The sequence below is a fragment of the Gigantopelta aegis genome, chromosome 9, assembly GCF_016097555.1.
Source record: "Gigantopelta aegis isolate Gae_Host chromosome 9, Gae_host_genome, whole genome shotgun sequence".
Taxonomy (NCBI): domain Eukaryota; kingdom Metazoa; phylum Mollusca; class Gastropoda; order Neomphalida; family Peltospiridae; genus Gigantopelta; species Gigantopelta aegis.
Genome location: NC_054707.1, coordinates 69115143 through 69259321, shown reverse-complemented (window position 1 = coordinate 69259321; position 144179 = coordinate 69115143). Strand labels below are relative to the sequence as shown.

At 37.5% G+C, this 144179-nt stretch overlaps 3 protein-coding genes across 4 annotated transcripts; 2 read left to right on the top strand and 1 right to left on the bottom strand.

Annotated features, from left to right (window-relative positions):
* Nucleotides 1-5674: 5674 nt before the first annotated feature.
* On the bottom strand, nucleotides 5675-43195 carry LOC121381969 (A disintegrin and metalloproteinase with thrombospondin motifs 20-like). Of its 2 annotated transcripts, XM_041511407.1 has the most exons (7): nucleotides 42692-43195; nucleotides 33251-33421; nucleotides 29228-29404; nucleotides 25247-25518; nucleotides 20192-20371; nucleotides 17182-17332; nucleotides 5675-6216 (listed from the first exon to the last, which is right to left on the bottom strand). In XM_041511407.1, the coding sequence occupies exons 1-7, from the start codon at nucleotides 43044-43046 to the stop codon at nucleotides 6176-6178; spliced, it is 1347 nt and encodes a 448-aa protein (XP_041367341.1). In that variant the 5' UTR covers nucleotides 43047-43195; the 3' UTR covers nucleotides 5675-6175. The 2 variants fall into 2 exon arrangements, with proteins under 2 accessions (XP_041367341.1, XP_041367342.1); XM_041511408.1 differs by lacking the exon at nucleotides 29228-29404.
* Nucleotides 43196-74686: 31491 nt separating this feature from the next.
* LOC121380373 (polypeptide N-acetylgalactosaminyltransferase 13-like) lies at nucleotides 74687-88075 on the top strand. Its single transcript, XM_041509158.1, has 11 exons — nucleotides 74687-75045; nucleotides 75520-75686; nucleotides 77511-77688; nucleotides 78685-78885; nucleotides 80010-80127; nucleotides 81397-81484; nucleotides 82593-82690; nucleotides 84249-84383; nucleotides 85521-85628; nucleotides 86597-86725; nucleotides 87925-88075. Exons 1-11 carry the CDS (start codon nucleotides 74702-74704, stop codon nucleotides 88054-88056), a joined length of 1698 nt encoding a protein of 565 aa, XP_041365092.1. The 5' UTR covers nucleotides 74687-74701; the 3' UTR covers nucleotides 88057-88075.
* Nucleotides 88076-112768: 24693 nt separating this feature from the next.
* On the top strand, nucleotides 112769-135481 carry LOC121381717. The gene is made up of 7 exons (XM_041511064.1): nucleotides 112769-113003; nucleotides 118174-118344; nucleotides 118896-119072; nucleotides 126894-127165; nucleotides 128187-128366; nucleotides 133337-133487; nucleotides 134239-135481. Exons 1-7 carry the CDS (start codon nucleotides 112769-112771, stop codon nucleotides 134277-134279), a joined length of 1227 nt encoding a protein of 408 aa, XP_041366998.1. The 3' UTR covers nucleotides 134280-135481.
* Nucleotides 135482-144179: the final 8698 nt, after the last annotated feature.

The window sequence follows — 144179 nt, the reverse complement described above, 5'->3', positions numbered from 1 at the left end:
TCTTGGTAAATTAGCCATCTGACTTTAAATTTGATAGCTCCACTGCATACCTTGAACCCTAAAACCTGGGTGTAGACACCAAAACTATGGCTCTAGGGTAATCGATAACCAAGATATGCCTTTTTCATTGTCGCGGTGGCCATCTTGGACGTCATTTTGGATTTCTAGATGACCCAATCACATGACACTAATTTTGATGGCACCATTGGTTTCTATGACCCCAAAAACATGGGTATAGACACCAAAACATTGGCTGTACAATTGATAATAAAGGAGATATGTCCATTTTTTTTATAACGGCGGCCATCTTGAACACCATCTTGGAAAAAACTATTTCGAGGGGTCAGACCTTGGTAGACTTTTTATATGTTATTCTCCACCATTCATAGGACCAAAAACCATTGAGAACGCTTTTGTTACAATTTCTTTGGGGTTCAACCATATATTGACCCGTCTAGAAGGAATCAAAATGCCACACGCATTATGAACGGTCCTTTACGAATCTCATATCATATAGAATGTACTCTATTTATCTGCTATAGTGTCAGTCAGTTCACAATTCCAAGGACATGCCCAGGGGCTTAATTTTCTTAGTAAAATAATCATGTAGAACTAAAATTTACCTTCGTATGTAACATAACGCACATTAAAATGTCGTGTAACTTTGTTAGAATGGTATAAAACTGTCACGGTCACGCGTTTCTGATTCAGAATTACAATAACATATAAGGGACCATTCAGTAATTACTTAACAGGCATTCGTTCCAGCCAGTGCACCACGACTGTTATATGAAAGGCCGTGGTATGTGCTATCCAGTCTGTGGGATGGTGCATATAAAAGATTCCTTGCTACTAATGAACAAATGTAGCGGCTTTCCTCTCTTAGACTATACGTCTCCCCCCCCCCCCCCCCCCACCATCCCCATGTGAAATGGCGGAGGTTAGGTGAGTTTTAGGATCGAACCTCTCCTACCCTCCCAGTTGACCCTGTAGGTCCATTACCTTTGTGAGGACGTACACGTTCAATATGTCTGACAGTTTGTGTATTATCGAGGCAGCAGGTTTCGTCTCTGGTACGGTTAGCTCACTCCAAACTTAAAATTACATTTAAGAGTGTGCGTCTGAGCATAAAACATTGTGATGATGATCACAAGTCATGATTTCAACCCCGCTAACTATTTCCACTTCCACGTCAAACTGGCCCCAGTAATGCGTTTTACCCTCTCTTCCAACACAGCCCAAGTGCGTGTGCAGGGAATTTAGCAGGCAGTGGTCTAGAGTGTGACGAGTGAAGTTTATAGGAGGGTCGAGACATGCTCTACCGGAAAATATACTGAAAAAATTCTTTAGCGAGAGGAGGAAGAGGGTACGATCCCCAAACCAACCCTATTCATGCGAGAGAGAGAAAGATACAGAAACATACGCAGATGCGCTCCGACTCATTTAGGCCAACTCTAACGTTTATATGACTTCCTATAATATGTTAACGGTCCCTACGTTACTTCGTGTTCAGGATATCATGTCTGTCAAAAGTACTGGAAATCGTGAGACTACTGCTCATCATATCTGCTGTTTGCTGAAGATGCAGTCCTCACAGCAAAGTATTGCTGTACTTTCACATTGTGATAAATAATTACACAATAAATATATCAATTTATACTATGTCTTCTGATATTATTATTATTATTATTATTATTATTATTATTATTACGCTAACTCTTTGTTTTCGCACTTGACTTACTGACATAAAACCAATATTTGACGTAAATCATGACAATTTAATAGCCTCCGTATAATATTGTCTTTTAGGATAAGTCGCTATTCCATTCACGTACAAGAACGTGTCTGGAGCTGACTGATAGGAATCGTGTAGTGCTGTCTACCTGCCAGCTTAGTGCTCGTCAGGTCTGGACGTGGAGCAGACGGCCGGCAGACGGACCTATTCCTCCATGGAAAGCACACAGCTACGGCTGAACAAGCACCAACCAGAGCTGTGACACGGTGTCTAGCAGGTTGTACCATACCAAATAAAATCCCATAGGCGACCATGTTAACGTTTGTGCTTAAAAACACTATATGCAATATATCAACCAAACTATTAACCATAAATATCAGTACTACAACCCCTACCTCAAAGTATTAACTGAAGAAAATGGTATCTTTGATGGCTCATTTTCGGTATAAACAGATGTTTTTACAACACCGTAGTTTCGCACACAATTTGAGTACTTTTTTTTTCCACAAGGCTACTTGACAAAGTGATACTAGATGAAATAAAATTGCATACATGTTTAGCCCAGATGAAACTAATTTTGTTTAGAAAACTCACATTTATAACCAATCACAGGACTTGTTGTCTTAACTTCTCTATTAAAAGTTCGATGTACCTCGAACTTTGACCCAGCCGGAAATTATTTGGTTTAATGCTACCAGCGAGAGTGTACTATATGTAGCAAGGGCCAGTTGCCCGTTCGGAAAAATAAGCTAAAGTGCCAATTTTTTTGTCTTGTTAAAATAAATCCTGAAAGACATGCATACATACATACACACACACACACACACACGCGCGCGCGCACACACGCACGCACGCACGCACGCAATTGCTTCCCCTGCCCCACCCGAAGGGTACGGCTCTGAAATATAATGATTGTAGTGAAAGTGAAATTATACACGCACAAAGTATGTCAATCATAGCTATTACAGTCCGTTTGCATTAAAAGGAAACCGATGAATTGGCATCTAATTATATGATGAATAAAGTTGAAAATCACAGTTACCAACCAAAATCAAATTTTTTACTAAAGATTTCTACGTCAATGAAAAACGTTTATTATAGATAAATATCATTTTACAGGGCAGAGAATAATCAAATTTATCTATAATGCAGATCAAAGACCGTGGTATGTGCTATCCTGTCTATGGGATGGTGCATATAAAAGGTCCCTTGCTGCTAATCGAAAAGAGTAGTCCATGAAGTGGCGACAGCGGGTTTCCTCCCTTAATATCTGTGTGGTCCTTAACCATATGTCCGGCGCCATATAACCGTAAATAAAATGTGTTGAGTGCGTCGTTCAATAAAACATTTCCTTCGTTCCTTCGATAATGCAGTACACAAAGACTAAATGTCTAACTACCCGTGCTTTACATCAATACAATTTGATGATGATTTGTAAAGAAACGTTTTTATTTAAATACTGAAACAAACAAAAGATATTCGAGTTTAAAACTTAATAATGTGTTTTTGGATGAATTTTATCTTTACTCGTTATATAATTATATGTCAGTTCATCGGTTCACTCTTGTCGCAAACGGATTGTAGTTTATAAATACGTGCATTATCGTTTCTTTACCAGATTTACATAAAACACTGTTACAACCCATTTTGTCGCATTCAAAACGTGTAGACATACTACTCTGGAAAGTAGTTAAGTTGTAAAATAAAACAGTTTACTTAATTAACTTTTCATTTTATGTGGACTGCAGAATAAATAAAATAACTTTTACCATCTTAAGAATTGGCTTTATCTTTCTTAGGTTGAATGGCAAATACCATTCGGATGGGCCTCACAGCATTCGCAATTCTAACTTCTCATGAGAACCACTGACACACAATTAGCCACTCATGTTAAAAACCCATATTATTTTAATGAGTTGTTTCCCTTGTCAAATAAACGTAGTTGACGAAACCAAAATGAGTGATAAGGCTGTACAAATATGTCAGAAACACAAGCGAATGAAACGGGGCAGTGGGTAGGGTGGGATGGTGTGCTGGAGTAAAACGTCACATTCGGGCAAAGGTTAGATATATATATATATATATATATATATATATATATATATATATATATATATATATATATATATATATTCGGGCATAATGTGCTAACCTGAGACCTTTTTACCATGTATTTCTACTATTCTACCCTCAATATTAGTTGCAATCCATTTTAAAATGCGTAGTGATTGTTTGCAACCTTATTTGGACGTTTAGTTGTAATGCTAATATAAATATTGTTATCCAAATTCGAGCATTTTCGTTTAATTGTTAAATAAAACATTACTTTATAGATTTGTAAATTCTGGAAGACACTCTGTGACAGGAAGGAAAGATGGATTGTTTAACGGCACCTCAGGACACAGCAACCACGCTGTGTATGTGTAAACGAAATCTCGCAAAGATGCCAATTATAGATCGAGACCCTCAGATATTATATATATATTGATATTATAGTGAATGGATGTTGCTGTAGTAAGATCTAGGGGGAAGAGTGCTGAGGATGCGCCAATCCCCAGAATTTCGAAGTGCCCCGAAAAATGCAAAAGAATACATTGAATGTGCATTTTTTAAACTTTACACCCTGTGTCTAGCAAAACGCTTGTATTCGCCCAGAAATATTGTCTTCACTATTAACTGATAATAATTATTTCCAAAATAAATATAATAAAGATATTTCACTAACAATGTCTTAGTGACATTAAAACATTATTAATTTATTTGTACGAGCTAACCGTTTTGTTGTACACGTTGAATAATGATCGTAGACATCAACAGTGACATTGTTCACATATTTCTGAATTTAAGCTAATAATAAAATTCAGAAGAATGTACCCGAAGCAACTTTGACGTCCTTAATCATATTAAAACGTCATCGTATTGTTGACGAAACATTGTTTACTGCAACGTCCGTAATATACGAAAAGTAGCATTCAAGTTTTTTTATTTTTATTTTTTTTAAAGTTTCATTAGCAAAACAAATTCTAAGATGACGTCGCAGACGCTTACGCTTGGGCCTACATGTCTGAGACGTTTTAAAGCAGCTTGTCTATTGCATTAAAACAGGAATAGCTCGAAGGTGGGGACTGGACGTAACATGCTGATCCCTCAGTAATAATAATAATATATATTTAAAAATAATAATGATAATAATAATAATAATAATAATAATAACAATAATAAAAATGTAATTAATTAATTTTAAAAGTCAAGTAGAAGATGAAAAGAAGAATGAATATCAATGTATATACATAGTACATGATAAAAAGTTTGTTTTCTTTTAACGACACCACTAGAGCACATTGATTTGTTAATCATTGTCTATTGGAAATAAAGCATTTGATAATTCTGACATATAGTCTTAGAGGTGAAACCCGCTACATTTTTCCATTAATAGTAAGGAACCTTTTATATGCACCATCCCAAAGGCAGGATAGCACATACCACGACCTTTGATATACCAGTCGTGGTGCACTGGCTGGAAAAAGAAATAGCAGAATGGAATAATACATGATATTTTACCTACCAACAATTTCATACGAACATAAAATAAAGACCCCCCCCCCACAAAAAAAAAAAAAAAAAAAAAAAAAAAAAAAAACCCCCCAAAAAAAACAAAAAAAACAAAACAAAAAACAACAAAATAAATAAAATAAAACAAAAACGAAACACCCCCCCCCCCAAAAAAAAAAAAAAAAAAGTAAAAAGAAAAAAGAAAAAGGAGAAAACAAGAAGAAACAAAAAAAAAAAGAAGCCCAAAACAAATAGTATACTTTAGAGATTGACATTTTAAATAAGTAAATACCTTTAGTACGTAATGTCAGTCGTTAAAGGGGCTCTGTTATTCGAAAACATTGGATCTTACAATGACAGGAAACATAGACCAGTCATTTGAAGTCATTAATTGAAACATATTTTATTGCATATAGTATATATACATTGTGCACAAGTTGTTTGTTAGAGCAGACACTGAGCCACGAACCCAGTACCCACTAACTCTAAACTATAGGTATATATCGATGATAAAAACTACTACTGTGTATTCAAAAATAAGCATAGCGGGTCCATAAGATGAGGTAAAATGTATTCAGTAGTAGAATCTGGCATAACGTATGTGATCCTTCCATAATTAGTGCATCAAAGTCTCTCTGTGGGAAGTGTTGGCAGAATATCTTCATCATGACGACAAAAATCGTCTTTCGTCAATGCGCTATTGCACTCGTTTCGCTGTCACTTTATCTACATAGCGACAACCAGAAAACGTTCTCTCTAGATTAATTGTTGTAAGCTTTTGAATGCCATGTCACACCATATTGTCTGGAAAGCTGAATAAATAATCTTTCACCAAACTGCAAACAGACGAGGAATGGTACGAGGCAATCTTCGTGTATACCCATAACTCTAGGAACACATCGGGTCGACAGCACTAGAACTGGATGGAACTGAAATAAAAACAAAAATAATATATAAATCATAGACATTTGATAATTACTAATACATTATGCAGAGCTAAAAGAAAACCTACACATGCAAACGTAGATTAGATTTGCTGGGGCAAAGACTATGTACATGAGTAGCCATTAGATAGCATTTATCATACAACGAGTTGTTTTAAAACGTATCTAACGAGCGAAAACGAGAGGTATACGTTTTTAAACAACGGTGGACTGGTTATAACCCAAGAGCAGCCAGTCGTATGACTTTAAATTGTTATTATAAGTGTATGTGTTAATAGTATGTGTTATAAAAAATAACGAATGATGTTCAATCATACGGGCGTGTAAGAAAATCCGTTTTTACTGCTAATTGAAATATTTGTTAAATAAATTTTGGTTGAAAACCGTATTGTTAGTTCCAACAAATAGTTTGGACAAATTGCTTCAATGATGCGATAAGTAGTGGTGGAACCAAGGGGTCTGGCACACTTTGGCCCATTCATTTAACATGGGGGAGGTATCACCCTCTCAGCGTCACCCTCCCAAGAGGGGAAGGTGACGTCACAGCCCAGATGAATTTTGATTGGCTTACTAATGGCAATTTTAAAAAACGGGAAAATCCCATACCGCGCCAACTAACCAGGAAATACGCACACCCCCTCCATACTGTGCACCAAGTAAAGCATAAACAATAAGAAACCATTCCATAAACACTAAGTTCAATGCCAAGACATGTATTAACATAAAAGATGGCTATTACGCTATTAATAAATAACATAAGACAAAAATACATTACCACTATTTATTTCCCCATGTTCATCATGAGTGGATCACAGGTCATGGGGGTCCTGCGCCCACCCTTACAATATATTGATCCTATTCTATGCATGCTTCTATACAATTATTGTAGCATTTACGTCAGATGCCTTCACCCAAGAATTAAATTTCTTGGGCCAGTTCAACCACTTGACATAGTGTTCTTTGTTCGGTCCACATCCTCTTGTCTTTAGGATCTTCTCGACTTTCCAGAGATTGTCTTCTTTCACATCAGTCTGTTGGAGTTCAGGCTGGTAGAAGGTTCCCAAGATTTCATCACCATCGTAGTCCTTCACTTGATACAGAGGTAGTCCACCGCGTAATAGGGTGTGGCTGGTGGTGAAGATTTCTCCTGTCCACTTCTCTTCATATTCCTGAGTGAATGCATTCCTCAGATGAGTGAGTCTCACTTTATCGCCAACCTTGAATCGGAAGTGCTTCTTCTTTGACTTCACTTCTTCCTTGGATCAATACATTTTCCACCAAATGTTGGTTTCTTTCTCAGCAGTGACTTTATCTGGAGCCATACCGATAGGTGGACCATGTCCATGAGGTCAGCTGACCATTGGTCATCAATTCCAGTAATTACAATCTTGTTTCTGGCAAACTTTCTTCTGATTGGGCGTTGTAAACTATAAGCTTCTTGTCTTTGCAGCCATTTTCTGATATTGTTTTTGCTAATGACATACTTCCCGGCTCTTCTGACATATCTATACAGTTTATCTGAACCAGAAAAACTAGCTGGGTTGGTTGGATCTGATCCTAACTCTTGAGTGGTGTCAACAATTGTGATACTTATTTAAAAAGGAGACGTTTTATATAGTCTAGCTGATATCTTTATCATCAGAGCTTCTTCCTCCTTGTCTGATTCCTCATCTGGTATGTCAATGTGAGAACTAACTTTCTCAGCTACTGACTTCAGTAGTGGTTTAATTCTCTCTTTGAGTGCAGTATACTCTGTATGGCGTTCCATTTTCTCGATTCTAGCTAGAATCGGTTTCATCAGAGAGGATCCTGAAAAGCACTGAGTAAATAGTAGTGCACTAGCTAATGTATTCATATAAGTCTGCTCCCATGACTTGGCTATCTTTTGATCCACCCATTGTTCAGATTTTCCCTTGTCCAAATAGTTTTGACAGTCTTCAGCCATCTCCTCTTTATAACAATTGTAGGTGAGCTGCCACAGATACTCTAGTCCAGCTGTTTCCCACTCATCATGGGTGTCGTCAGGCTTTTCTTCATATTTAGCTCTTTTTGAAGGAGGAACCCCACCATTTTCTGGACACCATGTTTTCACGTGTCTCTGCAGGTAGTACAATACCAAATAACTTCCGGCTGGGTCAAAGTTCGAGGTGCACCAAACTTTTGATAGAGAAGTGAACACCACAAGTCCTGTGATTGGTTATAAATGTGAGTGTGTTGGTTGTAAAAAATAATAGTTTCATCTGGGTAAAATAAATGTGCAATTTTATTTCATCTAGTACCAATGTGTCAAGTAGCCTTGTGCTTGAAACATGTATGGGGTACCTGTAAAAAAAAGTACTCAAATTTTGTGCGAAACTAGGGTAATCATAGACGCTACCCGTTATCTCAGAAACGAGCAGCTTGACCCCCATTTTTTTCTGATTCACTTTAAGTGTAAGGGGTGGTAGTATTTATATCCGTGGCGTTTATGTCGGTTGATACGTTGCAGGTAGGAGTTTTAGCCGTATATGTTACTATTGTCGTCTATGGGATTTGATTTGGTAGTGTACACCCTATAGCACATATTCAGTGCATAATAAAAAATATTATGATTTTGTCTTTTTATTTAATTAAACTATACTGGTTGATTAATTAGCCATCACTCGATCATGCAAGTTCACAATGACCTTGACCTTGACAATAATCTCTGTACATGGCTCTGAATGGAGTTTGAATCAAAGTTAGCACTGAAGAAAAGTTGGTTTTGGCCTATAATTCATACTGTAAAGATTTCAATAATTTCTTTTTACATGGTATTTGACTTGCCATATACAACTGCTCTTAAATATGGTATTATATATAGGCAACCTGAACTAAGATTTTAATAGCAATTTATTTTTATATTAAAAATAGCATGTGTCAATAGTGGGTTTATGTCTTTAGTTTCCATTAACATTGTTAATTTTTTATGTATGAAATTCTGAAAACTCTAATTTGTAAAGAAGTTGATTTTTATTGTCATTTTGACATATTTATAGGGTGCTAAGTTATATTTTAGACAAATTTGTAGTTTTATGCAAAATTTAAAGTAAATTTGAAGAAAAACTTTACCAAAAACATAATTACATTTGTTGTCACTATTGTGCCTTCTGTTCTTATTTGTACATAACAATAAGGTTGTTAAACATATACTTAGATCTCCAGATCATTTTTGTTTCTTAATAATCACTTAGTTAGCTCTCATGAAAAGCATTTTGAGTTTATACTAGATTCAGAACCAATTTTTTCAGATTTGATTATCTGCCTTGGATTAAGTTGATAATTTATTTTATTGTTAAAGCTGTATTACCTAATGTTACTAGCTAAATAAAATGCTGGATTACAGATTGTAGGAATACATCTAATGTACATATTGTATTCATCCGGATTAGAAAATAATGCAAGAAAATAGATGTTCGGGTAATTTTGTCATTTAAAAATAGTTTTTTTTCGGTAATTAATCAAAAATAAATGTGTTAAAGCTGCATGATTATTCCAGATATCACAACTATTAAAACCTCCAACTACAGTAGGCTATAAATAAAATATAGTCAGGAATATTGGTGGCTGCCATTGGTTTTGATGGTTCATTATGAAAATCAGCATGGCCGATGGATTTGAAATTCCCACACCTGGTAACTTAAAGACACCCACACCCAGCATACAGGATTTCCTCCCAACACTAATGTTCAGGACATTAAGTCATTACTTCATACAGGTACAGTCATGTTTGTGTTTCCTTCCTCAGACAGTGTATTTTTTTAATACTGATATTTCTTTGATGTGCCTGTTAAGGTCTTCATAATCTAGGGGTCAATCAAGTGCATGTGTTTTAATGGAATTCTTTAAAGGGGTAGAGGTACTCTGACTATCTTTGTTGTCTCTACATATATAACTGAGTACACACACCCAACTGAAAGTAAATATCTTCAGGAGTTTTATTTTAAAACATTTTGTTGTTTAATATGACATATTGCATTTGTACAAAACTATATGCAATATATATGCTTTTTGAGGGGTACATTATATTAGGTTGCACTGTAGAAACAACAGTTTCAGTGAGGTTGTCAGTTTATGTCAGAATACACCAGATCCTGGTTGTCATAAAGACACATAGCTGGACACTTTTTGAAAAATGTATGTTATCAGTATAGGTAGTACAATACCAAATAACTTCCGGCTGGGTCAAAGTTCGAGGTGCACCGAACTTTTGATAGAGAAGTGAACACCACAAGTCCTGTGATTGGTTATAAATGTGAGTGTGTTGGTTGTAAAAAATAATAGTTTCATCTGGGTAAAATAAATGTGCAATTTTATTTCATCTAGTACCAATGTGTCAAGTAGCCTTGTGCTTGAAACATGTATGGGGTACCTGTAAAAAAAAGTACTCAAATTTTGTGCGAAACTAGGGTAGTCATAGACGCTACCCGTTATCTCAGAAACGAGCAGCTTGACCCCCATTTTTTTCTGATTCACTTTAAGTGTAAGGGGTGGTAGTATTTATATCCGTGGCGTTTATGTCGGTTGATACGTTGCAGGTAGGAGTTTTAGCCGTATATGTTACTATTGTCGTCTATGGGATTTGATTTGGTAGTGTACACCCTATAGCACATATTCAGTGCATAATAAAAAATATTATGATTTTGTCATTTTATTTAATTAAACTATACTGGTTGATTAATTAGCCATCACTCGATCATGCAAGTTCACAATGACCTTGACCTTGACAATAATCTCTGTACATGGCTCTGAATGGAGTTTGAATCAAAGTTAGCACTGAAGAAAAGTTGGTTTTGGCCTATAATTCATACTGTAAAGATTTCAATAATTTCTTTTTACATGGTATTTGACTTGCCATATACAACTGCTCTTAAATATGGTATTATATATAGGCAACCTGAACTAAGATTTTAATAGCAATTTATTTTTATATTAAAAATAGCATGTGCCAATAGTGGGTTAATGTCTTTAGTTTCCATTAACATTGTTAATTTTTTATGTATGAAATTCTGAAAACTCAAATTTGTAAAGAAGTTGATTTTTATTGTCATTTTGAATATTTATAGGGTGCTAAGTTATATTTTAGACAAATTTGTAGTTTTATGCAAAATTTAAAGTAAATTTGAAGAAAAACTTTACCAAAAACATAATTAAATTTGTTGTCACTATTGTGCCTTCTGTTCTTATTTGTACATAACAATAAGGTTGTTAAACATATACTTAGATCTCCAGATCATTTTTGTTTCTTAATAATCACTTAGTTAGCTCTCATGAAAAGCATTTTGAGTTTATACTAGATTCAGAACCAATTTTTTCAGATTTGATTATCTGCCTTGGATTAAGTTGATAATTTATTTTATTGTTAAAGCTGTATTACCTAATGTTACTAGCTAAATAAAATGCTGGATTACAGATTGTAGGAATACATCTAATGTACATATTGTATTCATCCGGATTAGAAAATAATGCAAGAAAATAGATGTTCGGGTAATTTTGTCATTTAAAAATAGTTTTTTTTCGGTAATTAATCAAAAATAAATGTGTTAAAGCTGCATGATTATTCCAGATATCACAACTATTAAAACCTCCAACTACAGTAGGCTATAAATAAAATATAGTCAGGAATATTGGTGGCTGCCATTGGTTTTGATGGTTCATTATGAAAATCAGCATGGCCGATGGATTTGAAATTCCCACACCTGGTAACTTAAAGACACACACACCCAGCATACAGGATTTCCTCCCAACACTAATGTTCAGGACATTAAGTCATTACTTCATACAGGTACAGTCATGTTTGTGTTTCCTTCCTCAGACAGTGTATTTTTTTAATACTGATATTTCTTTGATGTGCCTGTTAAGGTCTTCATAATCTAGGGGTCAATCAAGTGCATGTGTTTTAATGGAATTCTTTAAAGGGGTAGAGGTACTCTGACTATCTTTGTTGTCTCTACATATATAACTGAGTACACACACCCAACTGAAAGTAAATATCTTCAGGAGTTTTATTTTAAAACATTTTGTTGTTTAATATGACATATTGCATTTGTACAAAACTATATGCAATATATATGCTTTTTGAGGGGTACATTATATTAGGTTGCACTGTAGAAACAACAGTTTCAGTGAGGTTGTCAGTTTATGTCAGAATACACCAGATCCTGGTTGTCATAAAGACACATAGCTGGACACTTTTTGAAAAATGTATGTTATCAGTATAGGTAGTACAATACCAAATAACTTCCGGCTGGGTCAAAGTTCGAGGTGCACCAAACTTTTGATAGAGAAGTGAACACCACAAGTCCTGTGATTGGTTATAAATGTGAGTGTGTTGGTTGTAAAAAATAATAGTTTCATCTGGGTAAAATAAATGTGCAATTTTATTTCATCTAGTACCAATGTGTCAAGTAGCCTTGTGCTTGAAACATGTATGGGGTACCTGTAAAAAAAAGTACTCAAATTTTGTGCGAAACTAGGGTAGTCATAGACGCTACCCGTTATCTCAGAAACGAGCAGCTTGACCCCCATTTTTTTCTGATTCACTTTAAGTGTAAGGGGTGGTAGTATTTATATCCGTGGCGTTTATGTCGGTTGATACGTTGCAGGTAGGAGTTTTAGCCGTATATGTTACTATTGTCGTCTATGGGATTTGATTTGGTAGTGTACACCCTGCAGATCGTGAACATCCTGAAACAGTAATCCACAATCATCACAAGCATGCATTTTGGGGAGCTCTTCGTCTGCTCACTTTGAAGGTCTGAATAAGAATGAGACATCTCTTGACTGTTCTCCCCTTTTATAGAATTTATCACCTCTTCTCCAGTGTCAGGAATTTTACTTCTTTTGTCCAGAGCATTGGGTCGTAATCGTTCTGCAGCAGGGGTCAAAGGCTTCAGATCGATAAAGAGGTGACGATATGGCTCTTTCACGGCATCTTCATACTGATGCATAAACATTTCAGTATGTCCTGGATACATCTGTCGGGCCAACGTCATGACTTGCTGCTTGTGGATGGGGTTGTTGAACAACACCAGGTAATGGCAGTTTATCCTCTGTGTCGGGTCCTTGCTGTTATAGAGGTTCTGGTTGATGGCGATGACGGATAAATTTCTGTGGTGACTTCCTTCTGTGAACAGGTCGGTGATACGAGAGTCTTTTCCAGGTGTAGACATCAGGTCATCCAACACAATGAGATTTCTGATTCTGGGATCCAAATAACCATCTTTTTCCAAGTCATTGGGCATGCCTTGGACAAATTCGACCCTTACAGTTGTCTTGATAATGTCATACAGAGGCTGCCAACATCTATAGAGCCACACGATGTGTTTGGGAGCTGGGTTGATGTTCCCATCTCTCAACAGTTTGTACACCAGGAATGTCTTTCTACATGATGTTGGCCCTGATACGATCATCGTAAAAGGATGTAGTAACACTTGAGGAGGAGGAGGAGGAGGGAAATGAGGAGGAGGAGGAGGATGGAAATGAGGACGAGGAGGGAAATGAGGAGGGGGAGGAGGAAAATGAGGAGGAGAAGGAGGAGGAGTAGTAGGAGAGTGGAAAGTCTGTCTATGTCTCCTCATATTATCTTCTCTGGTAAACAACTTCCCACATTCAGAACAGGAGCTCTTCCCCATGATGTTATCAGCTTGACAACCTATTCACGAATGAATACATATTGATGATTCTTCTCCTATTTATAGTTTTTATTGCAAAGCATTCTGGGTAATTCTCCAGTGACCATAATGGAGACAGGTAACACCATCCTCAAGGAGATACCTCTTGTCATCGAAGGGGGAAAGTCCTAGTTTGTTGAGTTGGATGTTGTACAGTTGGTGGCCATAGCTCCTGATCTGTGTCATGCGAGACATGTGGATCTCCTTATCAAAGAGGCACTGTTTATAGTGTTGGTGCCTAATGACACTTTTCTTTATTCCTTTGGCTGTTTTCTTCTCCATCATTTTGCTCTTCTCTTGGTAGACAAGAGAATGCATTTTTGACTTCAGACCAACACATTCATGAATAGGAATGCCATGCATTTCGTCTTTCATTTTACCTAGGACCTTCTTGTTTGTGGCATTGTAAAGTGGATGGCTAATGCCATAGTCAAAGGTGTAAATAGGTGTCGTTCTTCCATCATATCTTGGTAAATGTCTTTTGTTTGGATGTTGTAGCAGAATGAATTGGTGACAGTGAAGAGGAGTTGGGCTTTTGATTCATATTTCACTTTGATGTAGTTATAATGGAAGTTGTACATCAATATTGTAGACACAACTAGAATGGCGAATCCAACGTAGATTGGTCTGTTCAAATACAGCCTGTGTTTTAACAGGTGGACAGCCACCAGATCTTCATTAAAGATGCAGAAGGCATGGAAGTTGGGTTTGGCCACCAATTTGCATGTTCTCTTCTTGTTGTTAATAAGCTTGACATCCACTGTCTTCCTTAAGTTTTTCATGGTTTTCCCAAAAACTGAATTGTTCATCAGTTTAAAAAAGGTCTTTTGTCAAAATCGTTTTTGACAGCCTTTCTTTTTTCGGTGCTGGCAGTTGTTTAAAGGCCATCAGTCGATAAAGCTTAGTCATCTTCATGCCCAAGGAGATGTAGAATTTCAAGTTGCGGTAGTGGACCACATATTTTTCTTTTGGCAGAAAAATGCGAGACATATATTTTTATTTATATAAATGGGATAATTATACTATAGTGTCTATTGTACTATAGCATTTATATTTATGTCATGTCTTATGAGAAAATACCCCATGAATGAGTAGAACCAGCTTATATCATTCCTATCTTGAGACGTGTAGACATTTTGGGCTGGGTCCATGTCAAGAGATGGGCAGCTTTTCCGTTACCGTGACTTAAATGTATCAAGATGAACACTGAATGACCTCCCCATAAGACAATCTACATCTCCATTCAGTCTCACGAAGTCGGACATGACGTCGCAGTCGATTTCAGTATTGATGCTTATAAATATCACATCATGCTTTATATTAATACCTGATTATATAAATACATTGGTTATTGCACTATGGGATAACATTTACATTTGAGTCACGTCTTATGAGAAAATACCCTTGAATGAGTAGAGCCAGTTTATCTCCTTCCTATCTCGAGACATGTGTGGACATTGAGGGCTGGGTCCATGGCAGGAGACGGGGCCACTTTTCCATTACCGTGACTTAAATGTATCGAGATGGACACTGGATGACCTCCCCATAAGACAATCTACATCTCCATTCAGTCTCACGAAGTCGGACATGACGTCACAGTCGATTCCAGTATAGATGCTTATAATTAGTATGTTTAAGGGATATTCATTTTGAAACAGAAGACATATTCATAAAACCTACTTTTTTCACAAACTGGCGTCCTTCTTCTTATGAGTAAATGACTTGACGTCCTTTCTCTTACGAGTCAGTTTTGTGTAATACAAAATGGGGTGAATTTTCGATTTATATACCCTCTAGACGAGTCCATCTCATCTAGGGGGTGATGGAACGGTTAATGCTACTTCTGCGTCGTCATAACATAAATGTATTTATTGTTATCATATGGTATGTCTGTTCACATTCATCATATACTGAAATTATTTTAAATATAATAATTTAATATGAACGAAACACATTTAACAAAATAAAAAGAACCCCGTCCCCCCCCCCCCCCCCCCCCCCTCCTTTTCTAAAATATAGATGGACTGGTCCATTCTCAGCCGCTGCAGAGGATGGACGTGTTTTGACTCTCTCTGACTGTAGAAGTGTCCCTTCACTGGAGTACACAGCATTGAACCTGTCGGTCTAGCTTTGCACAGTCAGAATGTTGTAAAACTATTAACACTATAAAACCTATACCTAAAAACTTTGTAGGGATATTCAGGTCATTACACAGTCCTAAGTTAAAAACAATTTATAAGATATACAGACTACTGTTTTGTGGTAGCGCGAGTTCGGGTCATGTTTGTAGGTCAGCCAGTGGATAGCAGCAGTTCTTTATGTTTCAGCATATCGCATTTGGATAGTATAGCATACTGTCTACATTCTGAGTGTAAACAGCAAACTCAGGAGTCTAGTCATTATATACTTATATTATATACTCACAAATATATACTTAAAATTTAATACACACACACACACACACACACACACACACACACACACACACACACACACACACACACACACACACACACACGAGCGCGCGCGCACACACCACTAGTTACCGCCTTCGCATTTGACGTAATTCAGTCAACACCAGCGCATACCGGCTTGTGCCTATTTTAACACAGCGAAGGATTGTCGTACATTTACACGCTAAGGAAAGCTGTACCTAATAAAATACTCTTGTCGAAGACGCAGCAATATTGTTTGTCTTTGTTTATTTTGTTTGTTAACCTGTTCAATATATGAAGGGAACTTCCTGGTTAGTTGGCGCGGTATGGTATTTCCCCGTTTTTTTAAATCACCATTAGTAAGCCAATCAAAATTTATCTGGGCTGTGACGTCACCATCCCCTCTTGGGAGGGTGACGCTGAGAGGGTGACACCTCCCCCATGCTAAATGAATGGGCCAGAAGTGCGCCAGAACCCTTGGTTTCACCATTACTGCAATATCGCAGGAGCGGTTTCTATGGGGCATTAACATACAACTTCTATTTAAGTAGTTGCATGTGGACCCCCTGCCAAACATCCCGCATCCGCACCTGAACCATTGTGTTATAAGATTAAGAATGGAAACGAATGTCTGCTTTAGGACACCTCAGCACATTTAGAACTACGCAATCTAATTAAAATTAGCTCCACTATTACAGGTGGTAGACCCAGTAGAGCTAATTTTAATCAGATTGAGAACTACGGCAATTTGATTATTGCAACAGTTGGTCTAGAACAGTGAGAGAATAAACTGATAAAACATTGACCGAAAATGACATGAGTACCTGTGCTGCCAGTCGATACGAGTTCTAACGTCATCGCTCCACTTGGTGCACACCCGCCAGACCATCCTCCACACAGTAAGTCGATCTTTGTCCCGTCAGTGTTACGGACAGTCTGGCCCCAGGCATTCCAACCAGACACAGGAAACGTTAACTGTAACCAGAATAATGATAATTTTATAATAATAATAATATTATTAAAGGGATATTCCCGAGTTTGCTTCAATTTTTTAATATGTTATCGACTAACAGAGACTTTTTAACGATTGGAATTACATATAAAATATATTTTTCTGCATAAAATATTAGTGGCTATATATTAAACGTGTTTCTGATCGTTCTAATATTTTTACTAGGTTAAGTTTCATTTTATTTTCTAAAATATATTTTTTCGTACGTACGAAATTATCTGAAGACAAAATCCAGTTTGGGCTTCTTACAAATATTAAGACGACTGGAAAGACATTGAATATACAGAGACTGATATTCTAAACAAGAAAATATATTTAATATGTCAGTTTAATTGTAGAAATATTTAATTTTTCGGAAACATCTTACAATGCAGCAAACTCAGGAATGTCTATAAATAATAATAATAATAATAATAATAATAATAATAATAATAATAATAAACATGACGAAGAAAAAGAAGAAGAAGATGATGATGATGATAATATTTTCAACACTTTTTGATTGAAAATTAACTTTCTCATTGTTGAGGCAGATATACGAACAGGGATGCAAAAAAAGACAAACAAACTTTAGACAGATACAGTGACACACACACACATGCGCGCGCACACACACACACACACACACACACACACACACACACACACACACACAAACGCGCATACGCACACATATACATACATGCACACACATGCAAAGGTAATTGCCCTTTATGAAACAAACACGATATACATGATCATAATATAGCTTATATAGGGTAGATAACTACATTAAACGTGAAGCTTGGTTGGGAAGTCGAAACATGGACATAAAATATCCAGTTGGTTGTTCATGGTTGTTCACGTTTATTGGAATCTACAGGTAGCACTAAACCAAATATTTTCCGGCTGGGTCAAAGTTCGAGGTGCATCGAACATTTGATAGAGAAGTTAACACCACAAGTCCTGTGATTGGTTATAAATGTGAGTATGTTGGTGTCACGGTGATCCTATAATACCCGTAACTGAATAAAACACGATTATCCAAATATCTCTCCTAACTGTATATCTATTAGATCTCTCTGTATCGGGTAGTGTATACCCGAGTAGCTCGGCTCTAGGTATATCAGAGATACGATCTTACATAAATATGTGCTATTATAGCACGTTTAGTTCACTAGAAAACACAACAAAAACACAATACACTTTGGAATCTGTATTAATACTATACTGACAAATATATTTGGCGCAGTTAATTAACTAATTAACAACAACAATAATAATAACAACCCGGACTAATCACTTAATTAGTTAATCACTAGGTGTCTAGTTTACACAATATTGTAATCACTTCACCGTGACACAACACCCACACGTGTAATAAGTGAGAAACGCTTCCAGGGGAACTTAATTAATAAAGGAATTACAACTCTATTCCTACTTGGTTAATTTTTAATTAACCCTTAACTGCTCATTCAGTAACCTTGTAATACAGAATTAATACTGGTACCTATCACAATAAAGACAATAACATACAGTTTACCTAGGTCCTCTAGGATGATCGGCTAAGCTTTATATTTTTAGAACAGTGAAGCCTACAATTTACTTCGTCAGTTACTGGAAACACTGTCTAAATAATATTGGTATAATACAGTATTAAAATATTTAAAGTCACATCAATCACATCAAGGTTATACAACAGAGCAGAAACACATATTTACCAGTCCAGACGGACAACGTTCCCTGGGAGCCTTCCTATGTTTCTCCCCGATGTATCTAAATTCCTAGCTATTTATTACAAACCCGAATATCACCTGGGGGCACCTCACCTATCATGTGAATTGGCCCCAACTCCCAGAGACGATATTTTTCCTTAGATGGCCAGACTTACTGTCGCCTAGTTCGCCAAAAATCACGGTCGTAACACCGCACTATCGTAGGTATTACGTAACAACTGGCCACATGGCCTCCACACCTAGTCTAAGTGTGTATTAGGGGGGGTACGGTCGCGCGGAGGTATTATGTAACCAAGTGCACACAGCCCTCTGAAACAATTAACATCGCCACAGGCGAAACAAAATAAGAGCATGTTCCGTCACAGTTGGTTGTAAAAAAATTAGTTTTATTTCATTTAGTACAACTGTGTCAAGTAGCCTTGTGCTTGAAACATGTATGGGGTACCTGTAAAAAAGTACTCAAATTTTGTGCGAAACTAGGGGTGTTGTAAAACATCTGGTTATACTGAAACTGAGCCATGAAAGGTAGCATTTTCTTCAGTTAATACTTTAAGGTAGAGGATGTAGTACTGATATTTATGGGTCATAGTTTAGTTCATATATTGCATATAGTGTCTTTAAATACAAACGTTAACATGGTCGCCTATGGGATTTTATATGGTATAGTCTTACCTACACATGCTTCCTGAACATGTTTCACAATGATTTACAAATATGATGGTTTAGACGTCGATTTTAAAAATATAAATAAAAACCTATAACCATCGGCTATTGGATGACAAACGTGGTCATTTTGACACAGGCATAGAGAGGAAACCCGTTACATTTGTCCCATTAGTGGCAAGGGATCTTTTATATGCACCACCCCACAGATAGGATAGCACATACCACGTCCTTTGATATACCACTCATGGTGCACTGACTGTGACGAGAAATAGCCCAATGCGCCCACCGACGGGGATCGATCCTAGACCGATCACGCATCAAGCGAGCGCTTTACCACTGAGCTATGTTCCCCCCCAAAAACCCAAGAAAAACAATGCAACGCAAAACAAATTACATACTAAACGATCCCCACGACGTAGAACTACAAGTTTGAAAACTAACCGTTTTCTTGATAATTAGCCCGGTTCCAGTCGTGTCTATATTAAATGTTCCCTTTGGACCACACGTTTGTTTCTTGCCTCCATAATGTATTGTGTAACAATCATTTGCTTCGCCGTAATTTTGGGGGCTGCCGAAAACTGTTGTGGAAAATGTGCTGTCTATTCGGTCCACTTCCATTGTCTGAAAAAAAAGTTTTTAAAGAGAATGAATGAATGAATGAATAAAGGAACGAACTTGTAAAAACACCCGAGCACAAACATACATTAGTGAGGTCCGTTAGAAATATTTGCGGGACAGGCTGGACAAAAGTGGCAATTTTGTTTTACCAAAGACTCAAATTAGTGTGTAGATAAAAACAATTCTCAAAAGCAAAAGTCTGGCCAATGGGTGGCTGTTGTGACGTCATAATTCGAAATGACACTTTATTATTCCTATAAATATATTTTAACACTTAATATAGTGTCTGTCCTCACTCCAAAGTAAAATTATATAGTATATTTGATATGAATGGTCTTAGTGACGAGTGGGCGTATCATACTGATTTAAATTTCACTAGTTTTCGAGGGTAACCGTTTTCGAAAACGGTAATGATATACTTAAATGTCATATACAGCATATAGTTATTGGAAAACAAACGTTTATAATATCCTCACATTACTAGTGTTGCTGTCATACAAATACAACTATTATTCGAAGCTATAGAAAATACATGAATTATATATACTGAGCATTCCATAGCAGTTGTAATAATTTTTATCAATTTTCAGACATTTATATTATTGATCAACTTTATTATACAATGTATGCGACTTATATACATTTTTTAAAATCAAAATAATTCTGCTCTTCTACTATTGGTTCTTAAGAGAATAAACATGGTATACATGAAACATGGTATAGATTTTATGAATAATATTACAAACTATTTGAATTCTTTCGGATTCCTGTTTTACCATGCAATTACCCACTCTTTGCCATATTCCAGAGTCTACTGTTGAAGGGGCTATTGACCCACGGTGAAGTCAAATTTACCAATATGCTGTTCGTCTTTGTCTGAAAAAGTGGCCATATAATACCTACGGTAATATCTCGAGAGGTTCACAATAGACTGAAGCTGCCCCAGAAACAGCTGGAATCACTGACTAATTTTAGTCATATATGATGGGCATGTCTGGCCCGTGTTACAAGCAACATCAACCAAACATGTACCAGAAATGTGCATGTGTCTTCTAAAAGTAAACATTCATAAAGCTGGAAGATGGAAATAAGAGTCCGTCAATAGTGCTTCAGTACTGGGATATAGTGATACTAAGTGTGACCTCAAATCTTATACGGTACTCAATGTTTTGGACAATTCTAATATATCACCTTCCAACACCTCTTATGCCCAAAGGACTATTACAGGACTGTTTTCTTTGCATTGATCACTACAATTACTGTAGATGGTTGCCTGTACCTCTAAGAGTCACTGACGTGTATTATGTATCCTATAAAGCAAGATTTCCACAAGGGCAGAGTAATTGAAGAAATATTTCACCATTTTACTGCAATGGCAAATAAGAAAATTCATAACACCCCTCCCCCTATCGTAAATAGTGGATCACTCATGTATGAATTTGTAACCGGATGCATACCAGGAGATAAACTAAAATAATCACCAGAAAGGTATTTCATTCCAAGTATTCCAGCAATATAGTTCTACATTTTAACCAAGCAGTTAACACGTATAGTGATCCCTTTTAGAGAAATGTTCTGTTTTGAAGCTATTAAATACACGAGATTGCATTGATGATTCAGAGAAAGTTTTAAAATAATATATGTGATAACAGATAAGCGAATTAAGTCTAGACAATGAAAATATATAGATCCTTCTGTATTATATCATGAAATTAAATTATACCCACTTTTACCAGATGCTAATAATCTATACACAGAAAACAAGATATTTTCACTGGGTATGAACATCCTCAGAACTTTAATGACTGAGCACTCATTCAGATACTACACAGCAACAGTTTCAACATTAAAAGAGTTTGCTGTTAAGAAGATGCTTCTGTCATTTCTTTCACAGTTTAGATTTTGGACTGCTATTTCCAGTGTAGTAGAGTGTATCATAACGTCGTTCCACATACCTGTATTAAGATGCTAGCCATGTCACATTACACAATTACTTTCTTCATGATTAGTTAGACAAATAAGAGATATGTGCTTTCTAAGATATTGGCTAAGCAAAGTACCTCTGAAAACAGGTCTACATAACATCAGGGACAATTATTACTCGAATTATTACACTCACTTGATGCTGAAAAAGGTAGATGCCGATCAGGACTGTAGAATAATATTTTGATTATACTGCTGTATTCCATGACATCCAACCCAAGTATAGCGAATTTGACACGAGGTTAGCATTTGGCAAGACAATAGTCTCACTAGGTACAGCATACACAGATAGCTAAGAGTTATATTCACTGGGTTTGTTTAGGGTTTTTTAAACATGTAAATACCAGTTAATCGATTTCACACACCATTTTTGCACAATTCACTCAAGTACATAAAAATTATAATGTGATGCACTTGGCGTAAACAGTTGTTTTCTAAAGAATTCTTAGTACACATTAAAAGTAAACTGAATCAGAAATATCCATATGATATGTTCATTAAAACATCACCCATTTCTGTTTTGTCAAAGAATTATAACTATATTTGAAGATTTGTGTGCAAAACATATATACGATAAGTCATGTCATGCCCTCTACACATTTTTCATCTAACTTTAGATTCTACTAGTATATTACATTTTTTTCATTGTAAGTCTTATGAGCATGTAGTTCACGATATAATAATTACAAACACAAATTAGTAAATATTTTTGATTAAAAGCCACCAGTATGCTACATGGATAGAGCTATGTTTAATACTAGCAGCTATTTTTAAAAACTGACATCATAATGGCCTCCTATTGGTTGGAAATTTGGTTCGTGAGAATTTTTGTAATCTACACACCAGTGTGGGTCTCTGGTGGGAAAAATGGTACTTTTGTCCAACCCGTCCCAAAACAGCCCCAATTTGACGTTAACAGACCTGACTACATCGGCTATTGGGTGTCAAACAAAGGTGAATGCAAAAATGAAGTGATGATAAATATCAATGTAAAAATTAAAATTAAGAGTTAAATTAAAACACAGTGCAAAGAACTGTCCAAAAATACAAATATCACAGATAGGTAAAATTACAATTTAGGATACAATAACAGAAAAATAAACTAGAGCATTACGGTTGTTGTTTTATTTATTGATATATAATGCTTAACGACTTACAGTGTAAAATTACTATTGAAATATTTATGCTTGATGGCTATTATAAATGCATACGTATCGCGACAGTACGTTTTCTTACATGTCAATAAACATATATGCGTCTTAATTTGTAAAGTTATCTAATTCCGAAAGAATGTGATATGAATATATCATATTGTGTTAGTCATTATATTAAATTATATAGACTAACAATCCAGAAAGAAAAAACAAAAAAACACAACCTCTAACAAAACCCCACATATACTCACAAATGGGTATGGTTCGGTAAAAAGAAAACAAGAAAGAAAGAAATGATTTATTTAACGACTGACCAACATATTTTATATACGGTTATATGGCGTCAGACATATAGTTAAAGACCACACAGATATTGAACGAGGAAACCCGCTGTCGCCACTTCATGGGTTATTCTTTTCGATTAGCAGCAAGGGATATTTTGTATGCACCACTTCACAGAGAGGGTAATACATACCACGGCCTTTGATATGCCAGCCATGGTACACTGGCTGGAACGAGAAATAGCCCAATGGGCCTACTGACAGGGATCTATACAAGACATTACAAGAAGTTTGGTCACTGAGCGCTGACCTAACTAAATTCAATGTGAACACCATTTTTATTTTAATAAAACGACGGTCGCGAGCCAGATCGCTCACTATCACCGAGGCCGTTTGCGAATATTCCAATATGCGAAAAATACCATGTCGTGGTGTCTGGAGTAGGAGACGGAGTAGGTAAGTGTGTCCACTGGCACCCATTATAGAGTAATGATTAGGTTATCCTACTGATCTCTATATTTGAGTAATTCTTTTGTTAATCCGTCTCTACTAGTTGGAGATCCGTTTTTCATAAACGATAAAACAAATCGAGAAAATATCAAACTCCGTGAGAAGACAACATTTTTCTCTATTAGTGAGTTTGTTGTTCCAGTCAGTGCTCTACAACTGGTGTAACTATATGTCTGATGCCATATAACCGTCAATAAAATGTGTTGAGTTAAATAAAACATTTCCTTCCTTCCTTCCTTCCTATTAGTGAGTATTACTGTTTATTTATATTTCGACAATTTATTATGTTTCTATTTTTAATGTGTTTTTTTTTTTACAAATTGCATATACCATTAGAAGTTTGTTTTTAAATTTCCAAAAGAGCTTTCCTTTCCTTTTTACATCATGCCAAAATCAAACTGATGACTTCAAACTCAAACATTTCAAATGGAGTCTTCATATACATAATATTACAAACACCTACTATTGTAATGTAAAAAAAGGTACACATGCCCCGAAAGATGTGAATCTGTCAATCATGACATTATTTGTATGTATAGTGTCTAAGTTAGGTTTGAATCAGCTTCTTTAAATGTATAGATAATAGTACTAGGTTATATACATGTATAAAATAAAGTACATATCTTCAGTTTTGCCTTATGCAGAGATTTGAAATGCGAGAATTCTTTTGCTGCTTTGAATTAAATAGTGCTGCCTGTACTAGTACCACTGCTGTTATTACTGCTGTTGCTACCTTTGCAGTTGCTGCTGTTGCTGCTGCTGATGCTACTAGTATTGCCAGTGCTGTTGTTGCGACAACTAATGATGCTGTTGTTGCTACTGCTACGATATCATACGCTGCTGGTGCTGCTTCTGCTTCTGTTACTAATGTTGGTGTAGTTACTATTGATGTTGTTGCTTCTGTCAGTTTTCATACTAACCATAACATGTAGTATGTCTCTCATATATACCTGAATATCGACACGAATTTTCGTGTAGTGCGTCTCCCCTCCACCATTGGAACACCCTGGAAATGTCTCTGGCCCACATTCTTGGCTAGACTTTCCCGGATAGTATGCCTTGTTTACCACATTCAGAGTCACATACTCGGTGGGTGAGCCGCTATTCATACCGTGACAGTAGATTTTCACTTTTGTAGTTCCATAAGGAGCCGGGTAAATCCAGTATTCACCGTCTCCGTACTGACTGTTACACGCCTTCACTTCAGAACATGATCGGATTACTGAAATGAGCGCACACACACATTTACACACCAACAGAAATATTTCAGGAAAAAATGACATTACCAGATCATGACATGGTGATAAGGTAAGAACCGCGGTACTTAAGACTGTATTGACATTTCATCACAAGTTAATTTTAAAGTATTTGTGTTTGTTACCGACCTTAATCTTTTAAACTCATTTTTTCTTTTCTACCATCATCAGTCATAATGATAAATTTTTAATATATATGGATTTTCATATTTCTTTTGAAAATCAAATTTATTTCCCCAGAAACAGGAGTGTCAGGGATGGAACCTTAATATCACCACCTTACAGTCATGATGTGACAAACAATTCTACAGAACATGAATAATATAGATATATAATTACATTATAACAGTAATAATAAATTTGGATATACACATGCATATGAAAACATAATATGAGTTCTGTGATATATGGGGTTAACGGTGAAACAAGAAGCAAAAATAAGAGTCAATGAATGGAAAAAGGAAAGGAAGAAAAGAATGAAAGGAAAAAGAGAACGAAAGAACGAAACAAAGATGAATTTGGAGATCGAACGTAATACATTTTGTGTTGTGATAAATACATCCAGAATATTATAATATTGACATGTGTTGTTTCCAAAGACCTGGACCAAGGTGCCCAATTTCCATCATATTGTTTGAATAGGCAGCTTTTGTAAAGTATATATGTTTCAATTTATATTTTATCTGTAAGTAGATTCAATGCACAAACTGATATATCCACGTAGCACATAGTTAAAAAACACACCAAAAAACCAAAAGGCAAAATACATAACTAGCATGCATGTAACAAACCTTGTTTTTACTCCATCTTACCACTGCAAACGTGTTGTGATAAATACATCTAGAATATTATAATATATATATACTCACGGAAAACAGTTCCTGTACACCAAATAAATTGGTTCCAGACCTACCACAAAGTTTGAAATTGTTTGTAATTTGACAAATATAATGACATAAACGGGCTCCAGTATATTTTGTAACACACCGCGCTTACGCACGTGCAGTTCGTTCATTGTCACGTGACTATGCTTTTCACGATATTTAGTTGCTACAAGTAGGTATTTGATTTTACTGCTGCCACAAAGTAACAAAAAGAATTACTTAAAGTCGGGGATAGTTTTTCCAAACAAATCTGACGCCTAAAACTTAATAAACATGCCAAGGTTAACGGAAGAAGAACGATTACGAGCAGTTGGTATGCTGCAAACTGGTGTGCCACAAACGAATGTTGCAAGACGTTTCGGCGTCCACCGAAACACAATTGTGAGTTTATGGAGACGTTACCAAGGAAGGCAAAGCGTTAGAGATTTACCACGTAGTGGTCGACCACGTGTAACGACGCCAAGACAAGACCGATACATAGTCAATACACATTTACGTAATCGATTCCAAGTGGCAACGTTGACAGCACAGGACATCCCAGGCATAAGGCGAATAAGTGCCAGGACAGTACGTGACCGGTTACGTGAACGTGGCATTAGGGCAAGACGTCCTGCAAGGCGCCCAGTATTGTTACAACGTCATCGTAATGCTAGGCTGGCGTGGAGCAGACAACACTTACACTGGACAAGACGTGAATGGGCATCATTACTCTTCACCGATGAATCAAAATTTGAGCTGCAAGGTGGAAGGGATAACAAACTGCGCGTTTACCGACGTCGGAATGATCGCTATGCCAACGCTTGCGTTTTACAGCGTAATCAGTTCGGTAGCGGAAACGTCCAGATCTGGGGAGGTATAAGTATGCAGCAGCGAACCCCTTTAGTCATTATCCGTGGTAATCTCACTGGTTTGAGGTATAGAGATGAAATTCTAGCACCTCACGTTGTATCATTTGTTCGCAACAACGGTCCGGGTGTGACGTTACAGCATGACAACGCCCGCCCCCACATAGCAAGACTTGTGACCGACTTCCTACAACAGAACAATATCAATACACTTCCATGGCCTGCCTGCTCTCCGGATCTCAACCCGATAGAGAACGTATGGGATGAAATGGAACGTCGGCTATGACGTCTTCCTCAACCCCCAAGAACACTGCAAAATTTGGAACAGAAATTACTCCAGATCTGGAATGGCATTCCTCAAGTGTTCCTGCAACGTTTGGTGATGTCAATGAGACGTCGTTGCGTCGCTTGTACAGAAGCCAGGGGTGGACATACATGATACTGAGTTCAGGAATATCGAAATCACTTTCACCGTTTTCAAGGTCATGTTGTGATTCATGTGGATACGCCATATGGGTGCAAATCACATCACAGTGTTTATAAATGACCAATAAATATTTACTGTAATCAATTTGCGTTTGTCTTCATCAGTGTTAGATATATGCCTTGTACAATACATGCACAGGAACTTTTTTCCGTGAGTATATATATATATATATATATATATATATATGTATATGTATATGTATATGTATATGTATATGTATATGTATGTATGTATGTGTGTGTGTGTGTGTGTGTAAATACACACACATACACGTACACACAAAAACACACGCGCGCGCGCGCACACACACACACACACACATATATATACATATATATGATGACTACGATAATTATAATAATGACGATACTGATAATTATGTTGTTTTTGTTGTTGTTGTTTTTGATGATGATGATGATGATGATGATATAGAAATTAGTATATTGATATCCAATGAAGGTGTAAGCAGGTTATCTAGACGAGCCTGGATTGCCTCGCAATAACAGAAGAGAGACTCCGAATGTGTTACGGCTTGTTTGGATGCTAGCAGGTTATGCAAGCAATGTTTTAATTGTTAGAAATGTCAACACGTTCTTTTTATTATATTTACTTCCAAGACAGAGTGGGCAGCAACATGATTGCAAATAGGTAGGCATAGTGCAGAGAAATGTTATCGAATGACTGCATCATTGCAAAGAACAACTTTGGTGCCTTGTGTTTGTCAATGGCTCGCCAAGGTTTGTCAAAGATACAATAAAAAACATAAGTTAGTGAAACATATTTCTTACAACAGCTACTAACAAGTAGATTACTACCAGGCTAAACACAAAAATAAAATCATGAAGTTTTCAGTTATACTGATATATTATTTTAGTTGTATTTGTAAAGATATTTATTTCCTACAGACCCATATTTAGTTTTAACGTGATGTCATCACTTAATCTAATATAATATTCCCAAGTTGGCCATATTTGAACATTCATTGGACGTAAGCATGAATCTTATGGATGATTGATTTGATTGCATCCCAGGATTAGAGAAAGATGTAATCAAAATAAACTTCTTGCACATGAGCAAGGGCTTTTTAATCCTCTTCTTCTTCTGTGATCCCAAGCTCAGACTTCCAGTCCAGCTGTTCTCACCAGGAAGTCTGCTGTCCATCGAAGGGATGCCGCCGGTCTCCAAATTTTCTCTTTTAGGTCCACATAATACCACTAGTTTGTTTTGTTTTTTTGTTTTTTTTTTTTGTTGTTTTTTTTGTTTGTTGTCTCAGTGTTATTTGATGGGCAGGACTGAAGGATGTGTTCCGGTGTTTGAGCATAAAACCTAATACTTAAGTCGTTGTTGTTTTTGTATATTACCTCGTATATTTGTACCTCACAGTAGATTTTTAGAAAATAATCAAGTTATATACTAGTTAATATTATACTCATACTAGATGTGTTTTAAAATCACGCACGTTTACAGACTATGTTAGTCCAGGTTGAGCCTTCTTGGCAGGTGATAGCTGTGACACCATTATCAGCTACAAACCCTGACTGACATCGGTACTGCAAGAACGTTCCTTGGGATCTAGCGACAGTTGATGCAGCAAATAGTTGATTACTATTTGGTATGACCGGAGGACTGGGACAGTCTGCAATACAACAGAGAATGGTAGGTATGTCAAATATAGGTAATTATAAATGATATAGAAATGATGGTATAAGTGCATCATCATGTTCAGTCGACTTTTTATCGTTCAGATTTTTAGAGTATCCAGAGGTTGCTGCTAAAATGTTTAAAAGAATATAAAACATATATTAAACACCAAAAATACATAAGTGCATTATTTGTTTTAGCATTCCATTGTCTGTATATGTATGGTGTTTGTGGTCGTCTTAACCTTTGTAATAGCTGAATAAAACATTAGTTTAATCGTAGCCATAGCACTGTAACTCTAAACTATTACTAATAGCAATAGCTAAACAGACACAATGGATGAACAGAAATCCTTTCATGTATGAAGCACAAGTACAGACACAATAAGTTGCTTGTTTAATAAAGTATTACCATTGGTGCAAGTGTATTATTTCACATTCATATATACACACACACACACTATATACATATACATATACATATACATTTACATTTACATTTACATTTACCTATATATATATGCATTAGTATATATATATATATATATATATATATATATATATATGTGTGTGTGTGTGTGTGTGTGTGTGTGTGTGTGTGTGTGTGTGTGAGTATGTATGTGTGTGTGCGTGCTTAGGCGTGTGTATGTATTTGTGTGTGCGTGTATGTATGTACGTGCTTAGGCGTATATGTGTGTGTGCGCGCTCGCGTACGTGCCTGTGTGTGTGTTCAGCAGTAAAGTGAAGTTAGGGCTACTACTTATGTTAAGACAACCAACACTGACTTTTCGATCAAGGAAATTAATTTAATGTGTACTTTTACTGGTTAAGACTACATTCCCAGGAATATTTTTTATTATTATTTTTAAGCATATAGAACAGAAAATCCAATTACGTTTGGTGCATATATGACGCCGCACTCCGCATTGATTTCACTACGCTGGCTTATCCAGGTCAAAAACAAAGCCATGCTTTTGAAAGTGGAACACTTTTGACGGGCTCGTACCGATCTCGGTTTTCATTTGCTTATTACTAGTATAGAATTCCCCAACAAAAGATCACGTGAGATTTCGCAATATTTTAACGAATTTAACAGTCTTGATTGAGGGGTAATCTCATATCTCCAAAACATATTTATATCTATAGAGGTATGGTACAACGCCTTTGCAGGAGACAGTGGGGGATTTGCCTTGCAATTTTGACAGTGGCCAGCTGTTGGCATACGCGTTACATGTAAGGGGGTGTTACTAATTACGTAACGCTCAAGGGGTAGAGGAAGAGGGTACTGTGTTCGATTTACGTAACATTTGTTCAAGACTATATGTTATTTTTATTCATTACTTAGAACTACAAAGGTGTTTTTTTGGAAATGCGCGGTCAGTCTAGGATGGATCCCCATCGGTGGGTATACAAAAAGACCATGGTATGTGATATCCTGTCTGTGGGATGGTACATATAAACAATCCCTTGCTAAAAAATTAATGTAGCGGGTTTCCAAGGCGCGTGTGCAGGGATTTCAGCGGGGTTGCTCCCCCAAAAAATACATTTCAATTTTTTTTAAGCTTGGGCAATTAAGGGTTTCGACCTCCAATATCCTCCCCCTGCACATGCAATCGATTCCTCTCTAAGATTATATGTCAAAATTACCAAATGTTAGACATCCAACAGCAGATGGAAGGAAGGATAGGATATGTTTTATTTAACGACGCACTCAACACATTGTATTTACGTTTGTACGGGGTCGGATGATTATTATATCAATATGCTTCATCTTTGATGTCGTTACCCCCCCCCCCCCCTTCCAACTTTACCCTTTCCAAACGAAATAATATTTATTTGAATTTCTCGATTTTAACATGTAAAATTAAGAAGTGAAAACGTTCATTGTCTACTTTAGTATATTTTATTTTAAAAATATATACATGATTAATGTGTTACTAGTATACAAAGTAAACTTTGAAAGTTCCACTAACACTTTATAAAATATCAATTCTGAAATAGGAAGGTACGACTGTCGATAATACGTTGTCAAGATCAAACCGGTTTTAACTAAAGACTCTCGTACAGCGCAAGATTTATCTTTAATTTTTTTAGACGAACCCTACAATTTGAAATCGGCAAACGCACGTGTTAACTGAAACTGACAACAGGCTGTCGTATGTGCTTTGAAGAGCTATGGCGGCACAGGCGACGAATCAAACGCATACGATTGACGATATCCGTTCATAGCGAACCCACACGACCTTTTTAAAAGTGCATTTGAGCTTTATTTCACATTTGTGCATGATGTTATAATATGGTAACCAGATAAAATCGAAAAAAGTGTTACAATTTATTATTTAAAGTATAATTAGACGAGGAAGAAGAAAAAGAAAAAACATGCCACAACGGCAGCAAACTCTAAACAGTTCTTTTAATAGCATACATATTATCACAAAATATAATTATCTAAAACCCCGTAATGGTCCGGCAGCCAAATGGGATATTTTAGGTGGACCTGGATTTATAGTCTAAACAACATTTAAAAAAAAAAAAAATGTGTTTGGTGTATAAGATCAAACAAAAGAACCTTAATTACTCTTTGTCATCATTATGTTTTGTAAATGACATAAATCAAATTTGAAGGAAGAAATGAAATGGGTTTTTTAACGACGCAATCAACATGTTTTATTTTCGGTTATATGGTGTCGGACATATGTTTAAGGACCACACAGTAACTGAGAGAAAGGAAACCCGCTATCGCCACTTCATAGGCTACTCTTTTCGACTAGCAGAAAGGAATTTTTTATATGCACCATCCCACAGACAGTATAACACATACCACGGCCTTTGATATACCAGTCGTGATGCCCTGGCTGGAGCGAGAAATAACCCAATGAGCCCACCGACGGCGATCGATCCCAGACCGACCGCGCATCAAGCGAATAAATAAAATATGAATGCCACTCATCACTGAGTATCCTTTTCCCCCATGTCTTCACTTCTAGATAAAAATTAAATGCTCTAAATGTAAATGCTGTTTTATAGGTTTCAATCATGAGAAACCCATTAAGACTACATTAGGTATAAGATGATACACCTCTCATTTGCATAAATACAAAATGGCCGCCACTCAGGTCTTGGTTGATAAACATGCTCCAACCTGTAACTCAGTCTAAAGAGGCCAAACTTTTAAAACGTATTTCTGAGGTCTAGCTACCTGACTTCAGTGGTTTCAGCAAACACAACAATTGGTTTTGTTGAGTTTTGGTTTAATTGTTTTATTGTATTCATTTTTTAGCAAACATAATATAGTTAGTAATCGTTAACACTAGTTATTGGTTTGTTACGTTTTGGTAGTAATTGTTTTATGGTATTAAATGTTTAGCAAACATAATAATAGTTAGTAATTGTTAACACTAGTTTTTGGTAGTAAATGTTTTATGTACTGGATGTTGTACACCTCTGTAATAATGATGGTATCTTTGGTGATGGTGGTATTAATATTAGCAACAGTAGTATCAGTATTACCAGTAGTAATAAGTAGTAGTAGTAGTAGTAGTAGTAGTAGTAGTAGCAGCAGTAGTAGTAGTAGTAGTAGTAGTAGTAGTAGTAATATGAGTAGTAGTAGTAGTGGTGGTGGTGGTGGTAGTAGTAGTAGTAGTAGTAGTAGTAGTAGTAGTTTGGTGGTGGTGGTAGTTTGGTGGTGGTGGTAGTTTGGTGTAATAATAGTGACAGTCATGGTGTCCTGGTAGTAGTGTTAACAATAGTTGCTTCATATGTCGTCATAAGACATCACGCTGTCCTTCCTAAAGAAGTAATATATTAAAACTAAAAACTAAATTAATATTAAAAATTCGAACCTTCAGTGCAGGACATCTGAGTCCACGTGCCGTCTACTTGACACCTGACACTCCCCTGTGGCGAGTACCCAACATTGCACGTATACTTCAGTACCGTCCCTGTGGCGTTAGGGGCAGAGTTCACGTCAAACTCTGGTTGAGAGTTTGGTACTGACGGCAGTGCAGGACACTCTGTTAGAAAGAAAAATTAAAATAAAACCGTTTTATAGTGAATTTTTTCTCAGTATATTTCTTCAATATATGTTTTTAATATATATTTTCTTTTCATGTCTCTTTTCATATATTGCTCATTTTTCGGACTCTTTTTCATATTAAAAGTTAAAGTTTGTTTTAACGACATCACTAAAGCAACATCAACATTGATTTAATTAGCATCGGCTATTGGATGTCAAACATTTGGTAAGTTTGACATATAGTCTTAGAGAGGAAGCACACTACTTTTTTTCATTATATGCACCATAATAACCAATACCACGACCTTTGATATACCAGTCGTGGTGCACTGAATAACTGTTGAATATTTATAATGATCTTGTTCATCACTTTAGTTTTGTATTTACCATAGTTTGACACTCAGTAGCCGGTGTATTTTTCGTGCTGGGGTGTCGTTAAAAATTCATTTATTCTTTCTTTATGGTGCACTGGCTGGAACGAGAAATATTAAGATGCTACAAGTAACGACACGACAAATGGTGGTGTGTTGCCTTCAATGTACACTGACAGGGTCCACACTGAGGTGGAAGATCCTTATTCAGAATAAATGAATTTATTATATAATAGGTATTGCATCCAATTTAATAAAAGTACATGTATGTGATTTGTTTCATAGCACATACTTTCAGATTTTGATAACTTTGCAAATTACATGTAAGTTAATGAGGTCGCGGCACTACATTTATTGACATGTAACCAAACGTACTACGGCGCCACTCCAAAATTGACGTATGCATTAAAGCAAAAAATGTCAGTAGCAACTTTACATTGAAAGTTGTTCAGCATTCTGAAACAACACCCCCAGCCCCCAACCCCCACCCCCAAAAACCTCCCAAACAAAAACAAAACCAACAAACAAAAAACCTCTATGTGATGCACTAGTTTATTTTTATGTTAGGATATCTGACGTCGTTCCTGCATCACATATTCATACGTCATTTGAATATCGATTAATGGTTGACTAGAATTACAGATGCATGACATATAGTTTACAATTTAAAAAACCCAGTTGTTTATTGATTATTACCCTTGACGGGCTCGCATAACACAACTGAATATTCCTGATAAATGATATGACGATATCAAAACACACTCTGATAATGACCTCTATATATATCAGATATGAATGACTGACGCGAGCATGACACAGGTCAATTGCATGCTTCCTGCACCGCCTTTAGGAAATGTATCGTGTTATTGACCTTCTATCTCACATTACTGACATTCATTCCCATATTACTTTGTACTCTTTTCAAATGTTTATTATTGGCATTGGTGACCTGGTCATCACCTACGAGCAGCCAGTCGTATGTCTTTAAAATGTTATTGCACTTGTGTGTTTGCACTATAATATGTATTATAAAAAATAACGAATGATGTTCTCACCAACGGGTGTGTAAGAGAACGATATTACGCTAATAGTGACTGAAATTTAGTGTTCTTTTATTTATTTATTTCGGTCTAATTATATTGATTAATAAGATGTTTAAAATCACTGTTGGGGTCATTGGCATGCGTCACGTTCAAGGAAGACTTCACAGCAGAATGTGACCTTTCATTGCCCTTGATACCAACATGACTGGATACCCCCAAAATATAATATCGATAAAAAGACATATTTTCGGGTTCACATCCCAATTTGACCTAGAACAAATTGCAACAGAAGTTATTTTTATTGCAACTGTCCCCTGAGCCCTCCTTGGACAACATCAAATATGTACATTGATGTAGGCGGGGAATACATGCTAGTTGGCTTAATTTCAAACTGGCCGCCATGACTTGTATATTCAAACAATGTCAAACTAGTTTGCTTAATTTCAAACTGGCCGCCATGACTTGTATATTAAAAAAATGTCAAACTTTTCTAAAGATTCAATGAACAAATACATATAAATATTTTTTTTATAACTTAAATGTATTAACACATATTATTTAAAATGCATTCAGAGATATACGGATGAAAAATAACATTCATGATGTTTGCCTTTATCCAAAATGGCTATCAATATTCCACCAAATTGCACATATATGTAAATATACACAACCGATGCACTTTTGTTAGTGTTACTAATATTGTCAAAGATAGCCTATAAATATAATTTAATAATTTAGTTCCAAAAGTGACATAACTTATATATTATAATTAAGCCCGCTATTAATTTTGAATTCTACCGATTTAAGTTGATGTTATACTTGGGCAATTAAAAACGTTTTCTACATTAAATAATTATGCCATGTCATTTTTCATGGCCCTTTTAGTCACTGAAGATGAATCTGGTGGAAGTTTTGGTCTATGACCACATTATATATCCGTAACTTTAATTTATTCAAATGGCGGCCAAATCTTATTTCTTTTCGAATATTTTGTAGCTTTTAAAGCATACACCCCATGTAATATATTCATGTATAAGTTGATGTCTGACTGAATGTTCCATATATATTTTGAATATACATACTTTTTTTTTTATCTTTTTGATAAACACCTTCTCGGGCACAGATCCAGAGGGGGTCGAATGGGTCAGGGAAATGTTTTTGGTTTACTTATTTAATGAATGAGTGAGTGAAGTGAATGAATGAATTAATGAATGAATGTTTAATGACACCCCAGCGCGACACCCCCCCCCCCCCCTGCAAACAATTCTGGCGCCAAACCCCTTACAGAAAAGTCTGAATCCGCGCCGGCTTCTACATATGTTTTAGTGTTTAGATTAAAACAACCAACATCACAGCTATTGGCCCTCAGGCATTGTACCACTGGTGTGGGAAGGTATGCTCACGTTTTGCAAACACCTGACATCATCATTGTTTTAACAGTTACTCATGAGGACATGCCATATTACAACAATCTAAATATCTGTTGTTCTGTACTGTTCATGTTGAGATTTGTCAAACCAGTCTACAGTCCCCCTAAAGACAAAGTAGGAAACGTGTCTTTTGCTGGGAAGTACGAATCATCTATAGACAAAGCACTTTGTCACGACCATTGCCTTTACCATAGTTTAACGCCCAGTAGCCGATGTATTTTTCGTGCTAGGGTGTCGTTAAACATATATTCTATTTATCTATCTATCTATCTATCTATCTATCTATCTATCTATCTATCTGTCTATCTGTCTGTCTGTCTGTCTGTCTGTCTGTCTATCTGTCTGTCTATCTATTGTCACGACCTTGTCAAAACATCATTTGAATTTTGTCTTGTGTTGATATCATTTTGAATCTGTTACTGGTTTTATTATTCGGAATTGGTTTGTTGGACGAGGGGGTGATACAGCCGTACCCCAGGAATGCGAAGTGTGCTTTGTTATGCAAAATTAGCGTTTGATGAATATAAATCAGATCCATCTACAAACGACAATTCCCATATTTGTCAAACAGGTGATATTGCGTCTTGTTGACTATGGGACATAATTAGTTTTAAAACTGATTTTGGAGGTTACACATCTTTGTACTATGTCTTTTACTATATGAAACTAATAATTTGCTGAATGATACAGAGTAACTTGGCGACTGGTTTCCCAACAGTTGTGTAATTTTACGCTATCGATAGTCATTAGGCGAAAATGAAGGTGATCTAAACCCATTTCAGGGCAAATTCATTTTTACCGCGCCATTACACTGCAGTGGGGGTAAAACAGATTATGTCACACAGTGTTGCACGTGGAAATATCCGGGAATAGAATGGATGGATGCATGTAATAAACTTTAATGGAAATGTATTGTGTGTAGAAATTTCGGCTTTGTTGTCATAAAATAGTTTAATTGATGAACTGTCAGACCATGTTATGCTACATGGAACATATTAATTAATCAATAATGAGACGTATTGCTTCACTTACTATGTTTTAAACTTAAATAATAGCGATCGCTTATATAGATTACCACGATATCCGATCACTTTCACATTTTAAGGAATTGTTATTTCAATGGAAATGTTGGCTGCCATCTTGAAAAATCTTAAATGATAAATTAAAGGAGACTTTTCAAAGTCATTACGAAGATTATTACACAAAAAAACAGTGCATTTAAAACATCATTTACTAAATATATCTTTTATCAGCACACGTACATTGAAAACATTGCATGTGGCTGCCATATTTAATTTATGTAAATTGGTAAATTTCTCCACCTACATCAATCTACATTTTATTATATGTTGTCTCAGATGGATTTGAGAGTAACCTACAACAAAATTCAATTATGTTACAACATTACCAATTTCATACATCACTTAGGACTTTTATGGAACCTTTATTTCAAACCGAACTATTGACGGCCATTTTGAAACATTATAACCATCTTAAATTATAAATGAAGGGAGGCCTATTTAAGTCATTATTACAGACAAATTACAGTGCGTTTAGAATATCATTTACTTAATATATCTTGTAAGGGCACACTTAGAAATGTACACTACTGCAACATATGCCATGTGGCGGCCATTTTAATTTATGTAAATTAGCCACTTTTCCCCACCTACATTAATGTTCGTTTTCGATTTGTTGTCTATAATGACTTTGAGAGTAGGGTACAACACAAATGACGTCTGTTGCAAGATCACCAAGATCTCAGATCCCTTTGGAATTTTAAGGAACTGATATGTCAATGGGAATGTTGGCAGCCATCTTGAAAAATGAAAACCATTTTAAATTATAAATTAACGGAGACATTTCGAAATCATCAGTTAATACAGACAAAATACAATGCATTTAACACATCATTTACTAAATAAATCGTATATTGGAACACACACACACACACACACACACACACACACACACACACACACACACACACACACACACACACACACACACACACACACCTGTGTATACTACTATTCTGTTTTTAAAATCCCATGTGGCCGCAATGTTTACTTTATGCAAATTAGTATATACTTTTGATATGTTCTCTAGGATGGGATGGCTTTGAGAGTAAGTTACAACAAAAATAAATGATGTTGCAATTTGTTCAAAGTTAGGCCCTTTTTGACATGGGTGTTCCAGCTACATGTATATTGTAGAGCATGGAGACACGAAAGTGAGATTGTAGAAACTTAATAATATATCTGAATGCTATAGAATCCTTACTTTCGTTAAGTGCTTTAATGGTTGGCCAGGGTTTGGCATTAAACAAATAGATGTCGAAGTATGTCACGGAGGCATAATGTAAGTTCTTGGGGAAATTATTTACTTTGAAATGTCTGAACCTAAAATATACGTTTTGGGTTTAAAAGCACCCCCACCCCGTATGTATTTACAAGGCATTATAAAATATCTTGCTGTGAGAGTTGTTGACAAATTTAATTACTAATATAGGCCTACTGGCCATTAAAAATAATCGTATTGAGTATTACCTAAAAAGGCAATAAACGTTATGCGCTTAATTTAATTATAAATTAAAAAATATGTCCCTCTTTTAACATTATATGAATAAGAATCAAAAGATCAGCATCGGTGGCACGGTGCTTAAGCCGTTTATTGCAAGGCTGACGATAACCACGACTTTTGTACCACTAACCATTAACCGTGTCTTATATCTGTCGTCTGTACCCAGTTCATCGACGTTAAACATTAGCAATAAGACATTAAAATACACCTGCACTGATAAACCACTGGACATAAGCCAATCTGACTGAAATCAGCTCCACTGGTCTATAAGTACTGGCAGTCAAGTAGAACTGATTTCAGTTAGATTAAAATCTGTCAACTACCTTCCAATAATATCCACATGCACCTGAGCGATATACTGCAATCGAAAGGTCCATGCACATGTTACCATGAATATGTTCATATACTTACCATTTGTGACACCCAATAGCCGATATGTATTTTTGTGCTGGGGTGTCGTTAAACAAACATTCAATCAATGTTACCATGATACATTTACTTGCATATATAATTATTTTGGGCATATTTTAAGAGGGAAATATCCTCGTAACTCTCCGATCCTGAAACATAATGAGACTAGGCGCTAGCGGGTCTTGTCTCCATTAGTTTTCAGGATGGGGCGGGACGTATCCCAGTGATAAAGCGCACGGCTGATGCGTGGTCGGTCTAGGATCGATCCTCGTCGTTGTGCCCATTGGTCTATTTCTCGTTCCAGCCAGTGCACTACGACTGGTCTATCAAAGGCCGTGATATGTGCTGTCCTGTATGCGGGATGGTGCATATAAAAGATCCCTTGCTACTAATGAAACAATGCAGCGTGTTTCCTCTCTATGACTGTGTCAAAAATGACCATATGTTTGATATTCAATAGCCGATGATCAATAAATCAATGTGCTCCAGTGGTGTCGTTAAACAAAACAAGCAAACAAAAAACCTTTATTTTTCAGGAACTCGGCCATTCCTCTACATTCTCAGTCTGGAGTTCGTCGCGGTAAGACGTGTTTGTGCACACTGCACGTGCTTTCGTGGCTCGACTTGGGGATCCTTCACTTTTGTTGTTTTTGTCAGCGAAGTGAAGTTTTCTTCTGGGATGTATGCGGCCATTGGAACTGATTGAACACTGGAACGCTTCTCGTTTCGACAGTCTGCACCACCAGGTTGGATTCTTTTTTAGCGAGATTCCTTGTCTCCACGTCATTTCTCCGTCTGACTATGTTGACTTGTTTTTTTTTGTGACTCGTATGACGGCCATTCTGCAGAACGCCACGGTTGTTCGCGTTTATTCTCTACATGTCCGAGCCTGTCCTAGCAGCACTGGGAGATTCACCGCCCCTGTCACGGGGATTCTATAATACCCGTAACTGAATAAAACACGATTATCCAAATATCTCTCCTAACTGTATATCTATTAGATCTCTCTGTAACAGGCGGTATATACCCGCTGTGGCTCGTCTCTAGGTATAATCAGAGATACGATCTATACAAGTATATATTATTATAGCACGTTTAGTTCACTAGAAAACACAACAAAACACAATACACTTTGGAATCTGTATTAACCTACGCTGACAAATGCACTGCCGCAGTAGTTAATTAATAACAACAATAATAACAACCCAGAACTGATCACTTAATTAGTTAATCTCTAGGTGTCTAGTTTACACAATATGCTAATCACTTCACCGTGACACAACACCCACACGTGTGATAATTGAGAAACGCTTCCAGGGGAACTTAATTAATAAAGGAATTACAGCTCTATTCCACTGGTTAATTTTTAATTAACCCTAACTACTCATTCAGTAACCTTGTAACACAGAATTAATACTGGTACCTATCACAATAAAGACAATAACCTACAGTTTACCTAGGTCTTCTAGGATGACTGGCTAAGCTTTATATTACCAAATACTCGTATAATGTTAGAACAAAAAGTCTACGATTTACTTCGTCAGATGACCGAAGACACTGTCTAAAGGTAGTACTAAACCAAATAACTTCCGGCTGGGTCAAAGTTCGAGGTGCACCGAACTTTTGATAGAGAAGTGAACACCACAAGTCCTGTGATTGGTTATAAATGTGAGTGTGTTGGTTGTAAAAAATAATAATTTCATCTGGGTAAAAAAAATGTGCAATTTTATTTCATCTAGTACCAATGTGTCAAGTAGCCTTGTGCTTGAAACATGTATGGGGTACCTGTAAAAAAAAGTACTCGAATTTTGTGCGAAACTAGGGTAGTCATAGACGCTACCCGTTATCTCAGAAACGAGCAGCTTGACCCCCATTTTTTTCCGATTCACTTTAAGTGTAAGGGGTGGTAGTATTTATATCCGTGGCGTTTATGTCGGTTGATACGTTGCAGGTAGGAGTTTTAGCCACATATGTTACTATTGTCGTCTATGGGATTTGATTTGGTAGTATACACCCTATAGAATATTGGTATAATACAGTATTAAAATATTTAAAAGTCACATCAAGGTTATACAACAGAGCAGAAATAATATATTTACCAAAGTCCAAACGGACAACGTTCCCGGGAAGCCTTCCTTTTTGGTTCTCCCCGATATCTCTAAAACACTAGCTATTTATTATAAAATCAGAATATCGCCTGGGGGTACAAGGCGGTCCTCCCCCTATCAAGTGATATATCCCCAACTCCCAGAGACGCATTTTTCTCTTTGATCGCCAGACTTACTGACGCCTTGGTCGCCAAAGATTCCATGGTCGCGCGGAGGTATTACGTAACTACTGGCCACATGGCCTCCGCACCTGGCTGGGTGTGCATTAGACGACCGTCGCGCAGAAGTATTACGTAACAAGTTGCCCACCTGGCTAAGTGCATTTGGAACTGCACACGGCCTTCTAAAACAATTAATATCGCCACAGGCGAAAAGAGATTAAGAGCATGTACCGTCACAGCCCCACTCTAAGAAGAAATAGGAAGCGGGGTTGGCCCCTACTACTCTTTTCTAGACTTTACTTTGTTTTATTGTGATACCATCTCGTATCCTCCGGAGTCGGGCCCGTCCGCACCACTATACCAACCCATGACGACGTGACTATACCCTAAGTCTGATTCTCTATTTCGTTCAGATGGATCCGGCTTCTCAAGATCTGTATTTCAGCACAGCACTACACCTTCAACGCCTATTGACTGTCAATCTAGGGGTTTTCTTGACGCGATGCAACCCATCTCGTCCCTACAAGCTGTGCACCCTAACGGCCTTAACGAGGCCACTCACGTGGACATATAGATCGGACTTTAAACTTTTAGACATTCATTCAAAAGTTTATGTCGAAATTACTTTCTTTTTTTAATATTATTAAATAGTCCGATCCTCTCTTCTTTTTCTTATTTATTATTGGACTGTCCTTCTAAAATACTCCAAATTATATAAATATTCGACCGAGCAGTCAATTCTATTTATTTTTGGCTTGTAACTTTTTTCTTTTTTTTAAAATTCTATGAACTTTTTCACTAATTGCTATTTTCAAAATTCTGCCCATTTTCAACTCTATACCCCCCCCCCCCCCTTCCATCCCGATCTAATCTTGCGACCAAATTTAATAAGTAGAATTTTCTTTATTAATTATATTAATTAGACATGCGCATCAAAATTTTAAAGGCCCACTATTTAATTTTTGGATGTAAATTTCAAAATTGTCCGCTTAATTTGTTTCTGTCCCGGGACAAGACCCTGGCTATCCAGAGACAGGCCCCGGGACGGACATGCTCGAAACTCTAGTGGTATATGAGCATGTAAAAATTATTCGCACTCCCACTCGCCCATTCCTCTATAAATATCAATTTTAAAACCGTTAAACGGCAGGTCTTTATTACCCATTTTTTTCCTGAAGAATACAGCTCCTTCATCCACTTCTGATCCATCTTTAGAAAGGTAAATCACAGAATTAATTTGGCACTTAGCAGTATTCTTGTTGAAAAAGAACGATCTGCAATCAGAACGTCTTTTGCATTTCAAAGCGCAACTGGCTTGATTTTCAACGCCATCGTGGTTACGTATTTCACCCTCTAGTATCCGTAAATTGGAAAACGATTTGTCTTTTATAAAGGTGGAATCCTCCGCACAGCTTAAAGACTTTACCAATTCTAGAACTGTTGACAAAGCAAAGAGTTGAAACAATAAATACATGTCACAGTTTCTTCTGTTATTAAAGGACTGGAGAAGAAACATCCTGGCAAAACGCTCCGTAAGGTTTCATAATTCAATATTTGGTGATAAATAAACTTCTGTTTGAAAAGAAACATACAGAAATATATTTCAAAGCATCGTTGCTACAGCGTCTGCTGCGACTAGCACGTAGAACAAAAATGAAAAGCCAATCACGAAATTCAGGTTTTATTTAGTGACGAATTCCTCACATTTTAATTGTGATTATCTGGCGTCGAGAGAAAGCAAACATTGTTTAGAATACAAAAATAAATAATTGCCAGTGGGAGGTGTCTCGTTGATAAATAAGTGATGAACCAAACTCGTCAGATGCTTTGAAAAACAACTCTTGTTCATTGTTTAATATTTCATGATCCTGCGATTCATGTGTCCGTTACAGATCGGTGATTTTTTATTTGTTTTTTTGAAAAAGGTGAACGGTCACATATATTTTAAAGCTGCATTCTAGACTCTCGATTCAATAACATTGTCATACCAATGAAACACAAAACACATCTGCAGTGTTAATAAGTTCGTGTGTTTTAGAGCTATTTTCAGAAGGAAACCGCTAACTAATTAAGGTAGCTGAAATCGATGGATGGGACGTCGTGTGAATGAGGTGAAACTGGATGATCTATGTCAAGGATATTTTACGATTGTTAACAATTTCACATGAACACAAACCGTCAGAACAGAACAGAACAGAACTTTATTACGCTCAGCCGTCACACAACGGCAGATGAGGAACATACAATAACAATATTTTACAGTGACAAGACGGATGTGTTGGAAAGGTTATAAAATTTGTTTTGTTTAACGACACCACTAGAACACACTGATTTAGTCATAATCGACTATAGGAGGCGGGACGTAACCACGTGGTAAAGCGCTCGCTCGATGCGCGGTCGGTCTGCGATCGATCCCCGTCGGTGGTCCCATTGGGCCATTTCTTGTTCCAGCCAGTGCACCACGACTGGTATATCAAAGGCCGTGGTATGTACTAGCCTGTCTGTGGGATGGTGCATATAAAAGAACCCTTGCTGCTAATCGAGAAGAGTAGCCCATAAAGTGGCGACAGCGGGTTTCCTCTCTCATTATATATGTGGCCCGTAACCATATGTCTGAGCCATATAACCGTAAGTAAAATGTGTTGAGTACGTCGTTAAAAATCATATCTTCCTTTTTCTTTTTCATCGACTATAGGATGTCAATCATTTGATATGTTTTACATATATTCTTAGAGAGGAAACCCGCTACATTTTTGCATTAGTAGAAAGGGATATTTTATATGCACCATCCCACAGACAGGATAGCACACACCAAGGCCTTTGATATACCAGTCGTGGGATATGTTGGAAGAAAAATTCCTATGTCTGGCTAATTTGTGTTGTACAGACCAAACTGGACTGGGTGGAAGCTGCACTCCGACTAAAGGTCTGTGTAACAAAAACCTTTGAAGATATCTTCCAGGAAAACCCAGAAACAAACAAAAATATCAATAAATGAATAAATTCGTTAAACTACGGTTTTCACACATCATTTCGCTGACATAAAACTCGTATTCGGAAAAAATAAACAAAATAACAACAACAACAACAACATGAACTTTCCTCTATATCAATAATGGCATATTACGTGATTGCCAAGGGGAGTTGATAATATATACAGAGGCTATTTCATGTTGTTTTGTTTTCGAATACAATTTTTATGTCAACGAGTGATGTGTGAAAACCATATTTTCACGAATTGTGAATTGTTGACATAAAAGTTGTTTTCCAAAAAGCACCATGCAATGGCCTATTTATTATATACATTTTTCCTAATGTTTGACAATATCTTTCGCTTTTCCTATCGAAAACACGTAACGCCATGATATATTTCTTCCGAAATTGTACTTGACCATAGACTTTTTAAAAAGAAATTTGATTAAAATTATCTTTATTTAATTATTAAATTAACATTTATTTAATTATGCTGCTGTGCAATCATACCTGACAAAGTGATCCTCAAAAAAAAAAAACCCCCACCAAAAAACCCACAAAAAAACAACAACCCCCAACCATCCCACAAAAACAAAAAACGAATCGAACGCAGTTAAAATGTAACTTGCACTCACTGACAGGACATTGTATCATTATTTAGCTTCGTATTCAATTCGTTTTAGATATTTTATCGTAATTGCACTTCAATTGTTTAAATTATTATTATCAAACTTATTTTCAATTTCATTTCAATTTATTTTTGTGCTTATATCCAATTAAGGTTCAAGCAAGCTTTTCTGGGCACACACCTCAGCTATCTGGGCTGTCTGTCCAGGACAGAGGGTTGGTTGTTAATTGTTAATGGTTAGTGAGAGAGAAGAGGGTGTAGTGGCCTTACACCTACCCACTGAGTCGTTAAAACTCGCTCTGCGAACCCTGTACCTACCAGCCTTATGCCCGATGGCTTAACCACGACGCCACCGAGGCCGGTGTAAACGGAATGCAAGTCCGTTACTAGGAATGCAGGTCCTAGGTCTAATATACCTAAGAATGCAAGTCCTAGGACTTACGTTCCTTAGGAATACTGGTTTGACTGCCAGGATATCAAGTCCGGGCGGGACCTGCATTCATAGACAATCAAAATTTAAGTCCGGTGGTACACGTAAAAAATAAATTATAATAATAATGTCTCAAGGACTTAAATTCCTAAGAATACAAGTTCCAGAGACTAGTATTCCGAGGAATGGAAGTCCGACCGACAAAGATTAAGAAAATCACAATTAATCGGATTGTGACTTACATTCAAAGTATAAACTTGTAAAACATATTATTAAAAATTATGTTGGTGTATATAGAAATTGGCTTTTATTGTTCGCCAAATGTTAAGTTTTTTGGTGTTACCCTTGTTCATATATTTTTAAAAAACAATTTTGGGCTCCATATTGTTTGTTTTTTATTTATATTTCTTCTTGTTGTTGCATTATATACTTTTGAAAAAAGCAAGATACTCGTCCTACTTCAATATGCTAACAAAAATGTAAGACGATTAGAAAAATTCACTCACGTGTCTGATTCACAAGTATATGACGTAAAACAATAATTAAGTTGATACTCAAACTTAAAAAGAAAATTTGACATGGAGATTTAAACCCACAATAATCTTAAAAGAATCGTACACTTATCCATCACACTACGAGGGTAGGCTGCCAAAACCTTACTTTTTTTCTCGTGTCTTTCTGGCAGCTTGTGCAAATTGCAGAGTATAACAAACGAACATCTAATTTGCAGGACTAGTATTTCTGTCACTGCTGTAGAGGTAAATTAAGTCCGGGTAGGACTATGGTTCCAGAGCTATGGAGGTCCGATAGGATTACTGTTCGTAGGAACCGTGGTCCTACGAACCTCGATTCTCACGGACTTAAATGCGAAGAAAAGAGATAATTTAATCATGAATTTTTACAAAAAGTAAATACGATTTCTATATTTTCACTGTAAAATACAGTGAAAATATGACATTTTACCGGAAATCACATTTATGGTTTCCGTAGATCTATTATCGTTGATTGATGTGTATATAATAAGACGTCATATTAATGCGGTGTAGTGATTTCAGGTCATCATTCAACATTTCTTGATTGGCATCGTGTTACTAGAACCTTCAGTACAAAAGCTATCTTTTTAATTTATAGAGTAAAGTTATATCTAAAAAATTAACTAAATAACATGGCAAATATGAAAGTATAGTTTATTTATGATAAAATGGTCAAATTAAAAAGTTCGTTTTTCAGCCATCTTTGCCTGTTCGTGTAAAATTATATAAACTTTGGCGACACACCTAAGCTACTGAGCCATAAATTTGATTACTCTCCCCTTGTTTTAATCGAACATTATAATACCCCTCTTGGCACAATTGCTCTTTTGCACAAAGCGATTTTGAAAAAGTTGATGATTTTCTTCTTGTAGGCACATATTCAGAACATTGCCGACATGCTCTCAATACATTGCTCCAAGTTTGTTCAGACTTAGGGATCTCCATAGCAGAAGATAAAACTGTTTGGCCTTGTAATAAACTAACATTTTTAGGCTTGGAAATAGGCACACAAAATTGCAAGTACGGGTGCCATTGGGAAACTTAAGCAAGTCAATGAAATGCTACACGTTTTTAAAACACAAAAAAAAGTGACGTTAAAACAAAAGCAGTCTCTTATTAGGTCCTTAAATTTTATGAGCAGGGCAATATCAATGGCACGTGAATTCAGTCGCAGACTTATAGACACAATGTGCAACGTAAACAGACCCAATCATAAACTAAGGTTAAATGCACAGATAAAGGGTGACTTACATGTTTGGTCAAACTTTCTCCGCGAACACAACGGTATTTCCTTTTTTGTTGACCAATGGTGAGTAGATAATGAACATCAACAACTATTTTCGGATAGTTCAGGGGCAATCTAATTAAAATTATTTCCACTATTACATGTGGATCTAACAGCAGCCCGTTGGAGCTCATGTCCAGTTGACCTTTCATTCGACCAATCAAAACCTTACTTGCAAAATCATGTCAGTGATTTGAAAAGAATTTGAAAATATTCGGGATTATGCCGAGGGTATACAAAATTATTCGGGTGAATTACGAAGTATGCCGGAAACTAATTGCAATATAAAATTTTATATAAAATTCGTTTCAAGACGAAAAAAAAAACCGTGATGGTATTGCCATCAACTCTGTTTATACTAGTATACAATCCAAAGTTTATTACTGCACTTTTCTCCCTGTTTTTTCAATGTTTGGTATAGACCAACAAGTTCGCTTATTGCAATTGAATGAATGAATGAATGAATGTTTAACGACACCCCAGCACGAAAAATACATCGGCTATTGGGTGTCAAACTATGGTAATGCAAATAAATAAAGTGATGATCAACATCAATATAAAAATTCAAGACTTAAACAAAAACAGTGTAAAGAACTGTGCAAAAACACAAATATCACAGAATTTTACGGATACTGAATTTTACAATTGTGTGCTGTATTGGCCATTCTCAAAGAGAATGTTACACCCCTGCACCACGGTGAGGTTACAGCACACGCAGGGGCCTATTGCATAAATAGTCTCGCCCGATATTTTTAGAATGTGTATGCTCCCGAATAATGCTGTAAAAGGCGAAGTGTAATTGGTCGATATTTAAATTGTTATTTTTAGATGACATGTTACCTGGACATGGAAGTCCACGCAATGCTGTTAGATCTACTGGTAGACCAGTAGAGCTAATTTTAATCAGATTGGTTCAGGGGCGCATGGATTTTGCGTATATTTTGATAGAAACTTGGCTTACGGCCGGTGGCCTACTTTATGGAGGATGAATGGTCTAACAAAGAACGTCACTATGTTAGAGTTATTTCCCATTTTAGTAGCAATTAAGTTGTGGGAAACACCTTGGCAAACAAAAGACTATTGTTTAATTCCGATAATCAAGCAATATCTTGAATAGCAATACATCGCGATCACCTGAGGTCATGACACTGGTTTGCAGCTCGGTCTTAGAATGTCTAAGATCCAATTTGTTTATCAGGGGCCAATATACTGAGAGGTGACGGAATACCATCGCTGATGATTTGTCTCGGTTTCAGTTCAAGAAATTCAAAATGCTGGCGCCAGAGGCAAAGAATCTACCGACTCTAGTACCCCAAACTGTGTGGAACATTTATGGGCCGAAGCATCCCGCTTATTAGATTGTTCTGTATCAGATGGCATTGTTACGCCGCATAGAGCTCCTTGAGGAGCTCTATGCGTTGTGGCCTAACGCATAGACCTCCCTGGGAGCTCTGTGCGTCAGGCCACAACGCATTGAGTTCCCAGGGAGCGGTATGCGTTAGGCCACTACGCATAGATCTCCCGCGACTTCTATGGGCCGAAGGTACACATCAACTTTAACATGGGTCTTTCACCTTGACGCATATAGCTCGCCACTTCCGATTTTGACTCATTGTAATCACTACAACCCGTAACATCGTCATATGCGGTGTCTAAATAATCATCATGGCTATTCTTGCGTTGTGTACAGACGTATCTCAACGATATCAAATTATTGACGAATAGCTTCTTTTAGAAGCCTCTTGATCAATGTCACGTGGGACCAACTAGATAAAACGAAGGGCGTTTCACTACGAAGTCCACCATATTGTACAATGTATGATCAATATCTTACAGTTCGTAACATTTAGACTTCGTTGAGCATCACAACCATTAAGCCCTGGTCACACTGTCACAATCGCTACGACTTGAACTAATTTTGGTGAGTCCTGATGGATCATACTGGTGTCGGCTTGAGTCTTGGTAAGTCGTCCTAAATCCTGGTTAGTCGGGAAGGTACGTCAACTATTTTGAAATGTTAAAAAAATGTCGTGTTAAATCGTCCTGAGTCGGCGTGAGTCTTAGTGAGTCATAGCGATTCGCCATGTCGCATCAATTTTTAATCACCAAGATCTGGTACGACACCAGTACGATGCACGCCGACAAAGGTCAAGACTCGCGCCGACTCAGGACGATGTAACGCGACCTGCGACGACACAAGTACGAATCAGGACAATGCACCCCGAATCACAACGACAAAAACAATTTGTGGCTAAGTTGTCGTGAGTCTTGTTGAGTCTGGTAGTAGATGCCGATTCAACACGACCCAGTACGACAAACAGCTCCACGAATAGTCGAGTTGGCGTGAGTCGGCATCCACGTCGTGAATGTATGACCAGGGCTTTAAAATCTACTACGTATGGAAACATAGATAATTCAAATGTCTATGATGCTCTACGAATTCTAATAGCTTTTTAAAATATTGATCATGCGGTGTACCATTGTGTCGCAGCAGCGCCTATACTGGACTTCGTAGCGAAACGTATTTTGGTTTTACTTAGTTGGCCCCAGTGAATGTGCTCCATTATTATATCACACAGTAGACCCCTGCATTTGTTAGAGATGTAATTCACTATGCCAGTAATATCATACGCATTTGTCATCTCGCAGAGAAAATCCTTTTTAATCGGGACACCGATCTCTCGGGCCATAATTTAATCGACATGTTAAGCCAAATGTTAACCAAAATGATCGCAGACGAAGGTTTTAGAACATAGATGATGATTATTCGGATGATGATTGTGATGATGATGACGATGATGATAATGATGATGATAATTGATGATTGTGATGATGACGACGACAATGATGATGATAATGATGATAATAATTGATGTTGATGATGACGATGATGATGAAGTTAATGATGATGATGTCAACTGATGATGATGATGATGATAACGTCCACAACAATAGTGTTTTGTTGTTTAGTAGAACTTAAAGTAAAAAATATTCAATGGTTTATGTTGTAGTAGTTGATATTTGATAACAGCGAAGCTGAATGCGGGACGATCGGGCATGTTGCGGTTCTTTAACGACACATAGAGCTCCTCGGGGAGCTCTATGCGGCGTAACAGGAAATACAGTTCAGCTTTACGTGAGTTCGCCAAGTTTAGACTTGAATGTAACATGCAAAACGACTGTCCGGCTCCTGTAAGCCAGTTAATGCAATATTTCGCGCACATGTCCTTAAGGAACAGTTGCAGTACACATTTCAGCCATTAGCCGTTAACATAAAATATATGGCATGGTTGACCCCACAGGTCACTTCCTTATACAAAAAATGATGCAAGGGTTACGGAAATCTGAGAGACGGGTAGATGTTAGAGCCCCAGTTACAATTAATATATTAGAACAGCTTCCTAGAGCCTTGCAGACGGTATGTTCTTCCAGTTACGAGGCAGTAATGTGTCAAGCTGCATTCTCAATAGCATTCTTCGCTTTCTTGCGAGTAAGGGAATTGATGATAATGATCGACCTCTTCGGTTCTCAGACATACATATGAGTACACAGTTTCTGGAGATTACGATCAGGAAATCGAAAACTGACCAAGGTCAACTAGGCACTACACTTAGGGTTTCAAGTATACGTAATCTCAAGCTATACCCAGTTCAAGCCATGCAATCATATCTACAAATTCGATCGCGGCGTGGCGAAATTGCATTTGTTCATTTCAATGGTCATGCGGTAACACGCTCTCAGTTTGCAAATGTTTTAAATAAGGCATTGATTTTCCTAAATATAGAAGGACAACATTTTCGTGCCCACTCTTTCAGGATTCGCGCTGCAACTGCAGCTGCAATGCAAGGGGTCAACAAGGGGTGGGGGTGGGGGGTGGGGGTGAACATATAGTGCATAGCTTAAGTACATTAGAATTATGTGGCAGTTTTGAGGTTGTATTCATATTCATGTACGCTGACGTTTTTTTTCAAATATCTGGATAGTTGGTTCGTCGATCATCTACTGGGCTCACAGGAGAGCAGTCATCCGTCCATTGGGTAGCAACCTTGGCTTACAGAACTGTACGATTTTCTGGTTTGGTCAACGGGGTCTCAAGTGGAGAGCACTAGTACCAATGGTGATCATGAAGCTTAAACGATACCAGGTACCTAACATTATTATAGTACATGTGGGTTCAAATGATAGAAGTCAACACCTTTTGTTTATGTTCTACGACCAGAACGTAATTTTCTTCCTACACAATATTATCCAAATGTATTTAAAACAATCAATGATTTATTTATTTACTGTTCTTTTCTTGATGTCGAAAAACATTGTAATTTTCTCGTTTAGAATAACATATAGTTTTTGTACGTTTATTGTTCGGTGATAATCCACAGAGATTAATGAATAAATATTTAACGACACTCCAGCACAAAGATAAATAGACTATTGGGTGTTAGACAAAGATATGTCTCTAAACAAAAGGACGATATACATCAACCCGAAGTAGTTTGTGGCAACTCGCAAAACAGTCCATAAAGGCAACGGCAAACGGAAATACTGGAATTATAAATACAAATTGTCCACCCACCCCCACACACATACACACTAATAAAACTAAAAACAAATATTAAAGGGACATTCCCTAATGTTTAAACACTGAGGCATATTTTGTACTATTAGTATTATAGCTGTTTTTGATAACTGAATCATACTTTACACACATTTTATGGTTTAGATTATCAATTTCCGTACATTTTAAGTGGTTTTGGTCATCCTGGTGTTTTTAATATCAGAAAATGCATTTGTCATATATTTAAAAACGCACGTGCGTCTGAGAAGTATCAGTTATGGTGTTGAGTTTTAGTCTATTTTTATAGGGTATTTCATCATTTCAATGTCACAGACTCATGTAACTGTATCCAAATGTGTTACAGGTTTATAGATTAACTAAACTTAGTGTTAATTTTAGGCGATCGGATGAATGAATGAATGCATGAATGAATGAATGAATGGACGAACGAACGAACGAACGAACGAACGAATGAATGAATGAATGAATGAATGAATGAATGAACGAACGAACGAACGAACGAACGAATAAATATCATCTACAGTGTCAACGGTACACGAGTACTCCCGCTTATATAATAAATGCAAACACAGTTCACTCTGAAAGACGCCCAAAGTATTGTGGGGGCTAATTTAGCTGAATCAGGTCCTGTGGGAATGTTAAGTTAATTTTGGTGACCAATGATATTTATAATCACTATTGTATACAGATTCAGAAAAAAACATATGGTTCCATTTTTTTCTGATGAATATCAACGTCATTTCGAGGTCACCAAAGGTTACCACTATAAATCTGTTCAAGGCGCTAAGGGAAATAAACTGTCACCGTTTGTTACACCGCGGTGGAAGAGATACCCATGTAATATTTATCGTCTCTTCACATTGTGGAATATGCCTTTTGAGAGGTCATGACCTCGGATCACGTGATCGACTGTGTCACACAGTACAACACAACATAGATGTTCATGCAAAAAGTGTGCGCATGCTTTTTTCGAGTCATATTTTTAAATAGGAAAAAATACTTGCGGTCAATTCTTATAATTGATGTTAGCAGCATAATTTAACAAACTATATATTTAAATAATTTAGTTTAGCCTTGAATATGTTTATAATATTGTTTGTGTAAACTTCATTTATAGAAGTTAGGCCTTGTCTTGTCTTGTTTAGTTATTTTGGAAGGAAGGAAGGAAATGTTTTATTTAACGATTCACTCAACGCATTCATTAGTGGAGGTTTTCTAACACCGATTTTTAATTTGTGAATTTTTATTAAATTTTAAATTTTAAAATACAAATTTAGCATTGAAAATTTAAGTCTATCTTCTCCTAGTTTTTTTTTCAAGTTTATTTCGCATAGTTCTGAAACTTGGTACTTTGACACAAATAGAGATATATTTTAGAATTAATTTTTTTTTTTTTTAAACATTTGAAACAGAAAAATATCATTGAACATTTAAAGGTCAGTCTATCTTCTCCTAGAGTTTTGATTAGATACTAGTAGTTCTGAAACTTTAAATAGAAATCACTAACAAATCCCCTGCGCGTGCTGTAACCTCACCGTGGTGCAGGGGTGTAACATTCTCTTTGAGAATGGCCAATACAGCACAAATAAATGTTCAGTAAAAGTCAGTATCTATCTGTGATATTTGTATTTTTTGCACAATTCTTTACACTGTGTTTTTATTTGACTCTTTAATTTTTATATTCATGTTGATCAACAAATTTGTTTTGCATTTACCATAGTTTGACACCCAATAGCCGATGTATTTGTCGTGCTGGGGTGTCGTTAAACATTCATTCATTCATTCATTCATTCATTCACTATCGAATCAAATCCCATAGACAACAATAGTAACACATGTGGCTAAAACTACTACGTGCAGCGTATCAGTCGACATAAACACCACAGATATAAATACTAACACCTCTCACCCTCAAAGTGAATCAGAAAAAATTGGGGGTGAAGTTACTAATTTCAGAGATAATGGGTAGGGTCTGTGACTAGCCTAGTACCCCATATATGTTTCAAGCACAAGGCTACTTTACACAGTGGTACTAAATGAAATAAAATTCCATACATTTTTTTGCCCAGATGAAATTTTTTTTTGTTCACAACCAACACATTCAAATTTATCACCAACAGTAGGACTTGTGGAGTCATAAAGTCTCTATCAAAAGTTGGGTGCACCTTCAACTTCGACTCAGCTGGAAGTTATTTGGTTTAGTACTACCGTAAATGACTCTTCTTCTAGACTTTTGATCAAATAGTTCTGAAACTTGATACTGTGATTTGCTGGTGCAGTCTTCACAAACTAATAACGAACTATTTTGGTATTTGTTTTTTAATTTGAAATAAAAATTTAATATCAATCAATGATCTATTACAGTTTACTACCAAATTGAAAATTAAATAGTGAAGCTCTATAGGCCGATTGTCCTCTTGTATTAATAAACACAAACTATTTAATGAATTAGGTTATACTATGTTGTACAGTACATAAGTACATAAAAAATAATAATCCCTGTACAAATGCATTTAACAATATATAGATTTTATTGTGTAGAAAACTTCAGTTTTAATTCGCAACAATTACCACTTTACGCAGTGTCTTTACTTTACAAAAAAAATATTTATTTTTACAAAATGCAGAAAACCCCAGTAATTTCTCTTGAATTATGTTTTATAACTGTTAAATATACATGTAAATTAAACGTCGATGTCTGTCAATAGGAAGATCAAAAGGAACATTATTTTGAAACACATTACAGAGTGATGCTTTTGTTATGCTTTATGTATTGACAGTAGAACGAACTTCTATTTAAAACATACAGAGCTTCGTTTTAAATTGAAATAATTAAACTGCGGGCCTTTTTATGAATAATTTTATTTTAAATGTGTTAGGGTTTTGTTTTGTTTACTGAATAGGAATTAAATGTAATATTAGCAAAGCAAAATAGGCTCTAAATCATTTAACAAGACAACAGTATGTATACAACATGCAAATAGCAGAAGAAAGATTGCCTATAGATGAGATGACAGCACTGTCAAACATTATGTCAAATTATAATTAGACATGCATGCTAAAGCCATAGACACATTAGACGGTAGAATATAGCTCAGTCTTTAGAACAGCTGCCAGAGATGCTTCGATTGAAGGATCAAACACCATCGGTGGACCCATTCTCCGATTAGTTTTTTTCTATCATCCTAACAGTACCCTGCGACTGGCATTTCCAAAGTCATGGTATGTGCTGTCGTGGCAATGGAACATACTACTAACGAAAACATGTAGCAGATTTCCTTTGTAAGAAAAAAACAAATGTTGGACATCTAGTAGTTGATGATTAATAAATCAATGTGCTAGTGGTGCCGTTAGACAAAACAAACTTTAACTTTATAAGACAGGGTAAGTTGTGGATGTGGCATATGTAAGTTTTACATGTATTTTATATTAGTTTTACAGTAACTAGTGTGATTTCACTTGGCTGCTTAATCACTAGAAATACTAGTGGGTCCATGCAATGGGCTATTTCTTACTGTAGCCGGTGCACCACGACTGGTATACTATACTGCCTGTGGGATGGCACATATAAAAGACCACTTGCTACTAATAGAAAAATGTAGCGGGTTTCCTCTCTAAGAGTAGATGTAAAACAATTACCAAATATTTGACATCCAATATTTGATGGTTAATAAATCCTATTCTAGTGGTGTTGTTAAACAAAACAAACTTTAACTTTTTATTTCTACCCATCTAATAACTAAGAACTTAGATTACCATGAAACAAGCAGGCACCACTGTTAGGATATCAAATAGCATATTCTTTGCAGAAGGGACCTGGCTTCAGTATTGTTTATATAAATGAATGAATGAATGAATGTATGTTTAACGACACCCCAGCACGAAAAATACATCGGCTATTGGGTGTCAAACTATGGTAATGCAAATAAATAAAGTGATGATCAACATCAATATAAAAATTCAAGACTTAAACAAAAACAGTGTAAAGAACTGTGCAAAAACACAAATATCACAGAATTTTACGGATACTGAATTTTACTCAAAACTTCAATTGTGTGCTGTATTGGCCATTCTCAAAGAGAATGTTACACCCCTGCACCACGGCGAGGTTACAGCACGCGCAGGGGTGTTTATATAAAGTGGCCAGCAGTGGTGGTCTTTTCATAACACTGCCTGAACATTTTAATCGGTTACCCGACAAGTGTCTTTAAAGACCACACAGATATTGAGAAAGGAAACTCGCTGTCGCCACTCTTTTCGATTGGCAGAAAGGGATTTATTATACACCATTCCACAAACAGGATAGTACATAACACGTTCTTTGTTACACCAGTGGTGGAGCACTGGCTGGAACAAGAAATAGCCCAACGGGTCCACCGACGGGGATCGATCCTAGACCGACCACGCCTCAAACAAATGCTGTCAAGAAGGGGTGTTTATTGTCTGTCAAACGGACAGTTTAGTGTTACAACTATTACATGTTAAAAGTTCATCCGAATGCCCTATTTAAATGTAACGATTTATACATAGCGATTATGGCATTCCTCATTAAATGCATTTTACACATGCTTATACCATGTAAATGAACATGTTATATTACTGGACTCGTTTGCAGTTAAAAGTGCATCATGTCATGCAGGTACTATAAATATGGGTTAGAGCAGATATTCGGAATATGTGTCAAATGTGGGCATCAGAGGCCGTTCCCTTTCTAATACATGCTCGAAGATCGAGGTATAAAACTGACGTTTTACTTTGAAATCACATCATTTTTCTTAGTTGATGTGAATTCATTATAATTTCTAAAAATTCACTATCGATATTATTTATCATTGCCTTGTTGCTGACATAAAACAACAATACTAAAATAAATAAGAAATAATACATTTTAAATAAAACATAAGTTTCATTGTGGCCATAACCTTGTAACTATAAACTAATACTAACAGCAACCAATAAACAATCCCTCGAACATACGTGTTGTTGAGTATTCTTGACAATGGCTTGCCATGGCAGAAATCCTTTGATAAAGTAGACAAGGGCCATACACAAGCTGAAGGTCAAAACCGTTATGCATGGTCAAACCCGTATCGTTACAATAGCATAGGTGCCAGTGCATTTTATTGCTGTAAATATATGCAGTTTATGCATTTGTAGATCACATACTCGGTAGTTATTATCTCAGGGATATAACGAATACAATCTCTTGCCATTCGACGTAAATTGCAACAAAAAGAAAGAAAAAGGAAAGATAAAAAGAAGAAGAAGAAAGAAAGAAAAAAGAAAGAAAGAAAGAAATGTTTTATTTAACGACGCACTCAACACATTTTATTTACGGTTATATGGCGTCAGACATATGGTTAAGGACCACACAGATATTGAGAGAGGAAACCCGCTGTCGCCACTTCATGGGTTACTCTTTTCGATTAGCAGCAAGGGTTCTTTTCTATGCACCATCCCACAGACAGAGTAGTACATACCACGGCCTTTGATATACCAGTCGTGGTGCACTGACTGGAACGAGAAATAGCCCAATAGCCCACCGATGGGGATCGACCCCAGACAGACCACGCATCGAGCGAGCGCTTTACCACTGGGCTACGTCCCGCCCCAGATAGAAAGAAAGAAAGCAAGTAGGAAAGAGAAGAAATTAAACTGAAAACTATGTAAGCCAGTTCTTCGACGTCAAATAATTATGGATTTACCTGCTAAAGATATGTCTTTTTAGTTTTATATGAAATTACGGTTAACAATTCGTTAAAGCGTTACATTTTGTTCCACGATTATGGCTCTTTTGTCAATAAGACAAAAAAAAGCAAAACAAAAAACAACAACAACACACACAATTTATTTATGAACGTAATTTAACGGGGATGGTTTTATAATAAGCACCAATACTAGTAGACACACTGGGGATGGTTTTATAATAAGCACCAATACTAGTAGACACACTGGGGATGGTTTTATAATAAGCACCAATACTAGTAGACACACTGGGGATGGTTTTATAATAAGCACCAATAATAGTAGACACACTGGGGATGGTTGTATAATAAGCACCAATACTAGTAGACACACTGGGGATGGTTTTATAATAAGCACCAATAATAGTAGACACACTGGGGATGGTTGTATAATAAGCACCAATACTAGTAGACACACTGAGGATGGTTTTATAATAAGCACCAATAATAGTAGACATACAGGGGATGGTTTTACACTCCTGGGTCACTGCGTTCATGCACGCAATTCGTCAATGCGAATTATTGGGGGGGGGGGGGGGGGGTTGTAGCGGTGAACACGGGACAAGCACACATGAAGCAGTTTCGATGCAGTATTACACTATTATGAGAAACACGTACGGGATACGGATTCCCTCTGATGATTATACATTTTAAAGACGGCCATTTTACCTATTGATTAGTAATCGATGGGTAAAAAGGACCTCTTAAAAATGAAAGTTTCCACTTCCACTTGACCTTAATATTTCTTTCAGTCGCACACAACAAATGAAGTGTTAACGTGCGTAATCAGTCTCCGTCAAAGAAAAGTTTTTTTTTTTTAATACAAGGATTTGCTAGTGCTTTATTAGCCCAATGACAACTTTTAGTTCCGAAAATAAGCCAAGATTATGTTTGTTGTATATTAACAATATGTTTGATGATGTGCAATATAGAAAACCAGCAAGATGCTTGAATGTCGGGGTACAATTTCCTCTGTCAAAATGTCACGCCCGTCAAAAGTCCTAGCTATCGTATGATGAACGATAACATGATCTGCATACATTTCTACAACGTACAGCTTGATAACTTCACTAGCTTTATTTGAAGAATATCTTGATGGCGGACACGACCAGTCCATGCAGTGCATATCAGTTATGTTACGAACGTTAACTTATCTATTGGCTCATGCCAGGGTTGGTGTACCTTATACTGATTTTAAACATAGTATGAACCAATTTATCTTTTCGACTTTGCAACATGATTGGGACGGTACGGTTGCGAATAAGCTTCATACTATCAAGCCAGTCTTGGGAGAGTGGCAGTTCTCCTATAGACAGTGCAGGAAGGATGAAATAGTCTTGTGTCATGCTCGCATCGGTCATACTTACTTTACCCATTCATTTATCTTGAAGACAGATCCTCCACCTCAGTGTACTCTGACGGTACGCCACATTTTGGTGGAGTGTAAGCATCTGCAAGAAACTAGAAAAGATATATTTGGTCAAAGAAATGTGATGGAATCATTGTGATTCCACCCAGAACTTTTATTGCAGTTTTTACGTGATACTGACTTTTATTCTAAATTTTAATTTGATCTATCTGGGATATTTGTATTTTACACAGTTTTTTACACTGTGATTTTATTTAACTGTTAAATTTTTATATTGATGTTGTTCATCACTTTTGTTTTGCACGTGCCATAGTTCTACACTCAATAGCCGATGTATTTTTCGTGTTGGGGTGTCATTAAACATTCATTCATTCATTCACTCATTCATTCATTCTTTGTTCCCCTGCGTGTGCTGTAACCTCACCGTGGTGCAGGGGGGGGGGGGGGGGGGTAACATTCTCTTTGAGAATGGCCAATACAGCACAAATTGAAATTTTGAGTAAAAGTCAGTGTCTGTCTGTGATATTTGTATTTTTGCACAGTTCTTTACACTGTTTTTATTTAAATCTTGAATTTTTACATTGATGTTGATCATCACCTTATTCATTTGCATTACCATAGTTTGACACCCAATAGCCGATGTATTTTTCGTACTGGGGTGTCGTCAAACATTCATACATTCATTCATTCATTCATTCATTCATTGTTATCTTATTTAATGCTTTCCATGAGTGTGAAAAGTAGACGTAAAAGAGCTTATCTGTGTAGGATGCACTTTTTATACACTATGTCACGTATATAGCAGCGGAACTAAAAATTACAAAAAGTTATGCCAGAAAACAACGTGTTTATGTTAATGTGTGTTACTGTTTGACAGAGATTATCGGTATATAAAGTCAGTTTATCGATTATCGTTCAATATGTGCATGTATGTTCATTACAAACATACCTAGATGTTGTGATTCCTTGACACGAGTTGCAAACCTTTCAGTGTTTTCATGATGACGCCGACGGGCATGGGAATGGATCGCGTGATGGAAGAGTGGAAAAGGTAGTAGAATAATCATATATCAAACAAAATATTTATAATGGAAACATATATCCCGTTCAGGTTAAAGCACGCTGTCCTGGGCACACACCTCAGCTATCTGGGCTGTCTGTCCAGGACAGTGGGTTAGCTGTTAGTTGATCACTGGTTAGTGAGAGAGAAAAGGGTGTAGTGGCCTTAAGAACTTGCTCTGGATTGGAGCCGGTACCGGGCTGCGAACCCTGTACCTACTCGCCTGTATTCCGATGGCTTAGCCACTGAGCCACCGAGGCCGGTATGAACGCATTAATACACGCAACAGAATTAAGACAACACAAATCAAACTATCAACGAGTCAAGCCAAGACATCCTTCTCAATAGGACGGGGGGGGGGGGGGGGGGGGGGGGGGCAGAGTCACCGAACAAAGGAACTGTTTTACAAATTTCTATGAACTCTCTCGACTCTCCGAATATATCAGCTGAAGATATCGATGCTTGAAACATAATAGAAAACAAAATAGAAATTAAATGTTTGTGGTTTAGTTTAGGGGGTCCGTTGTTGAAAATAGTACTGACTATGATATAATTTGTCTGGTTGAATCAAAAACAGATAAACGCTGATAACATTGATATTTTTCGGTGTAAAGTATTTACAAAGAACACTTCCATTATCTCATCGTAAATCTAGCGGTACTATTGTATAAATAAACGAATATCTATTAAGACAGGTAAATACTATTGAATCATCATGCAAATACGTCATGTGGATATGCATTGAAGGGTGTGCTTTACACGTAGATGGCAATATTGTAACAGGCATTGTATATATCCCACCGGGAAATTCATTTTATTCATAACCTGATGCTTTTGATCAGCTAGAAAACTAATATATATCACTTGTTAACAATTACTGCATGATATGTCTTATGGGAGATTTTAATAGTAGAACAGCAGATGATAATGATTTTATTATCACTAAAGGACAAATATAATACAAATGACACTAATACAGATATAATCACTGATGCTGTTTGAGATAGAGAGCTTAAAGAAACAGACTCTTGTTTTTAAACACTACGCCATATTTTTCACTATCAAACATTACTTATATTTTCCCCTGCGCGTGCTGTAACCTCTTTGAGAATGGCCAATACAGCACACATTGAAGTTTAGAGTAAAAGTATCTTATCTGTAATATTTGTATTTGTATTTTTGCACAGTTCTTTACACTGTTTTTATTTATATCTTGAATTTTGTTGTTGATGTTGATCATCATCTTGTTTGTTTCCATTACCATAGTTTGACACCCAATAGCCGATGTATTTTTCGTACTGGCGTGTCGTTAAACATTCATTCATTCATTCAATCATTCATTCATTCATTCATTCATTATACTTATATTTTATTGTTTAGATTATGCATTTCCGTAGAACCGAAGTGTTTCTGGTTATCCCGTTGTTTTTAAAACCACACAATGCATTTTTCGTATTTTTAAAAACGCACGTGCGTCTGAGAATTATGGATGTTGATTAGAGTTCTAGCCTATTTTTAAAGGATATTTCCCGGTTTTAATGTCACAGACTCTTCTTCCACTCTGTTGTAACGTTATCCAAATGTGTTACAGGTTTGTAGATGAACTAAACTTGGTGTCCATTTTTACGAGTTGAAACTAGGGTCTGAGCCTTTAAATATATCAAAACGACGAATATCTAAAGATAAAAATAAAAATACTTATGGTCGTATCCTCCTTGACTTGTGTAGATATATAGACAAAATTACATATATGTGGTTTTCTGATTTCTGTATTCCACGAGTGTATTTCCTGCAGGAAACCCCTAAATTGGAATTTTTTCAGTTCAAATTTTCCACAAAATAACATTTTAAACAAACCAAGCACAATCTTTGTTTACATATCGCGAAGGGCATCCCGGTAACCATGTGCTATAAATAGTAGCGTTGAATACGGTATAGTTCCGGCAGTTGAGTTGAATACTGAAAGTTGTATTCAATTCTTGTATTCAGAGCTGTATTTATATAGTAAGATTTAATGGGTATGTAATAAAATAATATATTTATTATGAATGGTCGAGTAGATGAAGATAAACATGTTGGTGAATTTACATGTAAAGATGTTCAAAAATGGAAAAATAAAATTTAAATGTCTCCTGGATTACGATTGCGAATAATTCATATAGATTGGTCTCTGGCGGTAAGAGAGTGTTTATAACTGTCCAAATGTCCATCTAGCTCTCTTATCGTCAGGGTAATAGGGCTACATTTACAGAGACTATCCAGAATTTGCTGCTAGTGTACCATGACATATTTCCCACTACCAGTCTTAGCGTTTGAAAGGACGGGATTTAGCTCAGTCGGTTGAGTGCTCGCTTGAGGTGCTTGCGTCGCAGGATCGAACCATCTCGGTGGATCCATTCAGCTGATTGTTTTTCTCTCTCGTTCTAACCAATGCACCACAACTGGTCAAATACCATGGTATGTGCTTTGCTGTCTGTGGAAAAGTGCATATAAAATATCCCTTAATACTAATGGAAACATGTAGCGGGTTTCCTCTTTAAGACTCTATGTCAGAGTTACCAAATGTTTGACATCCAATAGCCGATGATTAATTAATCAACGTGCTTTAAGGGTTAAATAAAACAAACTTTAAAGTGTTTGCAATAGCTGGATTTTATTTTTTAGAAATTTCATGTTCATTTCATTATTTTCGTGCTTATATTCAATAACGGTTCAAGCACGCTGTCCTGGGCACATACCTCAGCTAATTGGGCTGTCTGTCCAGGACAGTGGTTAGTGGTAATTTGTGAATGAGAGTGAAGTCAGTGTAGTGGTCTTACACCTACCCATTCAGTCGTAAAACTCGCTCTGAGTGGTAGCCGGTGCTGGGCAGCGAACCCAGTACCTACCAGACTTACGTACGAACAAATCTATATGTAATGAGTCAAATGAAATTAAGAGCTACTACAAATATTAGGTCAATCAAAAATACATTAGATATGACCCTGGTACTTTAAGCAAGAAAATGTATTCAATATTTAATTTATTGGTTAAAAATTTAAAACAGTTTACTATGGCAAAAAATAAAAACAGTCGTTTTAATCAACCTGTCTGTCTGTCTGTCTGTCTGTCCCTCTGTGTTTGACTGTCCTCTCTCTCTCTCTCTCTCTCTCTCTCTCTCTCTCTCTCTCTCTCTCTCTCTCTCTCTCTCTCTCTCTCTCTCTCTCTCTCTCTCGTGTGTGTGTGTGTGTGTGTGTGTGTATGTGTGTGTGTGTTTGAAATATATGATCTTATAAATACTTGGATAAGTCAGAACAAATATATGGTTTTCATTACGGAGGTTACTATTTTTGAAAAAAGAATCCCTACTGAGTGTTGGGGGTAAATGTGTGATGATTTAAAAATGCCCCACAATCCCCAAACAAGACTAAAATGCTCCAACCTGTACTTCAAAATAAAGTTTAAAGTTAAAGTTTGTTTTGTTTAACGAATCCACTGGAGCAAATTGATTAAGTAATCAATCATCAGCTATTGTATGTCAAACGTTTGGCAATTCTGACGCATAGTCACTAGAGGAAACCCGCTACATTTTCCCAAATGAAGCAAAGGATATTTTATATGCACTTTCCCACAGGCAGAAAAAGAACATACCACGGCCTTTAACCAGTTGTGAGGCACTGGTTGGAACGACAAAAAACCCAATCGGCCGAATGGATCCACCGAGGTGGTTCGATCCTACTACGCAACCACCTCAGGCTAAATCCCACCAGGCATATAATTTTGGGTCATCACCGAATGAATGAATGAATGAATGAATGAATGTTTAACGACACCCCAGCACGAAAATTACTTCGGCTATTGAGTGTCAAACTATGGTAATGCAAACAAATAAGGTGATGATCAACATCAATATAAAAATTCAAGATTTAAATAAAAACAGTGTAAAGAACTGTGCCAAAATACAAATATCACAGATAGATACTGACTTTTACTAAAAATTTCAATTTATGCTGTATTGGCCATTCTCAAAGAGAATGTTACACCCTTGAACCACGGTGAGGTTACTGCATGCGGGGGGGGGGGGGGGGGGGAGGGGGGTCATCACAGAGACAGTTAGATAGAAACCCAACTGCCACTCAATGGGCTACTTTTAATACGTTTTATTGGCAAGCGATTACTTCATATATAAATCATTGAATATGCTTTGCTGATTTCATATGTTTGCATGTTTTAAATTAAATATTTTATTATCACAGTAATACATACATTCCAGTGAACATGTATTGCCACATTGCCTGACTGGCAACCACATTTAACGTTTCACTTCAATTTTTGTCAAACAAAAAAAATAAATCAATTTTTGAAATGAATGAGTGAATCGCTAATCACCTACATACCCATTTAATTTTACTATAGTAATAAAGACAATTCTGACAGTGCAATAAAAACACATTTTTCATTGAACATACGTGTAATACAAAATTTCGCATGCGTAGTACGTGTTTACCAGAATGACGCCATGTCCCTAGCCAGGAATGACATCGTGTTCCTGGCCAGAAACTCAGCGTTCTGTCAATTTCATAAAATTCAGCCAACTTTCCAGACGAAGTAAGTTGTGTAATTTAATTAAACTTTTGTTCATCATAATATAGAAATGTAGTATGTAATAAATACAGAACCGCATAGCAGTTGTTTTGCCATGCTACGTATTGCACTGGTTTATAGTGCGCAAACTTTATACCACTGAACCGCTACGCGGCCTCGTGGTATAATGTAAACTCGTGCAATAAATAACATGACAAAACAACTTGTATGATTGTGGTTCTATCCATTTATTACACATATGGTTAAAATAACTGTGTACTTACCAAAGTGATACGTCCCACTAGAACGCCAAGTGGGACACAACACTTCGACGTCATTCGGCGCACTACAACATTACAGGAACGCCAACCAAACGAGTTGAGTGATATAAATTAAGATCGATTATGGGTAATAAATAGTATATTAAACTAGCAACCATTTCATATCATATTTATGTCCCTTGTGAAATAAATTTCATTTATTTCACTCGGGACATTAACATGATATGAAATGGAAGCTCGTTTAATATCCTATAATTTTATAATAATAATGTTTTATAAAACTATTAGATAATACCACATTATGATTTTAGTGAATAATACTTCAGGAAGAATTAGAAAGTTTGAATGTAAATGTTTGATTAATGTTAATTTTATTCGAGTTTGATATTAATATGAGTTAATATAAAACACGTAAAACCACGCGTATTATCCACACCCAAGATAGTTTAAACAAATGTAAAACAAATTAAAGACAACTCAGTTAATATTATATTTGCATTTTAAATACTAAACAGACCCAAATGAATAGAAACATGATCATGTAATTTCAAACAAATCAATTTATAAATGTTTAACACCAAGCATCCCAAGTATAGGCTCTCCATTATTAAGCTACGTAAGAAACAAAAGAAAAGAAAAGAAAAGAATAAAATGCGGTATGCATTATCATCAAATGCCAGTTTGTTGGTAAAAACAAGATTCTATGAAACTAGGCTGACAGTTTGCGTGATGCAACCAACAAAGAGGAACTTTTATATATATATATATATATATATATATATATATATATATATATATATATATATATATATATATATATTCCTCACCACCAAGATTGTCGACATTGAATACAAGGAAATGATTCTTATCTGGTGTCACAGTTATTCTTCGACAATTGATTCGTTCAATACCATTATGTGTCCACGAGGAAACACATTAATTTTATTCATGTGCAGGACGTTATTCTGAACTGCAGTGCCAACTCTCTGGTGCGCACTGTCATCCCAACTAGCAGTTTCCATCATTTGATTACCTTGGGTAAACCATCAATAATGATCATATTAGTGGAGCAAATATGATCCCATAAGTAGCCTAAAAATGGGAGGTAGTGGTCTAGGGAGTATAACATTTGTTATTATATATCAAAATGTTATTCTTGGTCTCTAGTTTTCAAAATCTTGCATAACTCCACAATTCAAGATCGCGTCCAAGATGGTGACCAAAAATAGGAATTTTACATTTAGTGACACTGGTTGCCTAATGGAGCAAAATATTTTTAAATGATTGCAAATGCTCTTAGATGTATTCCTAGTACTGTTTACATGAACGCTATGCCTGGTTTCTCATTACTTATTGGATATGGTTCGTACAAATGAATCCAATATGGCTGTTAACAGCAATTATATAAAACAAAACACTTTTTGTTCAACTTAATTACCCAAAATATCAATATGTTTGGTTAGAGTTTGGCCAGTTACTTATGAATGGGATTTCTTACCATAAAAAATAGCATTAGCCTTGAAAGTATCAAGAGTTGCCTACAAAGCATGGATCTGTATTCCTGTAAAGGTGCATGGAATCTGGACAAAAATACATTGAAAAAACTTTCTTATCTTTATTGCTCTAATTATCCATTGTTATGAACCGATACAGTTCATGGTCTCTTATGAAATGTTCATTTGTCAACTAACTAGTGAATACGTTTGTTATCCATTGTTTTGAACTATGCTTAACACAAAATGATAACATATAAATAGGATTAACCCTTATCCACCGACTGGGAAGTTAACATCAAATCAAATAACACATGTTCAGTCTTCAATTGAAATGAAGCAGTATGCTCCAAGCTTAATTGTCTGAGTCTGATTCACTGTCATATCCCTCTGTGAACATGACAGAAAGAATATACCGAGTCAAATTAAAAACTTCACAACCGTTTCATCTTGGCTAATTAGCAAATATGACAGAATAACGTTTTAAATAAGGTATTTTTTTTATTGTATGACGTCCAAAGAAAGAATAGAAATAAATATTGAGTCAAAAATCTGTTCGATGCGCCCACAGCATTTGTCAAAACCACAAACAGTCAAAATAGTAATTCACAAGCAGGGTCGTCTGATGAAATCACAGATTCAGTAGCGCGTATGCCCTTCATGTGTACCCACGTGTAAAGACTGCATTAGGGATACGACACCATTGTTCCACTAATGAGGCACCAAGTTCCTGCAAAGTATGTGGAGGGTTCCTAACAGCGCGCATGCGTCTTCCCAGCACATCCCAGACGTGTTCGATGGGATTCAGATCGGGTGACCTTGAAGGCGTTCCTCAGGTAAACCCTTGTCAAGTTGGCAGTGTGGGGTCTGGCGTTATCATGCTGAAAGATCAGGCCTGGACCATGAGTAGGATCTCCACGAGTACTCGGGTACTCGGGCACGGGCCGAGTCTCGCAAGACTCAATTCCGTTCACAGGACTGTAGTACCCGTAAAAGGTGGAATACAATTTTCAACTATAATACATTAGACAATGTAGGACAATACTTCAGCAGTAGATAATCAGCGATACAAGTTACACAATAATTATATGACCATGCGCTAGTTTCTCTTTTTAAACTTGCCGTCCATCCATCACTGAACATATCAACCGGTTTCTAAATGCAATACAATGGCATAATTTGGCATCCATGTTCAGCGCTGGAATTAAAATGCATAATGCTATTTAAGTTTATTCCTTAATCTCATCATAATCTAGTGTAAGTGTCGGGTACTCGGGTCCGGGTCGAGTTTGACCCTCGAGTACTCGAGTCCAATATTTTGGACTCGTGGAGGCCCTAACCATGAGCTGCCATGACGGGCACAAGTTCCTGGGCCAGCACCTGGTCGCGGTATGCAGCAGCATTGAGGTTGCCATGGATGCAAGAAGTGGAGAACGTCCATTTCCACAGAAAGCACCCCAAACCATTACACTTCCGCCTCCAAATCTGTCAACTTCACTGACACAACACTGAGCATGACGTTCACCATGTCGTCTCCAAACCCTCTGCCTGCCATCGCAAGTGGTGTTGTGTCCACAGTTAACGTTGACGTCGATTGTAATTGGGTCAAAATGGGTCCAACATATGGTCACCGTGCGTGGAGGTGAGCAGTTCGCAACCGATTTCGGATCGTTTTCTGTAAAGTTCATTACTGGTTGCTGTCATGAAACGGTTGCGGAGTTGACGTAACACAATATGACGGCCTGTGACGGAACATGCTCTTAATTTGTTTTCGCCTGTGGCGATATTAATTGTTTTAGAGGGCCGTGTGCAGTTCCAATATGCACTTAAGCCCAGGTGGGCAACTTGTTATGCAATACCTCAGCTGCGCGACGGCGGTCGAGCTGTTCCAATACACACCCAGCCCAGGTGTGGAGGCCATGTGGCCAGTAGTTACGTAATAACTCCGGTAGTGCTGTTTATGATACGTGAGGTACCGCGTTGTGCCCCCAGGCTGTTCATGATACGTGAGGTACCGCGTTGTGCCCCCAGGCGATATTCGGTTTTTATGATAAATAGCTAGGGTTTTAGAGATATCGGGCAGAAACATAGGAAGGCTGCAGGTGAAACGGACGTCGTCAACTGAACGAAATATTTAAGTTCAGTCCGGGCGTGGTAAATATATTTTTCTGCTCTGTGTATAACCTTGATGTGATTGATGTGACTTTAAATATTTTAATACTGTAATATACCAATATTATTTAGGCGGTGCTGCCGGTCATCTGACGCAGTAAACTGTAGGCTCACTGTCTAAATAATTATTAAAGCTTAGCCAGTCATCCTAGAGGACCTAGGTAAACTGTAGGTTATTGTCTTTATTGTGATAGGTACCAGTATTAGTTCTGTGTTACAAGGTTACTGAATGAGTAGTTAAGGGTTAATTAAAAATTAACCAGTTAGGAATAGAGTTGTAATTCCTTTATTAATTAAGTTCCCCTGGCAGCGTTTCTCAATTATCACACATGTGGGTGTTGTGTCACGGTGAAGTGATTACAATATTGTGTAAACTAGACACCTAGAGATTAACTAATTAAGTGATCAGTTCTGGGTTGTTATTATTTGTTGTTGTTAATTAACTACTGCGGCAATACATTTGTCAGCGTAGTATTAATACAGATTTCAAAGTGTATTGTGTTTTTGTTGTGTTTTCTAGTGAACTAAACGTGCTATATTATACATACTTTATATAAGATCGTATCTCTGATCATACCTAGAGACGAGCCACTAGGGTATAACCGCCCGTTACAGAGAGATCTAATAGATATACAGTTAGGAGAGATATTTTGATAATCGTGTTTCATTCAGTTACGGGTATTATAGTATCCCCGTGACACGGCCATCTGCTTATGACATCACACATGGTCTACCCGGTTGGAGGCGATCAGCTGTGGTGCCCGTTTGTTGTGCTCGTGTCCGCAGATCATAAATTGCCCGTCGACTGCAACCCAACGCCCTTGCAGCGTTAGCTAAAGACGTTCCCGCTGCACATTTGCCAGGTGTAGCATCGAAACAGGTCGTAATAAATAGTGTTTTAAGGTGGGTTTTTTTGTTGTGTTAGACTACTGAACGTGTGCTATTGTAGTCAGGTCACCAGTGGCACATGCAAAACCACTTTTGCCTTAATGGTGCTGTGCACGTGCTATGGATCGGGTCACGTGGGCTGTGGTGGGCTTCAAATGGAGTGTAGACATTGCCATTAAAATATTTATTCTTGAAAAATACCTGCTTTCAATTCTCACTGACTTTATTCAAATTTTAGATTGTGAAGTTTTTAATTTGACTTAGTATAGTATGGACATTTGTGCACATTACGGCATCAGAATCTTCGTCAGTAGCGACTGCAACTTTACATTCACATGCTACAGTACAGGGCTGCCAACAAAGAGAGCATGAACAGTCTTCATCACAAACATCTTAACCTTTTTACCTGGTACTTACGATACATCGAAAGTTCTGTCTTGTATCCTGGGTATTCGTGGGAAAGATACTTTCCCGCCAATCTTTGGAGATACTAAGACAGAGGTCATGGTATGAGTAGTCCTTTTGCCATCTACGGTCCATTCGTTGTGATCCCAATTGTCAGCCACTCCCAATATAAGCTTACCACCTTGATTGACACCCATCTATCAGATTCATCCAGCCAGTGCACCACATCAAAGACAGTAGTATGTGCTATCCTGTCTATGGGAAGGTGCATATAAAAGATCCCTTGCTGCTAATCGAAAAGAGTAGCCCATGAAGTGGCGACAGCGGGTTTCCTCCCTAAATATATATGTGGTCCTTAACCATATGTTCCACGCCATATAACCGTAAATAAAATGTGTTGAGTGCATCGTTAAATAAACCGTTTCCTTCAAATATCCTATCGTTCGGTGTTGTTTCACTTTGGTCGTTCTCATCCATGATATATATTCTGTATATTGTTTCAGTAATCAAAATCTCCTTTTCTGTATGTGTTAAATGTATCTTGTAATTGTGAGCTCTACTTTCTGTCTATATGAGTTATGGCCTGAGAAAGTGAGAAATTCAGTGATTCAGTTATCCAGCTACTGTAATGTTCATTGACTTACAAACTTGACCAATATCTGCATATAAACATTTGCATATATTTGAACTTTTTCTGACAAAAGCTTTTAGAAATTCTTATGTACAAATAGGAATACTTAAATGATGACCATTGAATTAATATATTCAAACTGATTAATAAACTACATGTGACCTGTTTTACATTGTCAATCGTATTACTTGGAAAATGTTTTGGGCAGTTTATTGCGACTATATGCTAATTTTATTCGTCACGTGCCAATCCATTTTAGAAGGTTTCTTAAAACAGAAAACAAATAAGCATCATTGCAAAGTCCTTTTAGGAAAATGTATCTACTTATGTAAATCGTAGACAGGCAGGTAGTATGTTGGACATTTAATAGTAACACCTTACATTAAATATTATATAACTGTGAATTTCCAGGTGTCGTCTGCTCTTTTGTGCCAATTCCAAATGTAAATAATAGAAAGATAGCTCATCAGCTCCAGTATAAATAACTACAACTGCAACTGCAAATCAATCACTCCAACTGCAAATGTACTCTCATTTGTCCAGTACAAACTAATGTTAGAAAAATACTTGTTTATATGAAATTTACCTGATTAGCTTGATTGCAGTTCTTCAAAACCTCTAAGAAATGATATGTATCAAGAAACATTTCCGACATTAAAACATGCATAATTAATGTATTTTGTAGCCTTATATCTAAAAAATATGCCCAAATACAAAAACAATCATAAAAATACAACAATAATTATTGTACGTAAGGTAGTAAGATTGGGTTGCCATCATATACTTTGCGATATGTGCTCGTCCGGGGTACGGGCTTAACTAGTTTACTATTAATTATGGTTAAAACTATTATAATAATAAATTAAAATTTAAAGATTTATAAATATAGGGTTAATAAAATAGTATAGTTTGCTAAGCCTACCTCGGCAGTCTGCCCCTTATTTTTTGGGCATATTATTATTATTATTGCTTAATTTTTTTACTACTATTATTAAGTATTAAGTAATTTTTAATTGGGCCTGGTATTATAAATACTAGATCAATTAATCTAATTTAATAAGCAATTTTAAACCCTCTGGCACTCAAGATAAACTATATTTATTTTAACATTGAACGTCTTGAGTGCTAAAATTCCGCTGGCGCACACCGATCGATATTTCCACGGCTTACCTCGTGTCCCTAGCTGAAACGTCAGAGGTCAAACCAAGGTGACAGCTCTGTAAATGCTGGCTACAGCTATCGATCGGCCGCGTCTCTCGTTGTTTGTTACTTATTTAAATTAATTATTTTAACTCATTTTTTTATTTATTTATTTATTTATTTTATTTATTTGTAAATAAATTTAATAGGTTTACGGCATGCTCGCCGTTTGATGTTTTATCCATATTTTAATCATTATTTTATATTTTTAATAAAAAAAACAAATTATATAATTTAACAGGGCAGGTGTCTGGTCTGTGCCTTTGGTAGTGGCTTGGTTAATATTACCTCGTCTACTGCCCTAGGTAGTATAGATTAAAGTGTTCGCCGCGTCTTCTAAATGACCTAATCCTGTTGTTTTAGAGGACAACTGAGGAGTCGCCTGTTTTTCCATGGATCGGCCGGGTTCACCTCTCTCCTTCTGGCAGGCTTGGTACTCAAAAGAAATATTAAATTAACCATAGCTGGATTTTTTTCGCCACTCCCCTAGTGGCACCAGCGATTAAACTTGTATAACCCTTTGGCGTCACTCTTCAAGTGACGCCGGTTTAGGAAGTTATAATAATTTCCTAAACAACTAGTAGGCTGCCAGGATTGGACTGAACTGCGGTTGGACACGGTGGGGGTGGGGGTGATGGGATGCCGGGAGTTAGGGCATTCTTTGGGGCTACAGGCGTAGGCGGTTCGGCCTTAGGTTTTGTGTAGGGCAGGCCTCCCCTCCCTCCCGACCCTCACCTGGTCACACCAATGTTTAAAATATGATTGGCAGCCCCTTTCCTCTTAACCTCCCATGGGCTTAATGAATATTGGTTAATAATTATTATTAATTTTAGACCAGCCCATCTAAATTTGCGCCGAAATTATATTATATTAATAATTTATATAGGTAAGGAATGCTAATATTTTTCTTTAAGGGCGCAGCCAAAACTTATTAACCCCAGTTTTCCCCTCCTTTATACTTTTGGCGTTAATATTAAAAATTTCAAAATTGACCCTATTTGTTAGGTTATCCCTGTCCCGAGTCAGACCCCCGATCCTATCGGACGCCGGACTCGGGATAGGCGTGTTCGAAACCCTAGTGGTATATGGACACGTTAAACCAGTTACTAAGCTAAGCTAAGGCATCATGTAGTATGTTTTGGCAGCCATTTTGATTCATTTATTGAAAAAAAAAAAAAAAAGTTTCTAAAGATATACCTATTTACCATTTTGACAGTCACTGATTCATTTAAATACCAGATTTTATGCATAGAAAGAGAATTAGACATATTTTACAGTTTCAGGGTTCATTTTTATAAATGACGATCATCTTGGACGCCATCTTGAATTGTGCAGTTATGCAAGGTTTGCCAAGGTGGCAAACACAGGATTTGAAAACTACAGACCAAGACGAACATTTTGGTATATAATAATAAATGTTATACTCCGTAGACCACCTCCTTGAAAGATAGCACCAGATAGTTGCTCCACTATATGGCCGGTCTCCATCTGCGTGGGTGCTGGAACTGAAAGGACCGCCACTGTCAGTGGAGCTGACAGCTTTGGTCCCCCCCGGGCCGCTCCTGGCGTAGGCTCCTGTCGAGTCGCTGATGGGGGCGACGACGCAGAAGAGACCGCCCCCGGTGGTTTAGCCACCGGCTTTAGTCTGCCCTGAGTCGCCTCTGTGGGTCTCGCCTTCTTCCTGGCGGTTGAGCCGCCGGGTTTGGTCCTCCCTGAGTAGCCTTGGGTCGCCTCCTCCTTCCTTTACTTGGTGCGCGCTGAGGTTTGTCACTCCCATAAATGAGAGTGACAACAGCTGAGCTAATTAACATTAATATTGGTTTCATGATATTCATTATCATTTCAACTCAATGAATGTGCTTTGCTGTTAATTACTTAACCATTTTACTACCCGAACAACTCATTTCAAGATAAAATGTATCTATAACGGCCACTTCTGTAGTATTATCTATGAATTACACCCCATACACCCCATACACCCCATAAAACCATAAACTTCTTAAATACATTCGTTAAACACTGAATTAAAACGGGGTGCGTACCAGAAAGAAAGAAATGTTTTATTTAACGACGCACTCAACACATTTTATTTACGGTTATATGGCGTCAGACATATGGTTGAGGACCACACAGATATTTAGAGAGGAAACCCGCTGTCTCCACCTCATGGGCTACTCTTTTCCATTAGCAGCAAGGGATCTTTTATATGCACCATCCCACAGACAGGGTAGTACACACCACGGCCCATGATATACCAGTCGAGGTGCACCGATGGGAACGAGAAATAGCCCAATGGGCCCACCGACGGGGATCGATCCTAGACCGACCGCGCATCGAGCGAGCGCTTTACCACTGGGCTACGTCCCGCCCCGGGTGCATACCAGAGTTAATATAAGTGTTATGGAAATGACACAAAAAGCTAGAACACATAAACTGATTTGTTTTCTAAAAGCAATAACATGTGTCTCGATCAATATGATAAAAATAAACTGGTTCTCTCTCTCTCTCTCTCTCTCTCTCTCTCTCTCTCTCTCTCTCTCTCCTCTCTCTCTCTCTCTCTCTCTCTCTCTCTCTCTCTCTCTCTCTCTCTCTCTCTCTCTCTCTCTCTCTCTCTCTCTCTCTCTCTCTCTCTCTCTCTCTCTCTCTCTCTCTCTCTCTCTCTCTCTCTCTCTCTCTCTCTCTCTCTCTCTCTCTCTCTCTCTACTAACTTCAAATCATGTTTAGGACTATGTGTGCAAGATAAAATAAAGTACTAGCAAACCTTACACAACTCACAACCACAAACAACATAATTTATATTAAATACGAGAACAAAAACAAGCAAATTACAGTAGAAACTACAAGCTAGTATCTGGTGAATCAATGACACCAGATGTTGCACATGCGAACATTTATAAACATTAAGTGAGACATGTCAGTGGGAGACTAGCTAACCAGACTATGAGGGTAGTGCGACTACGTACGTTACGGTTTAGAACCACCTTACATGTAGCTATCATTATTGCTGGAGTGTACTGCTTAAGCACCATCTGGTCCAGTTCAAGAAGTCATCGATCGTCAGTGACTCTGTCCAGTAGTTGGATGTCTTTGAGACACAGGAGATTTGACGAATATCAGCGGAGCGAGGGACGCCGGTCTGGCCCCGGGGAACACGGCGAGCCCGTGTATTTGAAGGGACAAGAACAAATAAGGGCAAAGGGACTGATGAAAGCCGAGGCGTTCAACAGGATCGTTAGTGACAAGATATCCTTACAACGAGCCTTGCCGGATACGCGTGATCCCAGGTAAGGAAGGAAATGTTTTATTTAACGACGCGCTCAACACATTTTATTTACGGTTAGATGGCGTCGGACATATGGTTAAGGACTACACAGAGATATTGAGAGAGAAATCCCGCTTTCGCCACTTCATGGGCTACTCTTTTCTATTAGTAGTAAGGGATCTTTTATATGCACTATTCCACAGACAGGACAGTACATACCACGACAATTGTTACACCAGTTGTGGAGCATTGGCAGGAAAGAGAAATAGTCCAATGGGCCCACCGACGGGAATCGATTCTATACCGATCGCATATTTGATGCTATACTTTTAATAACAACCTTTAAATCATTCTTTTCAATACAATTAATACAAATGACGTTTTATATATATATATATATATATATATATGTATATGTATATATTTCAAAACCAAACAATAATAAATGATTTTGACCACTGTGCAACTTTGACAAACACCATTTAAATATTTTCAGATGTAAAGACCTAAAGTACCCGAAAGAGTTGCCGTCCGCCAGTGTGGTCATCATCTACCACAACGAGGCTTGGTCGCCGCTGCTGCGCACGGTGCACAGTGTCATCAATCGGTCGCCGCCGCAGTATCTACACGAGGTTGTCCTTCTTGACGACTTCAGCGACAAACGTAAGATCTGGATGGGTTGGAGGTTGAGCAGATGGGCAGCTGATCACCCAAAATACACAAAAATATTTATTCCTTTCATTTCTATAAACAAACAAAAAAACAGCATAAGAAGTTTTTTTCTACACAAGTTTGTTTTGTTTAACGACGACGCTAGAGCCCATTGATTCATTAAACGTCGGCTATTAGATGTCAGAGGTAACCCTAGTTTGACACCCAGTAGCCGATGTATTTTTCGTGCTAGGGTGTCGTTAAACATCTATTCTATTCTATTCTATTCTATTCTATTCAGAGGTAACCCTAGTTTGACACCCAATAGCCGATGTATTTTTCGTGCTAGGGTGTCGTTAAACATCTGTTCTGTTCTATTCTATTCTATTCTATTCTATTCTATTCTATTCTATTCAGAGGTAACCCACTACATTTTGGTTTTCGTTAGCTGAAAGCGATCTCTTATATGCACGTTTTTCATAGACAGAACAGACCTTTGATATACCAGTCCTGGGACACTGTTTGGGACGACGGAAAACGCACTGGGTCCGCTAAGAGGATTTGATTCTTCAGCCTATGCATCTCATGCGAGCTCTTCGCCGACTTAGCTAGATCCCGAACCCGATAGTAGTGTCGATAAATAAAACAAACTTTAACTTTATGGCTATTATAAACCGCTTGACAACATTTATGTCAGTCAATGCATTTAACTGCGTTACAGATGCCTGCTTCATTGCCAGGTGTTGTCAGCACGGCGACAATTGAAAAGTTCGTTTGAGCTAGCACACTATAGCTGGTGTATTAATAGATGCTCAGCACAACAACTTCATCGACCGTGAATATCATGTTCTTCACGCTATCAGGTTACCGGTTTATCGATCACGGGCTATAAAGCTACTAACTGAGAAACTGTGATAGTGACATTTACAGTCAATACACATATACGTACAATTACAAATAAACAATACACACACACAAGATGCACGCATGAACACACGCACACAAAAATGCACATACACAGATGTATGTATTTCTATATATTTTATGTATATCGGGTTTGAGGGAGAGAGAGAGAGAGAGAGAGAGAGAGAGAGAGAGAGAGAGAGAGAGAGAGAGAGAGAGAGAGAGAGAGAGAGAGAGAGAGAGTCAGTCTATGTGTCTGTGTATGTATATTTGTGGGTTTCTGTGTGTACGCGTGTGTGTGTGCACGCGCACGTGTGTGTGTTTGTATACGTGTCTGTGAGTGTATATGTGTCTCAATTTGTGCATAGGTATGAATGTGCAACAGCATTACTATTTTTATTTCTTTAATTTCACATGAGATGCAATTATTCCTTAAAGCAATTTTAAAGGGACATTCCTGAGTTTGCTGCATTGTAAGATGTTTCTGACTAATGAAATATTTCTACGATTAAACTTACATATTACTTCTTCTTTTTTTCATAATATCAGCGTCTGTACATTCAATGTGCTTCTGGCCGTCTTAATATTTTTAAGAAGCCCAAACTGGATTTTGTCTTCGAATAATTTCGTACCTACGAAAAAAAAAAACATATTTTAGGAAATAAAATGAAATTTAACCTAGTACTACTATTAGAACGATCAAAAACACGTTTAGTATACAGCCACTAATATTTTATGCAGAAAAATATATTTGATATGTAATTACAAAAGTCTCTGTTAGTCGATAACATCTTAAAAATTGCAGCAAACTCAGGAATGTCCGTTTAACAGACGGTTAGCTAGTGACAGTGCCATTATCTCAACTACAAAGTCTGTAACACATTTGTTATGGTCTTGGATAATTATCTCTATATTAATTTAATATTGTTTCAGCCCATTTAAAAGAAAAATTGAAGGAGTATGTGACTTCCACATGGCCAGATGGCATAGTGAAAATGGCGAGAACAACAGAACGAAGCGGTCTAATTCGCGCCAAAATAGAGGGAGCCAAGGTGGCTACTGGTGACGTCATAATATTCCTAGACTCTCACTGTGAGGCAGCCAACGGGTGGTATTAAGATTACTCTGCTTTGTTCTGTAAAACGGCCACTGTGTCGGGTACATGTTCTTTATTTAACTATTTAGAACAGACTAGATCCATATACATTTCATCCCGTCAAATGCCATTCTTCGATGCGTTTGGTTATACATTCACTTTTACTCGCTATGTACATGCCCGTAGGAACGATATCTGGAATTGGGGTTGAGGGGGAACAATTACCGGAGGGAGGGGGGGGGGGGGGGAGAGGGTGCACAGCCTCTATTGTGGGGTGTACAAGCCCGATTTTATTCTTTATTTATATGGACTATAGCGTTGGACAAAAAAAGAGTACATTTTTATTCCCAAGTTGGGACTCATGCCAACCCACCCCCGACATACAGACTAGAATAGGGGCGGGACGTCGCCCTGTAGTAAAGCGCTCGCTTCATGCGCGGTAAGTTTCGGATCGATCCCGTCGGTGGGCCCATTAGGCTACTTCTCGTTCCAGCCAGTGAACCACGGCTGGTATATCAAAGACTGTGGTATGTGCTATCATATCTGTGGGATGGTGCATATAAAAGATCCTTTCCTACTAATGGAAAAATGTAGCGGGTTTCCTCTTTAAGACTATATTTCAAAATTACCAAATGTTTCACATGTAATAGCCGATTATTAATAAATCAATGTGCTCTAGTGGTGTTGTTAAACAAAACTCGTTGTTTTCACATACCGAAATAGCCACCTATAGTCCTTCCCACAGAGAACGCCTGTTTATACTATGGAATTTACGACAAGTTATTTATTTCTGAGCCGATTGGTTCGTAGATTGCACATAAAATAGGTATATATTTTTTCCAAAACACTTACTTTTCTTCTTACGTTAAACCAAACTAACATTATTATTAAAAAACCTAACATATTTGTAGGAGGATGGGGCGAACAATAGTACTGCAGTTGTGGATTTGTTACAAGAAACTGATGTGTATAGTTCTTAGATGGCCTAACGGAACATCTTTAACGTTTCAGGTTGGAACCAATTCTTGCCAGAATCAAAGAGAATCGCAAGACAATCATCTGTCCAATTATTGATGCTATTAATGACAATACGTTGGAGTATTCTAAAAATGGCGGATACAATATTGGTGGGTTTTCCTGGCACATGCACTTCACGTGGCGGGACATACCAGAAAGATTACGGATCAACCGAAATTATACGGATCCAATAGAGTGAGTTCTGCTTCATAGTCTGTGTCACTTTGAAATATTGTGTATCAGTTGCTTTAGCATTGTATCCCAAGCAAGACCAGCTAGCTACACAAGATAGGCAAAACATTAACGTCAAGTATAGGCATCCAGCAGAGTAGGTTTTATATTATATTATTATTATATTATATTATATTATATTATATTATATTATATTATATTCAGAAATAATAGTGATGTACAGTAGTGGAAACAGACGTCCATATCATCGTCCTTAAAACCCATAACCCACATATTATGCTGCATATCGATTTAGTGACGTCAGACTGGCTCGTCCATTGTGATGACCTAGACGTCAATTCCATCTTGTCCACTGAAGTTAACACTAGCGAACCATATTTCTGTTTATGATGCATACGTTAACTGTGCTAGCGCAAATGTCTTAGGTAGGTTTTAGTTATATATTAATATGTCCATTAAATACAATTTACTTATAACGTGTTGCTTAAAAACCTATTACGCTCGCTTTCACTGTTTAGGTGAGTTTTGTAACGTTTCGTACAAAAGATGTGGTCTATCGGCCAATCGTGTATTCTGTGTTTTCCTATATTTGAAATCTGTCTCGATTACGAAATAGATAATATCAGTATTGAATATTTGTTTAACATTGTTTAGTCAGTAGGTGGGTTTTTTCGTTATTGTCTTCATAAACTTTATTTATGGGATTGTGGCAGGGAAATGTTTTGTTTGTTTGACTATTTGTTTTTGTTTTTGTTTTGTTTGTTTGTTTGTTTGTTTGGGTTTCTTGTTTATATTTTTATTTTATTTTATATTTTGTTTATTCATTTTTTTTTTTTTTTTATCTTTTATTGACATTGATTCAAGTGCATATAAAAGACCCCTTGCTGCATTAGTAAACATTTAGCGGGTTTCCTATGATGACTACGAAACAGAATTACCAAATGCTTGACACCCAATAGCCGATGATTAATTGATCAATGTGCTCTAGTGGTATCGTTAAACAAAACACATTTTAACTTAGACTTAACGAGGAACAAATGATGAATTAAAATGTTTTAATAAAACAACCGTAGAGCAGTTGCTGTAACTGGAGAAGGAATTTTTTAATCAAATCTGTTGTTTTTCAGGTCGCCCACTATGGCCGGGGGTTTACTGGCCGTAGACAGAGAGTATTTCTTTGAGATCGGCGCATATGACCCAGGAATGAAGGTCTGGGGCGGAGAAAACCTGGAGATTTCTTTTAGAGTAAGTGGTTTCAGTGACAAACCCTTTTGGTAGTACTAAACCAAATAACGTCCGGCAGGGTCAAAGTTCGAGGTGCACTAAACTGTTGATAGAGCAGTTAGTACCTGTATCTGGTGATTGGTGAAAAATGTATGCAATTTTATTTCATCTACTTTCATTGTGTCAAGTAGGCTTGTGCTTGAAACATGTATGGGATACCTGTAAACACAAAGTACTAAACTTTTGTGCGGAACTAGGGTAGTCATAGACGCTACTCGTTATGTCTGAAATGAGCAGCTTGGCCTTCGGGTTTTTTCTGATTCACTTAAGGGTGAGGAGTGGTAGTATTTATACCCGTGGTGTATATGTCGATTGATACGCTGCAGGTAGGAGTGTTAACCACATATGTTACTATTGTCGTCTATGGGATTTGATTCGGTGGTATACACTCATTTGGGGGCATATGAGGCCTGTTCTGGTGCTTATAAAACGTTTAGAGTCTGGACTCAAGACTCTGTTAGAGTCTGGACTCAAGACTCTGTTAGAGTCTGGACTCAAGACTCTGTTAGAGTCTGGACTCAAGACTCTGTTAGAGTCTGAGACGTTAACATTATGGCAAACTTATACACATTGTATGCGTGTGACATGTTATTACAGATTTCAAACTAGACTGTCATTTTATAAGCACGGGCGCAGACTCTCTTCCATTTACTCCTGCGCGTGCTGTAACCTCACCGTGGTGCAGGGGTGTCACATTCTCTTTGTGAATGGCCAATACAGCATAAATTGAAATTTTGAGTAAAAGTCAGTATCTATCTGTGATATTTGTATTTTATGCACAGTTCTTTACACTGTTTTTATTTAAATCTTGAATTTTTATATTGATGTTGATCATCACCTTATTTGTTTGCATTACCATAGTTTGACACCCAATAGCCGATGTATTTTTCGTGCTGGGGTGTCGTTAAACATTCGTTAATTAATTATCTTCCAGTTAGTTAAAATAACCTCAACAGAGTATTGTGTTATAATGTCACTCGTTTCATGTAAGTAAAATATCTCATAAGGAATCCTTGTAAATTGTTGAATAGTGAAAATGAGTTTTTGAGAGAAAAAAATAGTCCTTGATCCTTTTTGTTTTTTCTTGTTTTACGTGTGGGGTGCGTGTCCGAACGTGTGTCTGTGTGTACGTATTTTTATCTTTAATATATAACAGTGGGAACTGATTTGGTATAAGGAAACCTATACCGATTATTTTCAGCCATATGGATTAGAAATATTTTATTTCAGGTTTGGATGTGCGGTGGTAGACTGGAATTTTTACCATGTTCCAGAGTTGGACACATTTTCAGATCAAGTCATCCGTACACATTTCCAGGTGAATAAAAAGAAAAGCAAAAACAAAAACAAAATTACCACCGCCCCACAAAACGAGCAAACACCAAACGAAAACAATAAACAAACAAACAAACGAAATAAACCAAAACAATCAAATAATTCTAAAAATACTTTGGTGAATCGTATGGGCACCTTCGTAAACCATAAAAACAAAAACAACAAACAAACACAGAAACAAAATCAAAACAATCAAAGGCACATACTAATATTTTTGTTAAATCGTATGGGAAAGCCTCTCGATAACCCCCAAAACAACAACAATAATTATCTTTTAATACGACTGTATTAGCTTTTAAATATACGTCGTCTACACAATAATTAGCTTTTAATACGACTGTATTAGCTTTTAAATATATGTCGTCTACAGAGTAGCAGGTGCATAGATATATTTCTAGTTCAGCATTTGCACTGCTTTGAAGCAATTGATCAAAAATTGATTTTCGTGTATATATCCAATTACGCTCCAAGCCCGCTGCACTGAACATACACACACATACACACACACATACTGGCACATAGACGTACGCACGCACACATACACACACACACACACACACACACACACACATAGGCACAGGCAGACAGACAGACAGACACACACACACACAGACACACAGGCACAGACAGACACACACACACACACACACACACACACACACACACACACACACACCAGCTATCTAGACAATCAGTCCAGGATCAGTTCAGCGGAAATAATGGCCAGCTGTTATATTCCTAGCCCCGATGTATAGTTGAATTGTGGAATCAATAATAGGTCATTCTTTATTGTTTATTTGTATGGCTTACGTGCAAGTCTGAACAATTTTATTTTCACCAAGATCCACCAAGAATTGTTAATAACATGTGAATATGAAAAACACTTTTTGTATTGCTGTTCAGCTTGTTAAATATAGACATATGGCATTTAAATTTTTTTTCAACATGACCAACATTTATCAATATGGCTGCCAGATGTCATTTTAATTTGCAGTTTTACTTACATAACCCCAGTACTGGTCTTAAAGGCCTATGACTTAATCACTGCGCCACCGAGGTCATTAAAACAAATTATCTGTATTTATATTCAGGTAATGAAGACACACATGGGTTAAATTCCGCCCGAGTTGCTGATGTGTGGATGGACCACTACAAGGAATTGTTCTACAGCAAACGTAAAGACCTACTGGTGGGTGTTTGTCGTAAAAGTACTCAGTTCTCTTTCTACATTGTCTGGTGTTTTAATCTAACACTAAGTTCCCTACTTCCAGTAGAGTTTCTCTACATCTAATCACGTGGAATTTATTTCTGAATGTATGTTTTTGTCCCACTGACCCCTTTCCTTTCTCTCCTTGAATTCCATCTCATTTCTTCCCGATATTGTGGCAACTCCTATCTTTCAACTTCTTTCGCTGTCCATCTTCACACCCCAGTCATTGTCTCTGCAACTGTTACAGTTGTGTGTCTCTTGTGGCTATCACTCACCTTTTATTTCCCATCAGCTTTAGCTGTGGGCTTTGTCTGACCACTTTGGAGAGTGTTCATACTTACTAAAAAAAAATAGTTTTAACAAACACCACTAGAGCACATTGATGTATTCATCATCGGCTATTGGATGTCAAACATATAGTTATTTTGACACAGTCATAGAGAGGAAACCCGCTACATGTTTTCATTAGTAGCAAGGGATCTTTTATATGCATCATCCCACAGACAGGATAGCCATACCACGGTCTTTGATATACCAGTCGTGGTGCACTGGCTGGAGCGAAAAATAGCCCAATGGGCCCACCAACGGGGATCGATCCTATACCCACCGCGCATCAGGCGTGCGCTTTACCACTGGGCTACGCCACCACCCTCATACTTACTACTGGCATTGTTAAGAGGTACATGTATCCACCCACTCAAATCCCCTATTTCTGAATATAATAACATTCACAAATGTATGCTGCACTGCAATGATCAAATCTTATCTGGGGATGAATACATGCTAATAGTCATAATCATTTGCAAGTGTTCTGCATTGACACACATCCTAAAAAGTGCTGACAAAACTTTAGCATCATCACAAGTCCGGCGCATGTCCAAGCGTCACATAAGGACATAGTATAGGGTTTCTATGGTCATTAGGACAACCACGAACAATAACACTTGATGCATACAAGTTAAAACAACTCCGTAAGTCCGACCCATCCACACATAACATGTCTGACTCCTAACAGCCACTGATTAAACAATGTGCTGAGGAGTTGATGAACGAAATCATTCCTCTCTTTTGGAATGAATGAATGAATGTTTAACGACACCCCAGCACGAAAAATACATCGGCTATTGGGTGTCAAACTATGGTAATGCAAATAAATAAAGTGATGATCAACATCAATATAAAAATTCAAGGTTTAAAAAAAAAACAGTGTAAAGAACTGTGCAAAAACACAAATATCACAGAATTTTACGGATACTGAATTTTACTCAAAACTTCAATTTTGTGCTGTATTGGCCATTCTCAAAGAGAATGTTACACCCCTGCACCACGGTGAGGTTACAGCACGCGCAGGGGACCTCTCCTCTCCTTTGGAGTTCTTACTGTGCAGCAGTTAAATGTGTTTTAACGACATTTGTTTTCGGGTTTACCACTGAACCCTTGACACTCCCCGCTTGGTAAAACTCGGGTGCTTGACTCTAAACATAATTTGCTATTTCATATCAATGTAGTAAATATTTAAAATCAATTTTGTTTTTAGAAGAAAGACCACGGTGACGTTTCAGAAAGAAAAGCATTAAGAGAAAAACTTGGGTGTAAAGATTTCAAGTGGTTTTTAGACAACGTGTATCCTGAGAAGTTTGTAATAAACGAACACAGTAAAACGTGGGGTTTGGTAAGACTTTCTCATTCTGTTAACGTTTTTATTCACTAGCTTGCAGTGCATAACAATTAATGCTATACTTTGTCGTTTTAGTTTTCAGTTGTTCAACGACGCCATGTTGGAATTAGCATTTTGTTTAAATACACCATTGGGGATCATTTATTAATTAATCAGGGGATACTGGATGTGAAACATCTGGTAAATCTGACACATGGTATTCAAGACGTCCGCAACATTTTTCTATTAGCAGCAAGGGATCTTTTATATGATCTTTCTCACAAACATATACAGACAGATAATTTATGTACATGACATATGCAAAATAAACCAAATATAAAAGTATATAAGCCATTTCTTATGAAATTATGAGACATTATAGTTAAATAATACAAATAAGTACAATTTGAAATAATAACAATAACACTATTATGTATGTCAAAAGTCTCTACGACATTGTGGATTATGAAAGCAGGTTTTGACCGTAACAAATGCAAGAAAAGTAATTAAGCCAATTTAACAAATGACTTACTTTTGAATGACTGTCAAAGCCCACGCGAACCGGTACATAAGGTTCCAATCCCGTTAATATATACTCTGTGGCTTTATTATATATACAAAACTGTACCTAGTGGGGTTGGATTCCAGTAAAAAAAACATATCTATATTTTGGAGCTGTCTCGGTCTGTCTCTCTCTGTCTCCTTCTCTGTCTCTGTCTGTCTGTCTGTCTGTCTCTCTGTATGTCTGTCTGTCTCTCTCTGTCTCTCTCCTCTGCCTCTATGTCTCTGTCCTCTGTCTCTCTCTCTCTCTCTCTCTCTCTCTCTCTCTCTCTCTCTCTCTCTCTCTCTCTCTCTCTCTCTCAAATATGTACGCAGACACGCGGGCATACACGCACATGACATGTACGCATGCATACTCACCGATCACACAAGCACCACATTCAACAAACACATATAAACAAACATACAAATTAGACGTCTAAACCAGTTGGCCAAATTACTATACCATAATATTTTGCTTGACGCAAAGCCGCGGATGAAAGAAAATCGGACTTAGGGAAAGGTATCTTTAATCAAACAGTTTTGTCAGATTTAATTTTCACAGACATGTATATACGTGCGAGATATTCTTACTGATTCTACTCATTTCAGATTCAAAACGAACCATCCGACCTATGTTTCGACACGCTAGGCAAAGACATGCATGAAGACTATAACGTTGGTTTATATTCTTGTCTGCACGGGAAAAGCTCAAATCAGGTAAATTATGACTCGTCTTTTTGGAAACATCTCGAATCAGGCAAACTTAAGTTATCAACCTGGAAGAACTCAAATCTGGTAAGTTTGAATTTTCTACTTGTAAGAAGCTTAAATCTGGTAAGTTTGAATTTTCTACCTTTGAAGAATTTCAAATTGAGTAATACGTTTAACCTGTCTACCCCCCAAAAAAGCTCAAATCTGATTTGTCTAGCCAGGGGAAAGCTCAAATGAGAGAAATCTGACTTGTCTACCCAGGAAAAAGGTTAAATCGGGTAATACCGACATCGCATTGTTTAACGAGAAAGACGCCCAATATTAATTTTGATAACTCAGACACGTGACTTTCAGAGAAAACCTATTGTCTGATTTAAAAAATATAATTTTGTATTAGTAACACGGGGTCTGTTATATGTATTTTCCAACAAACTGGACAGCACACAGGAGCGGATCGTGATGGGTGCAGGGAAAGGGGAGGGGCACACCCTTTTCAACTTCGATGTTCCTCGCAAAATTCAATGTTCAGCACGTTACACCCCCTCCTTAGACAAATCTTGCGTCCACCCACTACCACAAACTATGGCCTTTGATATACTAGTACCAGTCATGGGGAACTGTTTGGTGAGGTTAATGCAAATGTTTTTGTTTTGTTTAACGACATCACTGGAGCACATTGATTAATTAATCATCGGCTGTTGGATGTCAAACATTTGGTAATTCTGACTCGTAGTCATCAAAGGAAACACGCTACATTTTCCTAATGCAGGAAGGGATCTTTTATATGCACTTTCCCACAGACAGGAAAACACATACCACGGTCTTTGACCAGTTGTGGTGCACTGGTTGGAACGGGAAACAAATTTCAATCAGTTGAATGGATCCATTGAGGTGATTCGATCCTGCGACGAATGTACCTCAGGCGAGCACTCAAATGTATTTCTCTGTATATGGATTCTTTTTTGTCATTCTAGATATTTGCCTACACTAAAAAGGATGAATTAAGGAGAGAGGACGGCTGCCTGGATACTGGACCTAATAATAGTGTCCGGATGTTGTTATGCGATAAAAATAAACCGTCAATGAAGTGGAATTACAATAAGGTATACAAGCCTATATATGTGTCATAAATACGTAGTACATTTATTTACTCTCCGTCACACAGGCACCTCGGAACGAATGTTGCATTTCGTACAGACTGAAAGGTGGATGAGTGGAAATGCAAATATATATAATATTATAATACAACTGTCATATAAGCCTTTTTGCAATTGGTTAATTTTCGTGATAACTCGGACGATAGATGTACGCTGTTATGGGCAAGCAGGATTTATCACGACGACAAAATTCCGAAAATTCATACGATACGCTGTCACTGGTGAGGTTAATGCAAACGGACACGAATGTTGTGTCCTATTTCTTACATATCCTTAAACAATAGTTTTAAAATACATTTAAATGCCTTTTCTAACGAAAACAAATTTATGACGCTTTCGCTTATAGTTAACTTGTGCGTCAAGTTAATTTGACAATGTGCGTCACTGAGTGATCGATTCGACCGTTCTTTTTTTGCTCATTGGATGGTATGATATTGGTGACCTGGGCTGAGTTCAGCCAGACCGAGCAGAAAATCGTCAGGTAGATTAGTTTATGCGCTTCATGATAGACCAAATGGTCACGTTGGAAACCAATCAAATAGTTTGGGAACATTAGCGAAACGAAACTTCGGGCTCTTCATTACCTAGGAGCAGCCAGTCCTATGTCTTTAAAATGTTAACGCACGTATATGTGTTATGTATACAGGTATGTGTTATCAAAAATATCGAATGATGTTTTCACCAACGGGTGGGTACGAAGGTTAGTTTATGCCTAATAATAGAATGTAACACGTGGTGCTTAGTTGTTTGGGTCAAAATGCTACTACATAACGTTTCAGAACCGTGGATACTCGGATATATTCTGAAACACTTTAATGTTTAGCATTTTAAAACTGGGAGCCCACTTCTACCCCCGAACTCTCCTACATCGTCGGCTCCGACGAATTTGATACTTATGGGTGTTTTTTAAAATAGCAGCAGTGTCAATATTTCTCATAAATTGTTTATTTCTAATTTACAGGGTTCCTGTATTTCGCAGAAGGAATAGTGAGAATGTTACATTTAATTTTTTCAACGCATAATTCTGAAAATTGTACAACCGCTCCGATCCACATTCAATTAATGTTGGATCTTGTACGGGTCAGAATAGTTTTATAAATTAGTAACAACTAGTTTTCTTTAAACAATTTGTTTTTCTTTCACAGGAGAATGGCGCTCTAATAAACCAGGTCACCAAAATGTGTTTGGAGAAAGGAAACGAGAAAAAGACAATGATTGTCATCGTGAACACGTGCAATGGAAACGACTCTCAAAAATGGAAATTTATAGCCATTTAGTTAAATTTCGTAAAATATAGTAATGGTGTTGGTAATCGTACATAGTCTACCCGTGCTGCATTTTACCACACAGACATACATATACACACGTGTCCACCAACAGGACTTCTTCTTGATACCCTGTCGGTGAACCCATTGGGCTATTTCTCGTTCCAGCCAATGCTCCGCAACTGGTGTAACAAGGGCCGTGGTATGTACCCTCCTGACTGTGGGATGGTGCATATAAAATATCTCGTGCTGCTAATCGAAAAGCGTAGCCAATGAAGTGGCGACAGTGGGTTTCCTCTCTCAATATCTGTGTGGTCCTTAACCACATGTCCGACACCATATAACAGTAAATAAAATGTGTTGAGTGCGTCGTTAAATAAAACATTTCCTTCCTTCCTTCTTCGTTTTTGATACAGCAGTTGGATATCTTGGATGTAAATAGTTGACAATTAAATGTTGTTTTCTCAAAGTTTGTTTTATTTAAAGACACCACTAGAACACATTGATTTATTAATCATCGACTATCTGGATATCAAACATTTGGTAATTTTGACATATAGTCTTAGAGAGAAAACCCACTATATTTTTCCATTAGTAGCAAGGGATCATTTATATGCACCATCCTACACACAGGATAGCACATACCACGGTCTTTGATATACCAGTTGTGGTTCATTAGCTGGTCCACCGACGGGGATCGACCCTAAACCGGCCGCGCATCAAGCGAGTGCTTTACTATTGGTCTACGTATTTAAATAGTTGACAGCAAAATTAATGTTCGGGGTGGGGTTTTTTCATAGTAGGGTCCCTTATCAATTTTACGGGGGACTAAGGTTTGTGGGTAGATTTTAAGTCTTTGGGACCTTTTGAATTCTATTTTCGCATTTTAGCACCCATGTACATCGCGAAAAGTCCGGCTAATTCCACTAGTGGGCCAAATGCATGATGATCATACTGAAACACGGAAATGACCATGTCTCAGTTAATACGTGAATTAGAATCACGAATAGTGTGTCTATTTCCATTAAAGATAGTGGTGGGGTTATTTTTGTAATCTGAATGCATGATGACATTGAAATCCAAGATGGCCGTTCTCCACCACATGGTAATTAGAAAACGCCAATTACTTTGGTTTAATCATAACAGTAAAGTGTTTTTATATTAAAAAGAGGATGCACAATATTTTGGAGGGGTTATTTTTGCAAGCTGAGTTCATCTTGATTTTCATATCGCCAAGATGGTTGTTGTTCATGATATATAAAATGAGAACATTACGGAGGCCTTGAATTAACTGAGACATAATACTAAACGAGGTGTCTATAAATACTATACAGGGCATTCACACTAATTTTATGGATCGCTTTTGCAATCCGATACCATTTTGATCTTGAAATATAATATGGAGGGCGTGGTCGCTATATTGAATCAATGGAAAGCGAAATATATTGCAAAATAATTTACACTGGAACTGTAAATAGGTTATAACTGAAACCTAGTCTATGTCACAAACTGAACAGTCGAGATTCTGATACTGAACAGTTAAGATTTGTTACCGTCTGTGTAAGCTCGTGAATGGCGCGGCATAATAATAATATCCATTGGCGAAGCTCAAGTCAGAACAAACAGGAAAGGGGCATCTTTTGGCTTCATACACAATAAATGTAACCTATACTGGTGGTAAAATTTTCAAATGTTTTATTGATGATTATTTCATTCTTTAGATTTTTAAGTTATGTCTTCATTACTCAATAAGGGGGCAGAACGTAGCCCAGTGGAAAAGCGCTCGCTTAATGCGCGGTCGGTCTTGGATTGATCCCCGTCGGTAGGCCCATTGGGCTGTTTCTCGTTCCAGCCAGTGCACCCTACATCCTGTCTGTGGGATGGTGCATATAAAAGACCCCTTGCTGCTAATCGAAAAGAGCAACCCATGAAATGGCGACAGTGGGTTTCCTCTCTCAATTTATGTGTTTCCCATAACCATATGTCCGACGCCATATAACCGTAAATAAAATGTGTTGAGTGTGTCGTTAACTAAAATATTTCCTTCATTCATTACTGAATACATTTTGACAAGTTTTGTTGTATTATCACAGACAGCGTTTGCATGGATAACCTTCAAATGTGGGTACCCTACGCCATTTCCTAATCCAAATCAACAGCGTGTGTGCCCAACCCGGGCTGCAGTCTCTGCTCTAACTCTCCTTACCACTGACACAATCAAGCTGTTTCTGGTCTTTTGTGGGATGTTATTCCACTCATGAAGAAGGGCCTGCGTGAGCTGAGCAACGTTGTTTAGGACGTTGATGCGCTTCCTGGCCCCCCTGTCCAGCTCGTCCCATAAGTGCTCGATCAGGTTCAAATCTGGACTGTAGGGTGGCCAATCGAGCACTGGGACATTATTTTGGTAGAGGAAGTTAAGACAAACCCTCGCAACGTGCGGCTTGGCATTATCCTACTGCAACATAAGGTTACGCGCATGGATAAGTGGAAGGACGTGAGGCCTGATGACCTGATCCCGAACTTTTACGGCTATAAGATTGCTTTTGATGATTACGAGAGGCGTTTTTACGCCTTGAGAAGTTCCCCACCCACAAACCATAACAGACCCTCCCCCAAATCTGTCGATTTCCTTAATGCACGCGTATGAATATCGCTCACCTCTACGTCGATAGACACGTTGTCGTCCATCTGACCTGTAAAACGAGAACCGAGACTCGTCAGTGAATAACACGCAGCCACTGCAATTGCCGTTGATGTCGCCTGGGTGTAAGTTGCGGACCAACGTAGAGATGACGTGGCCTTAAGCTGAATTCCCGTAACCAACTCCTAACCGTTCGTAGGCACAATGGTTCACCATGAGTGCCTACAACCTGATTCACCGTCTCCGTTGCCGTCTGAAATCGTTCGCTCCTGGAACGATTAGCTAATCTTCTTCATGTGGCTCTGAGATGCCCAACTAAACGAGCTATCGTTGACTCATGTACCCCAAATTGCTGGGCGATGCGACGTTGCGATTGCGTAGAATGAAATGTTGTTTACTCGATGTGTACTCTTCAAAACTTCGATTTGGTATGGTGTTCGAGTCCATAGCACGTGACAGTGGCCCAAATGCACGGTTTCTTGACAAACCGGTGAAAAGCATTGTTGGACTTCATTTTTCACAAAACGTGCGTGAAGAATACGATCGGATTCTTCACATGTCGCAAATGTGACAAATGTGTTCATGGTTTTTGAGGGGTCTGTTAACAGAAACGCATTTTTCACAAGACATGTTTTTCTTATATAATAATAATAATAATAATAATAATAATAATAAATAAATAAAAACTAGTTTTAAACAGTTTTCAATCAATTATCGCTGTAGTGTAGTGTAGTAGTAGTAGTTAATATGTGAAATATTTGATATCGGCGAACTGGAAAATTATCAATGTAATGGCATTTAACGTCAAACACAAGGTTGTTGTATTAAAGTGGGAATCTTTGCCTACCTGGTGGTAGGCAGCAATTCCGTGTTTTCGCTATAGAGTTAGCTCTGGCCGAGAGATCGATCATAACCGTCCAAAGGTCCGCCTAGCTCTCGAACGGCAGAGTACTCAGGCTTGTATGACGCCTATATAACCATAATTAATATGTTGAGTTCGTCATTAAAGAAAACACTTCTTGGGACAGGGGGCAGGAGTTATCTCAGTCGGTTGAATGATTGCCTGGGATGCCTGAGTCCCAACCAGTGCCAAACAACCAGCATAACAATGACCGTGGTATGTACTGTCTGTCTCGGCGTTTATCGTAGAAACTGACTCGATTGTTGAAATGTTTCACATGAAGAAACAACAACAGGGGCGGACGATTAGAAAAGCAAATGCATTTTCGTTTCTACTTTTACAATTACATATCCAGATTATGATTGTAAGAAAGTGTCTTGATGATAATCCTGCAATCAGGATCTTGTTCGAAAAGGTACACAGTCATTTCCGAGAGTTGTCCCGTAAAGAAAAACTTCAAATATCTAGGATATACATATCACCTACAGCAGTGGATACCGTACCGAATCCTGTCAGTGTACGTGTCCGTCTATGGAGACTTGGTAAAACCAGCGGAGTTCTTCTGGAAATTAAGAATATTATTAAAGGTCCGAGGTGGGTTAATGCCTGGTTGACTTTGCGACAGTGTGGACCAGGGTGGTACGAGATAGTGGACCTATTTTACTTGAATCGGTAACATTGACACGGTAATCGTCGTCACCTAATGCATATCCTGACATGCTAGTAGTCAATAACTCGAAAACCTAACGTTCCATTTTATTTTCAAACTGGCATTATTGTCTTAATTGTTTAGCTGCACGTTGATAGAGATTAAGTCAGAGAGACGGACGGACAGTCCGACAGACATGATTAAATTTAAGACTGACGTTTATGCCATGGAGAGAAAATAACCCCGTAAAAACCCCCAAAACAAACAAAAACAAAAACGAAACAAACTAAACACACATATGGAAATTGATTTTGGTTAAATCTGGAGGAAAAAACCTTGTATATACACTGAACACCAAAACAAACACGAATATAGTTTTGAATTTGAAAGAGTTTAGTTTTGTTTAATCATTAGGAAAAATTAACAATTTCAGTCTAAACCAGATGATGTGTTTAAATGTCCCAATAGAGTGACATAGCGTGAACATCATTAGCCTTGAGAACTGCGACACATACCTAATATGGCCATCGGCTCTCGCCAGAGGAGATCTGTTTTAATTGTTAGTAACGCTAATTCATGCAGTCCAGTGAAGTGTATTATGGCGGTTACGTGGCGTTAGCCTAGCCCCTAGCTGGGCGCCTGTTGGAACACGAATCGACCTTTTATATATATTTGTACAAAACACCCAAGTGCTCTCTGTGGTATGCATATATACGTATATGCATACCACTACACATTTGAAAAAGTGTATGGACCGTTTAGAAGCAGAGAAATTTTTTTTTGCTACAACAAAACAACAAAAATAAAACCATTTTCGAAATACAAACTAGATTGGCGTTTCTTTTTGGTTTTCAGTATACATGTATGTAGGGAAGTGGTTTATTTGCATATAATGTCGGCTGTTAACTCTATAAGTCCATTTGAATAACTGACAGAAAATAGAAGAATATTTTTTTTAAGAATAGGATTGCAATCATGAATAAATTCCAACCAAACCTAATAGTTATAACTGCAATTAAAACACACAGTGGTAACATCTACTCGGAGTAGGTACTACTGCAAGATACAAGTAGGTACTCCTACGTCCAACAAACTTTTGATAGGTCCCATGAGTAGGTATTCCTACTACTCGTGAGTAGGTACGCTAACCACTCTTGAGTAGGCACCCCTGCTCAGTTAAAGTTTGTTTCTTTTGTCTGACGACACCACTAGAGCACGTTGCTTAATTCTGACACATAGTCAACAGAGAAAACCTGTTACATTTTTCCATCAGCAGCAAGGGCTCTTGTATATGCTATTTCACACAGACAGAATAGCACAGGATGGGCCCACCGACAAGGATCGATCCTACACAGACTGCGCATTAAGCGAGCGCTTTACCACTGACTACGTCCCACAAATAACATGACCTTTGACCAGTTGTGGTGCACTGGTTGTTAACGAGAAAAACTCAGTCTGTTGAATGGATCCACCGATGTGGTTCGATCCTGCGACGCAAGCACCTCGGGAGAGCACTCAACCGACTGAGCTAAATCCCGCCCACTCATGCTCAGCTACACAACCTATCCTGGGCAGAACACTCAGGCTAAATCAGAGGTTTTGTCCGCGACAGGCATGCTTGAAACCAGCTACATTTTTCAATTAGTAACAAGGGGTCTTTTATATGCACCATCCCACAGACAGGATAGCACATACCACGGCCTCTGATATACCAGTCGTGGTGCAATGGCCGGAACGAGAAATAGCGCACCGACGGAGATTAATCCCAAATCGAACGCTTTACCACTGGGCTACTTCCCACCCTATTAAAAAAAGAAAGAAAACAAGAGTAATGTGGCGGTAGCAGGTTTCCTCCAACCTACAAACAATACTGTTATCACCAGTCTAGGCAGCTGGCTTGTGTCCCATGGAGAGCGTTCTTCAACCTTAATTGGATATCAGTACGAATATAGCTAAGGTGGGTATGTAGTAATATATCCTTAACTGAGATTAATGTGGAAAATGCGTTTTCGCTACATTTTGTCATTTTTTAAGGGTATTTTATGGGAAGTGAAAAATACGTTTTCTTGGTACATGGTAAAAAGATGGTGAACGCATATTTCACGAAAATGTGAAAAATGCGTTCGGATTCTGTAAAAAATGCGGCCGGATTCTTCACACGTTTTGTGAAAAATGAGATTCAACAAAGCATGCAGTTTCACACGTGTTCACGGTTGACCCAATTTTAACCAAAGATTCTTTAGACGGTACAAATGAGGTAGCTATGTGTCAAATGTTACTACATTTGGTATTCGGATAAAAAAACCGTTATATTACCAAAAACGATATATATATATATATATATATATATATATGTAAACAAACGTTTGGACGTAAAATGCACAAAGTTAAAAACGTTTGTTTTGTTTAACGACACCACTAGATCACATTGATTTATTAATCATCGGCGATTGGATGTCAAACATTTGGTAATTGTGACACGTAGTCTTAGAGAGGAAAATCGCTACATTTTTACGTTAGTATCAAAACATCTTTTATATGCACCATAACACAGACAGGATAGCAGATACCACGGCCTTTGATGTACCAGTCGTGGTGCACTGGCTGGAACGAGAATGACTATCGGTCCGGTGATAACGAGACGAAACGTGTTATTAGCAATATAGTTGTGTTGTGTTTCTTTCTTCTTTTTTTTTCTTTTTTTTTTTACTGTTGTTGTTATTGTTGTTGTCTTTAGCTTTTTGCATTAGTATGACACTGTCATATGTCGTGGAGTCGATACTGCAGCTTTAACTGGTTTTCAATTATACATAAAATCACCGAATTGTGAAGGAAACATAAACCTTGCAGACTCAACAATGTTTAGGACCATACAATATTACATAATGGAAACTAATGTGTCAAAGGATCTGGTGAGTCTAACTAGTCTCTTTCCTTCCCCTGACAATCGTTTGTTTTTGTATAAAAGGTTTTGTTTGCTTGCTCAGTTTTTGTTCTGTATTAATTGTTTTGACTGATAACAGACAGACGCTCGGGCTATCGCACTTGGGACTATCGGCTGTCAAGCAAAATGACCTTGCATACCGCTCGTATTTTTATGGGATAACTGACTTGTGCCACGCGCCTAAGTGACGTTATATGATGTAATAAAGAAGTGTGGCTCAGTAAAAGGTGGGATTTAAAAAGTGTGTAGTTATATGGATAGTTTGCATACTTTGTCAACGGGAAAACAACCTAAACGTGCAACAAGTGCTAGATTTAGCAGACATTGAAGTAAAATAAAACAAATATTTTTGAAGATGTATGTCTGCAAACAAGAGTTTGATTTATCACCATGTATTGAAATGTGACGGTATAAGAAACGGCTTTTCCGAGATGTTATTCAAGTGTTCTCCATTAATACTAGAAGAAACTATGGCATGGTTTTACTATTTAAACTGTTTGCTATATTAACAGTTCTACAAGTGATTAAGTCTTCAAAGTGTGTGGTGAGTTCCACTTTTAAAAAAGACGAGTTCTTTTCCAATTTATGAAACTAGAGGGAAGACTAAATAATCGTGGTGGCGTTGAACACATCTTTACACATCTTTATTTACACTCAGATCACATAACAAGTGATACATGAACACACAGTATGTGCAATATAAGAATACAGCGGTTTTACATATATAATATAATAATACAAGATTAACGTGGGGGCATAAATGTTCTCATAATGTTATCTAAAAATGTACAAGTATTATTTAATAAAGTAATATTCGTGCTACAAAATAGATCATGATATTTAATTGCATTTGGTTTTATATAGTAATATTTTGGTATGTACTTGCATCTTTCATTCGGAAAAAATAGCTTTCAAATAGAAAGTGATATTCATCACCAATAACATCATCGTGACATAAACAACATTTCCGTTCACACCTGGGAATATTTTCCCATCTACCAACTTCTACTTGGAGCCTGTGATTGGCATTGTGATAATTATTGAAAGTAGACCTATATTTTGTATTTAAAAGTAATAAATATTGTTCGAAATTTATGATTTCTTTAAAGATCCTATAGTTAGTACCTTTGCTAGAGTGATAAATGTTGTCTCTTCATAACTGCAAGAACTGGTCTTTAGGTCTCTCAAGAATAATATCGCTAACGTTTCCATAATTAACACCATTTTGAGATAACCATACGTAAGTAAATCCAGTTTCATTAAAAATATTTTCTACAAAATTAAACCATTTATATGCATGTATTCACTAAACATAATCAGATAAAAGGGCACTGAATATTCTAAAGGATAGCTTATTTTTGTTATCACTATTTAACATCCTACACCAATAGTTAACCTTCCAAGCTCACCATAAATCATATAAAGTGGTGTGTTACGTTTTACACCAAGAATACTTCGCAAAAATCGTATATGTACACTTTCAATAATAGAACAATTTTCAAAACCCCATATCTCACAGCCATAAAGTAAAATAGGTAAAATAGTCTGGTCGAAAAGTTTAAGCTGACAGTCAATTAGTAAGTTGAGGTTACTTATTCGAGATTTAAGTAAAAACATAGCTTTAGTGGCTTGTTCTTTAATACATTTCTTTGATATGGTGTACAGTTCTTTGAAGAACACAACCCTAGGTACTCGGTCCACGTGTGTTGTGAAATGCGTAAGCCGTACTGATTGTAGATCGTTCTTTTTTTAACAAGAATACTGACAAGTGTCAAATTAATTCTGTGATTTACCTTTGAAAAGAGGGATCAGCAGTCGATGAAGTGACGGTATACTTCAGGAAACAAATGGGTAAGGCAGACCTAGTCATTTAAACTGTTTTAAAATTGGTGTTTATTCCTTTATCTCTAAGGTTTAACCACGCTGTCATTGGTACAGACGGCAACGTTCTAGATTGCGGTTAATGGTTAGTTGATACTGGTTGGTGGTAAGTAAGACTGGTGTCAGGCTTGAAGTCGCAGACCTTATCTTGAACCAATGGAAACAAGACGGTAAGTTTGTTAATTGACAAACCCGTAACACATGTGAATAAAGATGCGATAGAGTGAACAAAGAGACAGTGACGTTAAATCAGGGAAATTTACCTCAAAATAAATTAGAGCTCGTCTGCACAACCATTGTTTCTCAGACGCACGTGCGTTTTTAGAATTATGAATTAATTTCGTAACATTACAAACACCAGGATAACCATAAACATTTCGGATGTACGGAAATTAATATTCTAAATAATAAAATGCAAGTAATGTCTGATATCAAATATAGAAAATGGCTTTAAAAGTGAAAAATACGCCCGTAGTGTTAAAAAACTGTCACTTTAAAAATACTGCCCTAATTGTGTTGTAATTGTTAAGATGTTGCCGGCTAATATATGACTAAAATTACGTATTAGATACAGATTTTTGCGTAACACATCAGTGGTTATATATATATAAATGTGTTTTTTGGGACGCTCTATATATAATTGTGTTTCTGATCACCTTAGTGTGTGTACTAGGTGAAACATCAGTTTAATGCCTAACGTACATACAAAATTATTGTAAGACCAAATCCAGTTTGGGCTAGTTACAAACGAAAACGTATTGAATCTGCTGGTATACGTTTATGACTTTGTTTTTCATCATAATCGGCCAATAGAAACAGCGGTTGCAGGATATGAACATAGGTCACACTATGTAACAAATTGTCAGACTTCTTTTTTGAAATTCTTGGTCAAGATGCAGTGCTGTCGCTAGTGTTATTATTTCTGTTCATAAATGATATAGAAAATGTCTTATTATAGATGAAAACTATGAGAGTTAAGAACTTTAAATGCTAAACATTTTTCTTTAACTATATGCAGCTAATATAGTTCTTTTTTTAAAAACAAAAACCTCAAATGTCTACAAAAGATGCGAAATGTGTTAACTCGTTACACAATTAAACAGAATTAGTGAATACTGTTAAAAGTAAACTTACAGAATTTAGAAATAGCAAGCAATGTTCCAAAAGCAGTTACAAATAAACGAAAAGTAAAAGTTTAATTACCGTATTGCTACCTTGACCATTAATTATCATATAATGATACATTTAAAGTTTCTCAAAATGTACTTGCCTTCCAATCCAGAAAAGTAATATTTTGCTTTAAAACGAAATTAACGAATAAATACTAAATATTAAAACAAATGTGAACGATAAAACCTTTATTCGCGATCAAGACCGTACATATTCTAGTTAATATCTTCACAATGCAGAGTCGAATGGGAATATGGAATAATAGTGGTTGATTTCGGGAATCTATGACTAGTGTCTCGTCTATAGGAGGACAGCCACACACGAGACTCTACTGGACAATGCACCGAGGGGCGGGACGTAGCCCAGTGGTAAAGCGTTCGCTCGATACGCGGTCGGTCTAGGATCGATCCCCGTCGGTGGACCCATTGGGCTATTTCTCGTTCCAGCCAGTGCTCCACAACTGGTATAACAAAGGCCGTGGTATGTACTATCCTGTCTGTGGGATGTTGCATATAAAAGATCCCTTGCTGCTAATCGAAAAGAGTTTCCCATGAAGTGGCGACAGCGGGCTTTCTCTCTTAATATCTGTGTGGTCCTTAACCATATGTCTGACGTCATTATAACCGTAAATGAAATGTGTTGAGTGTGTCGTTAAATAAACCACTTCCTTCCTTCCTGCACCGATGAAAACAAGACTGCTTTACTAAATCAAAACTAGGTCATTCTAATAAATACAGCTGTGATGGCATGCACCCATGAGTCACTGTCAAAACAGTGATGCTATTTGGTATTCGCGAAAGGTAAGTCGAGAGTACTGCCACCTGCAAGTGAGTACTGCAAGTCGGTCATTTCATCATAGGAATTTCAACCATCCATTAGATTCATGCTTAGCATCCACATAAGATTCAAGCATGTTCGACATGTTTTAGGGTCAGTGGGTTATCAGATTAATATATGTATCTAATTCAACTTATGTTATACCTTTACCACACTATTTTTGTTACTTCCACAGCTGTACATGACTGCAACTACTTATATTGCTACCACTAGTACAGCTATTAGATTTCTTCTCGTTGGACTTTTTACCGGCCTCGGTGGCGTCGTGGTTAGGCCATCGGTCTACAGGCTGGAAGGTAATGGGTTCGGATCCCAGTCGAGGCATAGGCTTTTTAATCCAGATACCGACTCCAACCCCTGAGTGAGTGCTCCACAAAGCTCAATGGGTAGGTGTAAACCACTTGCACCGACCAGTGATCCATAACTAGTTCAACAAAGGCCATGGTTTGTGCTATCCTGCCTGTGGAAAGCGCAAATAAAAGATCCATTGCTGCTAATCGGAAAGAGTAGCCCATGTAGTGGCGACAGCGGGTTTTCTCTCAAAATCTGTGTGGTCCTTAACCATATGTCTGACGCCATATAACCGTAAATAAAATGTGTTGAGTGCGTCGTTAAATAAAACCTTTCTGTCTTTCTTCTTTCTTGTTGTTGTTCTTCTTCGTCTGCTAATACTACTTCTTCTGCTACTACCATTACCATTACCACTAGTGGTAACTATTACTACTACTACTACTACTACTACTACTACTACTACTACTACTACTACTACTACTACTACTACTACTACTACTACTACTACTACTACTACTACTACCACCACCACCACTACTACTTAGTAACTACTATTACTGCTGATGCTGCTGCAGCTACTGCTGCTGCTACTACTACCACCATTACCACTGTTTATATAAAATAAATGGATACGTTGATTTACACATGAAACTTTGTATTTTTTCGATCGAAAATTATCACGCCAGAACATTTTCGTTTGAAAAATTATGACAGACAATTTCCGTTTGGACATTTGAGGAAATGTATCACTGCTCAGATTTAAAAAAGATGTTAAGTGAGGGATTTTGCATCTGTCCAACGTACTCTGTGAGTGGCAATTGATGTTTTCGTTTTCGTTTTAAATAACAAATAAATATTGATAATCTCGTTACGTGAAGAGTACATTGCCAATCTCACCTTATACGAGAGATCAGTCGTGCATGACGTTTGTCAATATATACGTCTATTTGATGTATAGCATGCTATCTGTCCTGTAACCATTTGGAACTATCTAAAATTGATTTTGTCGTTTCTGTGCCAAACTGAAAATCATCACAATATTGATCGGAGCAGTTTCCTGGTCCCATCTATTGTGTTAAAGGCATACAACATTTTTTTGATTTAGAATTTCAAATCACTTTTTACCAGCTGAAAAGGGGAGGTGGACAAATATTTTATATGGAAATAGAAATTGTACGTTTTGTAATAGCAATATTGTTGGAGATGAATTTCATTATCTATTTATATGCAAAAAATTTAGACAAGAAAGATTAAAATATCTTAACAAATACTATGTAAATAGACCAAATATATACAAATTCCAGCAACTCTTCAGCTCAAAACGTATTAGTGTTCTTAAAAAATTGTGTAAGTTTATATCAATTATTAACAAACAATTTTGTGCTTCTTGACTTATGTGTAATTTTAACTGTTTTTAATATTTAGCTGCTCATCTGTTTGTATCGTGGTATATATATTTCTGAAATCATCTTGACAGTTTGTATGTTTATTATTATTTATGTTCCTCTGATTCCACCGAATGGGGGCCATGAGAGTAAATAAAGTTCTGTTCTGTTCTGTTTGCGTGCACACGTACCGAGGATATATCGGACAATACTCCGATTTATTATATACATCGTACTGAAGTATATAATTTACAGAAACCATAAATGTGATATTCGGTGAAGGGACATATTTTTACTGTATTTTAGCCACAGATAAAATAAAGAAATCATATTAATATTTTTGTGAACAATAATGTAGCAGTTATCTCCCTTGTACCTTATTACGAGTTGAGTTTGATGATTACCAATGGATCTGGTCGTATTTGAAAAATGTAATTTAAACAATTGTACCTATAAAAATGGATATGAAGTGCACTTACGATAAACTATCTAAAACTGATTGGATACGAAGCTACATAATGATGACACAATGTCCTGTCGTTGAGTAAGTTTTTAAAGGGACATTCCTGAGATTGTTGCATTGTAAGATGTTTCCGACTAATAAAATATTTCTACTTTTAAACTTACATATTAAATATATTTTCTTGTTTAGAATGTCAGTATCTGTATTTTCAATGTGTTTCTGGTCGTCTTAATATTGGTAAGAAGCCCAAACTAGATTTTGTCTTCAAATAATTTCGTACGTACGAAAAAATCTTTTTCAGGAAATAAAATGAAATTGAACCTAGTACAAATATTAGAACGATCAGAAACATGTTTAATATACAGCCACTAATGTTTTATGCAAAATGTTTTTTTTTTTTATATGTAATTGCAATCGTTAAAAAGTCTCTGTTAGTCAATAACATCTTCAAAATTGCACCGAAAAACACTCTGGTAATAATCTAGATATATAGTGGTTTTCGGTATCTGCGATGTTTGTCATAGACAACCAGGAACATTGGAGCATTTGTTCTATGACAGCTCTAAAGTATTTCTTTTATGAAAGGAAATTGAACGATAGATCCAGGACAAAGGTGAACAAACACAAATCATAAAGAGGAAAAAAAAAGCAATATTGTATTTATTAATTGGCTCATTATTAATGTTAAATTATATATATATATATATATATATATATATATATATATATATATATATATATATATATATATATATATATATATATATATATAATGTTCATATGTACTTATAACATGGATGTAAGGTAGTGAAATCAGGGCCCCCAACACTGACACTACCATACTTGTGTCTGGGGTCATTAAACCTTCTTTTTTTTAAATCGGTAAAAACAGCTCTGCTAAAGAGCACCACTGCGGAGCCAAAAAACAATACATTTGAAATAAAACATGAGTTTAATTGTGGCCATAGCCTTGCTATTACTAATAGCAATTGCTAAAAAGACACAATGACTCGAACATGTGTTTTGTTGAGTATTGAACACAATGGGCTTGTTTTAGCAGAAATGTTTGGTTGTATGAAGCACAATCAGCCCCACACGTACAAACACAGTAAGTTGACGCGTTTAATAAATTATTACCATTGGTTTAAGTGTATAATTTTGCTGTACAAACACACACACACACACACTTACATACACAGAGAGAGAGAGTCAAACTTGTCGTAAGCGGTCACACAAGGGAGTATATAAAAGTGGTTGCTTAAGAGAGGGGCATATGATTACAGGTTGCCACATTATTTGTTGTTGTTTCTTGTTTTACCGTCTGTACTGTTAATTAACGGATATGTGCTTCACAGTTGATTATAAATCAACTTTTGACATGTCGCCTCATTCAGAAAAAAAAAGCAACTTGAATGTATTAAATTAACCGTTCTGAACAAGTTTATTTGTTTTTCATTTAATAATTAATTCCTACTTCATGCTGTGTATTGTCATAGTAAGTGAATCTGCATATGTCAAGCATAGCCTCCCCAGAAGCAAGTAGATGCATCCCAGAGTCATACATTCTTAATTGATACACAGTAGATATGTCGGGACTGAATGGGTACTACTGTTCAGTTGTTTAGACACTACGTTTTTTGCAAATGTTACCTTTAATTCCTATTCAATACTTGTTTATTTTTACATACGCGTGAAAACAAACCCAAACCCCGACATATTTCATATACAATTCATAATTTAAAATGCACGAAGTTGACTTATTTCCATTTTACAAAAATAGCATATATATATATATATATATATATATATATATATATATATATATATACATACGTACATACATACATACATGCATACATGTGTACACACACACACACACACACACACACACACACACACACACACACACATGACGTATGCATTCACAGTCATCAAACAAAACACATTGAAAGCTGTCCAGCGTTCAGAAAAAAAGAAGAAAAAACCCCTCGTTAAGCTCTAGTTTATTTTTATGTAAAGGATATCCAAAATGACGTCGTTCCATAAAAAAGACATCGCGTCACATATTCTTACGTCATGTGAACATCTAGTAATAGCTGACTGTAATTAAAGTTGGGTGTACAGTTTACAAAAACACGTCGTATTAAGTTTGAGTTTGAAAAAGAGATTATTACCCTCGTGTGTTTCGGCATCGTCAATAGCATATATTAGGAATAAAAATAATGTATGATATTGATGATACCGAAAAAGACACACTCTCACTCTCTCTCTCTCTCTCTCTCTCTCTCTCTCTCTCTCTCTCTCTCTCTCTCTCTCTCTCTCTCTCTCTCTCTCTGTGTGTGTGTATTTATATATCAAAGATAACTAATACAAACTATAATAGCATATTTATTTATTGGCTGAATTATTGGCTGAATTGGCCACGGCTGAGTTTAAGGTTACTTCCCGAAAATAGGGCCATTGGGCCATTGGGCAACCCAAATATAAATAAATTGTCACACAAATAAATATGAAATGGAAATATAATATCATATTAAAATTTGCAAATTGGGATATATATATATATATATATATATATATATATTGGCACATAAATAGAATGTCATCCAATTCAAATAAAATTCACAAATAAATAAATAAATAAATGGTTCTGGTGTTGAGCGAGAAACTGCTACATGGTGAGATCTAACGACACCATGCGGATCTTAGGCAGAACTGCGCCTTGGTCAGTTGTAAATGCCATGTCAGCCAGTGGCTACCCACAAAACTGCCATGGTTCGACTTCACCAGCAGGAGGAGATACATTTTCAGTGGTAATCAGAAAGCACCGAAGGCCTTAGTGCAGTCTGTATAAGAGCAAGTCGTTACCAGAAGTAGATAAATGGACTTGGTTGGAACAATTAAATATGAATTTAACTCTGTAATATCTGGGTATCTTATGTATCCTCCATCCAAACGAATTACTTCCGCTGCAACATGGCTGTTTATTCTGGGTCTGGCTTTTTCAAGTGCATTATGATTTTGCTTATTCCTCCATTTGAGGCGTGGTAAAATTTGTGACCATACCAAATTAAGTGTTTGGCAAGTGTTTAGCAATTCTTAAAATTATAGCTACAATAGACTTGCGCAGCGCATATGTAGCACCTCGACCAATATCATTGACTCTGCAATGTATAATCAATATATCTGGGGCATTTTCTAATGCAAGTAAAATATTTATCTTTTTCTCCACCTGGATTCCATTTCAGGCCTCCTTGACGTTGCCACTAAATATTTGCATACATCCGTTGCAGTCCAAAATGAATATCGCCGTACATAGTTCTAGCATGCACAAAGGCTTTTTTCACCAGCGATGAACTAACGACCCAAATATCTTTTTAATAACTGAAAAACCCAAACTGAAATTTATTATGTATTTTCCCAAGTTGATAAGTAGGAAACCTAATATACGATTTGAAAGCTCTAGATTCTCATCTACCAATTATTTGTATATCTTGGTCATAGAGGCTGTGGAAGCTGCTCTAATACGGAATGAGTGATTTTTTTCCGACTGAACACCAGCTGCTGCTAATGCTTGTTTTAAAACAGATGTGAATTGATAATGAGTGATAGGTGACCCATCAAAATGACAAAAAGGGAATCTGTAATGTTTGGTCTCATAGCAAGATATTTCTTCATACATTTTACAGGGCAAAAGACAGAATGTATTTCTGGAAAAGCAATAATTATACCTTTACCCGTTTGATCTGTCTTTGAATACTGTAAAGCTATTTCTAAAATAAATTCCTTGTTAGTGAATTTGATATTATTGATAGTAATCAAATTTGAATTATCTCCTAATTTGCTTGTTAATTCTCCTATCCGAAAAAAGCCTAAAAATCCTACTGAAAAAAACCCCACAGCTGACAAAAGAGTACACTCAAACTTGGAATTAAAAACTACGGGCAACATGTACAGTATTGTTTTTAATAAAACTGGTGTAATTGGTAATCGCTCGTCTAATCGTTTATCTAGTTTACCCATTCCTGCAACCATTTTGTAACAATAAATTTGTTTGTTACATCATCCACTCCAAGAAGTGTACACTTAAAGGCAAGTAACACCTTGCTGTGCTATAAGAAAGTTTTCTACATGACCAATGTGCCACAAAATTAATTATAAGCTGTAGGTCTGGAGGCCATACAAAATTCAATTTATACAAGGACCTAAATTGTTCAAATGCTGCAACTCCATTATTATAAGCCACCTTGGTATTATTAGATAAAGAAATATCTACGAGTCTATCAGTTTCACACTTAAGATGCGTAATAGGAATGAATCGGGAACTGTCGTATGAATTTTCTCTGCATTTGGAGCCAAACGACGGAAACGGAGCCACTGTTGACGAAAAATAGCATATACCGTTATTTATTCCTTTGACATGTACTGCCTTAACTTGAATATTGCTAATCATAGTTTGTAAAACTAAAGGACGCAATAAATCGAAATGAATCCTCACATTTCTTTGTCCAAATATATCTTTTTTAGTTACTGTGTGAAGATTTCACTTCACACCAAAATGTGGCGTACCGTCAGAATACAACGACAGTGCACACATTGAAGTGGAGGATCCTTCTTCAAGATAAATTAATGGTATGACCGATGCGAGCAAAGGAAGGACATGTTTTATTTAACGACGCACTCAACACATTTTATTTATTGTTATATGTCGTCGGACATATGGTTAAAGACCACACAGATCTTGAGAGAGGAAATCGCCACTTCATGGGCTACTCTTTTCGATTAGCAGAGAGGGATATTTTATATGCACTAACCCACATACATGATAGTACATACCACAGCCTTTGGTACACCAGTTGTGGAGCACTGGCTGGAACGACCAATGTGAACACGACACAAGACTATTATGTAGATTCTATTAGTCTCCTCCGGTTGGACAGGTAGGAGATAAAATATCACCGAATTGTGAAGAAAACCTTTCACAAGCAATGATTTGTTTTTGTATTAAAAACAGTGTCCACTTTCACGCGTCGTGTCGCGTCGATAAATACAACCTGTCTTTCTTGTTTGGGTTCTCATTTCTGTTCTGTGTGCTAGATGTTGCAGTCACTGTGGCAAAAAAAAAACAAGAAGACAAATCCTTTGGAATGGATTCTGTATGCTAGTGGGTTTATTTTAAAATTATTTATTTATCACCAAATATTGAATTACGACAGTTTAGAGGTTGTTTTTCTAGGATGTTTGTTCAAGTATTCTCCATTAATACTAGACAAAACTGTGACATGTATTTATTGTTTCAACTCTTTGCTGTGTCAACAGTTCTAGAGTTGGTACAATCTTTAAACTGTGAAGAAAGTTCCACTTTTATAAAAGACAAATCGTTTTCCAATTTACGGATACTAGAGGGCAGAATAAGTAACCACGATGGCGTTGAAAATCAAGCCAATTGCGCTTTGAAATGTGAAAGACGTTCTGATTGCAGATCGTTCTTTTTCAACAAGAATACTGCCAAGTGCCAAATTAATTCTGTGATTTACCTTTCTAAAGAGGGATCAGAAGTCGATGAAGCGGCCGTATATTTCAGACAACAAATGGGTAAGACAGACACTGTCGTTTAAATCGTTTTAAAGCTGATATTTCTGTAGAAGGGTAGTGTATAGATTTTAAATGGTTGAGCAGTGCAGGTGCAGTTTATTATTTTTATTATTACACCGCAATTGAAGAGATACCCATGTGGTATAAATCGTCTCACAATGTGAAATATGCTTTTTGAGAGGTCATGACCTCTGAGTAGGTGATTGACTGTGTCACACAGTACTCCGCATAGATCTTCATGCAAAACGTGTACCCATGCTTCTTTCGATTTATGTTTTTAAATCAGAAAAATACTTGCTGTCAATTCTTATAGTTAATGTCAGTAGCATAATTTAACAAAATGTATGTTTCATTAATTTTCCTTAGTTTTTAATATGTTCATAATATTGTTTGTGTAAACTTCATTGATATACTCCACGGGCCAGAGCCGAAATTGGTATCACCTTGGCGATCAAAGTAGCATGGTGTGTTTTGAATAGCCATATGCCTGTAGTTAATAAATAAATAAATATGATAGACTACTTTTCAAATGAGTAGCTTTTTGGTGGATATCACCCCATAAACATAGTAAGGAGAGTTCAAAATCTTGTACAATAGTTTGGGGTAGGGAAAACAAAATGTATCATAACTTTGCAACCAATGAACACAGGCACACAATTGACCACTTAAAATATTTATATTAAACACCTCTACAAACTGATATATGATATGTACAAATTGGTTTAATAACGAGGTCACCACATGTCGAAAGGTCATGACATGTTGGTGATTTTAAAAATCTGACACCATGGCATTAATGGTAATACTGCTTCGGGTTTGAGGAACATATTTCAACTTAACTTCCCAGAAAGTGAATGATAGACACCCTGTGAATAATTAAATAGGTCATTGTTAAATTAAACTAACAAACGTGTGAAAAACAAAACAAAATTACTTTGCAGGCAGTCAATGCAGCCTTACACACTACCCGTACAAGGTTTAAAATGTTTTGTCATTGCCTTACTTTTCAGCATTTTAAACGGGATCCAAGATACGATATGGTGACCACCTTAGATTTCCAAAATGGCCGCCATACAAAAACCTATTAGTAACAATATCTCAGCACCCATGCTACATAGACTCGTAGTTTTTCGTTCAGACTAACTTACAGTTTTGAGGGTAATGAATGCAGTTATGTCATTCAGAATATCACTAGAAGAATGTTTTTATAAACGGAATGAAATATGTAGACAAATGTCTCAGGAACAAAGATACAATGTCTGTTGTGAGTTTTACCATCTTTTGTACCTTTGAATCATTCTGTTCTCATTAAAAAATGGAAAACGTTTGTCCATTGCCTTAGTTTCAACATTTAATATGGAACATTGGTCAAAAATACATTATGGTGTCCATCATGTATTTTCAAGATGATCACCATGCAAAACATGATTAATTCCAATATATCAGCACTCGTACCACCTAGGCTCGCAGTTTCCTTTTGATCTATCTTAACGTTTTGAGGGTAGTGAATGCAATAATATGATTACAAATACCACTAAATGGATGTTTTATAAATGGAAATAAAAATACAAAGTATTGAGGAAAAAGGCTGCAATATCTATTGGGAGTCTTACCATAGGTTGTACTGCAAGCTTTGAAAACTAAAGTTAGCTTAAGGGTATTCCACATAAGAACCCAGTACTGGCCATCTTTATCAAAATTCCTTTCCCGTCCGTCGGGAGTAGGTGTATGGTGTTTACATTGTTCATTCGTGACCCATATTATTAGTTTGGTAAGCACACTGTTTACAGGAGGATAAAATAATAACATATAGTATTACATAATGTACATGTATTTACCTGTACATGGTATTAATTGACAGTAACTGTAACAGTAGTAGTACTAATGATAATAATAATTAATAATAGTTAATAATAATAATAATAATAATAATAATAGTGGTAATTGTAGTATCTGGTTCAGTAATAATAATAATAATAGTAGTAGTGGTAATTGTAGTATCTGGTTCAGTAATAATAATAATAATATTAATAACAATAATAATTGTAATATAGCTAGGAAACAGTTTTGATTGTGACATGAGTTATTCAGTTACCAGGGCATTTAAAAACCTGGCAAATTACATTTATAAATTTCGCCAACTTCTTTAATACACTTATTTTCTTACTGCTCATTAGTTCTTTGAATTTGTAGGTGCTTGGTCTTGTATAATAATAGGGATGTAGAAACATTACTCGGGAATTATGAAAAAATGTACATACAAATAAATAATGGAATTCATCACCGATGTCACTTTCATCACATAAAGTACACAATCTGTCTTCAAATAATATGTTATTCCACCTTCCAGTTTCGACAGGTAAATAGTGATTTGACGTTCTAAATTGTATAATTAATCTCCACAACCTTTCGGGAATTATATTTAAATATTTTTCAAAAATAAGTTATCCAAACATCGCTCATTCCTAAATGCTCCAAAATAATTTTAATATTAGTGAGCCAATTATTATTTATTCTATTTGTGACATGATCTGTCAACATAAATCTGATATGTTTGATATGTAAATTACAATCGTTAAAAAGTCTCTGTTAGTCGATAACATCTTAAACATTGCAGCAAACTCAGGAATGTCCCTTTAAGGAGAACAAAGGAATGTTTGTTATGGATAACAAAGGTGTTTTTCTCAAGGGGAAGAAAGGAATGTGTGACACCCCAGTCCATTACTTTAAAAGCGGGAATGTGTAGATGCAATTAATCGGCGGCCAATGGGGGAAGAAAGGAATATGTGTGTGACATCCCAGATCCATTGCCTTGAAAAATGGCATGTTTAACGCGTGACTGCAACTCAACGCTTCAAACAATCTTTGCTTATAATAACTGCATTTTAAACAGGAATACTTTCCTAGAGTACTAGCCTTTACAGGGCCGTTTAATATACATTTACCAAATGGGTAAATACAGTGGAGGGACGTAGGCCAGTGGTCGGTCTAGGGTAGATCCCCGTCAGAGGCCCAATAAGCTATATACCCAGCCAGGGTATATCAAATGTGTTATCTGTTCCTGTGCACACATCTCTTGCTACTATAAAGTAGCGGATAGCGGCAGAAATATCAACTGTTTGACATCGAATAACCAATGACAAATCTAATAGTGTCATGGAGTAAACATTAGAAGAAGTTTGCAGCACTGAAAGCTGACCTAATTAAATTCAATGGTTAAGTAACGTTTTAACGCTGGCTTTTTCACTGTCAACACCATTTTTATTTTAATAAAACGGCGATCGCGAGCCAGTTCGCTCAGAATATGGAACTTTAACCATTTTTCTACCCGAAAATAGTTTTGTTATATTTTTCTGATTGTATTTTCCACCGTCATTTTTCATGTTTTTAAATCGTTTAAATTTCATTCCTAATAGAAAAGCTTGAGCATTCCCTGCTAAAATCGGAGACTCGAAGGGATTCCCCGTGTCAAGCATTTTGACAGGAGGCGGTTTCATCCCAGTTCGCTAGCCAATTAATGCCTGAGATACTTGCCGAGCTATCAGTGTAAATATTTTTTTTGATTGGTGCAGATTATAATCCATCATTTTTTAACTAAAAAAAGTGAAGTTTACGAACTTTCTTACTCTCAGCGCATGCACACTCCATATGTCTGCTGTTGCGAACTTGGTAAAAATGTCAAAGTTTGTAAACAAATGTATACATTTTTCGATTTTATGGGCTCTTATGACTTTGGGATTGATTGTAGATTATGCTAAATGTGTAATATTTGTAATTTTTGTCTTGTAAACGACACGAAGGTGTTTTTTTGTGTGTCTTTTGTCCGGTAAACATCTGACATGCGTGGGCTATACCATTGCTGCTGATGCAAGGTGTGGATGACTTGTGTGTTCTGTGCATTTCGTGGGCCTATACCACAAACAGCTAGCAGTCTGAGTAGGGTTTTTTCCTTTATTATTTTAGTTTCGATCGACGTTTTGGAAATAACAAAAACAATTTTTTTTTTTTTTTGTGAATTTAAATAAAATTATTTAAAAAAATAGCGAAATAAATTTTTTTTAGACAATTTTAGATTTTTGAGCAATTTTCCACGGTCATTTTCATAACCATAGCAACCACAAACTTCAATTAAAATTACTATGTTGTAGACATATCTTACAATTTAAGGTGGTTGTGTTTTGAAGATTTTGACGAAAACGCGATATTTGACATTTTGTGTGAAATTCATGAAATTCAACCCTCCTAAATTATCAAATTTTAATACGTTGTATGAATTCTTTATTTATTGCAAAGGAGTAAAGATATACTATTATACTATAAATTTCGTTAAAAACAAATCCGTTTTTTTTTTTCTTGATTATTTTAGTTTGGGTCGACGTATAGTCAAAAAAGGAAAAACGTTTTGCTAATTTAAAAAAATAACTATTGTTTCTTTTAATTTAAATTAAATTATTTCAAAAATTAAAAAAATAGGAGCGAATTTGTTTGTTTTTTAGAAGTAAAGTTATTGCTGAAAATGTAGGCGCCGATTGCCGTGACGAGAACGATAGTGAAGTGTGTGCAAGAGTCAGGTGAACTATAATTATTTCAGTTTGCATGTCATTCTGAAAAAAAGAAGAAACTAATTCAATCTAATTAAAATTAGCTACATGTGGATCTAACACCAGCCAGTTGGGGCTCATGTCCACCAATCAAAACCTTACTTGCAGAATCCTGCCAGTGATTTAAAAATAATTTGAAAACATTCCGAATTATCCTGAGGGTATACGACATGTTTCGTGTGAATTACGAATAATACCTGCTTTCAACACTCGTTGACTTTATTCAAATTTTAGATTGTGAAGTTTTTTTATTTGCCTTATTATATTTTATCGTAATAGCGTCCTTTGCTTAGAAGAAGCGAAAACCTTGTGAAATTTAGATGGAGTTTGCCTTGTGCTTGCAGCTTATAAAAGCGAGTCCACTTGTCCACGTCGGGGACGTACAACTTGTACTGGTCTGACATGTTGCTACTCTGGATGTTCTACCTCAAATGACGATGCTAACCATTACCCTTTTAATTATACTCTCTACAATTTAGCGCATGCACATAAAGATGTAGTTTGAATTTGCGAGATACATATGCCCCATGCCCCCATCCAAAAGCATAGTTCATGCCGGCTCAAGGCCACCCTTATATTGATAACTAACAAAACATGTTATTCACATGTTTATTTTACAAAACGAAAAGTAGCACACCCAAGCAATACGTGTTTAATGTCTGAACACATTGTTAATGTAGGAACATCTCGGGGATAGCCTGTTAGGGCGACAGTATCAGGCGACAGCATCGTGATCTCCTGTGTAGAAGAAACCGGCCTTGGCGAGTTCCCTCGGTCTCTGGCTCATCTGAAGAGGCCACCGACCAAATGTGTAGAGTCGTCTGTAGAATCCTCGCATTTCGGGTCGATGGCAGAACAAGTAATGTCTTGACAGGCCATCTCATTCGTCATCAGCGTCATAGGCAACATCGAAGGCAGCCAAATACATTTAATATTCTCGGGCAGCATCCGTCTGATCCATAGGTTCTTCATCCACGATTTTGCGGGGTTCACGGGGATCTGTGGGTTCTTCATCCATGATTTCACTGGGTTCACGAGCAGCATCCGTTTGTTTGATCCGTGTCATTCATATGCGTGTTCTCATTTTGTTTGGTAGTCACTCTTTTGAATTTAATCGTGTGCCTTTTGGAACATTTACATACCAAGGCGTCGTCACTTCTATCACTGCTACTGTTACTGTCCATTCTCGAATATCTCAATGTCATCTCTGGAGCGCACGTCGTGTCTCTACCGCGGGCGACTGATGAATGACGAACGATTCTAAGCTTTTATAACACGGTCCGAACACGTCTCCCGTGACGTCACCGAATAGGCCTGAACACGTCTAATTGCATTCCGAACACTCTGTGGCGCCCATCAGATTCTGATGATCTGCACGCCTGTAACACGGTATGATGTCTCTCAGTTACAGCACAAAGTCGTACAAAGTGTCAAAGCATTTCTGAAGCTCTTCACACTGTTCGGCAGTCAGTCGAACGCCTCGACACGAGGGTGTCACTTCTTGCCCGCAATACCGCCACTGACGAATATCCACGCCCTTGTAAATGGTCTCCACGTAGACGTTCCCACCGAGATGTGGTGCCCTCGATTCTCGTTTGAAGGTGAGTATTTCCAGCCATTGTTTTATCGTCAGAGAAACCCCTTTCTTGGTGGGAAACCGTTTACCGCGGTCCTCGTTGAACTGACGAATGTGAATGGCATTGTTCCCCTTCTACGTTTTAGTCACGACGTAGATGTTACCGCCAAGATCTAGTTTGCATCTCGTTTCATTTTCTTCGTTTTTGCCAAGGCCCTCTGTAGTGCTTCTGTTATATCCCGATGCCATTTTCTTCGTTCCAAGTACAGCGCAAATAGACACAATAGCGTCAAGATCATCAAGTGTCCGTCTTCTCTCTAATGGTGTCGCTGAGCGAATGGCGATGGTTCTACATCTGAGATTTGTATAGGCCCCAATGTAGCGTCACCATGCCAACTGAGGTCAAGACGTGTCTGGACACGTTTTGGGATGACTCATGACCATCGCCATATATGGGCACGTTTCCAACCTTTCGTCGTGGAATTTTCCCCGGATGTTCCCCAACTGCCAAACCCAATAACCCAGTTAAGGTCCCCCATATCGTGGAATTTCCCCCCAAATGTTCGCCAGCTGTCGACTTCGGCACCTTTTCCCAGTACATCAAAGGACAACACCCATTAAACCCATGCTATCGTGCCATCTGATAGACCGTCAGTCATTAAAGGGACATTTCTGAGTTTGCTCCATTGTAAGATGTTTCCGACTAATAAAATATTTCTATGATTAAACTTACATATTAAATATATTTTCGTGTTTAGAATATCAGTGTCTGTATATTCAATGTGTTTCTGGTCGTCTTAATATTTGTAAGAAGCCCAAACTGGATTTTGTCTTCAAATAATTTCGTACGTTCGAAAAAAACTATATTTTAGGAAATAAAATGAAATTTAACCTAATTTAACCTATATTAGAACGATCAGAAACACGTTTAATATACAGCCACTAGTATTTTATGCAGAAAAATGTATTTGATATGTAATTGCAATCGTTAAAAAGTATCTGTTAGTTGATAACATCTTAAAAATTGCAGCAACCTCAGGAATGTCCCTTTAACGACTTCCGCACCATCTGTTTTCTCCCGTAAATCAAGGGACCCCCGACAGCTGCCAAGTTCATGACGGATATCCGGTGAGTCGTGACACAGAGGTCAAGTTCCCGTACCCATCCCACAGCTGCCAAAGTCATTAACTCAGTTAGGTCAGCGACCCCGTGACATCACACCCCACGCTTGGAGGTCAGCCAATCAGAGCAGGCCACACCCAGGTCACGTGACCTATTTTGCATACATGGTACTCAATAGGCCCTGGTACTACTCTCGGTTGTCACGCATGTCAACTTTAGATTACTCAGTTAAAATGATATGAACATAACAAAGAATTTGAATCATAAAGACATTGCACCTGTCATGTTCACAGCAATAGACCCTACAACCTTTAATAAATAATTAATAACCTTTTGTTTTGCATGTAGGCATGAAAACAAACCCCAACCCCAACATGTTTACCTCAATTACCTCATCTGGACTAGAGGAGCAATTACAGTTAACGTGTTCCCACAGAATCCATTATGGACGTTTATAATTGATCATAACATCGACAGAGCCAAACCGATCTATTTATTATTATTATTATAATCGATTATTAGAACACAGTTATTTAGAAACTGTATCACACAAAAAGGGTTACCTACTAAGCTAACACTACGTTCCAAAGAAAACAATGTACCCACTTCAGAAGGACGGGGAAGTACATTAAAGACAGCTAGTTTTACGTTCTTTTGTTACAACACTGAGAATAGAGACGTTTTACTTCGGTTAAAAAAAATAGGTACACGCTCCAATGCATTATTCATCGTATTTGTATCGGTAACATCACAAACCTAAAATTGTACATTGTATATTAAACTATTCACTTTAATTTGTCAATAAACACAACTTCAGTTGTACTGTATATTTTATGTATTATAAATACTCGTATAAGTATTCTCAATTTATTACACGTATACATATGCATTGCAAATATGTGTCTTAGCGAGCAACGTGACACACTGCAATATATCATGGTGTTCATCTTCGCTTAAGAAAAACTGGCCATTTTCATATCTGATGTTGCTGTAAATGTACATGACAGACTGTACGTGAAACAATTATCTGTTTTCTACTATATGTAGCATTCCATGCGTCAGTTTCAGTGCGTACTAAAGTTGTTTTAGCTCTACATTTAAACATGCAGTATTCGTCTTGTTCAGTTCCAGATAAAACAGCGATTATTTATCCGCGCTCGATATGATCTGTTCCATTGTTCTCTTCACTTCCTTCAGTTAAAGAATGAGTCTCATTCTGAGATTTCACTCTTTTTACTGTTCCAATCGTCTTCTGGTTGTCACATTTGTTCATGGAACCTTCAACACAACTGTCGCATTCGTAACATGTCCAGCTTTAATGAGTAGCTGCTTTGAATTCATAGTTGCTCTAACTTCATGCATCTTACGATTTTCTCGAATAGCCTTGTGTGACGGGACATGCTCTTAAATTTGTTTTCGCCTGTGGCGATTTTAATTGTGTTAGAGGGCCTGTGCAATTTAATTGCACTTAGCCCAGATGGGCAACTTGTTACGTAATACCTTCGCGCGACCGTACACATCCATCCAGGTGCGGAGGCCATGTGGCGAGTAGTTACGTAATACCTCTGCGAGTGCGGTTTTTACAACCGTGATTGGCGACGATGGCGTCAGTAAGTCTGACGATCAGAGAGAAATAATACCGCTTGGTCGCGGTGGAAATATCAGATGATAGGGGGAGGTACCGCCTTGTACCCCCAGGCGATTTCTGATTTTATAATAAATAGCTATTTTTTTTTAGAGATATCTGGGAGAACCAAAAAGGAAGGTATCCCGGGGGAACGTGTCCGTTAGGACTTGGTAAATATCATTTCTGCTCTGTTGTATAACCTTGATGTGATTGATGTGACTTTTAATATTTTAATACTGTATTATACCAATATTCTTTAGACAGTGTCTTCGGTCATCTGACGAAGTAAATCGTAGACTTTTGTTCTAACATTATACGAGTATTCGGTAATATAAAGCTTAGCCAGTCATCCTAGAAGACCTAGGTAAACTGTAGGTTATTGTCTTTATTGTGATAGGTACCAGTATTAATTCTGTGTTACAAGGTTACTGAATGAGTAGTTAGGGTTAATTAAAAATTAACCCGTTAGGAATAGAGCTGTAATTCCTTTATTAATTAAGTTCCCCTGGAAGCGTCTCTAAATTATCACACGTTACTGAACGAGTAGTAAGGGTTAATTAAAAATTAACCAGTTAGGAATGGTGTTGTAATTCCCTTATTAATTAACTTCTCCTGGAAGCGGTTCTCAATTATCATACGTGTGGGTGTTGTGTCACGGTGAAGTGATTCGCATATTGTGTAACTAGACACCTAGAGATTAACTAATTAAGTGATCAGTTCTGGGTTGTTATGATTCATTATTAGCCCGCCCGCCGCATCTTGGGGTCCTTTGGCTTTCAAGTAATTTATGTAAATACTTGTGTTCTTAAAATTGTTGACAGAATGAGTCAGATCTCCCAGGCAATGTCGGCTATTATACTGGCACTGTCATTAGTCACAAAACGCGTGCATTACAGTACATGCATAGCTTATAGACTTAAGATATTCTATCATCTTGGTCTGAGCTGGTGTGTGTGTGTATGGGGGGGGGGGGGGTCAAAATGAATTATTTGACCTTAAAACCGAGTCATAGGCGACAGTTTTGTCATAGCTGATTGCAAACTTGCATCAGATATATTGTCAGTTCTGTGTTTTGGCAGCCATCGTGGACGCCATATTGAACATTTCAAAATGTTAAAATGTGCCACGTTTGTACTCCCAGGTCCTCAATCAGCACCTTCGACAGATGCAAAAACTACAAAGAACAATTGTTGGTATCGAACTGCAAGGTTCAGTGCCCTCGGTTGACTAACATTTTTCTTTGGGCGACCATTTTGGTGGCCATCTTGGGTTCAAATGATGGTTATTATAAATGAAATGCATTACAACTAAAATCCAATCATGTTTTGGCTTAAGTGAGAAATAGCAATTAACATGTGTTGGCAACCAATGCGATATAGTTTTAATTTGACCTTGACCTTGAAACGACCTTGACCTTTAACAGTGGGCAGCCCCATCTCAGATATTCTTTATGATCTTAAAGTGCAATTGTGCCAAGGTTAGTGCTTTAAACGTGTTTTTATTAACATTGTCTAAATTTGACGTTTGACCTTAGCCTGACCTTGACCTTGACCTCTAAAATCGGGTAGCCACTTCTCAAAACAATTATATGGTCCCAAGGTACAACTGTGCCAAATTTGGTGTTTTGGACCAACGTGTCACAATTTGCCATATTATTTTAAAATCCATTTATATATGAAACATGTTATACTTTTTCTGAATTTTAAGAAAAATAATATGTAGAATAAAGAGATAGATATGACAAATCAAACATTAAATATTTGATCTTAAGGTATGCATAGCTACTGGAAACTGCATACTTTTCGATTTTGTGACATTTCATTGGACACAAGCATATACAAATGTTTCTAAAATAGTTTAATTTTTCATACAATTAGTTTGCACAAACAATATGTCAAATATGACTTTATTTAGGAAGAAATGCAGATTTTGCAGGTGTCTACGTGTTTGTTTGAACATCTTTTGCTTCCATAATTTGTTTACGTATGTACAAAGTCATCTACTTAGCAGTTACTTCAGTTACGTCATTTTCAGGTGATAGTGTGGGCACACTTTCGAGCATTTTCCCGCGTTCATAACCGACATTTCAGCGCTTTTGTATAAAGCATGTTTTGCAAAATGTTAATCGTCTACATGGCGTTTTCGACGTTTTGCAATGCTTTTGTCTCGTGTAAATAATTAATGTGGATTAATTCATGTTATTTAGTTATAAATCCATATAGTCAAATTTCCTGGAATTAATTTGAGGCATTAAATATAAATGTACGTTCTGAATTATGCTTGTTACATGACATTTAAGGTAATGAGACGCAAATATTATTGTGTAAGAACGAACATTGTGCGTAACGTTAGTTCTGTGTGAAATTGTCGGTCATTTGAAAAGGCGACCTTTAAGCGTTTATAAATATAAACTCAACAAAACGAGTTTCTTTTCAATTGTTTTCAGAATGTCCTGCACCGCCGTCAATACCAAACTCTCAACCAGAGTTTGACGTGAACTCTGCCCCTAACGCCACAGGGACGGTACTGAAGTATGCGTGCAGTGTTGGGTACTCACCACAGGGGAGTGTCAGGTGTCAAGTAGACGGCACGTGGACTCAGATGTCCTGCATTGAAGGTCTGAATTTTAAACATTAATATATTATCACAACGTTTGAGATAGCCTAGTACATGCTCACTGTATGCAGATTTGATAGAGCAGGCCTCTAAAATTTTGACAACGATCGCTTCATTCACTCGGCACTATCACAAGACACGTTTTGTGTAACTCATTTTTGTGCATTCATTAAATTTAGAATATGTACATAGTTCGAACAGGTTACTAAAAATGAAATAGATTACTGTAATTTGTTTTTTCAAATCCCATAAATGGGTTATGTAATCTTTCAATTTTAAAAGACCCGTAGGGCATATTAAACGGCACTGTTTACTGCAACTCTGCCATGGATTGGTGATTCCACTTGCAAGTCTTTGTTTAGCTGCTGTTTGAAGTTTTGATGAAATTGTAAAGGCAGTTTATGTGCTATTAGAGATAGTCGTGCTTTACTGAGTTGATGCAAATGAAAGCTCTATCATATTCTAGTGCATGTTGTCTTAATGGTATATTTCATGATTAAAACCTATACAATCGCATTTAATGCACACCAAGATGGATATGTTATATTCCAGACTGTCCCAGTCCTCCAGTCATACCGAATAGTAATCAACTATTTGCTGCATCAGCTGTCGCTAGATCCCAGGGAACGTCCTTGCAGTACCAGTGTCAATCAGGGTTTGTAGCTGATAATGGTGTCACAACTATCACCTGCCAAGAAAGCGCTATCTGGACAAACATAGTCTGTAAACGTAAGTGATTCTAAAGCACATCTAGTATGAGTACACTATTAGCTAGTACATCATTGAGCATTTGCTAATATTCTAATGTTATGTAGACATAATAAGCTACAAAAGCCGTTACTCTCGTGCAATAAATGTATTTCGATTACATCTTTCTCCAATCCTAAGAGGCGGGACATAGCTCAGTGGTAAAGCGCTCGCCTTATGCGCGGTCAGTGTAGGATCCCTGTCTGTGGGTCCAATGGGCTTTTTCTTGTTTTCGCCAGCGCATCCTGACTGGTATATCAAAGTGTGTGCTTTCTGTCTGTCGTATGGTCCATATAAAAGATCCCTTACTACCAATGGAAACATGTAGCCGGTTTCCTCTTTAAGACTATATGTAAAAATTACCAAATGGATGGCATCCAATAGCTGATGATTAACAAGTAGCGTGCTCTAGTGGTATCGTTAAACAAAACAAACTTTAAATAATTGGTTTCAATCTGTGCGTTTGCTTAAAACAGTGTGGTCTGCTTGCATATCCTATTCCTACATGTATGCATGAGAATGCATGTGCTGAACTTGTGTGTTAATGAGGGTTTTTTAAGTTGTATTGATATACATGTAAAGCACAGTGATTAGGGCATCCCAACCTCGACACTGCTATTTAATGTGGGACAATAAATATGTATTAAAAACAACAACAACAACCAAACAAAAAATACCACAGAGATTCATGGTTTCGTTCAATGAAGGTTCAAACACGCTCAACTTGGGTATATCATATTAGGGTTATATCGCGTGGAAACTATACATAAAAGAGCTGTCCTATGAAAGACAGCTATACAATATATTTCTATCTTCCATGGACTACCAGGTGATTATGCTCAATAAGATGAATAATGTTATACATACCAGGGATATAAAAACGTTTGTGTTATTAAGTATATCTATGCCCGTATGCGTCAGTTGACAAACTTTGATTGATGATTTTGTTAATATGTCAGGTAATTGAGTACAGCGATAGTTACGAATATTTATGTACGGTTCAGTAGCGCAGAGCAGATATTCCTTGTGGGACTGGGCGTGTGGCGAAATCTTATTGTATCATCGTAAACCCTACTGAGGCCTTTCTACAGTATATGATAGAGAGTTCCCTGTACCTTGGAGAACCCCCTTGGAGCCTCTTCCTCACAGAAGTTCTGTCAAAGAGAGAACTTGTTTACTTTGTTTTACTGTAGGGACGGGATGTAGCCCAGTGATATAGTGCACACCTTATGCGCGGTCGGTCTAGGATCGATCCCTGTCGGTGGGCCCATTGGGCTATTTCTCGTTCCAGGCAGTGCAGCACGAGTTGTATATCAAAGGCCGTGGTATTGAACTATCCTGTCTGTGAGATGATGTATATAACAGATCTCTTACTGCTAATGGAAAATCGTAGCGGGTTTCCTCTTTGTGACTGTATCAAAAGTACCATACGTTTGACATCCAATAGCCGATGAATAATAAATCAATGTTCTCTAGTGGTGTCGTTAAACAAACTAATTTTACTGTTTTAATGTATATATTGTTTAAATATCTGTTTACCTACCGTACCGTTGAGTAGGATATATATACATATATATATGTATATGCATGTATTTCATATTTACTTGTGTTTAAAATATTACATCCACAGGTGAAGGTTCCACTAGTTTCCATCTAAATTTCACAAGGTTTCGCTTCTTCTAAGCAAAGGACGCTATTACGATAAAATATAATAAGGCAAATAAAAAAACTTCACAATCTAAAATTTGAATAAAGTCAATGAGTGTTGAAAGCAGGTATTTTTCAGGAATAAATATTGTAATGGAAATGTCTACACTCCATTTGAAGCCCATCACAGTCCACGTGACCCGATCCATAGCATGTGCACAGTACCACTGAGGCAAAAGTGGTTTTGTACGTGCCACTGGTCACGTGACTACAATAGCACAGGTGTTTTCATCGTTACTTGCTCACAGTAGTCTGACACAACGAAAAAACACATTAAAACTATATTTGTTACGACCTGTTTCGATGACACGCCTCACAAATGTGCAGCGTGAACGTGCCGTCGGCATGTTGCACGCGGGAACGTCAGTAGCTGACGTTGCAAGGGCGTTGGTTGCAGTCCACGGACAATTTATGATCTGTGGACACAAGTACAACAAACGGGCACCACAGCTGATCGCCCCTGACCGGGTCACAGGCAGATGGCCGTCATATTATGTTACGTCACCTCGGCAATCGTTTTATGACAGCTACAGCAACCAGTAATGAGATTTTTAGACGTCGGGTGTCCGCGCAAACGATCTGAAATCGGCTGCCAATCGCTCACCTCCACGCTCGGCGCTATTTTGACTCAATTTCATCAACGTCAACATCAACGTCAACTGTGTGCACAACGCAATGGAGTAGAGTCGTGTTTAGCGATGAATCAATATTCACATTGCGATTTGCCGATGGCCGGCACAGGGTTTTGAAAAGACATGGTGAACGTCATGCTCAGTGTTGTGTCAGTGAAGTTCACAAATTCGGAGGCGGAAGTGTAATGGTTTGGGGTGCTTTCTGTGGAAATGGCCGTTCTCGACTTCTTGTCATCCGTGGGAACCTCAACGCTGCTGCATACCGCGACCAGGTGCTTATGCCCTTCGTGGCAGCTCATGGTCCAAACCTGATCTTTCAGCATGACAACGCCAGACCACACACAGCCATCTTGGCAAGAGATTACCCGAGGAACGCGGGCATCAGTGTCATTGATTGGCCTTCAAGGTCGCCCGACGTAAGACGCCTGCGCACTTCCAGAAACCCTCCACAGAATTTGCAGGAACTTGGTGCCTCATTAGTGGAACAATGGTGCCGTATCCCTAATGCAGTCTTTACACGCATCAGGCAGTCAATGACGAGGCGTTGCCTTGCAGTTGTGGGTACAGATGGAGAGCATACGCGATACTGAACCTGTGATTTCATGAGACAACCCTGCTTGTGAATTATAATTTTGACTGTTTGTGGTTTTGACGAATGCTATGGGTGCATCGAACAGATACTTTGACTCGACATTTATTCCTATTCTTTCTTTGGACCTCATACAATAACAAATACCTTATTTTACATGTTATTCTGTCATATTTGCTAATTAGCCAAGATGAAACGGTTATGAAGTTTTTAATTTGACTCAGTATATGTGATGGACAGTAGATCACGTCTCGTGGTAGTTTGAGATTGGGCTGTTTCCGTTAAAAAAAAAATTGTATACCACTGCCCCCTTTGCTTTCTCTCCTTTGACTTCCATTTCATTTTGACCGGCCTCGGTGGCGTAGTGGTTAGGCCATCGGTCTACAGGCTGGTAGGTACTGGGTTCTGATCCCAGTCGAGGCACGTGATTTTTAATCCAGATACCGATTCCAAACCCTGAATGAATGCTCCGCAAGGCTCAATGGGTAGGTGTAAACCACTTGCACCGACCAGTGATCGATAACTGGTTCAACAAAGGCCATGGTTTGTGCTATCCTGCCTGTGGAAAGCGCAAATAAAAGATCCCTTGCTGCTAATCGGAAAGAGTAGCCCATGTAGTGGTGACAGCGGGTTTCCTCTCAAAATCTGTGTGGTCCTTAACCACATGTCTGATGCCATATAACCGCAAATAAAATGTGTTGAGTGCGTCATTAAATAAAACATTTCTTTCTTTCTTTCCATTTCCTTTCCTTTCCGATCTGCTTCTCCTACGTGTATCTTTCAACTTCTTTCGCTGTCCATCTGAACATACAAGTCCTTGTATCTCAAATCGCAACAGGTGCTTGTCTCTTGTGACTATCCGTGCCACACACCTACCATATCCCATCAGCGTTTAGCTGTGGGCTTTGTCTGAGTGTTCAGTAGTTACTAATGGCATTGTTAAGAGGTACCTGTAGCCACCTACTATGCTCCCCTACTATCGGCGGTCGTTAGAGGACGAGGATGTCAGGTGGGTGCAGGAAAGTACACGGAGACTGCACCCGTGGGTTGTTTTCTTAAGATGATAATTTGCTTACAAATCAAACGCACACATTTAGCTCTCAGTCTCCTAATAAAAATTATCAATTCCCTTGTCATATCAGCTGTCCATGGACAACAATAACATTAGTAACTAACCTACTGTCCTGGACAGACAGCCCTAGGACAGCGTGCTTGAATCTTAATTGGATATAAGCACAACAGTAAGTTGAAATGAAAATGAAATTTGTAGAAAGCCCCATTGTCAGGGCGTGGGATGGTCGTGCCTGAACCTAGTTTGCATGTAGGGAAGTAAAGAAAATTACTCGGACTCGGAGGAATCCCGAAACGAAGCTACGAACCCCGTAACGAAGCTACGAACCCCGTAACGGAGCTACGAACCCAGGGCTGCGGACTAGGTTAGTCACTGTCATGTAGGTACTTAAGGTGTATCATTCTTGAGGAATCAAACCTCTACGCTAGACCTGATAATTATTCTTTCTCGTCTGTTATGTCGTTGATGTAGTGGTGTCATATTTGCTAAGTATAACTCTTATTTGCTCGAGTGACCTTTAGCCATCCCATTTGTTTACATGTTGTAGGGGAGGGCTAGAGATGACTGTGTGCAATACTTCGGCAATCGTCGACGACCAAATGGTAGCCAGCTAATGCGCCTAAAATACACATTTGTTCCTAAATCTGATGCCACAGAGCTTTAGTTTGATTATTCTCGAGTCAAGTCATGACATTAAACTTGCTCGAGCTAAACTCATGTGTGGTGTCATTAATCTTAACCAGTGGATACAAATAACAGATAGATTAGTGTAGGAAATCCAGAAGCATATAATAGTTACCAGCTAAAGATAGTGGCTGGTATCTATAATTAAATAGTGTGGGAAATATTAGTATAACTCTTATATCATATCATCCTGGACTTATTTACAATTAACCGAACTTAAATTATGTGTATGACATAAGTGGCTGTGTATTATTATTAAGCTACCTATAGGTTTTAGTGGGATGGACATTGTGTCTAACGGGTATTTAGCAATGTTTGGTAGAGACAGACTCTTGTACAAGAGTGTTGATAACATGTTGGAACGAATTTGCAAGGCCTCTTTTACCTTTTAGACTTACAGGCGTTCAACGACATACATTTACTATGCTTAAACACCTGTGTTTAGAAAACCAAGCGTCGTAAATTCTGCCCGTTATATTTATGTTATGATTTATAATAACAATTATTATTTAATAATTAGTCAATGGTTCTCGGAGTTATCCTTTTATAAGGATACTGGACAATCAACGTGACATGTGGTTAACGGTGAACCAGATGCTCAATATCCCTCATAATCTTTGAATTGACCGTTTTTGTAAAGTGTATTATTTTTAATTTGTATTTTATCTTTAAGAATAATCAAAATAGCATATATGGTAGGTTCCTGCTTATGCATCTGCATGTGCTTTTGTACGTAGCACATTCCTGTGTGGCCTGTGGCAACCTTTCCTCCTAACCTCTTTGGGCCTAAACTTAATTAAGGTTATCAGCTATCAATGCAATGTCTAAATAAAATTATATTATATTATATTATATTTATAGGCGCATCACAAAATTAATCCCCTTCCCCATTTACTATTTGAACTTAAATCAAAAAATAAAAATTTAAAAGTGGAAGCTACAATGGGGAGAAGAACACTTCATTTTATTAGGTGTAAAATGTTCGCTTAACTTGGACGAAACGATTTTGCAAAATATTGAACAAAAATACTTGAAATGAAAAACAAGATAAAACAAAATATTTATTAATTTCATTACCAAATCTAAAATTACTAAAATTGTTAAAAGAAATATACAAAATCATTTTTAATTTTATGTGGAAAAATAAACCAGATACAATTAAACGTTTTAATGCAAGATTACCAGTTTGGGGGTATTAAAATGTTAAACGTTGTAAATTTTACAACAGCACTGAAATTGACTTGGGTAAGAAGATTATTTCTATCACGATCCAATTAGACACATCTTTTTCAATCTGTAACAGGCTTAACAACTAAACAATTAATAATATATGGGGATAATTTTATTCAAATTAAGAAAAGGAACATACATAATTTGTTTTGGAAAGATGTATTAAATAGCTGGCTAATACTTAAACAAAAACGCGGCTTTAATAATGATGATTTGTTAAGGTCTAATATTTGGTATAATAGTAACATATTAATAGACAAAAAAACAATATTTTATAAACACTATATTGAAAAAGGTATATTATTTATACAAGATTTATTAGATGACGAAGGACGATACATGAACTTTGATACCTTTAAAGCAAAATATAACATAAGGTCAATTTTTTTGGAATATACCTCGTTATTAACGGCTGTCAAATCCTTTATGCGTGATATAATAAATACAAATAACCAAACATTCAATTTATGCAAAAATCCAATATTTCCAACGAAAATTAAATTCTTTCTAAAAGACCAATTGGGAAGTAAAACCTTTTACAAACTTTTAAATAAATTATCTATAGTTCCTACATCACAAATGAAATATTCAGTGGAAGGGTGTGATTTTACCTCTTCATTATAGGCGAAATATTATAGTTTATCATTTTGCTCTTTAAAAGATCCAACGCTGTTGTGGTTTCAGTACCAGATTTTACATAGAATTATACCAACAAATACCTTTTTTACATAAAATAAAACTGATTGATTCTAGTATGTGTAACTTTTGTTCACATGAATCAGAAACACTGCAGCATCTATTTTATGACTGTCCTAAAGTCGTTGAACTCTGGAGTATTATAGAAAAATGGTTATTACAAAAAGGTGATTATACCCAGTTGAATAGGAACACAGTCTTATTTGGAATTGTAAATAGTAAACATATATTTGTAAGCTGGTTAATTGTTAACGTAAAATATTACATATACAAATCAAAATTACAAGAGTACACTAAATGAAACTGGTATCAACAATTTTATTAAAGATAAGTTACAAATAGAAAAATACATATATTACAAAAACTGTTTACACACAGAATTCGACGACAAATGGGAACCAAGGTTAAACGTTCTAGAAGGCCACAACTGAGACACTTAGTACTTTTGTTATGTGTATAATTTTAAGTATGACGCAGTTTGGACGTATATCTATAACTTCATTTTAAGTTTTCTCTTTTCAATCTTCTTTTTATTTCCACTTTTGTCACTGCTCCTTTTTTATATATTAGTATATTGTTTGCTATGTACTTTGTAAGGTAGTGAATTCAGGGCCCCAACCCTGACACTATCATAACATATTTCTGGGGCAATAAACTATTTATTAAAAAAATAATAATAATGAAAAAAAAGAAAAGAAAAAAGACAAGTAAATATTTTGTAAATACCTATTTAATGATACTCTACCTAATTTAGCCTTTACTTGTTTGGGTTGTCATTGATGTACAAGGTGGTGTTTACTCTTGAAATTAAAATAAAGATGTCGGTAAAAAAAAAAAAAAAAAAAAAAAAAAATATATATATATATATATATATATATATATATATATATCTGTTAAGTAATCAAGTCTTGTCCCGAGTCAGGCCCCAATCTTGTCAGAGGTCGGACTAGGATGGGCGTGTTCCAAACCCTAGTGGTATATGAGGACGTAAAACTAGTTACCTACCTACCTACATACATACATATATAGCACAGTGTTAAAATCCAACCACATATGTAATTATGGCTGGGGACCAGCGTAAATATATAGTTCACGTTAATTATGATAAAATGTTAGTATAGACCTATCTCAGGGGTATCTTATCATTAGCAGATTATGATCTGGTAATACAAATTTGTCTGTGCACATTTCAGCTCTTCGGTCATGCTCTGAAGTGAAGGCGTGTAACAGTCAGTACGAAGACGGTGACTACTGGATTTACCCGGCTCCTTATGGAAGTACAAAGGTGAAAATCTACTGTCACGGTATGAGCGGCGGCTCACCCACCGAGTACGTGACGTTGAATGTGGCAAACAAGGCATACTATCCGGCCGAGTCCAACATAGAATGTGAGGGAGAGACACCTCCAGGATGTTCGAATGGTGGTGGGGAGACGCACTACAACAAAATTCGTGTCGATATTCAGGTATATATGAGAGACCTAATTCGTCAATAGAAATGGGTAAGTTAACAGAAGTCCCCTTCCTTCTTCACAACTTGATGTCTCTCGCTTGAAGATTAAGAATACTACCAAAAAAAGTTTGTTTTGATTAACGACACCACTAGAGCACATTGATTTATAAATCATCGGCTATTGGATCTCAAACATTTGGGTAATTTTGACGTAGTGTTAGAGAGGAAACCTGCTACATTTTTCCATTGGTAGCGAGGGATCTTTTATATTCACCTTCCCACAGACAAGACAGCACACACCACGGCCTTTGATAGACCAGTCGTGGTGCACTGGCTGAAACGAGAAACAGCCTAATGGGCCCACCGACGGAGATAGATCCCAATCCGACCGCGCATCATGCGAGCGCTTTACCACTGGGCTACGTCCCGCCCCGAATGCTACAGAAAAAGTACATGAAGCCAGTTCTATTAGTCTATCAAACGTACTGTCGGTGAGCTTTAAGAAAGTACATGAAGCCAGTTCTATTAGTCTATCAAACGTACTGTCGGTGAGCTTTAAGAAAGTACATGAAGCCTTTTCTATTAGTCTATCAAATGTACTGTCGGTGAGCTTTAAGAACTAACATGAAGCCAGTTCTATTAGTCTATCAAACGTACTGTCGGTGAGCTTTAAGAAAGTACATGAAGCCTTTTCTATTAGTCTATCAAACGTACTGTCGGTGAGCTTTAAGAAAGTACATGAAGCCAGTTCTATTAGTCTATCAAACGTACTGTCGGTGAGCTTTAAGAACTAACATGAAGCCAGTTCTATTAGTCTATCAAACGTACTGTCGGTGAGCTTTAAGACAGTACATGAAGCCAGTTCTATTAGTCTATCAAACGCACTGTCGGTGAGCTTTAAGAAAGTACATGAAGCCAGTTCTATTAGTCTATCAAACGTATTGTTGGTGAGCTTTAAGAAAATACACGAAGTCAGTTATATTAGTCTATCAAACGTATTATAGGTGAGCTTTAAGAAATTATTCTTATTTCAGACGATGGAAGTGAACAGAACAGAAAGGACATTTGCGACAACAGTTTTTGGCAGGCCACTAAATTACGGCGAAGCAAATGATTGTTACACAAGTCATTATGGTGGCGTCAAACGACCATGTGGACCAAAGGGAACATTTAATATAGACACGACTGGAACCGGTCTGATTGTCAGAAACACGGTTAGTTATGTTTTGTTTTATTGCGGCGTATAAGGGCCGGAATACATAACTATATATAATATATAAATATAATCATCAGTATATGTGTTTGTGTCTGTTTTTGTGTGTGTTTGTGTATCTGTACATGTATTTACTACCTTTCAGATAAATTTCATGCGTCAATAGCTAATGAATAGCACAAGTACACCGTCTCATTTGCGGGGAAATACAGAATTTGCCGGGGTGTACGAAATATCACGTGACTTGCTCGACTGGTTGTACAAAAATGCAAACTGCGGATGAGACCAACGACATTTTCTCCAACACGCCTTACTGATTAAATTTGTTAAAAGACTTTAATTCATTATGAATGGGAATACCACAATTCGGTAAATTTTATTTTTACTGTTTATTTGAAGATTTCTTGAGCACGTTTGGCCAAAAGTTTTTGCTAGATTGTAGTTTTTTACGTATTAAGAATCTAATACTAGAATGTAGCATTGCGTAATCAGTTACCGTGGTAGAACTTGGGCTAATTATCACGAACATATTTTAAATAATAATTCGACATGCTTTTTAACATGTTCTACAAGTTAGAACAACACGACAACTAGTTTTGTTCGGCTGCGGGTGTTCAATTTTGTTTTCCCGATACGATTACAACTGATCGTAAACGTTTAAAACACGCAAGATAATAAAGCGCTAAGAGTTGTCTCCCTTTGCGAAACACAGGTCGAAATATGTTAGGGGTAAAACCACCCGGATTCCTTGTTGACACTCTTAATACCCAAAGAGCTAACAAAAAAGCTGTAAATACCTTGCATAGTAACTAAGTTATTTGTTTACAAAAAAAATCCAATATATTTTGAGGAATTTGATGTTATGTTATGTTATTATTAAACTCAAACTCAAAATGTGTGTGTTCTTTATTTAACAGTTTGACTGTTAGTGTAATTTTAGTTTACTTATAAAAAAATCAACAAAATCTGAAAGGTAATAAATTCGTTACGCGGATTTTTGATGGGGCGTACGTGATTGTACGGCTGCGCCTTAGGAATGACAGATTTTGGAGGGGCGTACAATCCCGTACGCCCTGTCAAAAACCCGCGTAACTAGTAGTATTGATGTATGAATATCTATATATTGTATGTATGTCAAAGTTGACTATTACATACATAGATATTAACGCACTTACGCAGGCGGTGGGTAACTAAATCCTTTCTGCCCTAACAAATTGTTCCATGCCGTTGCTGGGACTCGAACCAATGACACCGAATCGCCCGCAACTGGCAGACTTGCCACGATACGTTCTGAGCTATCCAGGCATCCATAAAAAGGATGCTGTTTAACTCAACATATGCATGGGGCCTATAATCCACGCGGTCGATCCCGCTTATGTGCATTACACAGTGGGCAGACCTGGCACTGGCTAGTATGTATTGATGTATGAATATCTATATATTTTATGTATATCGCGGTTGGTTATTACATACATAGATATTAACGCACTGGCGCAGGGGATAATTAAATCCTTTCTGGCCTCACAGATTGCCTCACGCCGTTGCTGGGACTCGACCCTGTGTCACCGAATCGCCCACAACTTGCAGACTTGCGACGATGCGTTCTGAGCTATTAAGGCATCCATAAAAAAAGTATGCTCCTTAACTCAACTACATTCATGGAGCCTACAAGCTACGCGGTCGATCCCGCGTATGTGCATGACAGTGGGCAGACCTGACACTGGCTAGTATGTATTGATGTATGAATATCTATATATAGTATTTATGTCGAGGTTATATACATATATATTAACGCACTGGCGATAATTAAATTTTTCTGACCTCACAAATTGTCCCGGGCCGTTACTGGGACTCGAACCTGTGGCACCGAATTGCCCGCAACTTGCAGACTTGCGACGATGCGTTCTGAGCAATCGAAGCATCCATAAAAGGATACTCTTTAACTTCACCACATGCATGGGGCCTACAAGCTACGCGGTCGACCCCGCTCGGCAGAGCCTCGGTGCATTCGCCATTCTAACCTCCACACGATAAAGCCGATATCTTAAGACAGTAACCAGTTATTCCCTATGTATTTGACGTTTTTGATAATAATACATTTGAATCACATAGACTCCACATTATATATTGTAAACTTCCTAGATGCCACCCTCAACCTAACCACTGGAACATATAAAAAAGCCCAACGACCAACCGATGTCATCCTTATATATATATATATATATATATATATATATATATATATATATATATCTGTGTGTGTGTGTGTGTGTGTGTGTGTGTGTGTGTGTGTGTGTCTATGTGTGTCTGGGTGTGTGTCTCTGTGATTATGTGTGTGTGTGTGTGTGTGTGTGTGTGTGTGTGTGTGTGTGCCATAGTCATATAGCTACACATGTGTACATGGATATGTAAATGCTGAACTATTGAATTAAAAACACATTGCAAAAACCTTATTTAATGTTTAACCATTATTATCTATGTCTAGGCACAAACTAATAAATACGGAAAATTATTACAAATAAACAATGTAACTAACATGTGAGAGGTACGCAATTGGCATTAGCCTGTGCCAACTCTCGATTCAATTGAGGGTTAAACAGCTCAATAAAATGCATTTCTTTAGAGTCGAAAAGTAGATTAAAATTCTGTCCTCGATTGGCAAAATATTTGTATATTGGAAATATCTTACCATTATCAGACGCACAAGAATGAATACGTTATGAAATATGCAGCTACTGTTTTGTTTTTTTGGAGGATGAACGGATTGTCCTGTATAACATTCATTACAAAACATAAATTATATTTGTTGCTCTTCTCAGTAAATTCCTTTGAAGTTATTTAAAATGTTGAACCTTCTAGCAAGTGTTGAGAAGTAACACGTTATAAGGAAATTATGGTATTATTTGGTGTCTGTGGGTGTAATAAATACATCTCTACTGCTTGGCTTATGTTGTTTGTATTTTTAATTACCATCTAAGAATGGATGTTTTTCTTTACTGTCTGTCGACTGTAAAGTTGATATTTTGGAGCAGATTTTCAAGATAGGTCGATCGTTTCAATGTTTTCTTTTGATTGCCCCTACAATATCAACCAGTTATCTAAATATCGTTTCCTGTTAGTGTTGAATTACTTGGTAGTGCCTGATAAATTCGCTTTCAATTTTCTAGTATAGATTTTCTTCTAAGTATGCTAGATCTAAAATAGCGTATGTTCGGGTCAGTTTTATTCCCGTTCATGTTCCCTGCGTCTGAAGGTATGAATATTTCTACTGACTTTAATATGAATTTCTTTTGAGTGTTTCTCCATCTAGTAATTGCTTAATAACTTCTTTACGAAGGTCATGAGCAATGCTAATATAAAGTGACACACTATCAAATGTAACAAGCTGTGTTTGATCTGGTACTTCTTTCGGAATGAACTTTAAAATATCAAGATCATCTTTGACATGACTTGGGATATGTTGAATAAGAGGTTTTAGCACAATATCTATCATACTACTGCGTATGCCATGCTGTTCTAGCGATAATTGGCTTGAATTTTAAGTCTTGGGTGTTGGGACATGTTATATATTCCGAATTTTGATTTAATATTGATTTCTTTCCGAGTTGTTAGATTAGTTATGCCTGTATTAATTAATTATTTAAAATTTATATAATTTTGGCGTAGGTATGTTGCGGAATTTGTTTATACGTATCTTTGATCATATTATATTCAATTGTTTTCTTTATATAAATGAAAATTCATTACTATTACTGCTCCTCCTGTGTCAGGTTCTTTAAGTGCTGTTTTTATTTTCTCAAGATTCGTCTAAACCTGTGTGTGTGTGTTTTGTGTGTGTGTGTGTGTGTGTGTGTGTGTGTGTGTGTGGTTGTGTATGTGTGTTGTGTGTATGTGTGTGTAAGTATGTGTGTGTGGTTTGTGTGTGTATGTGTGTGTCTGTGTGTGTTGTATGTGTGTATGTATGTATGTGTGTGTGTATGTGTGTGTGTATGTATGCGTGTGTTTTGTGTGTGTATGTGTGTGTATCGTGTGTGTATGTATGTGTATGTATGTATGTATGTATGTGTGTGTGTATGTATGTGTGCGTGTCTGTGTGTGTATGTATGTGTGTGTGTGTATGTATGTATGTATGTGTGTGTGTTTTGTGTGTGTACGTGTGTGTTGTGTGTGTATGTGTGCATGTATGTATGTGTGTATGTGTTTGTGTGTGTGTATGTGTTTCTGTTTGTGTGTTTGTGTGTGTGTGTATGTGTGTATGTATGTGTGTGTGTGTGTGTGTGTGTGTGTGTGTGTGTGTTCACGTACCACGACAATGCCCCAGTGCATACCAGCGACGTTATCATGGCAACTGTGCAGGAGTGTGGCTATGAACAGTTGCCTCACCCAACCTATTCAGCAGACCTCACTCCCAATGACTATAGGTTGTTTGCCAATCTCAGGAACGCCTTCGTGGACAGATATGTGATAGTGATTGAAGACGACGACGATGATGGTGATAAAGATGATGACGATAACGTTGATGGTGGTGATGATGAACTCGCAAGGTCTGTGGATAGGTGGTTTGAGGGTTACAGTGAACTTCTATTGGCAGTGCGTTGTAGCATTGCCCAAGAGATGGAACAAATGAATCAGTTTTAATGGGGATAAGACTAGCATGACAACCTTTAGATTTAGGAACAAGAGTATCAATCTTAATTAAATGGGGATTATAGAAGACTGTGTACATGTATTCTGTAACTGTGAGGCTTAATATTTTTGACGCCCTGTATGTGGCATATTTGTTTATAGGTTTGTATGCCTGCCCGTTTCTGTGTCTGTCTTAACTTTTCACTTGCCTGTTTCTGCGTGACTTTTCATATATCTGTCTCTATAATTATCAGGAGCAAGTTTGCATTCTATCGAAAAATAAATAATATAAATAAATAAAATTGCATAACATAAAACAAGAGAAAACAACCTTTCTCGTTGTAGCTGACGTTTCTTTTAAATGGTTTGAATCCTTGGGGACAGGGTGTCGGTAACACGGACGGGACAAAGATCGACTTACTGTGTGGAGGATGGCCTGGCGGGTGTTCTCCAAGAGGAGCGATGACGTTAGAACTCGTATCGACTGGCAGCACAGGTACTCGTGTCAAGTCCGGTCAATATTTCATCTAAAACAAACTTGTGCTCGCTTTTATATTATTATTATTTTGTTTATTTTGACGTCACAATTACTAGCAGTCAGCGATATAGATTTTCACGTTACCTATAAATTTGAGTTTATTTTTATAGAAAAAAAGGTACACATATTGTAACGTTGTAACACAATAGACTTTGAAATATAAGCGAAGTATTTTTATTTAACATTTGGAAACACATAACATTTTGGTTGGTTGTGCCATTCCCTAGATGCTTTCGGGCACCTGCTATTATCCGACCTCCGCTGTAGTGTTTACACCATAACACTAATAGTTTTTATACCGCTTTTGACTGAAACATATTACAAAAATATAACCGAGTCATAAATAGTTTGTGTCGCAAAGCTAAAAGTGAGACCTGTTGTTTGTAATTAACCCCTTTTGTTTTAGAAACAAATGGTGAATCACCCTCTAGGCCTAAATTGGTTCCCGCGTTATGACGATTGTTTAATTTCGATGAATAAATAAATAAAATGTTACGCCATTATTAATCCATTACTTTGGCTTTGGCTTTTTTATTACCGATGCATTTTGGAAATTATTTGAGAACTGTTTATCATACTGTTTAGAATTATTTTGGGTTATAAAGAGACACATATATGTTATAATAAAGTATAGTATAGTATAGTATAGTATAGTATATCGTATAGTATAGTATCGTATCGTATCATATATCATTTGTTTTTATTTCAGTACCATCCAGTTCTAGTGCAGTCGATCCGATTTGTCCCTAGAGTTCGGGAGATAAATGAAGATTGCTTCGCACCATTACAATTCTGTTTGGTGAAATATTATCTAATAAAACAGATAAAGAATACAGTGACGTCCATCCTACCAAGCAAAACACTTTACATTGATTCAGCTTTAAAGAGCATAGGCATTTAAATTCTTACATTATTTAGATATAAAGTCTGGCAGCTTATTTGCGCCATATTGCATTTTACTGTGGTCTTATATCTATCTCGCAAGAGCGTACTGGTGAAAGATGATAACTTCCAGTAATGATCACGATATCCTGCCACTGCTTCCCATAGAGTTTTAATGCTGCAGTCCGAGATCGAATGCAGACAACCTTTTGTAAATACGTCAGAATCTCTACTACATTTCCAGTGGCGGATCTAGAAAATAATATGAGGGGGTGGCTGGATTGAGATGGAGTGAACCGGCAGGGGCTGAGCCATGGTGAAGGATCCGGAGGCAAAGCCCACTGAAGTTTCGGCATTCTGGACATTTAGATCCTTATTTCACTGATTTCTAATTCTTAATTAATAATTCTATAAAGTTGATCAATTTGTTGCCGTTTTGCTGATTCACACCAAAATATATAGAAAACGATTTAATATTGTCCTTACCGATGCCAGCCATATTCGGTTCAATTGTACACCTGATTGACAACAGGGCGATGCATATTATGTTCGCTAACGGAATGGCTTTATATACACCTTCCTGAACAAAACTTTGAAGTAAAGGTAAATGTTTAGAATGAACATAACAAAAATTGCCCAGGAAGGGGGTTGCTAGCCAACCTATTCACACCCCCCCCCCCCCCCCTCCCGCTGGATCCGCCACTGATTTCGCCTAATCAAAGAACACAGTTTGCTTATATTTCTGATTACACGGTCTAGCTTGTTTTAATAATCTATATAAAGGTCATTTAGGGCTAGAGGATACTGGGTTCGTAGCTCAGTGTCGACTCTAGCAAACAGCGCATACACCACTAGGCTTGAATAGACTGTGCTAGGTTTCTTGCCATTGTAAGATGTTTTCGAATAGCAGAGGCCTTTTAACTACTGAAATTACATACTAAATAAAACATTTTTTAATTACACTAACAATGTCTAAAACACTCAATTTGTTTCTGGTCCTTCTTGTTTTTGTATAATCTTAATCTTCATTTTACCTCAGAATATTTAATTGTTTTAACGTACGAAATTTATTGGAAGTTGAAATCCAGTTTATAACACCATGTATTCTTCTATCTATCTATCTATCTATCTGTCTGTCTATATATGTCTATATATATATATATATATATATATATATATATATATATATATTAGAATCTCCTTGGGTCGAACTCTGATTTTCTGTTTATTGTAATTTACTGTTACTTTACTTATAATATACGTTCGTTTTCATCACCACCACCATTCCCATAAGAAACTTATTTGTTCAGCAGCTGCTGTACATGCAATCTGCAATGGAAATATTGTTATTGGCATTAAGGAGCGGAATAGAGCTCGGTGAAAGAACACAATACTGAATTGCGTCTGGTCCAAGGATCTTATTAAGAGACCTACTTACTTCTTCCAAATGGTGAAATGAAAAGTTTTAAATCATTACAACAAGAATTTAACTTGCTCGGCGATTATGTGTTATATTGTAGACTAATCAACTATTCCTAGGTTATGGCTTCGTAAGTTAAAGTAAAAAATAATATGGACACGTTATTTACAGATACTATTCTCTGAAAAATAAAAAATAACATAAGCTGTAAATTTATATATATACTCGAAAGAATTTAAGGGTCAAAAATGTATAACCAAATAAGTTTCAGAGTGTATTAGATTGATGATGTAAACTACACCAATTTTTTTATTTACTGTTCCATATTTACAAAAAAACACAAATAAACGTCACTGTATACAAGAAAGTCAGATGACATGCTGTCAAAGTTGAAGGTTGTCAAACATGGATTTTACACATTAGAACATTCGTTTAATAGTGTGTGAATCCACCACTGGCGCGAATACACTCGACACATCGTTGCCTCATGCTGTTGATCAGACGTCTGAAGAACTCTTGGGGAATGGCCTGCCACTCTGCCATAAGAAGTTGACCCAGATCATGAAGGTTGGCCGGAGGGGCATGGCTATCCCGAACTCTCCTGCCTAATTCGTCCCAGGCGTGCTCTTTTGGGGCCAAGTCAGGCGAATATGCTGGACAATCCATCCTGGCGATACCTTGTAGTCTGAGAAAGTCTGGCACGGTGGGATCTGGCATTGTCATCCTGCAGAACTGCCCCGCCGCCAATCTGCTGAAGGCCTGGGAGAACCAACGGCCGGATAATCTCATTCAGATAGCGGATTCCATTCAGATTGCCATCCACCAGATAGAGGGGGGGTCCTGTGGTGGATAGAGATGCCGCCCCACACCATGACGCTGCCACCACCGAACCGGTGACGTTGTCTAACGTTAACGTCAGCGAAGCGCTCCCCAGGACGTCTGTAGACACGAACCCGACCGTCGTTGAACTGGAAACTAAACCTGGACTCATCAGTGAACATCACTCGACCCCACTGAACACGTTGCCACCGCAGATGAAGCGTGCATCAGTTACGTCTGGCCGTTCTGTGACGTGGTAGGAGTGGTGGTCGAACAGCCTGGCGACGGCAGCGTAGATTATTGGCTCTCAGACGATTGCGTATGGTTTGATCAAGCACTCGAGTTCCAGTCGCAGTCCGCAGATTGTCACTTAATCGGCGTGCAGTGGTTGTGCGTTAACGTAGAGCCATATTGGTGATGTAGCGGTCCTCTCTATTTGTAGTGCTTCGGGGTCTTCCCGAACGTGGACGAATTCGAACAGAATTCACTGCTTGGTACCGTTGCCACAGTCGGCCAACGACACTCTGGCTGACACCAAGTCTCATAGCAACATTTCGTTGCGTATTGCCATCCTGAAGCCAAGCAATAGCCCTTCCTCGATCTTCGATAGTCAGTTGAAGTCGTACCATTGTCGAATTTGGAGTGTGCACCGTTCACGAACGCAAGCTCCAATTATACGGAAATTCAGCATTGGGAACATGGAGTACACGTGCAAAGCGTGCAAATGAAGCGCTTTGTGAAAAAGCAAGTTATGGGCACTTAGCAGACCTTTCGCTTTCGCCCTAATTTACGTGCAAATGTAAGCATGTTTTCACCATTAGAACTAGTCGACAGTGTCAATGACAGTGGATTTTAATTCATTTATGGGTTGCTTAGACCCACTTTCGTCAAAATGGAACAATACCATGCGTGACATTATGGTCTAGCTAATATAATTGACATTCAGAAAATAATGTCGAAAATATCGTCTGACCCTTAAATTCTTTTGAGTAGTATATATAATGTTTATTTAGAATCCATTCAGTCAAATCAGTCACGAATTAGTTATAAATGGTCAAACAAACTGTTTTGAACTAATCTTAAAAATAACTAAATATGTTAGGATTTGGTGATTTATGGACCCACCAACAGCTAGACCCAATACATTTAATACTCATTTAACAGAGAATAATTGACTAATCCCAACAAGCCATTAGAGCTCAAATCTCAGATTCCACTAAATGCATACACTACTTACATTATATTGATATTTATGCTTTGCAATATTACTTGTCTAAATACATCCCAGAGCGATTTAGGAAAGCCATAACAAGATACCGTCTATCATCACACAATCTAGCTATTGAAACTGGCAGATACAATAATACTGACAGAACAAATAGATTGTTTAATTTGTCATAAAGGTATTGAAGATGAATTTCATTTTGTACTGGTATGTCCATTTTATAGTGAATTAAGAAGGTCATATATTAAACCCTACTATTGGAAAAATCCATCTGTTCACAAATTTATTCAACTATTTTCTATTAATAACATTAAGCAGTTACGCAATTTAGGAAAGCTACCCATTTAAGAAACAACACTATGTAGTTATCTCATTTACTTATTTATTTAATTATAAAAAGTATTATTTATTTATTTATTGTTTACTTACTTTTCATTGAACATTATTTCATTGTGTGTCACCATTGTTCACCTGTGTATTTGTGTATTTGTGTATTTATATATTTATATATTTTCTTCTTGTAACTGATAAGCTTTTTAGCTCAAAGTCAATAAATAATACAATACAATAGCAAACCAATTAATATAAACACCTGTACTGTTTTACTTGGCTCTCTGTGAGTGTGGAAAAGATGATCAAACACCACAAAACTTCCTGCAGTCCTGTCCGCTCTATAACAGAGAGAGGCAACAAATCTGGCCTGTGAGTACTACGATGGATGTCAAGCTGTGGGGCTCTGCAAAAGATCTACACCTGACAGCCCTCCCACGGGACAAAGGACGTAATACAACCAATCGAACGCTGAAGAAGAAATTGATAATCCCAAATGAAAGTCTGCTCCTGAATCAATTATGACTCGTAGTCATCACCGGAAACCCGCTACATTTTCCCATTAGCAGCAAAGGATCATTTATATGCACAGACAAGAAAGTACATACCACGGCCTTTGGCCAGTTGTGGTGCACTGGTTGGAACGAGAGAAAACCCAATCATTTGAATGGATCTACCTAGGTTGTTTGATCCTGAGACACAAGCACAGAAGGCGAATGCTCAACCGACTGAGCTAAATCCCGCCCCATATATTTACGACCTCTTACCATTTGTGTGGTCAGTTACCGATGCATTTAGCAAGAACGGTTGGGATAAATTCCTGGATGATGAGTATTGACAGTTCCTCTTGCTTTGTACAACAGGTGATTTTTCACAACGCCGACTATGACGTAGGCTCAACCAATTTTAGAGGTAATAATAGAAGTAAGATGGCTGGACAATGGTTTATTCATAAACCAGTCTATCAAACGCCAGTGTATTCTCATCTGGAAAACGGAACTGCGATTAGTGGCAGTACTTATCATCTAATGAAAGGTTTCTTTTGTTTAACGACACCACTACAGCATATTGATTTATTAATCATCGGCTATTGGATGTTGGTAAGTTTGACAGTCTTAGAGAGGGAACTCGCTACATGTTTCCATTTCCGTGGACCCATTAGGCTATTTCTTGTTTCAGCCAGTGCACCACGACTTGTACATCAAAGGCCGTGGTATATGCTATCATGTCTGAGGGATGGTGTATATAATAGACCCCTTGCTACTAATGGAAAAAAATGTAGCGGGTTTCTTCTCTAAGACTATATGTCAAAATTACCTAATGTTTGACATCCAATAATCGATGATTGATAAATCAATGTGCTCTAGTGGTGTCGTTAAACAAAACAAACTTTATTTAACTCTACGCGGATAACTGGTGGGTGTACGGAGGCAAAGTAGTCCTAACCCCAACGCACTTAAGGCGAGCGCTACATGTGACCCCCAAAAAAACATTGGTGGTGTAGTGGTTGACCAATCGGAAATAAGGCTGGTAGGTACTGGGTTCGTAGCCCGGTACTGGCTCCAACCCAGAGCGAGTTTCAACTACTCATTGGGTATGTCTAAGACAACTATACCGACGTGTCTCCCACAATCTCACTATCTTGGACAGACAACCCAGTATCTGAGGTATGTGCCCTGGACAGCGTGCATGAACCTTAATTGAATATAAGCACGGAATTAAGTATAAATGAACGCATGAACACTGGGGATCACTGTGAATATTATGAACAGAATCTGGCATTGAGTTACCTAGTCTGGGGTGTTTACCTGGACGAAGCTCAAATCGGGTAAGAAGTGTTTTTTCACTACAAGAGAACATGAGCTACCTAGTCTGGGGTGTTTACCTGGACGAAGCTCCAATCGGGTAAGAAGTGTGTTTTCACTACAAGAGAACATGAGCTACCTAGTCTGGGGTGTTTACCTGGACGAAGCTCCAATCGGGTAAGAAGTGTGTTTTCACTACAAGAGAACATGAGCTACCTAGTCTGGGGTGTTTACCTGGACGAAGCTCCAATCGGGTAAGAAGTGTGTTTTCACTACAAGAGAACATGAGCTACCTAGTCTGGGGTGTTTACCTGGACGAAGCTCCAATCGGGTAAGAAGTGTGTTTTCACTACAAGAGAACATGAGCTACCTAGTCTGGGGTGTTTACCTGGACGAAGCTCCAATCGGGTAAGAAGTGTGTTTTCACTACAAGAGAACATGAGCTACCTAGTCTGGGGTGTTTACCTGGACGAAGCTCCAATCGGGTAAGAAGTGTGTTTTCACTACAAGAGAACATGAGCTACCTAGTCTGGGGTGTTTACCTGGACGAAGCTCCAATCGGGTAAGAAGTGTGTTTTCACTACAAGAGAACATGAGTTACCTAGTCTGGGGTGTTTACCTGGACGAAGCTCCAATCGGGTAAGAAGTGTGTTTTCACTACAAGAGAACATGAGCTACCTAGTCTGGGGTGTTTACCTGGACGAAGCTCCAATCGGGTAAGAAGTGTGTTTTCACTACAAGAGAACATGAGCTACCTAGTCTGGGGTGTTTACCTGGACGAAGCTCCAATCGGGTAAGAAGTGTGTTTTCACTACAAGAGAACATGAGCTACCTAGTCTGGGGTGTTTACCTGGACGAAGCTCCAATCGGGTAAGAAGTGTGTTTTCACTACAAGAGAACATGAGCTACCTAGTCTGGGGTGTTTACCTGGACGAAGCTCCAATCGGGTAAGAAGTGTGTTTTCACTACAAGAGAACATGAGCTACCTAGTCTGGGGTGTTTACCTGGACGAAGCTCCAATCGGGTAAGAAGTGTGTTTTCACTACAAGAGAACATGAGCTACCTAGTCTGGGGTGTTTACCTGGACGAAGCTCCAATCGGGTAAGAAGTGTGTTTTCACTACAAGAGAACATGAGCTACCTAGTCTGGGGTGTTTACCTGGACGAAGCTCCAATCGGGTAAGAAGTGTGTTTTCACTACAAGAGAACATGAGTTACCTAGTCTGGGGTGTTTACCTGGACGAAGCTCCAATCGGGTAAGAAGTGTGTTTTCACTACAAGAGAACATGAGTTACCTAGTCTGGGGTGTTTACCTGGACGAAGCTCCAATCGGGTAAGAAGTGTGTTTTCACTACAAGAGAACATGAGCTACCTAGTCTGGGGTGTTTACCTGGACGAAGCTCCAATCGGGTAAGAAGTGTGTTTTCACTACAAGAGAACATGAGTTACCTAGTCTGGGGTGTTTACCTGGACGAAGCTCCAATCGGGTAAGAAGTGTGTTTTCACTACAAGAGAACATGAGCTACCTAGTCTGGGGTGTTTACCTGGACGAAGCTCCAATCGGGTAAGAAGTGTGTTTTCACTACAAGAGAACATGAGCTACCTAGTCTGGGGTGTTTACCTGGACGAAGCTCCAATCGGGTAAGAAGTGTGTTTTCACTACAAGAGAACATGAGCTACCTAGTCTGGGGTGTTTACCTGGACGAAGCTCCAATCGGGTAAGAAGTGTGTTTTCACTACAAGAGAACATGAGCTACCTAGTCTGGGGTGTTTACCTGGACGAAGCTCCAATCGGGTAAGAAGTGTGTTTTCACTACAAGAGAACATGAGTCTGGGGTGTTTACCTAGTCTGGGGTGTTTACCTGGACGAAGCTCCAATCGGGTAAGAAGTGTGTTTTCACTACAAGAGAACATGAGCTACCTAGTCTGGGGTGTTTACCTGGACGAAGCTCCAATCGGGTAAGAAGTGTGTTTTCACTACAAGAGAACATGAGCTACCTAGTCTGGGGTGTTTACCTGGACGAAGCTCCAATCGGGTAAGAAGTGTGTTTTCACTACAAGAGAACATGAGCTACCTAGTCTGGGGTGTTTACCTGGACGAAGCTCCAATCGGGTAAGAAGTGTGTTTTCACTACAAGAGAACATGAGTTACCTAGTCTGGGGTGTTTACCTGGACGAAGCTCCAATCGGGTAAGAAGTGTGTTTTCACTACAAGAGAACATGAGCTACCTAGTCTGGGGTGTTTACCTGGACGAAGCTCCAATCGGGTAAGAAGTGTGTTTTCACTACAAGAGAACATGAGCTACCTAGTCTGGGGTGTTTACCTGGACGAAGCTCCAATCGGGTAAGAAGTGTGTTTTCACTACAAGAGAACATGAGGTACCTAGTCTGGGGTGTTTACCTGGACGAAGCTCCAATCGGGTAAGAAGTGTGTTTTCACTACAAGAGAACATGAGGTACCTAGTCTGGGGTGTTTACCTGGACGAAGCTCCAATCGGGTAAGAAGTGTGTTTTCACTACAAGAGAACATGAGGTACCTAGTCTGGGGTGTTTACCTGGACGAAGCTCCAATCGGGTAAGAAGTGTGTACAAGAGAACATGAGTTACCTAGTCTGGGGTGTTTACCTGGACGAAGCTCCAATCGGGTAAGAAGTGTGTTTTCACTACAAGAGAACATTACCTAGTCTGGGGTGTTTACCTGGACGAAGCTCCAATCGGGTAAGAAGTGTGTTTTCACTACAAGAGAACATGAGTTACCTAGTCTGGGGTGTTTACCTGGACGAAGCTCCAATCGGGTAAGAAGTGTGTTTTCACTACAAGAGAACATGAGCTACCTAGTCTGGGGTGTTTACCTGGACGAAGCTCCAATCGGGTAAGAAGTGTGTTTTCACTACAAGAGAACATGAGCTACCTAGTCTGGGGTGTTTACCTGGACGAAGCTCCAATCGGGTAAGAAGTGTGTTTTCACTACAAGAGAACATGAGCTACCTAGTCTGGGGTGTTTACCTGGACGAAGCTCCAATCGGGTAAGAAGTGTGTTTTCACTACAAGAGAACATGAGTTACCTAGTCTGGGGTGTTTACCTGGACGAAGCTCCAATCGGGTAAGAAGTGTGTTTTCACTACAAGAGAACATGAGCTACCTAGTCTGGGGTGTTTACCTGGACGAAGCTCCAATCGGGTAAGAAGTGTGTTTTCACTACAAGAGAACATGAGCTACCTAGTCTGGGGTGTTTACCTGGACGAAGCTCCAATCGGGTAAGAAGTGTGTTTTCACTACAAGAGAACATGAGCTACCTAGTCTGGGGTGTTTACCTGGACGAAGCTCCAATCGGGTAAGAAGTGTGTTTTCACTACAAGAGAACATGAGCTACCTAGTCTGGGGTGTTTACCTGGACGAAGCTCCAATCGGGTAAGAAGTAGTCTGGGGTGTTTTCACTACAAGAGAACATGAGCTACCTAGTCTGGGGTGTTTACCTGGACGAAGCTCCAATCGGGTAAGAAGTGTGTTTTCACTACAAGAGAACATGAGCTACCTAGTCTGGGGTGTTTACCTGGACGAAGCTCCAATCGGGTAAGAAGTGTGTTTTCACTACAAGAGAACATGAGGTACCTAGTCTGGGGTGTTTACCTGGACGAAGCTCCAATCGGGTAAGAAGTGTGTTTTCACTACAAGAGAACATGAGGTACCTAGTCTGGGGTGTTTACCTGGACGAAGCTCCAATCGGGTAAGAAGTGTGTTTTCACTACAAGAGAACATGAGGTACCTAGTCTGGGGTGTTTACCTGGACGAAGCTCCAATCGGGTAAGAAGTGTGTTTTCACTACAAGAGAACATGAGCTACCTAGTCTGGGGGTTTACCTGGACGAAGTCGGGTAAGAAGTGTGTTTACCTGGACGAAGCTCCAATCGGGTAAGAAGTGTGTTTTCACTACAAGAGAACATGAGCTACCTAGTCTGGGGTGTTTACCTGGACGAAGCTCCAATCGGGTAAGAAGTGTGTTTTCACTACAAGAGAACATGAGCTACCTAGTCTGGGGTGTTTACCTGGACGAAGCTCCAATCGGGTAAGAAGTGTGTTTTCACTACAAGAGAACATGAGCTACCTAGTCTGGGGTGTTTACCTGGACGAAGCTCCAATCGGGTAAGAAGTGTGTTTTCACTACAAGAGA

Bases quoted from the DNA above. Each gene is read 5' to 3' on its own strand.
- LOC121381969 (XM_041511407.1), bottom strand. From the start codon at position 43,046: ATGTTTCTTCTCCAGTCCTTTAATAACAGAAGAAACTGTGACATGTAT. The intron at 25,519-29,227 runs GTGCGTGATTTT...CGCTCATTTCAG, and splicing joins GACTAACATAGTCTGTAAAC to TAATCCGATCATGTTCTGAA. The intron at 17,333-20,191 runs GTTAGTTTTCAA...TTCTGGTTACAG, and splicing joins GGCTAATTATCAAGAAAACG to TTAACGTTTCCTGTGTCTGG.
- LOC121380373 (XM_041509158.1), top strand. From the start codon at position 74,702: ATGAGGGTAGTGCGACTACGTACGTTACGGTTTAGAACCACCTTACAT. The intron at 75,687-77,510 runs GTAAGATCTGGA...ATATTGTTTCAG, and splicing joins TGACGACTTCAGCGACAAAC to CCCATTTAAAAGAAAAATTG. The intron at 85,629-86,596 runs GTAAATTATGAC...TTGTCATTCTAG, and splicing joins ACGGGAAAAGCTCAAATCAG to ATATTTGCCTACACTAAAAA.
- LOC121381717 (XM_041511064.1), top strand. From the start codon at position 112,769: ATGATCTGCACGCCTGTAACACGGTATGATGTCTCTCAGTTACAGCAC. The intron at 113,004-118,173 runs GTGAGTATTTCC...AATTGTTTTCAG, and splicing joins CCCTCGATTCTCGTTTGAAG to AATGTCCTGCACCGCCGTCA. The intron at 127,166-128,186 runs GTATATATGAGA...TTCTTATTTCAG, and splicing joins AAATTCGTGTCGATATTCAG to ACGATGGAAGTGAACAGAAC.